This window comes from Melanostigma gelatinosum, assembly GCF_949748355.1.
Source record: "Melanostigma gelatinosum genome assembly, chromosome: 22".
Taxonomy (NCBI): domain Eukaryota; kingdom Metazoa; phylum Chordata; class Actinopteri; order Perciformes; family Zoarcidae; genus Melanostigma; species Melanostigma gelatinosum.
Window position 1 is genome coordinate 13,268,817 of NC_136655.1, and position 107,296 is coordinate 13,376,112.

General features: G+C 43.2%; 7 protein-coding genes across 13 annotated transcripts; 3 read left to right on the forward strand and 4 right to left on the reverse strand.

Moving 5' to 3' along the window:
- Positions 1-1,622: 1,622 nt before the first annotated feature.
- hcfc2 (host cell factor C2) lies at positions 1,623-15,948 on the reverse strand (the record flags this gene model as incomplete). Of its 5 annotated transcripts, none has more annotated exons than XM_079294920.1 (17): positions 1,623-2,106; positions 2,206-2,278; positions 2,374-2,671; positions 2,776-2,961; positions 3,078-3,215; positions 3,897-3,952; positions 4,042-4,098; positions 4,666-4,786; positions 5,082-5,146; positions 5,268-5,453; positions 5,608-5,838; positions 5,969-6,072; positions 6,185-6,269; positions 6,480-6,682; positions 7,084-7,244; positions 7,338-7,486; positions 15,783-15,948. In XM_079294920.1, the coding sequence occupies 17 exons, from the start codon at positions 15,946-15,948 to the stop codon at positions 2,097-2,099; spliced, it is 2,289 nt and encodes a 762-aa protein (XP_079151046.1). In that variant the 3' UTR covers positions 1,623-2,096. The 5 variants fall into 5 exon arrangements, with proteins under 5 accessions (XP_079151046.1, XP_079151045.1, XP_079151044.1 ...); XM_079294919.1 differs by having other exon boundaries at positions 3,078-3,212; positions 5,259-5,453; XM_079294918.1 differs by having other exon boundaries at positions 5,259-5,453.
- Positions 15,949-17,556: 1,608 nt separating this feature from the next.
- On the forward strand, positions 17,557-30,734 carry elk3 (ETS transcription factor ELK3). 2 transcript variants are annotated; one of them, XR_013773017.1, is made up of 6 exons: positions 17,557-17,713; positions 20,740-20,975; positions 21,140-21,859; positions 23,366-23,488; positions 25,100-28,321; positions 29,446-30,734. XR_013773017.1 is itself a non-coding variant. In XM_079294581.1 (5 exons), exons 2-5 carry the CDS (start codon positions 20,769-20,771, stop codon positions 25,193-25,195), a joined length of 1,146 nt encoding a protein of 381 aa, XP_079150707.1. In that variant the 5' UTR covers positions 17,557-17,713; positions 20,740-20,768; the 3' UTR covers positions 25,196-30,734. The 2 variants fall into 2 exon arrangements, 1 of the variants encoding a protein (XP_079150707.1); XM_079294581.1 differs by having other exon boundaries at positions 25,100-30,734.
- Positions 30,735-31,041: 307 nt separating this feature from the next.
- Positions 31,042-47,295, reverse strand: cdk17 (cyclin dependent kinase 17). The gene is made up of 16 exons (XM_079294138.1): positions 47,166-47,295; positions 44,901-45,065; positions 39,744-39,877; positions 36,609-36,734; positions 35,661-35,717; positions 35,438-35,552; positions 35,204-35,298; positions 34,840-34,902; positions 34,285-34,408; positions 33,966-34,086; positions 33,638-33,735; positions 33,421-33,526; positions 33,129-33,171; positions 32,317-32,407; positions 32,140-32,217; positions 31,042-31,485 (listed from the first exon to the last, which is right to left on the reverse strand). The coding sequence occupies exons 1-16, from the start codon at positions 47,290-47,292 to the stop codon at positions 31,445-31,447; spliced, it is 1,584 nt and encodes a 527-aa protein (XP_079150264.1). The 5' UTR covers positions 47,293-47,295; the 3' UTR covers positions 31,042-31,444.
- An 18,517-nt stretch (positions 47,296-65,812) lies between these two features.
- phyh (phytanoyl-CoA 2-hydroxylase) lies at positions 65,813-70,087 on the forward strand. The gene is made up of 9 exons (XM_079294685.1): positions 65,813-65,952; positions 66,367-66,422; positions 67,247-67,357; positions 67,619-67,787; positions 67,992-68,073; positions 68,167-68,348; positions 68,447-68,596; positions 68,806-68,940; positions 69,346-70,087. The coding sequence occupies exons 1-9, from the start codon at positions 65,887-65,889 to the stop codon at positions 69,397-69,399; spliced, it is 1,005 nt and encodes a 334-aa protein (XP_079150811.1). The 5' UTR covers positions 65,813-65,886; the 3' UTR covers positions 69,400-70,087.
- A 2,441-nt stretch (positions 70,088-72,528) lies between these two features.
- On the forward strand, positions 72,529-77,934 carry ucmaa (upper zone of growth plate and cartilage matrix associated a). The gene is made up of 5 exons (XM_079294659.1): positions 72,529-72,654; positions 73,624-73,683; positions 73,778-73,870; positions 75,299-75,397; positions 77,496-77,934. The coding sequence occupies exons 1-5, from the start codon at positions 72,597-72,599 to the stop codon at positions 77,582-77,584; spliced, it is 399 nt and encodes a 132-aa protein (XP_079150785.1). The 5' UTR covers positions 72,529-72,596; the 3' UTR covers positions 77,585-77,934.
- A 993-nt stretch (positions 77,935-78,927) lies between these two features.
- On the reverse strand, positions 78,928-86,462 carry mcm10 (minichromosome maintenance 10 replication initiation factor). Of its 2 annotated transcripts, none has more exons than XM_079294105.1 (18): positions 86,298-86,462; positions 85,823-85,874; positions 85,440-85,736; positions 85,138-85,350; positions 84,861-85,001; positions 84,540-84,723; positions 84,247-84,412; positions 82,942-83,109; positions 82,279-82,395; positions 81,970-82,166; positions 81,770-81,864; positions 81,556-81,669; positions 80,180-80,665; positions 79,926-80,056; positions 79,668-79,781; positions 79,390-79,535; positions 79,252-79,294; positions 78,928-79,155 (listed from the first exon to the last, which is right to left on the reverse strand). In XM_079294105.1, the coding sequence occupies exons 2-18, from the start codon at positions 85,827-85,829 to the stop codon at positions 79,072-79,074; spliced, it is 2,703 nt and encodes a 900-aa protein (XP_079150231.1). In that variant the 5' UTR covers positions 85,830-85,874; positions 86,298-86,462; the 3' UTR covers positions 78,928-79,071. The 2 variants fall into 2 exon arrangements, with proteins under 2 accessions (XP_079150231.1, XP_079150230.1); XM_079294104.1 differs by having other exon boundaries at positions 84,861-85,004.
- Positions 86,463-90,832: 4,370 nt separating this feature from the next.
- LOC306795588 (NXPE family member 3-like) lies at positions 90,833-98,554 on the reverse strand. The gene is made up of 7 exons (XM_079294142.1): positions 98,498-98,554; positions 96,830-96,974; positions 95,721-96,164; positions 93,820-94,118; positions 93,021-93,091; positions 91,820-92,014; positions 90,833-91,737 (listed from the first exon to the last, which is right to left on the reverse strand). The coding sequence occupies exons 2-7, from the start codon at positions 96,929-96,931 to the stop codon at positions 91,202-91,204; spliced, it is 1,647 nt and encodes a 548-aa protein (XP_079150268.1). The 5' UTR covers positions 96,932-96,974; positions 98,498-98,554; the 3' UTR covers positions 90,833-91,201.
- Positions 98,555-107,296: the final 8,742 nt, after the last annotated feature.

The window sequence follows — 107,296 nt, forward strand, 5'->3', positions numbered from 1 at the left end:
ACAAATTAACTGCACTTTTATTATTTTTTGAAGCGAAGTAAAAAAAACAACTGTTAGGCTAAAAGCAAACTACAACGCGGTCGCATTCGCGCGAGTATAAACGATGAAGGCAGTGGGGCGGATTTATCGACGTCATGGCGTTTTGTAGTCTCATTTAACCACTTGTTAGCGATCGCCTTTTTTAACACACTTAGAAGTTAAAAAATGCACGAAAGGGTTATCCGCCGACGTATTTATCAGCGTAAAACAAAACATTTAAATATCTTGTGTTCACAACATATATCATTTAAAAAACGAGGGAACCGGAAGTGCAAAAATGCTACCTTATTTCCGGGTTTTAGGACTGCTTCTTGCACCACTCCATCGTAACTAATACATCACCTATATGCACTGAATATGCTCAGCATATACTAACGAGTCCTTCAAATGTATTGCACCAAATTTGAGTAATCAATAGTTATTGAATTAGCAAAGTTAGCATCTGTGTATTTTAGCTTATTTTTAAGTGCACAGACGTCTAATATTACAGTCAATGGCACAGAGAAGTTAACAAAAGTAAACACACCTGCTCACTTCATGCACGTGGAAATCAGCCATGGACTAATCTACATTTAACGTTCCCTCAGTAATTCTGAGGGGCCTTAATAAACTGTTGTTGACACCCACCAGTTGCCTGACAATTAAGCTGCTCACTCATCATTACATACAGCAAATACTACAGATAATACAGCTCTTCTTGCACTGCTTAACAATAATTACTCATATATATATTTGGGAATATTGCAGTAAAAAAAGCTGTTTATATAAAATTAGACTTGGCTTCAACCAGACCATAAATTTTCCCCACAAACACTTTGTGCTTAAAAAGCCAAATGAAGGTCATAACGTTTCAATAGGTCTGTTTACGATTGCATTTGTCCCCAATGAGAACATAGTCAGCTGCATTACACACACACTGTATCTAAAATGATAATCTGTGGGTAGTACGAGTAAATTGTCCCTAAAAACAGGGATCAATAAAAGTCTTAAGGGAAATAATGAGTCTCCAGCTAAATTCGATACTCGTGCATATCTTCTTCAACCTGTAAGTTAAATCTAGTTATTTTTATACAAGAAGAGAAATGCTCTTCTCTGGAAGTAAGGAACCTGTTTTTTAATTTTTTATAGCAAGAACATGAAGAGACGCAGCACTGGTCTCAATGATGTGAGGTCCAGTTAACAATCTGTCCACATGTTCCTTCACTACACCGGTTAAAAAGGCCTGTAATAATCCAGAGTCCAGATATGATGGAGGATAGGGAAGATAATAATCGTACTTCTTGCCCACTAAATGGTGAGCTGGTCAAACCAGAGACAACAATAGTGTAAACAAGTAGATCTCTTCCTGTAACATCTGTGGCATTTTTGCTACTTTAATTAATATCAGAAACGCAAGTAGTGCTCTGCTCTTTGGTTTCAGTCAGCAACATTTTTTTGATTTAGTTTTCTTTTTTCTTACTTAAACTTGTAAAAAAAAAGTGTAATGTGAATAATCTGATGGCATTGATAATAAAAGAAATGCTGAAAAATCATAAACAAATAAATGTGACGCAGCAATGTAATAGAGTGAAAATATTTGTAGTAACATACATGTACATTAACAAAACACATCAACAAAGATCTTAAACCAAACCTGAATGATCCGATTGTAAAACAACAGTAACATTCCGCTGTAGACACAACTGCTGTTTCATAGCCTCGCTGCGTAAATTGGATTATAAAATTGGTCCATGCCAAAGAAATATTTTCTTTCCGACATCCTGGTCCTGAAAACATTGAACCATCTGTGTTTCATTCAAAATCACGACATACTTTATAAAGCATCAGTGGCAGTAGATCCTGCTTGTAGTTACATATTATTACTTAACAAAACAATTTTTTAAAATGAAACTTTAAAATGAAACTTACTGTGGAAATCTATTTACATGGTAATAATACATAAAAAAAAATAAATTATATCTGTGGGAAATATACAACATCTGACTGGGTTACTTTTCCAACTTCCTGAGTGCACACATCGTCTTCTCCAAAACACGGTGTCATAGCTCCAAACATTTTCAACTGGAGCTGCAAGAAAAAAGAGAAAGCGAGAGACAGTTCAATAAAAAAATAAATCCAATCGAGGAAGTAAAAATGAATAGAACCACGAGTGGTCACTATGGTTACCTGTCAGCAGCATCCTGGTCGGCCTCAGCATTGCCGTCGGCTTTGGATGCAGACGCTCGCAATTTACTGAAATCTAAAAAGACAGAAACAGGAAGTCGAGTCAAGTTGGGATCTGACCACAACAAACTATTTCATGCGAAAAATGAGCAGAAACTGAGAACACTCCACCTTGAATCCAGCGGATCTGCGTCGCCGGGCCGTAGCCCTGCTCATTCTTAGCAGCGATGCGGAAGACCACGGCCGGCCGGTTGGAGGCCGAGCAGTCGATTTGAGCGTTATCTAGGTGGGCGGAGCCGACCGAGCAGGACGTCTTGCTGCCGCGGTAGATCCTGATGAAGGACATCTGACCCGGACGCTCCGAGCTGGTGGAGCGGCTCTTCCTTACCGCCATGTACATGGAATACTCCCAGATCCGGCCTGATGGAGAGGGGGGAGCCTCCCATGTGATGTGGACGGAGTCATTGGCCTGTGCAGAAGTACAGAAGAAGGATTATTAGGGACAATGTGAAGACAACAGCGACTCTTTCTTATATCAACAGCTTTTGAGTTTAAACATCTTTGATATGTCACCTTGGTTATTTTGACAGCAGAGGGCGCTCCAGGGAACCCAGGTTGGCAGGTCTTGAACTCGCTGACGGGGCTGAAGTCTCCCTGGCCAAAGTAGTTGATGCCTGCCACTCTGAACCTGTAGGTCTGACCCGGAGCCAGCTCCTGCTTCTCTCTGCTCTCATAGTCCTGAGGCCCTGGAAGCTTTCTCTGGAGGAAGAACCGATCAGGATGTGTGGGTGAGAAGAAAGGGATGACTGGCATCTTCACGGAGACCCAATCAAGACCCACCATGTATTACTGTATGAAGGTTGCTTCTTTTTTACCTCTTTAGTGTTTGGCGGCCGGCTGCTGATGGCTGCAGTCGCCTGGTCACTGTCAGCAGGTAGAAAGTAGTGGCTGACCTCAGAGAAGAGTGTTTTGAACACACCAACATCAAACCACACAGCTTCGTCTGGATTCTGCTGGACGGGAGGAGTAGAGTCTTAGTTAGGACCAAGAGAGCTAATAATTACTGTTCTGAGGGGAAACGATTCAGGGGGAGGATATACTGAATACACTCCATGTATTGTGGCTCGTTCCCCGTGGGATGTAGTTAATGACCATATCGCAAACATCCAGGACAAATATTAACTTTCACTTCACGCCTGAGACTCGCTTTGATGTTTTGCTTCTCCCGCGGCCCTGCCTCCCTCCCTCCCTCTCACTCACTCACACACACACCTGGGTGAGTGTGCATGCCGTATGAGCATGACTGTGTGTATTTGCGTGCATGTTTTTATATTCGGAGGGAAGCAGGGAACAGGGAAAGAGAGCAAAAGCGAGTTTATACGTGTCGAGGTCGGAAACAGTGAAGGAGGATAACAGCCTCCACTAACAAAAGAACGGTCAAACTAGCCCCCACGTTGTTTTGCGGTACGTATATACATATTAGGCATTACGGTAAGAGCATGTTAGAACTCACTTCAACATAAAAGTGATCTTCCTGTGAATGTGATGTCAATTTTAAAAAAACAATTTGACTTATTTGATTAAGCATCAACGGGTTAAATCAAAGTGTTTTCAAGAATACGTGAAAATATCGCAACATAGCCACAAATATAGATGTATCATTTAAACACCATATCGCCCCGCCCTAATCTCACCTGATGTGCATGGGCGTAGAAGTCTGTTGTCTTGTCAGCTGGAACAGGTTGAGACTCTGTAAACACAAAGGAAAGTCCACAGTAACCTTCCCTTAACAGAGGGATGCCGTCTGATTTATCGCTGACATTTGAGCATCGTCTTTACCTGTCTGGTGCTGAGCTGAGCTGCTGACCTCTGTTGCGGGTGTCTCCTGTCCGGCACCTACAACCAACACAACAAGACACGTCTTATTGAACGAGGGCAGCTCAAACATTGTGTGGGGAGTAGGGTTGGGTACCGAAACCCGGTGCCGATATGGCACCGGTTCCTATACGACCGGTATCTACCGGACCGAAACGCAACGCATATTTCGGTGCCTGAGCCGATTGAAATACTTTTTTTACACTACTCCAATGACTCCGCCCTGGCAGCAGGTAACGCTAGCCTCGGTCCTAGTTTGATGTAGTTTGAAGCGTGTTTTGTATTTATTTATATTTATAGTATACTTTAAACAGTTAATATATTGTTCAATTTGAAGAAAAAAAAGTATCGGTTCAGGCACCGGTATCGTTTTAAAAGTATCGTTTTTGCACCGGTATCGGAAAAAGCCCAAACGATACCCAACCCTAGTGGGGAGTAGAGCAAGGTCTCTAGAACTGTGGTAATACATTTATTGATGCAGCTGTATTAATATAAACATGCCTAGTGCATATTTTATTGTCTCTGACAATTACATTTGTGGAAGTACAAGAATCATCCAGTACATAATCCCTTGAAAACAAGACGTACCGCAGCGTTGTGTGTCAGAGTCCTTCTCTGTCTCCCTCCCAGCACATGTCCCTCCTTGAGCTTTGGTCTCTGCTGAGCCGTTGGCCAATTCTGCCACAGTTTCCTGCCCCGCTGAAGCATCCTGAAATTCAGAGAGGAAATTAAAGCACAAAGAACTGGGCTGAATCTAAATCTAATACGGAACAATGCAGCAGTAGTAGTAGTCGTAGTAGTAGGTTGCTTTTTGAATCCATCTCTCTGGTAAAACCATTCTAAACATGCTCATGGAAAAACAACATCATGATGTATTCAAGTCCGACATCTCTGTGGTTGGTCTGCTGCTAGATCAAATATACCATTCAGCATATCTGATGATAAAACAGGGGTGTGTTCCAACATGTAATAACCTAAAGCTTTGTTCAGTAAGTCACATCTACCTGTGCTGATGCTTTGGCTTCTATAGTAGAGGTTCCTCCAGTTTGAGGCTGAAGAGACTGCACACCTGAGAAAGGAGAGAAGCCAAAATGTCACCGTAGTGCCACGAATCTCAGAAAGTTGCTCGGCCTGACAAACATGCCACGGATTCTTTCAGACAGCTGAATATATGCACTCACTCTCCATACCTGCAGAGTCTTTCCCCTTGGTGTCCAGTCCATCTGTTCCAGTTGGATGGGCTGGTTTGGCTGGTGGAGGCGCTGGCTGGATCTGAAGGATGTAGTGGTCTGCTGCCGCCAGGGGGCGCCACGCCACATGGAGCATGCTGACTGTGGATTTGATGAGTAAGGCTGCCTCTGGGGCGGCTGGTCGACCTGAGGACAACAAAACTGAATCTATTGAGGAACTGTAGCTTTTTCTATCACTGACACAATTTGCTTTAGAAAATACAGCAATCAAAATAAACAAGGCTTCAGTGATCGCTCGATCGCTTGAAGCCTCTCTTAACAGCTAGTTCTCAGTCCTCACCTGTCTCCAGGTACCAGAGGTCCTTGCAGCAGACCTGGTAGTTCCAGCTCCTACGGTATCCGTCACGGCCACTCCAGATGTAAAGCCTGGACCCGACAGTGGCAGCGCAGTGGCCGGCCCTGGCTTTGGGCCGACAGGCGTACTGGTCGTCACTCTGGGGTCCCTGGCTCTGCAGCTGGGACTCGATATTGTCTTGCTGCTCTGGGCCCAGGTTCTGCCAGCACATAGTGTCTGTGACAGGAGAGCAGGGCAGAAGTGAACTTGCTGGCCTCTGAATGATGCAGAATGATGCTCTCCAGGGCTTCACCCTGCATGAAAACTCTGACAAGAGCGTGGGATATTTATAGAGAGATGTACTGACCTAAGTTTAGTATACTTAAAGAGTCACTGCAGATGGATTCGGTTCCTAAAGCATTGCGTTTGTCTGACTCTGGCACAGGAATCCAGCCACCAAAAACATACATCCTGCGGACAGAAGGGCACAGTAGTTTGTCGAGGCTCGCCAGGTCAGGTGTCACATACAACCTAGACATCTGCTGTAACAGAGATATGACACCGATGACGACAGATCTCTCACTTGTTTCCAATGACACTGGCAGAGTGAAGGCTTCTGGGAAGTGGCGTGGAGCCCCTGGTTTCAGCCGTCGACCAAACCATTGTGTCTGAAGAAAGGAGGACAATGATAAGGAAATTTTAATATTACAGAGAATTGTTTCTCACAATATGCAAATAAGCAAATATGCCTAGCCGACCACAGTTTTGTATTTAATTCAAGGTACAGCAGCAAATAAAGGATGTCAAATGTTTAAATTTCCTTTCTGAAACTTGCAGATAGTCGATATAATCTGTCAAAAACAACAACAACACCCTACCGAGGTCGAGCTGCCAGAGGTCGTCTAACCGGCGTCCGTGCATCCCTCCAAAGATGAAGAGCTTCGGGGAGCCGAGGCCAGTGTAGGCAACCGAGGTGTGGGACTCCCGCGCTGAGGGACCGCCGCCCTTGGTCTCTGGGATGCTCCAGCCTCTTGCCCCCGATAGCGACTGCAGCTCCAGCTCATAGAAGTCCTTCATGTATCTGGGATGGGAAAAAAGGTCCAACTCATTGATGCAACTGTCTTCATAGAGGTTGAATATCAAACTGAATAGTCTCCTCGCTGGTTTCACTGAAGTGTGGATTTAAATCAACAAGTCACTCAAAGCTGATTCTGGATTTAACCCTAATTTAAAAGTGATAATTAATGATAATCAATCGTTTCAGTCATTTTGCGAGAAGGAATTGTCTCGAGAAGCATCTTTTCTTTGTCACATATTGTGAAATTAATATCTTTGAGTTTCCACATTTTTTATTGTTTCACAAATTGAATCAATCAAAAATATAATCTGCAGATTAATCAGACTCAAACAACCAGTCTGCCCTGATTTAAGGATTCACTAAAAACACAGTGTTAACTGTTCTTGTGTGTATTTACACAGTACCTTGTTACATTGCTGTTGGGGTCTTCACTATCATTGGCCAGCCCTCCAAACAGGTAACACTTGTTACCCACAAGAGTGAGGCTGTGTCCAATCCGAGGGCAGGGAGGCAGACCGTTCCTAGGGGGTCTGGGCTTCAGCTTCTTCCACAGCCAGCGACTAGCCTGAGCCACACGGGACCGAAGTCAAGATTTGAAAATGCTCTTCTCTACAGCAACTGGGTTGGAATCACGACTGAAGAACTGTGACGGCATTACCTGAAGTTCATAGAGGCTGTTGGTGTATTTCCCAAACTCCACCATGCCGCCAAAGACCAGTATTCGGGTGCCTTCACAGACTAAGCCATGGGCAGCACAGCCGGGTGGGATGTCACCCCTCACCGCAGGCAGAAACCACTGCTTTGAGACTGTGAAGATGAACAGATGTCAGATATTCTATTAGACAGAACATCCTGGTGAATGCTGCAGTTCTGACATTTTATAAAATATGTTTGAACTCAATAACCCTTGTTGGAGCTATTTATTTGATATTGTATTTTGTTATTTCATTTATAAGTAGTATTGTTTAATTATTGTAGATGTTTCATATGTTAAGATTATTTTTCTCTTTAATAGTAATTTGTTTGTTTCTATTATTTTTTGGGTAATTACTGTGGGCACCTGTTGCTATTTAAACAAGTAGAAAGGTAGGACCAGCATGCACCGGGGTGGGCGTATAGTTTTTACCAGCTACACAGGACAGGAGAGACAGCACGACAGGAGTTTGTTAATTAGTTTGTTTTCTTGTTTTATTTGCTTTATTTAATAAATACACCAAAATTGAATCCTGCTTGGACATTTGACTCTCTTCTGGCTGCGTAAAGATACCGACCACGGTGCATCAGTGGCGTTTGATTATTATTTGTTTAAGTTTGATTTAGCCGACAAATGGCCACTACATAAAGTAAAAACTACGCCCTTGGACTAAAGTAAAAGCTTAGCTCTTGGACTCAAAGGACCGATCCCACCACAGCCACAACTGGTTGGATCGTTTTTGGATTTCGTATGGATGATCAAAGAGGATTGTTTCATTCATCACTCTTGGATTCAATATCAGCGGGACAACTGCTTTGGACCAGATCAACACAGCGCTGAAACATCTCAGAAGAAACGGGTACGTGATACGACTGCCGTATAGGAAGACGGTGAAACGAGTGGAGTTTAAAAGTCTGTATTCACAGTGATGTACGTGCTTCTGGATGTTTAAGCCTGACTGCGTTGAATCGCTACAAAGGACATTGCGCAACACCCGCGCACCACTATCGGCGGCTTTCATTCATTAAAAAGCCCGACTTCAGTGTGTGTGTGTGGTGAATTGGAGGAGCGGCCTGTAAGCGCCTTTGCTGTTTTTTGCTGCACTTTACCTGCATTCACGTCCGACGGATTTGATTGATGTGTGACAAGCAGTTTGGAAGAAGTGTTCAAAATGTCTGACGTTCAGGCGACGGATGTTGAAAGGCCGTCAGCAAGAAGAGACATTACAATGACTTCTAAAGGCTTGGAGTTCTACACGGAAATGTACCAGCAAAAGAGGACCGCAAAATGCAAACAAGCCAAAAAGTGTTTGAGAAACATAAGTGATTTAATGACTTCCAATAAAAATGTAAATTCAGTGAATGCTGAGCTTTTTACATTCATCAAGTGTTACCAAGATGCAAATGACATGCATACATCTTTTGTGAGCTTACCTTTACCTCAAGATGAAGTTACAAGGCAAAATCTGTACTTCAAAGAAAAAATGACAATGTTCTATGACTTCACTGAAAAGGTAAAAGGCTGGCTGTCTGAAATGGGTTACCCATATGTGCAGCCATATAAAGATTCTCTCGACCACCAAAGTGTTGCAGATGAAATAAACCCTGAAGATAGTGCTTCTAATGTGTTAAGTGTAAAGATGAACTCTGTAAAGACACATTCCCAGCTATCACGGATTTCATCAACATCATCTGCACGCATTAGAGCTGAGGCTGACAAGGCAGCTCTGATGGAGCGCGTTGCTGCTCTAAAAAGGAAACATCTAATCGAAGCTCAGGAGGAAAAGTTGGAGAGGGAAAAGGAAAAGTTGGAGAGGGAAAAGGAAAAGTTGAAGAAAGAAAAGGAACAATTGGAACTTCAAACGGAATTGGCAGCAACAAGTGCAAAGCTTCATGTCTTGGAAATAAATTCATCCCAGCGTGGCTCAAAATGTTCAGACGGAATGAACTCTTATGTTGAAAGGAACAAGGTCAAAGAAGCAAGACTATTAAATCCCCATGCCTACACCTTTGTTCCTGTTGAAAATGATGTTATTTCTGTGTCTGATCCCATAGTGCAACCACAGGTTGTTAGGACTAAACAAAGGTCAAACACACAAATTGATGAGATGCTCGTAAAGACTGATTCTCCAGGTCAAACGACACAAACTGTGAATGAAAGTCAAGCAGGACTTGTGCAACCTCAACCCCATCAGAATGACATTGTAAATGTGATGCAAAGACAAAATGACATCGCTGCTCTGCTGGTCCAGCAAAATCTGTGCTCTGTCCTGCCTGTAAGAAACATTCCTGTGTTTGATGGAGACCCTCTTCAGTACAGGTCTTTTATCAGAGCTTTTGAAAATGGAGTGGAGGAGAAGACAACTAATTGGAGTGACTGTTTGCACTTTCTCGAACAATACACCAGGGGGCAGCCAAGAGACTTGGTGTGCAGTTGTCAACATCTACCTTCAGATCAGGGATACCACAGAGCCAAAAGTCTTCTCGCAGAGCACTTTGGAAACGAATACAAAATTGCATCTACGTATATGGAAAAGCTTCTCAGCTGGACGCCTGTTAAAAGTGAAGATCTTAAAGCATTGCAATCATTTTCCCTGTTTCTTCGAGGATGCTCAAATCTAACAGAGCAAATGATGCATATGAAGGAACTGGACCTACCATCTAATATGAGGAGCATCATCTTGAAACTTCCTTATAAGTTAAGGGAACGGTGGAGAAATGTTGCTTGTGATCTGCAAGAGCGACGTGGCCAGAGAGCACTGTTTGAGGATCTTGTTGCTTTCATTGAAAAACAAGTCAGAATTGCCTCAGATCCACTTTTTGGCAACATTCAGGACTCACAACCTACCAACTTGAAGGTCTCCAACGTTAGTTACTTGAAGCAAAGGAAAAAAGGAAGCAGCTTTGCCACCAATGTTACTGCAGTGAAAGAAGGAGTCATCACTCAGTACACAGGAAACAAGACGTCTTCCTCTCTTCACAACTGTCTGTTTTGTAAACAAAGTCGTCACTCATTGGATAAATGCTCACAGTTTAAAGTTAAAGGACATCGTGATAAAATTAACTTTATCAAAGAACAGGGTATTTGTTTTGGTTGCCTGAAAGTAGGCCACACAAGCAAAGACTGTAGGAGTCGCTTGGATTGCAATGTGTGTCACCAAAAGCACCCAGGAGTCCTTCACATAGAGTGGCAAGACAAAAGAACAACCTTTCAACAAGCCCAACAGTCTGTGAGCCCTCCAAGCGTCTCAACCACCATGTCTCAAACCTGCGGCCATATCGGGGCTGGTTATGAAGATAATTCCATCTTTTCTATTGTCGCAGTCAAAGTCAAGAGCCAGAGAGGTAACAAAACGGTGCAGACATATGCCTTCTTGGATCCAGGGAGTTCCGGCACATTCTGTACAGAGGACTTGGCAAGAAAACTGAACTTGAAGGGTAAAAGGACTAGTATTCTGCTGAGAACAATGAATCAAAAGAAGATCGTAAATGCACATATTCTGTCAGGCCTTGAAGTGTCTGGTATGAGCACAAACAATTTCATTGAGTTACCTGATGTTTTAACTCAAAGGAGCATGCCTGTTTCTGCACTCAACGTCCCACGGGAGGAGGATCTTGATCAATGGTCTTACCTCAAGGATGTTAAGCTCCACGACATTGACGCAGGTGTTGAGCTACTAATTGGAACTGATGCTCCAAAAGTGATGGAGCCTTGGGAGCTGATAAACAGCCAGGATGAAGGACCTTATGCGGTCAGAACCAGAGTTGGTTGGGTCATTAATGGTCCACTTCGCGGCGAGAGCAGTAGGAGTAAGAGTGGCTGCCCTGCTGTAACAGCCAACCGAATCTCTGTGGAACATCTGCAAGGAATGCTGGTTAAACAGTATAACCATGACTTTAATGAGAGATCATCAGAGGAGCAGATTGAAATGTCCAGAGAAGACCTCAAGTTCATGAATGTTATGAGCAACACAACAGTATTAACTGGAAACCATTACTGTATTGACTTACCTTTCAGACAGGAAAATTCTGTCTTGCCTAACAATCGCTGTGTTGCAGAACAGCGCCTCCGAAGCCTGAAAAGAAAATTTGTCAAGAATGTTCCATTTAAGGAGGAATATACCGCATTCCTAAACAACATGATAACTCAAGGATATGCTGAGATGGTACCTGCTGATCAACTCGAACAAAGTGATGGAAAGGTGTGGTATATCCCTCATCATGGAGTCTATCATCCCAGAAAAGGCAAACTAAGAGTTGTTTTTGATTGTGGAGCAACTTTTAAAGGGACATCACTGAACTGCCAGCTCTTGCAGGGACCTGATCTCACTAACACTCTTATTGGAGTCCTCGTCCGATTTAGGCAAGAGCCCGTTGCAGTAATGGCCGACATCCAAGCCATGTTTCATCAAGTTCGTGTCTCAGAAAAGCACATCAACTTTCTCCGCTTCCTCTGGTGGTCTGATGGTGACACTGCGCAGTCTCCACTGGAGTATCGGATGAAAGTACATCTGTTTGGAGCTGTATCCTCACCAAGTTGTGCAAATTATGCTTTGAGGAGAACTGCAGATGATAATGTCCAACATTTCCCTCCAGAAGTGACAAATACAGTCAAACATAATTTTTATGTGGATGACTGCCTGAAATCCATGGCGTCAGAGGAGGAGGCACTGCAAATAATCAAAGATTTGAATGCGCTCTGTCATAAAGGAGGATTCAATCTTTCAAGATGGATCAGCAACAGCCGCACAGTGCTGCTGTCAATCGCTGAGGACAAAAGACCAAAAGAAATGGTGGAACTGGATTTGGATACAGACCAACTTCCAATGGAGCGAGCACTAGGACTAGAGTGGTGCATTGAAACTGACAAGTTCAAGTTCAGGACATCACTACAACAACAGCCAAACACCAGAAGAGGCATTTTGTCAGTGGTCAGCTCACTTTATGACCCTTTGGGATTTCTAGCCCCATTCAGCATGCCAGCCAAGCTGTTACTGCAGGAGCTTTGTAGGAGAAACTTGGGTTGGGATGACACTATTTCCCACTCTTTCGCTGAACAATGGTCTAATTGGCTTGAGGACCTGCAAAGGATGTCTGAGTTCAAAGTGGACCGCTGTATTAAGCCCAGAGACTTTGGAGAACCTGCTACAGCACAACTTCACCACTTTTCTGATGCCAGTCAAGTTGGCTATGGAACTGTGTCTTACGTGAGATTGGAAACTGATGATAAAGTACATGTTGCATTTCTCTTGGGAAAGGCCAGAGTTGCCCCACTAAAGCAGACCACAATTCCTCGACTGGAACTCACAGCCGCAGTTCTTGCAGTTCGTGTGGATAAAATGCTTCGGAAGGAGTTGCAACTCAAGCTGGAGAAGTCAGTCTTCTGGACGGACAGCACAACAGTCCTTAAGTATATCTCTAGTGAAACCAGACGATTCCACACTTTTGTTGCAAACAGAACCTCTTTCATCAGAGAAGCAGCAGATGTAGATCAGTGGAGATATGTGGGTTCCAAGGATAATCCAGCAGATGAAGCATCAAGAGGAATGAGAGCTGAGGATTTCCTGAAAGGCAGGAGATGGATAAGTGGACCTGAGTTTCTCTATCAGTCAAAGAAGGAGTGGCCTAAACTTGATGGGAATCTTGATGTGATTTCTGCAGATGACCCAGAGGTCAAAAGGGACTTAATGGTAAATGCTATCATCAAGGATTTGGAAAATGCCACCAACCACCTGATCTACTATTTTTCATCTTGGACTAGACTAAAAACATCTGTGGCTTGGTTTCTGAAGGTCAAGGAACGTCTCTTGTTATTGGGACAGAAGAGAAAGGAGTTTTGTGCTTCTGCAGGCCTCAGAAAGGACGATCTGAAGAATCGGGAGCATGAAGTGGAAAGAAAAGTTCAAAGCTTTAAAGCCACACTCAAAGGACAAAGAATAATACCTGAAGATCTTGCTAAGGCAGAGCAGTCAATCATTCAATATGTACAACGACACAAGTTCAAAGCTGAAATTGCCTCACTGAAAGGATGCTTTAAAAACATCCACAAAGAAAGTCCGCTGTACAAACTAGACCCAGTAATGGATGATGAAATTCTCAGAGTTGGTGGTCGGCTGAGTAAAGCAGCACTGCCAGCAGAATCCAAACATCCAGTTATTTTGTCCAAAGACCTGCATGTATCCACGCTGATTTTGCGCCATATCCATCATCAGCTGGGACATGCTGGAAGAAATCACATGCTGTCAAGGTCACGGCAAAAGTACTGGATCATCAATGCAAACTCCGCTGCCAGGAAAGTCATATCTGACTGTGTTGTTTGTAGACGCAACAGAGGAAAGCTTGGTGAACAGAAGATGGCAGACTTGCCGGAGGAGAGAGTGTTGCCTGATAAAGCTCCGTTTAAAAATGTTGGAGTTGACTATTTTGGGCCCATCAATGTTAAAAGAGGAAGAAGTCTTCTGAAGAGATATGGAGTGCTTTTCACCTGTCTTACCAGTCGTGCTGTGCATTTGGAAGTGGCATATACACTAGACACAGACTCCTGTATAAATGCAGTACGAAGGTTCATCTGTAGACGAGGTGCAGTCTCCACTATCAGGTCGGATAATGGCACAAACTTTGTTGGAGCCAACCGGGAGCTGAAGGAAAGTCTGGCTGTTCTGAATCATGACAAAATTCAAAGGGCTTTGGTCCAGGATGGCATAAAATGGAACTTTAACACCCCAGCAGCTTCCCATCAAGGCGGCATCTGGGAGCGCCTGATTCGTTCAGTGAAAGGTGTTCTCACCTCAGTTCTGCAACAGCAAATTCTGGACGATGAAGGGCTCCAGACTATTTTCTGTGAGGTTGAAGCAATTCTAAATGACAGACCCATCACAAAAGTCTCAGATGACCCAGATGACCTTGAAGCTCTCACACCAAACCACATTCTAATGTTAAAAGGCAAACCAATCATGCCACCAGGACTATTCATTCAAAGTGATCTGTACATCAAGAAAAGGTGGAAGCAAGTACAGTACATGGCTGAACTCTTCTGGAAGAGATGGATCTCTGAGTACCTGCCTATAATGCAAGAGAGACAAAAGTGGACAAGGCCAAGAAGAAGCCTCACTGCTGGAGACATTGTCCTTGTTGCGGACTCTACAGCTCCAAGAGGATCTTGGATGATGGGAAAAGTTTTGGAGGCAAGAACAGATACAAAGGGGCTGGTGCGGTCTGTGCGACTTCAAACCAGGACCAGCATTCTGGAGAGGCCGGTGACGAAGCTCTGTCTGCTTTTGGAAGCAGCAGACTAAACATCATGGACTGATGTTTTCTCGACCTCTATTTTCTCTCTCTCTAATCTTTCTTTTTGTTGTAGGAGTCAAGAAGAAGATTAACTTTAGGGCATGTTTATTATAGGAATAGCTCGTTTGAGAATAATAATTGTGATATTATGCACAATTAGGGGCCGGAATGTTGGAGCTATTTATTTGATATTGTATTTTGTTATTTCATTTATAAGTAGTATTGTTTAATTATTGTAGATGTTTCATATGTTAAGATTATTTTTCTCTTTAATAGTAATTTGTTTGTTTCTATTATTTTTTGGGTAATTACTGTGGGCACCTGTTGCTATTTAAACAAGTAGAAAGGTAGGACCAGCATGCACCGGGGTGGGCGTATAGTTTTTACCAGCTACACAGGACAGGAGAGACAGCACGACAGGAGTTTGTTAATTAGTTTGTTTTCTTGTTTTATTTGCTTTATTTAATAAATACACCAAAATTGAATCCTGCTTGGACATTTGACTCTCTTCTGGCTGCGTAAAGATACCGACCACGGTGCATCAGTGGCGTTTGATTATTATTTGTTTAAGTTTGATTTAGCCGACAAATGGCCACTACAACCCTTAAAAACAGAGCTATTTATACAGTAGCTAAGATAAATGTTACCATAAACACAGCCTCACCACCTGAAGAGGACTTTTAATACTAATAGCAGTGCATTTCATTTACACCTAAATACAAACACCGGTGTCACGCTCAACTGTGTTGTTTTGTCACACTTTTTTCATTAAAGTTATTATTTTTTTCAGTTACCAAACACATCACATAGCGTTATTACTAGTATGCTAAAATGTGTTTGGCTCGTAATTCAGCGTTGCCTGCTAACGTAACAATTAGCTAGTGAGCTAACGGGACGTTAGATTTCGGGGGGGAAATACTTAATGTTACTGACGCTACAGACTCAGCTTAAGTTACGATATCCAGCTCAAGTTAGCGTTTAGTTTGCGCAAAGAAAACCCGTAATGCCGAAATTATGCTAAAATTGTCAGACATATTAAAGGAACCACACAAGGCAAAAGACCGTGGTGGGTCTTTTTGACCCCTGCTCATACTAAAAACATTAGCCGCTAGCGTTAGCTTACCAGTGTTGTAAACATGGAGGTCCTCCGCTATCCCTTCATTTCCACCACCGAACACAACAACCAGCTCCCGTATAGCAGCAGCTCGGTGTCCGTGTCTGGACCGCGGTACCACTCCTGCGACAGAATGGACTTTCCTCCATTGCGGCTCCTCGGCACCAGTGGTCATCTTCCCGTGAGGGAGCCTGATGTTTGGCGCTGTTGACGTTTCAAAGACGGAGGCGGGGCGAAGGAGGCGTCGGGAGATTAAATCAGAGAGGTGGAAACAGCATCTCACTCTGTCTCGTCTACCGGGTATCAAAATGTATTTACCTGCTGATTCTATGAAATAACTCTGGTGATGTCACCAGAGTTATTTCGAGTTAGGCTTGGAAAATAAAACAATGTAAAGACTGTGTTACAAACTGGATACCAGTACATTTACCGACCAAAGTCTTTCGAAAGAGGGGACACGCAATGGAGGTTGCCCAATATCTCTCTGCAGCCTAGACCTTCACCGTTCTCTTTTTAATGTGTCCCTCGTAAATGTATGGAAGTGCAACACTAAATGGGCGGAGTGCCCCCTTAAAGATGCAACGTTTTCCTGTCAATTGCAAGATTTAAAGGACACATCAGAAGTTGACATGGACTTTGAGCCACGTGATAATCAGGACAGTCCATAGTGCAGAGTTGGTTGAAACAGATCTGACTTCCGTCACGCACACAGTTCTTCTCAAACTGAGGACGCCTCCGTGTTATTTCCTTGTTCGAAATTGTTCTCTATCAACATTCATAGAGTAATAGACCCAATTCATTTCTCTGCTATTTTTTTTGTCTGTTACCAATAATTCCATGGTTTGTGGGAATGATTGTGAGCATGAGGTCAGGTGCTTCACTGGATAGGTGATTTTGTCCGACCACATGAGTTTGTTTCTCAAACATATAGACAATCTTTGGAATACCCTCACTCTGTGGTACTGAGACGCTGTACAGTTAATCACCTGGTATTATAGGTATTTTTAGCTGGTGTATGATTTTTTTTGTATCTTGCAGCAAATTATGTTTCAAATTGTATGAGAACAGTTAATCCAGTTTTAATAATGTCTAGGCTGCAATGCCAGATGTAAAAAAATAAAGTAAAACAATTAAGAAGAGTATAGTAAACCAAAAAAAACATGTGATATTTCAATTAAACTGATACATATGATTTTATTCTGTTCAATTGCCAGAATAAATAAGAACACCTCCCTTCATTAAATTGATTCATTCTATTTGCTACTAAAGGCTATTTCTAGTTACGAAAGTACCGAACGTGTGTGAGTGTGTGTGTGTGTGTGTGTGTGTGTGTGTGTAAGAACAGGAACCTCTCTTGGTGAGCAGGAAGATGGTGACGTCAGTTGTCAGTTGGCTCAACGCTGAGTGAGTCGGAATTACAACATAATATTTGTGTGTGTGCGTTTGTGTTAGAGAGAGAGAGAGAGAGAGAGAGAGAGAGAGAGAGCGAGAGAGAGAGAGAGAGAGAGAGCGAGGAGGAAGAAAATGAGCGCGTCTACCTGTAGGCTATTTAAGTGCATGAGTTAACATGTCAAAAAGACACAGTGTGTTTCTGGAAAATATAGATTAGCTCTCTCTCTCTCTCTCTCTCTCTCTCTCTCTCTCTCTCTCTCTCTCTCTCTCTCTCTCTCTCTCTCTGTGTGGGTGTGTGTGTGCGTGTGTGTGTGTGTGTGTGTGTGTGTTTACACAGACGGGAATACTACGCCAGAGGAAGTGCGCCGGTTCTCCGTCTGCGCGTCCCGACTTCCTGCTCTGAGGCAGGGGAGAGAAACGCTGCAGATCCGCTTTCAGACAGCAGCGGCATGGAGCCCCGACACAACACACACACACCGCTATAAGACACAAACACACACCTCATACACGGCCAGACTAGCAGAAGAGCAGCGGCCGTCCACAGCAGGGTAGGTACAAGTTTACTTCGACTTCCAACTTTTTTATGGGTGCGGGTTCGTGCGTAACGGAGAGACAGAAGCGCACTTCTATAGCTGTTTTCGCATTTGATGAAACCCGATCAGGTTCACATATTCACTGTCAACTTGAAAACCACGTCGATGCTGCGCGTAAGGGATTAACCCTGTGCGTAATAAGCGTTAATGCCGTGCGTAAAAATGTGTTAAAGCCGTGGGTTCTCCGGGTTTGGCACAGACGCATGCGTAAATTTGCCAACATTTTGTTTGCTACATTTGAGACGACAGAAAGAAAGAAAGAAAAGAGGTCAGTGTCCCGGCTCCGATGAAAAAATTAGCCGTGGCTCCTTTAAAAGTCTGGTTGTAGACTTTCTGGTTTGTCTGGACCTCGCAGACTAATTGCCATGCGCTTCCGGATTGAAGCTGGCAGCAGACAACATCTTGAAAATGAGTCACTGGGGCAAAACAAAGAACCATTTGAGTTCCAGTTGAACCCCAACTCCCTCCCCATACACACGCACACACACACACGCACACACACACCTCCAAGAAAAAGAAATAACAAGCCCAGAAAAGGGATGGAGGGTCATGTGCGACTTTTTTGGTGTGGTTTGTCTTGAGTGTCGTAATTACACTGAAGTGTATATCTGATGGATTCACATTTGAGGAAGGAAAATGTTCATGGATCAGTTACGTGTTAACTTACACTCACAAAGAGAGAAATAAAGAGAGAGAGTGTTTTTACTCTGAAATTCAATAAATCAACATTTCCTCCTTTGTTTCAATCTTGTTCAGATTTGTTCAGAGGGTGAACATAGATCAAACAGATTCTGACATGAGGACATAGATGCATTCTCCATATGCTGTTGTGGACCTGTGTTGAATTGTTGCTCTAAAAAGAAGTATAGGTGTGTGTGTGTGTGTGTGTGTGTGTGTGTGTGTGTGTGTGTGTGTGTGTGCGTGCGTGCGTGTGTTCCTGGTGGTTCCCAGTGACAGGACGTCCTACCTCCCAGAAAAGGAAGGCCTTACTCCGGGAAGACGCCCCCTGAAGCTGAATGACAGGAAGTCCTCGTTTAGACAGACAGACAGCACTACAGTTCTTCCATCACTTAACACACACACCCATGCAGGAAAAAGGAAGCGGGGATATGCGTTTGTGTGTGTTCATGGCGATGGGTCATTGTTCGCACCACACACACTTTCCCCTCTCTGCTGGGTGGTTTCCTGTTAAAGAGACAAAGCGAGAAGAAGGGATGCATACCGTGTTTTCATGTTGAATTATGAAGGTGGGTAGATGAACCCTCACTTCTGGTGGCAATGTTCGAGGTCCTCTCCTCCAATGTTTCTCTACTGCTGAGGCAGATGTGGTTGCCATGGGGATTTGTGATGCAACTGCAAACTGTGATATCGTCTTGGTTGCAAATGAAATCTGGTTCAAATGATGTATTTGTTGTGTTTTCTTGTGGCAGTAAGTAGTTCTGTATTTCCTGCTAATGAAGCACCTTGTAAATTGATTGAATCGAGAGAGAGAGAGAGAGAGAGAGAGAGAGAGAGAGAGCACAAAGGAGACGGAGAAACAGACAGGAAGACGCTCACAGACAGTCGGTGGCTTCAAGGTAAACACATCGGTTAGACTCGTGCTTGTCTTGGCAGAAGGTCACTGACCACATCCTGCTTTATCACCATGGAAACATACGGAAGTCTGGCCCTCTCCCTTTCTTTGTCTCTCTTTCTCTCACACTCACACACACACACAAACGAGAGAGAGAGAGAGACAGTATACACACAAACAAAAATGAAAAATAACAAGTACAGCGGGTAAAATTATCCTTTTAATCGTGTAAAGAGGGCTGCAAACCAAAAAAGAGGGTTAATCAAAGGGACAAAAACATGTTCTTCTAATTTGTCACTCATCTGTCCACATCCTGCTCGTTCCAATATTTAAATAGGAGGTGAAGCAAGGGCACAAGGACAGGCGTAGCCCTGAGCATCAATGGCGGCTTCACTCACACTTGTATTTACTACTGCCTCCATCCTGCTTTGGAAGGCAGCCAAAGTATGCAAATCCAAGCGATAAAAGCGCGTGAGCTCATATAGAGGTATTGATTACATATTTTGCTGACGAATCATAATGTTCAATCACTCACAGCCAGCTTGGCTGTCCAGTAGAGCCTTTGGTGTTTGTTTGTTTGTGTTGTGTGTGACAGGGAATTCCCAGTCGGAGAGGATGGGTGGGTGGACATGGTCAGCTCTGTTATGTTTGTGCTTTTTAGTGGGGTTTGCACCAGAGGAAGGATTGCGGTTTGCATTCGTATAGACCGTTCCTCCACCCGCTTCTCCTCCTCTTCCTTGCTCCCCACCTACCCTCTTTTCTTGATCCTTCCTTCACTTTATGTCTTCTATGGCGTATGATTCCCGAAAATACAGCAATGTGTGCAATCATTTCATTTCAAGACCTTTTTAAGGGCTTTACTGGAAAGGTTTAAAGCTGCATTAATCAATATTTGTATACCAACAATGGATCTTAGAACATGTTTAATGTCTTATTGACAAATCCGCAGATAATTACCAGCCAACTCAGGTGTTCCCCTCAGCAAACGGCGGGATTTAGCATCCTCTTAGCTCATCATTTGGTTTTTCTTACGAACCACAACTTTATTGTTTTGGTTGAGTCTTTCATCAAACCAGTTTACTACAGCTGTTTTTCATTTTTTTTTAAAGTGATAGACCCACTGTATGCTGCCTACCCAGCACCAAACAGCAGACAAATAAGGTGATCAAAGACAGGATGAATATTGAACTTTAATTCACTTTGTGGCCTGAAACATGACGCCAAATGAATGCTTAGGTTATGTTTGCTGGACATGTAAAAGGACATCTGATTGCTGACACATTTTAGAACGACAGGGAATTTATAATAAGATGATAATACGTCAATGTGTTTTAATGACAATCTTCTTGATAATACAAAGCAATGCGAGGTTGTTGTGATTTCATTAAGCCTTGCTTCTCCTCTGTAGATCGCCTGTGTCTCCGGTGTCATCCCGTCATGGAGAGTTCCATCACACTCTGGCAGTTCCTGCTACAGCTGCTGATCGACCAAAGCCACAAACATCTCATCTGCTGGACGTCCAACGACGGCGAGTTCAAGCTGCTTAAGTCAGAAGAGGTGGCTAAGCTGTGGGGGCTGCGCAAGAACAAGACCAACATGAACTATGACAAGCTGAGCAGAGCCCTGCGCTACTACTACGACAAAGTACGCAACTTATACACTTCAAAACTATTCATTGTTAAACCGTCTGACTGGTTTCATGGTGTGATTTATGTCCTAAGGGCCATGAAACCCAATTGAAATCAACACACCAAAACTGTTAATAAAGGGGCTTATACTAATGAAATCACATCTTGTTTCCTCTGCAGAACATCATCAAGAAGGTGATCGGCCAGAAGTTCGTCTACAAGTTTGTGTCGTTCCCTGAGATCCTGAAGATGGACCCTGCGGTGGTAGAGTCGGGCCGCAGCAGTGAGGAAAGTGGGGGCGGGACGTCAGAGCCCGAGGCTGACGACGAGGATGGGGGTGGGAGAAACCAGTACCTCCACTCCAGCCTGTACTCCTCCTTCACCGTCAGCTCCCTGCAGCACCCCTTGGAACCACATCGGCCGATCAAGACTGAGCCCAGATCCGATCACTACGGCGACAGCTCCTCCGTCATCCGATTCGTAACCAACCGCGGCCACTCCTCCCTGCCCCCAACCCCACCCCCATCCTCGGCTGAGACCTCCCATTCCTCCAGACCGTCTCCGGTCCAGGCCCGCTCTTCCTCCTGCTCCTCCTCCCCGCCGCAAAGCCCTGTCCACGCACTGTGGAGGGGGCGGGGCCAGAGCTCAGAGACTAATGAGTTAGAGCAGAGCGCCCAACCTCTAAACCTCTCATCTGGTCAGAGGGAGAGAGAGAGGTCACATGCGATGCCAGAATGCAGGAGATTCGCCAATAGCGGGCCTTTGAAAAGCAGGAAACCCAAAGGGTTGGAAATCTCCTCCTCCTCGCTCTTCCTGACAGGAAGCGACCTTGTCTCCATTGCGCTCAACAGCCCGGCGCTGCCTTCAGGCTCCCTGACCCCTGCCTTCCTCACCACACAGGTACAACATGAAACATAACACATGTACTAACACCACTGCGCTCGCACACAGTCCTTCTGTAAATACAGGTGGTTTTAGGTGAGGAAAAAGGAGAAGAAAAAGGCTGAGAAAGGACGATGCTTTTAGGGCGGGAGGAAGAAAATGAAGCTTGTAGACAGGGAGGAGATGGAAAGAGGTGAGCGGAAAGAGGGGAGGAGGCCAGGGAGGGAGGAGGTTCATAAGTGAAGCCATATGTTTCTGAAGCTCCTGATTCACTGGCAGCAACACACTGACCAAGCCAGGACAGTAGACTACATTCAGGCATTCAGCTGACGCCTTTATCCAGACCGAGCAATGATATGCTGCGTGTGTACAGTACTTAAATGATGGAAAGTAAAAGTGTACGCTAAACTGTTCCCTCATCGCTGAACATTTTGTATGATTAAGTGTTTGCAAAGCACACCTGAGCTGTTGGTATCCACAGCCACTTATCCACTTTCCCCTGGACAGATGTGATTCTGTTTTTAGTTCACCAGAAACCAGTTTAAGGTGGTTTCTGGGGGTAAACTGGTATCTTGCAAGTCAAGCCATGAGCTCGATCTGGCTGGTCATTCGGCAAAGAAACATCAAAACACTGACAAAAGCAAAGCATAAGCTGGTCCTGATCAAGGAGCTTAGTGGAGCTGAATACCACCAAGGCTCATTCGCCTGTTTTAGAGCAGCAGAAGTATGAGTGGTCAAACAAAGGAAATTTGAGATACAAAGATGACCGGCAATAAGATATAGCCAAAGCACAGCCTTGTATTTTTTCAAAGGAAGCGTTTGAGACAGCTTCCTGCAATGAAAAACAGATTTCTAAATATTTGTCAGCTCATTTGATGCCTTTATTAGAAAACCGATAGACAGGAAACGAGGGGAGAAAGAGATGGGGGATGACTTGCAGCAAAGGTCATGATCGACGCCACCAGGGCACCTTTTTAAAGATCAACTTGACTGTTAGCAAAAAGGCATATATATATACTAAGCATTGCTAAAATAAGATTGAAGCAGGGTTTTAAACAAATTCAGACAACACAATAACCTCAGTGGTGGCACTTCTGCTTTGCGGTGAGAATATAAACACAAACGGACTCAGGAAACTGTTGTTCCTGAAGTGTAGTTCCGGACTATCGTGGTAGAACAGTCGGTAGGAATCCTATGTTCCTGTGACACAACCAGAAAGAAAACCGGCTTTGGTCAAATATGAAGAGACAGAAGAAAGACGAGACAGAAGAAAATAGATGTCATGAATTGTGTATGAGTGGAGCTTCCTGACCAGCATGGAGTCAGTCAGTCAAGTCCGTCTGTCTAGGAGCCATGAGTTCACTAGAGGGCAGACTTGGCTTCGAGCTCTGGGTGAGACTGTATGACTTGACAACTCCACCACAGACCATGAGCAGCTCTCTGGGCTCATAGCCAGAATAAACACCAACATTTCCATCGTGGTGTATTTATCCTACATTTTACTTTGGGTTTTTGTCAATGTAGACTCCGTCTGGTCTGCTGCTCACTCCCAGTCCTCTACTCTCCAATATCCATTTCTGGTCCAGCCTGAGTCCAGTGGGACCCCTCAGCCCTGCACAACTGCAGAGCCATGCCCCCCTCTTTCAGGTAATACACACACACATACGCAACCCCACACATTTAGAATTGCTGTATATGTGAGGAACTCTGAGACTGCTTGTTGGCCGAACAAACAAATGGCCAATCACTGTATCCCACGTTGAAAAGAGGTTTCAGTGTCAGTTGAACAATAGGACAAGCACTGTGTTTTTGTAAACATTCTTCCAATAACATTAAATCATCCTTACCCTAAACCGACCCGAACCTTAGCCTTTACCCTAATTTAAAGCGACACTATGGAATTCATGAAACATATCCTTTACTTTTACAAATGAAAAGGAGAATTCACAACACAGTTAATACTCTCAGGAGTTCTGCAGCTACAACCTTTCTTGGTCTGATATGACCAGTAGCTTCCGGTGGCTAATGTTAGCTAACGTCAGCAAACTGTAGATGTTAGTTGTTGAGTAACTGAGTCAATTTGCTAACCCTAACTTGGTTCTCCTAAGTATTGTAACGCAAGAAAATATACACATGAAATGTATTCTCACACACACACACCAGTAATACTAAGAGAAAATGCCAGTTCCTTTAAAGTTCCTTTAATGCTGTATACCCTTTTTATGGATAATTATGTGAAATAAGTTCTAAAATGTTTCACTTCTGACCGACCTGTGTAAAAAATAGATTTAACTTGTCCGTTGTTTTCACACAGTTGTGTGCGTGTTGGTGTATGTGCGATTCACCGTGTGCCAGGGTTTCAAAATAAGCCACAGATGTTTCCGTTCTGGTGGGGACAAAAAGAGGGGGCAACATCCTGTTAGTTAGGGGGAGCGGGAGAGGGCTGGTTGGTCAGGAGCTCCTCCCAGCCATGTCAAGTCTCTTGACACAAACAGACATACACAACTCCAAAAACAAGCTGTTAAGCATCTAATGGCCGGTGATTTAGTCCTTGCAACGGGGGGGGGGGGGGGGGGGGGTCGGTCCTCACAACGCTGGTGCACTACTTAAGTCCCCACAATGTAATATAAGTAAGAGCAGATTCTCCTCCAGTGCAGCAGCAGCAGTAGTATAGATCTGTAGAAAATGATGTTTGTCACACAGGTTTGTTACAACATTCAATCACCTCAGACAGAATATACGTTTCCCTCATCTTATTGCACAAGTCACTCTATGACAGCATTGACTAACTTTAACATCACTGTCAGCATTATGGAGGGGACATCATTCTAGTCCTCTAGTAATGATAAATAAATCAATATGCTTGTGTCTACACTTGTTAAATGACACTACATTTTTAATCAGTGTAAAGCCACAATGACTTAAGCCATTTAACCATATGAATTCTCTTTAAAGCCACTCTGTTCGATTTGAAGATTTCGGACTTCAGAGGCAGTACTAGTATCAAATCTGATCCAATTGTCTACTTTTTCTACAAACATCACCATAAGCCATCAGAATAATTTGAAAGATTATATAAACACATACATTCTCAACAGGTGATTGAACAGTAAATACCAAAAGTTGCACTTTCTTCACATTCTTAAAATGTTTTCATGAATATGTCATAACTTACCATGCTTCTCTTATGAAGAAATATGTCAGGGGGTTAAATAGTATCTGTGTCTTCCACCTCTGATCTCACCTTTCCCCCTGCAGTTCCCCACTCTGCTGAATGGACACATCTCGATGCCTTTACCCAGCATGGATGGTCCCTCTCCTCTGCTGTTCTCCTCCAGCTCCCACAAGTGCTGATGCCAGCCCAAGCTCCAAGAGCAAACTGGGCCAAACCAAGCCGGGCAAGATCAGCACAGAGCAGATCAGCCTTGGACTCTGACGATGAACCACGCAGGAGTTGGACTTCCTCTGAGTCGATTTAGACTTTGATGTGAAACCCGTTCCTTTGCATTTATCATATCAAGAAACAGGAGCTTCACTCTGAAGCTTTGCTCTCTGAGAGGAGTATCCGCATTAGACATGTCTTTGTGTTTACTACAGTTCAACTCCTCATGTTCTTTACGCGGGTGTTTGGTGCTTCTTTTCAGGCAAAGATATTGACTGGAGGTCAGACCTCATTACATTTCTCATCTCATTTTATATCTCGTGTCATTTCACTCGGTTTAAAGTGATGCAGACTGGTTGCAATTTCATGAATGTTATCCCTATTTCCCCCCCTGCCCTGAATAATGTCAAATATCCACATCACTGACACAAACAATGATCTGGGGAAATCTTTGTCAGGTATTATGAGATAAGATCTGAAGAATGACAGATGCTCCCCTTAATAGACGTAAGTACAGCTCCTTTAAGTAAATACATGTTTGTCATGCTAACGCACAGTTAAGAGGAAAGAGACATATTTGGTTTCCTACCGAGAGTCGGCCTTAGATGAGAAGATTGATACCGCTCTCATGTTTGTAAGCTCAATATGAAGCTACAGCCAGAGGACGGTTAGCTTAGCATAAAAACTGCTGATGTGAAAGAGTTTGCCTTACTCTGTGCAAAGGTGACAAAATCCCACTAGCGGCTAAAAGCGTACTAGTTAACTGTACGAAAATGAAAAAATAACAATTTGTAGTTTTATGGGGGACTGAAGGCAAAAAAATAGTTTGGCACATAACATCCGCTGAAACCACAATGTGTGGTTTTTTGTACGGATTAAACACAGAACATATAATCTTTAACAGCAGGCTTTACATGTATAGGCCGACTTGGTTAACTTTGGGCAGAGCCAGACTGGCTGTAGCTACATATTCAACTGAAGAGCCGTCATAAACGTTGTCATTTTACTCTCGGCAAGAAAGAGTATTTCCCAAAATGTGGAGGCTTCCTTTAAATTGAACAAATCTTAGAATGTGACCAGTTTCGGGTGCAAAAGTCAACCAATAGCTTTGTCTCATTTATCAACCTTTTGGGGATGCAAAAAAAAAGTACAATGATAATTTTTACATTTTTGAACTTGATGAAGATTTGTCCAGATGTTGAGATGAATCCCTCACTGACTCCTAGCAGAGCACCTGCTAGCCAGCATGCTAAAACGCTGTAGAAGTCTTTTCATTTTGTCTTCTGCATTGCATTTACTTGACGCTGTGAACTTGTTTTTATCCGGATAGTGTCATGCTTTTCTTTTTTTTCCTCTTTTTTAAATGCACTGTACTTTTCAGCCTTGTACCAGCTGTGCCTTCAATATTGTAAGACTTGTGTAAACGTATTAAGCTTTAAACAGGTTTTAATAGATATTACAGGTCAAAATTGCACAAAAGCTTTTATTTTGTAAAATGACTCCTGGTTATTTTTATAATGAAATTAATGGAAATGTATTCTCAGTGATTTGCTTGTGTTGTGTTGAGAGAAATGTTACTGTTTTTTGGAATAAAATGAATGAATATTCAGAAGTACTATATTCATTTTAACACACTTTTCACCACTCAAATAACGACCGCTGCACAGACTGATTATGAAACAGATTAAATTTACTTTCGATGGTTATGAGAAATAAATAGTTCCAGTAAAAAGAGTCACACACCAACTGTTCACCGGCGGCTCAGTGTTTCAGAGAGGTCGAATTCACAACACAGCAGGCCTTCCATGCATCAGGCACACATACACACACACACACGCTCGCTCAGACACGTTCACATAAATTCAGGTCATTCATACATTTGAAAAAGTTTTACAGTTTTACAATAATAAACATTTAGCGGTTGCAGAAATCTCCTTTCGTGCATGTCACTGCTGTTCATGGAAAAAAAAACTGCTATTAGTGACACAGTTCGCAGTTAACGGTGGAATAAGCCTTCATTCTTACCATTGAATACAGCGACATGCGTAATAAATGAAGGACAACTTATTTCAAGTGTGATAAAGTGTCAGTGAAGCATCCAAACACACTGAAACGGTTCACGTGAAATACAACATGAGGGGAAGAAAAAGGTTTTCTCATTGTAAAGCTATGGAGAAATCATTGGGCAATGGGTCAATGTAATACAGGACGTCTACCATTAATATAATGACTTTTTGTCCTGTGAATACAATTGCTACATTATTTGAAATATAAATCATTAACAGTATCTTTCATCTGAATTTATTCTGTTGTGACAGTTTGTATGGAGCTTTAATTGTTAAATATATATAATCTATTCCGCGCTGAAAGGAGAATATCCTGCCAAAGGTTGTAACTAGTGAAATGATGAGTATTACAGGATTATTACACGATTAGCTGCAAACTGTGATAAAGTTAATGTTTATTACATTAATTCTCTCAGCTATTAATGGGTTTAACAAGCATTAGTCATGCTTACAGCACTTGTCTAGCATGTTCCACCCAATCAGCAACTCTGTGTTGCTCAAATCCTTTAAATCCCAGCAGACAATAAATGTGAAATTTTCATGTAGATGTTGGACAAAAGAGCTGCAGTTATAGGAAAATCTCCTCAGATCTTCTCACACTCTTGCATGTTCAACCTGTGATGTTCAATGCATTCCTGGTGTAATTCAGCTTATGCACCGCACTCCTTTTTTGCTACTTTGAGTGTAAAAATAGCTTGCTGTGGATTTGAATGATAGATTTCTCTCTGCGTGACTGACTGCTGAATCGGCGACAGTAAAACTCGATGTTTACCACAAACCTTTTGAAGGAACAGTCTGACATTTTGAGAAATAGGCCTATTTGCTTTTTAGCCTAGCGTGAGACAAGAAGATCACTCCCACTCGTGTCTGCACAATAAACATGTCGCTGGTCAGGTTAGCTTAGCATAAAAATAGAGACGGGGTAACAGCTCTCTTAAAGTAACAAAATCTTCTGAAAAGCACCTCTGAGGTTAACTATTCAACTTGTCGTACAAAAAAACAATGTGTAAAAAAAGTCTGTTTAATGGAGTGGTCTCGTGTGACGTCACAGTTTAGCTGTCGGCCATGTTGGAGTACACACAAAGCCACTGGCATGCACGGCTGAGTCGCATAACCTATCGGTGGTGAACTTTTGTGCTGTCTTTGGTTGTGGCAGCAGAGCTGACAGAGACAAGAAATCATTCTTTCGTTTGCCAGCGGTCATTACACATCAAGGAAATGACACGAAGGAGCTATCCAAGCGACGTCGCGAGAAATGGCTGTCACGCATCTCTCGAGATATAAAGGAATGGAATTTGGCGTACACTAGAGTATGTGCGGATCACTTTATAAGTGGTCAGTGATTTTATTTGCAAATTCGTTTGTGAACAGTATTTAATAAAGGAAATATAAATTAAACTTGGACATGAGAAGGTTACCGAAGCTTCATCGGCCCGTGACAGCAGTCGGTACCAGAGACGTGTCGAGCGTGTACAACAGGCGAAACACAGAGATGCAGCCTCAGCATTGCTTGATATGAGTTTAACGTCGGATCATATATATATATATGTATATATATATGTATATATATATATATATATGTGTGGGGGGGGGATGAAGTTAGGAGTTAGTTGAAAGTGAATTCCTACACACACGCACACAATGACATGCACGTACAATGTAAACAAACACACGTGTCTGTTTGCGCTGAGTATACATTGAATATTGCTAAATATCGGACCAGATCTGTATATATTTACCCTTCCAATGACGAGATGAGAATTCTCGACGACCGTTGCTTTGACGTCTCGGACCCATCCACTGACAAACTGATTATAAGCGTCGAGCCCTTTGTAGCACTCCAACTCGTCTTTTGTGTAAGGACTGGGGGTGTTCACGAGATACGTGTAGATGTTGGCGTAGTTTACCGATGGAAGATAAGTAGGATCGGCACTGAAACCATCTGCACTCATCGTATAGGGATCCAAATTACCAATAACCTTCAATTTGGCCAGGTAGCGAACCTTTGATGCACTATCCAGTGATTCAAAGTATGGTATTTTCGCCGCACTTCCTTGTTTACGCGCCGCCATGTAGGATCTGTATGTACTCCAACATGGCCGACCGACCTCGTAACTAAGGAGATCGTGACGTCGGTGAGACCACTCCATTGCCAGCGTAGCAACCTCACAGTCTCTACAAGACTCCAAAAATTGACTGTGTTAAGAAAAAGTCCAGCATGTCACCCCCCTATAAAACTACAACTTGTTGTTTTAAAAAAATAAAAAATAAATGTGTTCACTTGTGAGTTTTAGAGGTGTTGGTAGGCAGATTTGTTCCCTTTGGTCAAAGCCAGGCTAGCCTCGATTTTAGTCTTCACGCTCAGCTAAGCTAGCTAAGCTAACAGGCTCCTGGTGCTAGCTTCATATTGACTGTACAGATGTGAGAGGGGCGTCAATCTTCTCATCTAACTCTAGCGCAAAATGTCAAACATTCCGTAAAAGCACTTTTTTGCTGTCACATAGCTGCTGAAATTATCTGGACAAGATGTGAACACACCAAGTATAAATTAAACCAGGGATGCAAAGCACACCAGCAGTCACTTTAAAACTGCTCAAGTGATTTTCGGGAGATCTTCTTTTTGCTTCAGTAAACATGCAGTTAAAAGTGAGACTTCTCAACCGGCTTCATCTGTAGCATCACTGTCAGTTGCAAACAACACAGCGGGCAGTTAAATCTAAAATTTCAATTTGAAATCTTTTTTTTTCTTTTTTTTTTTCTCTTGTGCACAAATGCTAGAGAGCAGTGGTCTGACGCCAAGTGGAAACCAACCATTTTGCTTTTGAAGGCCCCCCCCCTCAGGTCAGAGGTCACAGACAAAGAGGACACATCTTAATACTGTTGGGTAAACTCGGCCGTGTCGAGGCACACGTCCCTGAATCCAAAAAAAACACACACTGAAGTGCAAGTTAAAAACAAAGACTTACTGCAGTGAAATCTCAATGCACAGAGCGAGAACGTGCAGCTTGCATTTTTTTTTCTTTTCTTTTTTTAAAGCACTGACGTCCTGGCAGTTTTTTGAAGGGTTTTAGGGAAGGCTTGCTGGCTTCCTGTGGGACGTCACATGACTTCCTGTTCAGCTCGAGTATTCCTCTTTCAACCAGCGCTCGTCTTCCAAATTGTTTGCCTCCCCCCCACTCCTCAGTTTTGGTCCCATTGCGAAGATCGTTCAAAAAGAATAACAGAACCGAATGTTGGTTTCATGTTCTCCCAGTTTGATTGGACTCTGTGTGCTTCTTAAACCACCAACTTAGAACTGCTTCCACAATCACCTCAAAGTCCTGCTGTTTGACCCTCAGTGCAACACCCCCCGGGAACAGGGCCTCTAGAAAAAGGGTCGACTGAAATGTTTTCAGTCCAGAGGAACAGTTAGCCCCCCACCAACACCATCTCGCGTCCCACTCTTTCTAAACCTGGAAATGTTGTGGAGTTCAGTCACGGAAGCTCGAAGAAAAACAAAACATAAACTCCAAATATATATATATATATATATATATATATATATATATATATATATATATATATATATATATATATATATATATATATATATATATATATATCTATCTATCTATCTATCTATCTATCTATATATATATATATATATATATATATATATATATATATATAGATACATATTTATAAAAAAGAAACTGAAGCATTTGGTCTCCAAGCACGACAACAACAACAACAACTTGGATCACAGCGTCGACATCAACATCAGTGGAATTCTAACTCAAACGAAGCCGGAGAATCGTCGTCAGGAGTAAAACAATAGTAACCTTTCTGACTGCTCAACTGTGCATGGCGTCTCGAGTTCACATCATGTACACACCCCGACACACACGCACTCACACACACACACACGCGGTGTGTTAAATACAGACAGTAGTAGTTTAGCAGCAAATAATTCAACCTCAACCCCCCCAATAAATAAACACAGTCTCCAAATAGATTCAACCCAGAGTCACAGGCTCAGAGGGGTGTGTGTGCGTGTTTGTGTGTGTGTGCAGGTACAAAGGGGGGGGGGGGACTCCAAGGGGAGGTGGGCTCATGCGAGAGGTTGGTGGGAATTGATGATGAAGTTGGACAGTCGACCATCCTCTTCATCAGACATCAGAATAGCATGCTCTGCCTCCTGTTGATCTTGCCGTTACCTGGAGAGAAAGGAAAAAGCCAAAGAAATACAATACCCATACTGCCTTTGCTTTACATTAATAATGATATACGTAGCCGTCATTTAAGGGGCATCGCCGATGTTACACGCTCAGTTTACTTATAATAATAATAATAATAATAATAATAATAATAATAATAATAATAAGGAACCCTACGCAGCCTGTGAAAACATAATAAAAGAGTTTGAAATAAAATAAAAACCATGATGTCATCTGGGTTTTGGCTTGAAATGTTTTGATGGAAATTCTAAATTACACACTGGAGATGTGGTTTGCAAGAAATGGACATTTAAGACGTAGGGGTGGGGGTCCAATTAAAGATGCAATTCCAGTTGCATGACGGGAAATTTAAACTTCACTTCTGCTTCAGGACTATTGGTGTTATTGTGACTCCCCCTCGTCTCTGGTGAATCCCCCAACTTCATGGAAGTATAATACCTCATCACTGGAGTATCTTTAACTGCCATAATCAAATAAGACAATCCCTTACAAGCCGGTCAGTGTCCGTCAGTCTCATTTGGCCTGCTTTCTGATGATAGCCACATGATGACATTAAGTGAGAACAGTTTACTTCTTGGTCTGATGATCTAACAAGGTTAAATGCTGAAGCATGTGGAAGTGTTCCCCACCCACCTGACTCTGGGTACGAGGAGTTCCTGTAACCAGGGTCCCTCTGCAGCTGCACTTCTTTTAATGTGAATATTGATACACCTGCAACACAGAGGAGAGCTTCAGTCCACAGCGAGTAGCAGGGAAGAAGAAAAGAAATGCAGTAAGAAAGCACAGAGAAAGGCAGATTGCAGCACTCACTCTCAGGCAGTGTGTGAATTTTCATCCCGAGCTGCCTGAAGTGGGAATGTTTCATTGCCTCTTCAGCTGAAATCCTCTTCTTAGATTCGTACTGCGGAGACAGAAACAGGAAACAATCAGTGATTCACTCGGATAAACTGAAGCACATAAGAAAGAGGAACCCAGAGTAATGTCCACCGGAAACACTGTGTATGGGAGAACACTGATAGTGCTTTGCCCCCTGCTGTCTACAAATGGTACTGAAGGAATTCATTCCCAAAATCAAATCAAATGATGAGAGAGAGAGAGGATTATAATGTTAAAGGGTTGTGCTGTTTGAAGTATTTGTTGTGATGAATTATTGCCTCCGTTTCTTGTAATGTGACCCAAAGTTCACATCATGGTCATGTGACAAGACTGTGAGATGTGGCTGAAAGCTCAGAGAGCGAGTTAATTGACAACAATGAACATTCATGCACTTTAAGAATCAATCACGCAATTACAAGTTTGGTGCAGCAAAATGACGAATACTACAACTAATCATTTCTGTAATAATGATAAGAATGATTGTTTGTGCTGATCTTTTTGTTGATAAATTTAAAATTTTAAAAGGACACGAGAAATAAAACTTAGAATACCAGTGCAATATTTATACTCAGTAAGTAACTCAATTCTGAGAAATAGAAAGCATATTGTGTTAATAATTAACAGTTTACAAGTTAAAGATAGATCGGTTAGCTTAATATGTGCTTCAAGATGAGAAAATGACAAATGAGAAAGAGGTGTGAAATGAGCTTTGCATTCTGGGTATTATGCAGGAAGTAAAGGCTCACTCTGAGGAAAGCCAGCAGCAGCTCGATGCCTTCGCCGTCCAGCCTAGAGGAGACAAAAGGAGGAGCAACGGTTTACTGTCTGCCTGCAACACGGGCTGGACAGGAACGTGGGGGCTCATGGGAGGAAGGAAGTGGTCTCTAAAATGTTCCACAGGATTTCCTGCCCGCGGCACACATGCACATGAAAACACACTATTATTGTATACATGCGAAGGATGCCATGGATGCATAAAACACAGACAAAATGCACACACACAAGATCGTGCATGCTCGGAAAGGTAGACCACCGTACCTGGGAGCGTGGTTGAGTAACGGCTGCGGCTTGTATTTGGGGAAGTTGTAGGATTTAAACTCTTCGATGGAGGAGATCCCCGGCCAGTTATCCTCCGTCGGCGTGCCTGAAGTCAGAGAATAACAGCCACTCAAGACATGCGGTGTTTTGCCGGGTTTGGTTAAACATGTGCCGTGAGACTTTTGGGTTTGCTGGCCTGGCGGCGGCAGCCACTCACCCAGTAACCTGAAGATGAGGTGGAGCTCGTCCTCCACGGTGGAGCCGGGGAACAGCGGCCGACCTGCAGCCATCTCGTAGAATATGCAGCCAACACCCCTGCAGAGACACACGCACGGTTGATTACCTTTTTAAAATTGTTATTATGAGTTAGTATATGTTCAGATGCTGTTGATTCAAAATGTTTTGTATTTCTACTTGATGAATGGCTCAAATTATTGACTGAATATCAAGAGTTATTTCTCTGTGATCAACACTGATTCATGGACAAGTCCTGCTTTCACTGAGTGTTAGTCGTGGGAGCAGCGGGGTTCTCGTGGGGCTCGTACCACATGTCGATCTGCGTTGAGTACTCAGAGGATCCCAGTAGAACATCCGGAGGCCGGTACCAAAGAGTCACCACCTCGTTGGAGTAGGTTTTAGTCGGGACAGACTTGGCCCTCGCCAGCCCTGTCAGCCCGTAAAAGACACAAGACGCATTGTTTACACATGAGAGAAGCAATGCATCTGTGAAGAGCAGACCTGAAAATACTCAAATGCATTCTCACACAATTTCCAAGCTTAAATTTGCGAGTTTACTGCGAGGACAACAGGAAACCATTCTCCACTGCCTTGAAGGAAACAGCTGCTGCCTGTAGTTCCGCTTACCGAAATCAGCCAGTTTGAGTTCTCCCTTCTCGTTGATGAGGAGGTTCTGGGGCTTCAGGTCCCTGTGGAGAACTTTCCTCTTATGACAATACGACAGCCCTCGCAAAATCTGGAACAGGAAGACCTGGAGAGATGTGTGGATAAACGTGATGTGAAACCCAAAGGTTCGTCGTTGCAGAGTTCGAAATGTTCCTTTACTTTTTACTAGGTATAAGAGGCAATAGGATTCTTGGTGGATATTTGATTGTCTATCTCACTCAAAAGAGAATCAAGGAACACAACTGGTGGGATTAAAATGTCCCATACAGCCAGCACCTTTTCATCCTTTATTAGTCTAATTTGTCTGATTTTCAATTCCTCAGATGGGATGTAAATGCAAACTGAAATGTGCAAAAAAAGACTTTTACTCCCTAAATTTAATTCATGGAATTATTTTGTCACAGGGCCGTGACTGCAACTTCGTATTGAACATTTGGTTCCGCCCAGACACAATAGCAAGCGACAACACCATTACAGCAAGTAAAGAGCGCAGAATAAAAAGATCAGTAACCTCACCTTCACATTGTGCATGCTCATTATGTTTCCACAGTCATCCATGTACTGCTTCAGGTCCTTATCCTACAGGGAGAAATGACACCGTCAGACAGGAAGTAGATCCAATGACACCCAGAGATCTCTTTCCACATACGTTTCACCTCGTCTTTCAGACTCAATCTCCTATTTCACGCATCCGGGTGGTGCATTAAAGTCTTCTTAAGGCACCGCCGGCACAGTAGCTCCAATTGACTACATATAGCATCTACACTGATTGGACATCCATATAAATGGTGTACGGTTTTCCCTTTCATTGAGTTTAGTGATGTGGAGGGATAAATGAACCGGAGAGGATTGGCAAAAGAGAAAGGTAAGGAAGTCTTACCAGATACTCGAAGACGAGCGTGAGGCTCTTTTCAGTGTGGACGATGTCGTGAAGCGTCACGATGTTGGCGTGTTTGAGGTCCTTCAGCAACGACACTACAGACAGAGACAAAGACAGACCCGAGGTCACACTTTTTAATTGACTCCAATTCAAAAAGTATTTCACAGACAAATGCTATGAATATGCATTTTTGTTGGTGAAAGGTGTAAAATGGAGGAGACAAAAGGCGATTACCTTCTCTGATGGCGGTGCATGGTGCTCCCTCCTCGTGCTCCAGCCGGATCTCCTTCAGTGCCACCAGGTTGTCCGTCAGCTTGCTGCGCCCTTTAAATACTGTGGCGTAGGTTCCCTGAACGCAACACACAACAACGCTGGTTTAATATTACGGACTTTGCGTGAGCTGTGAAACATGATGCCTTCATTAATAGCATCGGATGGGATTGCAGGAGTTCCTCACCTCTCCCAGTTTGTCCAGCTTAATGTACGTCTCCAACTTGCCAAAACCAATCTCCGACTGAGGAAGAGACAGAGGACAAAGTCACTTTAGGCACAGGTTAAAGTCCCATTTTGGATTCTGCAGAATAAAGCTCATTTCAACACACTTACAGGATCTTTTCATTCGGGAAGTGAAGCTTCCACGAAACTTTAGATGCATCTTCATATAAACTCAAAACATAACGCAGGAGTGTGGTACTCGGTTTCATTTGTGTCTCTTCTGTGATGGATTGCTCTGTATATTGAGTCTTTGTTTCTGACCGACATCAAACATGACGAGCACAGTCGATGGTTTACATCGGACGTTTTCAAACAGTGAGAGTAGTTAATACACTCAGCGCCCAACTTCCTTCTCGGAATCATAAGGTATGATACACACACACACATGTCCTTCATGAATAAACATCCATAAATTCACTTCGAAACAATAGGAAAAAAATACACTCCTTATAACATCAGAGTTTGCTGAGAATCATCAGGTTGTTACGTCTTCCTCAGTATCTAAGTACGAGCATCCTCTTCAGCTGGCAGGACCGAATTGGCCAAAAGTAGAACAACAACATATCAAAGCACTAAAGGGGCAATAAAAGCAGCATTTCTTACTTCAAGAATCAAAAACAGTATCCGTTTGGCACCAACAATAACTTCTTTAAGCTTATGTTTCACTGTAGGCCAACTTCTGACATACATAAACCTGTAATGTCGCCGACAGTCTGCAACAAAGCTGCATAATCACACCACAGCCGAGGACGATGATCTAATTTGACGGGCTAAAGGCAGGAGGTGAGCACTTCTGACTCCCTATTAATCCATCCCGGTCTCACAGCGGGCCAGTTGCCATGGTGACTTGCACAGAGGGAGCCTGCGCTGCAGAGCAATAAAACACACACACACACACACACACACTGACCAGCGAAGCTCTCCGGGAGCGACGGCTGAGCGGCTGGTCAAACTGCGGGCTGGTGAGCTGCAGCTTCTCCAGGTAACCGTCGGGAATTCGGATGTCGGCCGGCAGCGACAGGCGCTTGTTGAGGTCCTAAAAACACAAACACAAACACACACACAAACAAAAAAAATATTGTTTAAATGTTTGGCTTTGTAACTGAGCTTGTGATTTGACATTCCTGTATCTGGGTTAGCTTTGGGCAAGGAGTTTTGCACTTTTGTAAGAGAAGCTGAATATTTAAAAGGCAAATTCAAGCTACTCATACTCAGCACTCACTGTGAGGCAACCACATGAAAGGATGGTTATTAGCTTGCAGGTGTGTGAAAACACACACCTGCAAGCAGAACAGCGAGCGAACAAGGCAAGGATAAAACACACACACACACAGATGTTCATCCCTCTTTAAAGCTGGTCTTCACAGCGCAGGCTGTCACCGTCAACATCACTGAGCTCATGTCTTATTGTTGTGGATGACTGATCATATCTATTTCAGGATTAAATAAGAGCACATCTGATCGCGACTGACTGACACGATGCAGAGTGATGTGAGGATAAAAAAAAACGAGGGCGAGTGGAGTAAAAATACAGCGAGACATACAGTCATGTATTATGACAAGCGGGAGTTCAAGTAGAAGCTCCAATTATGGAGAGCGGATCGGTGTCTCGAGGAGGGGAAGTGTTTACATAATGCGACTCAGTCTTGCTTTCCCTCTGGTGTTAACTGGTGTCTTTAAAAGTCATCATTCAATGTCAGTCCACAACAGACTGTCTGTCCGCCAAGCATTTCATCCATTGCTATTAACTCATCATTTTTATTACATTTTTAACTATTTATGTTGTTTTGGTAACCACTTTGTCAGCCTCGTTTAAAAAACATTGTTGCAAATGCCAGCACTTGCATATAGTGTTGAAATAATGAATCACTCGTCGGTCAAGAGAAAATGAACTGCCAACAAATAATCCTTTCATTGTTGAAGTTGTCAACAAAAGAATCCATAAATTCTCTTGGCCCAGCTTCTCAAACATGAACATCTGCCGCATAGCTCTGATTTGCAACATATCAAATTTGATATCTTTGGGTGTTGGCCTGTTGATCAGACTGAACTTATGGACAGATTTATGGAAAATAATGATTGTTTTATGTCTTACTTGCATACTAAATTAGTTATGTGGATGCGATCCGTGCTGGGTCATTCCAAAGCCTGTGTTGATTTTACATGCAAATAGAAGCAAATGTGCACTTAGTTGCACTAAAAATGATTATTCCCACGTACACATAGAGGTTAACACAACAGAGCATTAGGGCTGAACAATTAATAGAATATTAACCCGATCACCGGTTTGCAAGTTTTACAACTAACTGATAACTGATAACTAATATACAAGGCTCACATTAATCTGTGCATATTGAAGAAAATGGACAGGATCAAACTTGTGCTGGTAGTCCTGCACCTGTCATAGTGTACACAGAGATTTAGGACACCGCCCCTTTCTAAAATTACACACCGCATTACACATTGCCTAATATAATGGTAATATAATGTCTTAAAACACTATATTAAGCCCCCCAAGTTGGTAACAGATTAGTATTGACTGAATTCTCCATATGATATTCAGCTGCCTCACCCTTTCATTGGGATTGTACATCAATGTTGTGCTGTAGGTTTGAGGTGCAGTATTTTATGATTGAGGAAGCCTAACTGCGTCTCCTTTAAATATAAAATAAAATGTTCTGCGGTGACAACGAGTGGAGGGACAACACTGCTGTCGATTAGCAGCGTACTCTGTGACCTCAACCTCCTGACTGAAACAATACGGCTTAATTAAAACCTCAAGAACCACAAGAAGAGCAGCGCACTTCCGCTCATGTAACAGAGCTTGTGTGTGTGTGTGTGTGTGTACCAGGTCGACCTATTATCACCAGATACTTGAGCTCCTCTTGTTTTGTGCACCTACAGATGTGAAAAACACTCAAAGCAAGCGAAAAATAGGTTGCGGTGTGTGTGTGGGTGTGTGTGTGTGTGTGAGACAGAAGGATGTTTCCAAGGTTGATTTTGTCACATTCGCTCCTCTGCCAGCAGGGGGCAGGAGGCCTCCAGGCTGAGACGCTCGTCCTCTTCGGATGAAAGCTCCCTCAGGGTTTCAACATTTATAAAGATGGAGATGATATATTTGGAACGTCTGCATTCAATGTGGAGCGAGTCCACAGCATAACCAAAATGTAGCATCATTTAATCTGCAAAAATAATTGGTTCACCACCTTTTAAAGCTTTTATAACAGCTGGTGTGAAACAATGGAACAGATGCCGGATAAATTAGTGGTGGCCTGCAGCAAGAGTGTCTCAGTGAATTCAGACAAAAAACACTGTAAAATGACAAACTTGCAGGCAAACGAGTCCCCTGATAATCATGGTTTGTTTTTTTCCTACCATTCATCCTGTTCATATTTCATTTGCTGAGCTCGTACATGTTACTGTGTCTGAGGTACCCTGTGTTTAAAAAGCTTGGTGAAAGGGTGAAAACGTTGATGAAACAGCTTTTGGGTGGAAAAGGGGCGTGTCTGCATCCAGAAAATATGAACGACACATGGAAATGACTGGAGGGGAAGGAGTCTTGTGCCCTGTTTCGGGTAGGACTCTACTAAGTGTTACAAATATTTGTTTGCGTATTGCAACGGTATTTTTTCGCATATAATAAAAATGATGTTTGAAAAATGAGCTTGTTGATGTTTAGTTTTGAGTTCACTATCTATAGAAGAGGAACAAAGGAGACTCCTCTCCCAGCATGCTCTAGAGCCGCACAGAGACGGCCGACGTACAGAAGAATCACTGTGGTTTACAGCACAGACCATCACACTGCATCTCTTTACCAGCCGCTGCTGTGGCCCTCGTGGAGCGGGACTGCCATCAATATCATGATTCTTGGACACCAAGAGCTCATTAGGAGCCCCCCCCCCCCCTCATCAGATCTCCCATGAGGCTTAGGGGGAGAGGAGGAGGTGGTGAGCAGAGCAGACGGAGAGGGGGTGACGCGTGGAACGCTGCCATGTCAGCCTTTTTTTTTTTGCCCAGTTACTGTGTGCATGTGCGTGTGACTCACCTCCATGGAGATCCGCCGGTGGATGCGGTTCCTCAGACAGACGCCGGTCGGAGACTGCACCTCGTCTGAAGACGTTCCCGATGCCTGGTCGCTCTCCCCGTCGGAGCCCATCTTCAGGTTCTCGTGCACAATATCTGACACAGAATGAGAACAATACAACACTTAAAAAGACAAATAGAAACACATGGTGTTGGTCTTTTTTTCAACAGGGTACAAAGTGGCAATGAATGGGACTAAAGTGGTCCGTTTGTTATAAACCTGACCCGGTCCAGTCCGTCTACTACGACAGATGGGTTGCAGTTTGATCGATATCACGTTGACACTTTAACAATCAACTAATCCAACAGCTGAATAACTGCTCAACCACTTGATTTGATGAACACTGTATTTGTTGACTTTAGGAAGTCTAATCTGGACTCTTTAAATCAATTTTGACCAGGATAGACAACAGAGCTATCATTACTGTTAAGTTGCTATTTTATTATTATTTACTTATTAATATTAGTCACAAACATGATGAATTGCTGAAGCAGAGGCGTCGTTAATGTCATTCGTTCCACCTGTGGTTGTCCTGCTTTGACGAGTCAAACTGTGTCTTCCGTGGAAAATGGCATTTGGGAACGCCAGAGAATTGAGAGTGCCCACATTGTGCAAGGCCAGCAAGACTTGTGTTAGCAAGATTGATCCAGAGAGCAGAAAGACAAGTTGAGGACAAGATGGACAGACGGGGAAGTATAAGAAACACTGGTGGTCCTCGTCAGGCAAATAAGAAGAAGTCTACTAGTATATTATTCTGTTGATAATCATGTTATTTCAATAAAAGTTAACTTGGGAACATGTTTGGCTTCCATATTGAATTGGTTTAGGTAATGCTTATAGTTAGTTATAGTGAAAGCAGCAGTACTTGTAGGCGTATATAAATTGAATACTTTGGAGAGACTGAACAGAAATATTAGCTTTCGACTGGCCCTCAAACAGCACAGCAACCTGTGAAGAAGTTATGAAATGCGCCGTCTGTCTGTCTGTCTGTCTCTCTACCCATCGCTCTCTCTCTCTCTCTCATCCCCCTCTCACACCCTTGTAACCCCAGAGGCCAAATATTAAGCTCTCTAACCAGCACCACTTCCACCGGGGCAATAAAACTACCACTACTACCAGAGTACAGCAGGAGCAAATACACTGATGCACAAACCACATGCAACCCCCCCCCCCCCCCCCCACACACACACAGTTAATGAGTAGCCATGGTTGAGCAGCTCTCTGTCATCAGCATGTCAGCGCCTCCAACCACGCAGTCTGTCATCTAACGTGAAAGCACAGCAGAGAAATGAGATGTATTTATGTAGATCAAGTGTTCCAATTATTTCAAACACGATAAACCTGATTAACTCCCTAAATATCACACCGGAGATAATTAATTATCCTTCTTAGTCTAGATTTTAGGAGAGAATTATTGTGTTTCTGCACCTTCACAAAGCTATTCCTCTATTCGCACGTCTTATTAACAAACTTCCCTTCATGCTGTAAAGTCCTATTTCTGTACTCTGCAGTTTGGCCACAACCCAGAAGAACACTTTGCCCCAGAATGTGAACCTGTCTGTGGTCATCTGGTGAAAAAAACAAGACAAAGTCTCCTCAGATTAAAGGAAATACTGATCCACTTTTAGAACCCAAGACGTTTTCAGGATTTTCCTCTCGGGGCTGACCCGTTCAACTCTACTCCGCGTGTCACTCTGTTTTCCACGGATGGTTGAAGTAAGGTTTGTCTTGCTGCGGCGCCGTCTGAACTTTGGCTAGAGTGGGAGAACTTGATATTGTACAGGAGGTCTCTACAGCTGGGGTAGGCAGTTTATGTTTGGTGTCATATTGTCACTTCCTTTTGGATGAGTCCTCCTTCCTTTTTTTGGGGTTGCTTTGTAGTGTAGGTAGCTGATGCCAATGCTGTGGTAGCAAATTTTCCTGCGTTGAGTGAGGCTTTCCCTGAAGGGACCTGCACACGCTTTGCATTTGTAGACCAGCCAATAGGAACACCCTCTTTCTGAAATGACCTGTGATTTGGTCAAGGTCTCCTGTCATAGGCTATATTTTCTAAAGCCTAATAACAGACCCAACAGGAGGCGCAGAAGTCTAATTGAATTACAAGATGCTGAAGGGTTATTATAGTTTTTGCCCAATAAAGCCCAAAATAAACTGCCTGTGGAATTCACCACGATAGAGAAGGCAAGAAGAAATATCCCGCCTGTCTTGCTAAATACAATAGTAAGACATGATATAGGAAAAGGTGAGGGAGATGCAAAGAATTAGAAAGAGTGCAGAGCTCTTCCAGGTGTGTCGCCCTCTCCCCTCCCAAACAAAGAAGAGCTGAGTCTCACTCAATCGTCGCTCACGGTCCCTTACAGTCAAGATGGCGGCTATATAAAAATGGGGATATATTCATCTTGTGTCGAGCATAACTGTAGTGGATCATAACATACTGGTTGGATACGTACGTAATCAGCAAATACTCCAGATCAAACTTTTCTATGGATGTCAGTTTGTTTCAGCCAAAATGAGTCCAGCGACAGACTGCGTCAAGTTTTGTTTTTAGCGGAGTCGATCGCCGTAAAGGCCTTTTGCTACTGAGGCAGTTGCTGATCCCTCGCTGCCCCTACCGGCCGGTTCTTAATTGGGAAAACAATGAAATCATTTATTTCGGATTTAATTATAAAAATGAAGTCAAGATATTTACACTATTTATGGTCGCCAATATATTTACATTCTGTAATTCGGTCTCTATACAGGAGTTTTCATTGTTAGAGGCGGGGTCCGCCATTCCCACCCAGGGCTCAAATGACCACATGTGGGATTCACAGGACATGATGCAAATATATGATTCTATTGCACTGATATCAGCCTCGCCTCACTGTTTTCTTCTTCTGCTGCCAGAAAGCTGAAGTACGTTACTGCCATTGAAACATTTCTCCTGCTTCTCACCAAAAGAACTGGCAAAACACCGCGCGGCTTCTTACTGTGAACCATTCCACGATGCATTTGTCACGGAAGCTCGTGCTGCTAACTACGATCGCTCATCAAAAATGCATCTGCAAAACAAGACTGCAGTTACATTCATCACTTTTTGTCCGCGCATCATTATTGATATTTGCAAGGGAGTAAAGGAACAAGAAGGAGCATTTAAAGCGAGATGTTTGATGAAGACCTTCACCTCAAACTCAGGAAGGAAAAACCAAATGGTCTCTGTTCCCTTTTTCTGTCACTTCTCTGTCTCTGGTGTTCACGCTTCTTGCCCGACGTCAAAAACCTCAGCAATTTCTTTCACTTCCCATTCCCGCCTTTCTTTCCCTTTCACTCGACACATTTCTCCATCGCTCCTAACTTGTTTTCTCTCTTGCGGCAGCCGATCTGACTGCCGCCGTTGCTTCAACACATTCCTTCGCTACCTGTGCAAATGATCTCATCCGTCCTACTTTCTTTTCCTTTCAGCCTCCTTTTCCTTTCACACGCCTCTCCATTATCTCCAGCTATTTTATCCCGTCATCTCCTCCAAAAAAAACTCCCAAATTCTTTCCCTCACAATAATATTTTCACCGTCTCCCATCATCCCATCGCCTTCCGACAGACACAGCTGATATCTGCTCTTCAAAAACCCTGAAGGCTGTTTTATAATCTTCCTACATTGTTGTTCTTTTGTACGTCTCTTATCTTCTCTTGCCTCACTTCTTCCAAAAACCTTGAAGGAATTGATTTTCCACCCACTTTTGCTCTTTCTGTCCTCCACATATCCTTCCTTTCTTTCTTGATAGTCTTTTGTACTCTGTCTGCCTTTGTGATCTCTCTTCCTACCTACTCTTTACTGTCTTTAGCAGCTTTGCTAAGAACCACACAGAGTGGAGCAGCAGTATGTGGTTCATCAATGTCCTACTTCACTGTCCTGTTTTTAGATCCAAGTCCCTCTATCTAGGCCAGGGTCCAGTGCGAGACTCAACAGGTCCTCTCGTGTATCGCCCGGCCAAAACAATCTGCTTCGACAAGCATCAATCAGGGTCCACGTATTTACTGAAATAATCAACATTATTCCAGTAACTCAAAGTGGTAAATCCTCTAACATTGAGTCCAACAGACTGTTTGCACAGATGCTGATTATTGCTGCCTGTCCAGGTGCAAATAAAACAGTCAAAACAGTGTTAAACAATGTTTGTTTAAGGCAGCATCTGTGTGGTACAGTGGAGTGTAGCTGATCACACAGGCTGTGAAATCAATAATGAATCTGGAAGGAATGCCTGTCAGTATTCTTAAAGGGATATCGTAACAGAAAAATCTGAAAATACTTCAATTTGAACATGATTAATAGCAAGACTAAGAGTCTACAGCAGTTGTACTTAGGCACAGCTAAATGCTAACATCATTATGCTAACACGCTGATGTTTAACAGCTATAAATGTTCCCTATCTATGTTCAGTGATAATTCTCTGGATAAGTGTAGAATGTCAACCTTCTGGTGGCACTAGAGGAAAAGTCAGGAGATCATTAATGTCAGTGGGATTCATCTTCTGGGAACCATGAATATCTGTGCACAATGTGACGTCACGTGAGTCGACTAACGGTTTCTTGACCTCACCATAACCAATCAGTGGTGGGTAAAGAAGCCGTGACACCCAAATATGAAGAGGAGAACCTCTGCAATAAGCGAACTCAGAGCTCTAACTGAAGCCGCAACAGATCGGTCTTGATCTGTAGGTCTGGAGCACAAACCGATAAAGTTAACATTTGGCCACACGAAATGTCCTCATGCGAGAAAGATAATGAAGACCAGCTGCTTTTCAAAGCGTTTGTCCCTCCAGATCCTGCCAGGCTTGCGTGACTGAACATTTAGCAGCTGGTAGATGATGATACCCACAACACACTGTTCCTCCGTTTCACGCTGTCCCCTGAATCATCTCGTCACCCTTTGGTCCGAGACTCGCTGCCACCGCTCGATAGTGGTGAGACACCCAGTCACTCTGGCCAGGAGTGTGCTCTCGAGTATTAAGAAGCAGGATGGAAAATGTCAGGGCCATGTCACGTTTTCTGTCTGTTCCCGGATGCCATCTGCACTCACACTACTCACTTCCTTCCTTGCGTGCGAGTGTGTGAACATGTGTTTGTGTATGTGTGTCTCACCTAGACGACTGCCGTTGCGTGGCATTGCCATGAAGGACCCCAGGGTGCCGCCGATGACGCTGTGCGGCCGGCGGAGTGGGGGCTTCTTGAAGGAGCTGGTGTACTGGTGCAGGAAGGAGTGCATGCTGTGTGAGGTGGGGGGGCGGCCGTTCCTCATGAAGGGCTCTGAAACACAACAGAACAACAACAGCCATAAATCAACGGAGGCTTTGCAGCATCACAATTGTCTTCAATAACCCACATCAGACACAAACATGGTGAAACTACATATCATCTCTCATCTTCCTCAACCCACTGCAGTGGGCTCTTCATTTCAAAGCCAAGCTTTCTTTAAACCTTCACGACTTTATTTGACATTTAAAGTCTAAGACCCGGCGGTTCCAAAAATACCAAACATCAGCCTAAATTAGAGAAATGTGTATAAATAGATGAAAACAGACATCAAATAGTCTGCAAAGTTATGTAATGCAGCAGCACGTTAGGTTTGAGTAACTGGCTCGATATGGGCAGAACCAGATGTTACACAAACTGTTCTGCTCACAAGGCAATTGAGCAGTTTTGTGAAACATTTCTGAAAATATTCACTTTGTTGCCGAGAGTTCTCTTTCTGCCACGAACACACAGTTACAGGTGCAAACAGGTGGATTTTGTTATCTTTTGGCAAGCTAAGCTAACCGCCTGCTGGCTGTAGCTTCACATCATTTTGCACGACACGAGCAGTACTGGAAAACTGAGAGCCAAAGGGGCAATTATGTTACTCCACCAATGAGGACAAAATAGTAGCCTCACTCACGGGCCCCGATAAGCGATCAAATGTCCAATCACAGCCTGCAAGGAAACCCTGTAAGCAAACATTCGGACCCAGTGTTCTCCCTGCGGGGCGCGAGGCTGTCAGAGTCCAGCTGCTGCACCCTCACGAAAAGGTCTTAACTGGCCCCGTTCTGACCTGCATTAGAGAGGCCATGAGTCTCTCGCAACTTGTGGCTTTATCTTGCTGCTCCTGCCAACTTTCTTTTCGTTCAGCCAACCTTTTAAACTCTGCCGCGACGGACTGTGCCGTGTTCCCACAAGTCAAGCTCACATTCTAACAGGATGCTGCCCTCGGGTGCTTGTCAGTCGTAGCAGAATTACAAGTTGAGCATGAATTATAGAAAGCTTTTCAGCAACTGATGGTAAAATATGATACGTCTCATATTTCAATTTAGGAGTCACTGGGTCATTTATAAATCCCGTGCTGAACAATTAACAATAAATTAATGAAAGTGTGGGTTTGATGAGAGAGATTACAGAGTACCTTCATAGTCTCCTCTGCACTTTGTAAGACAGGGTGATTCTGACCTTTGACATCTATTACTGCTGAATATCTGTAGTTAGTTTTATTTAAGCCAGGAACTGAAGCTTCTCCTACAGCTGCATGTATCTGTCTGGATACGGAGCCAGATTACTGAAATGGGAAGCGTTCTGTAAATGACGGACGCGTGAGTCCTTGTATTGTGGCAGCTGTCAATCACAAGTGGCAGCCAATCACTTTCACGTGTCTATCACACCATCAAGCTTCCTGGCGCTAAAACAGGCAGAAAGTTATGTAACTAAGAGATGTCAAGGAAAGTGTACTTGCCAGTGTGTTGCTCACTATACACACACACACACACACACACACACACACACACACGCACACTAGCTTTTCACTTGCTGAGCTGCTCTATCTGCGTGTGCGTGTGTGCGAGTAGCTGCCCTGCTTTTGCTCCCGTTAGATAACTTGATAGAGAGCTACTCACTGGGAGTCCATTCCAGCTGTTACTGACACACACGCTGTAAACTTCTGTGCTTCATAATTTAAACAACCCTAAGAGCTACCAAGACACTGAAAGCTCTCTGTGAGTGTGTGATTTTCCATGCCTGCTGACAGACATTTATATGACGATGAAGATGAAAAATCTGACCTGATTCTCAACCACTTTTTTTAGCATGAACTGCAACTTAAGTATTTTTGACAGATTTTCCCCAGATTTGTTTTTTTCCCCTTCAAACACATTTGTCAACCGCATTTTATGTCCCCACACAGTCAAAGGCTGTTGTGTTTTCTACAGTAAAAAGATGATGATGATGGTATGCAGTAGTTAACAGTAAGTGAGGTCCTCTAGCTAAAAGCACAGCTCAGAAAAACTTCCAGTCACTGCTGATTATAGACCAGAATCCATCTGTAAAAACTTGCATTTTTTAAATTCCCAGATGTGTTTTTTAAAGAACAGGGTGAATTTTTACCATTGTCCTTGGTGCCTCCGTCCTCGATGGTCATCTGCTCAGCCAGCTCAGACAGAGACTCGTCGATGGTCTGACTGGAGCGGAGTGTTAACGACAGGCGCTTCTTAATCCTCTTCATCTTCTCCATAGCAGGGCAGTGTGCGGCCTGTGGGATACACACAGAAACACCCAGTCAGCCTTAGTTCAGTCGAAATGGACTGATGCACGCAACATTTAGGGGACTGTCTTGTTGTTATTGGTGTGTGTGTGTGTGTGTGTGTGTGTGTGTGTGTGTGTGTACACACAGCCTGGGGGGATTCCAGAAGCCTCCGTACAAACCAAAATATCTCAGCTCATGAATAACGTAAAGCTGCTTTTAATCCAATATGCATTCACTCTGCACATGAATAAAGCATGAACAAAGCATGAATAAAGGATGAATATCACAGACTTGAATACAGCTGTTTCCACTTGCACACACATTTTATACGATGAGAAATGAATCAACTCTAATTGAAGGAGAGAGTCAAATCAGTTATCAGACCCCCCCCCCCCCCCCCAACACACACACACACACACACACACACACACACACGCGCGCATGCGAGTGTTGTGCCAGACGAGTGTGTCTGCGTTTACGCAGCAGTCGTCCAGGTCACAGGAAACACCTTGCTCCATTTGCCTCAAGCCAGTCCCTGCTCATTGTGTTGCCGTGTCAACGCCCCGTGTGTGCGTGCGTGTGTGTGTGTGTGTGTGTGTGCGTGCGTGAGGACCGGGCACCCTGTGTGAGTGGAGGAAAGGCAGTGAGGAAGCAGCAGCAGAAATGCCCCGCCCATTCCGCCCCGACCCTCGGACCAGAACAAACTGACCCCTGCCGTCTCTCGCTCTCTCTCAGCCTCGCTCAAGGTTGTTAGCGCCCCTCGTACTCAGACACCATCTGCTCACACACACACACACTTCGGCAATTTGTCTTCATGGCACTGCGTGGCGAGGGACTCTTCATCAATCAGTGTTGGGACGTCGTATGCCCGCAACCTCAGAGTAACACACAACCACGGCCTGTTCATCAGATCCTGTGAGACTACAACACACACGCTTATGAGGTAAAGGCGAGCGCTTGTAGGTTTGCGTGTGTGTGCGTGTGCGGAGAGGACACGACCTGAATTCCCTCTCAGTCGGTCTAATTAAAAAGGCCAACAGGCTACCGGAAGAGGAATAAAGATTTCATTTCATGAATAGGAATTGCAATGTAGGCATCCACTTTTTAACCGGGTTCTTTATATTGCCTGTTCAGGACTTTGTATCTACAGCAGTCAGTCACATTAAGTTGAATACCAGTCTGTAGTATGTTAGACTAACAGGGGTTAGACATCATTAAAATCTTATGACTGATTATATTCGGACTTTTATTCTTACTCATATTAATCTGATTTATTTCAACAAAGCCATTGGTTGGACACACAGCTGACACCTTGTGCAGCTAAACTAATTGATGCGGAGGAGACTCACTGGGAAGGTGCACGGCTGCATGTGTGAGACAGGGGAACCAGGGGCAGCTGGCTATAAAAGATGAATTGGATGAGGAGTCACAAAAGTACGACGAATAATGGAAAGATTGAACAACAGCATACAATAACACACTCGAATCTCAGACCCAACCCGACTGGCAGTAACATTTTTTTATGGATTTTTAAAAAAACATCTCTATCTACTGGCCAGGAACCCATGTGGTGTGTGATTAGCCCAATTTTGGAGGGGAAGTGTGTCATGCTGGCCCCATCGGCATTCAGATCTGATGATGACGTGACACACACACACCCACACACACCCACACACACCCACACACACAGTCCGGAAATGGGGGAAAAGGGGATATAACACTCCAGCTAATGAGGCTGACAATCCTGCTCGTATAAATCTCTATGCAAAAATAATATGACTGCATTGAAGAAACCCTCTGAGACAAATGCGCACACACACACACACACACTTTCTCTCCCCCATACACACCCACACACTCGCCGCGTGTGAGATAAGTGCTCTTTGTCTCCCGTACAGAGGAGTGCAACAGAGCCGGGTTCCATCGCCGCTGCAAACCAAAACAAAGAGACTCATGTGACATGTGTGTGTGTGTGTCAGTGTGTGTGTGCGTGTGTTGAGATTACAGCATCTGGCACACATGAATGATGCTTGTATGTGCGTGTGTGCATGTGTGTAGGGAATCCAACATGAAAAGCAGCCCAGGCAATCTGCCGTCGACAGAGAGACATGGAGGGAGAACCGAGACCCTTATTCTCTCTTTCATCATCATCACCTCCAGAAATTCTCTTTCACACACACACATTTTTTGACCCACATTCCTGAAAACTCCCACCCCCTCCTGGAGCCTCTTGAGGGCTTGTGGGTAGTCCAGGGGAGGAACTTCAAAGGGTGAGCGAGGGGGGAGACAACAGGCGACGAGGCCTAATTACTGAGCTAATGATTACACACACACACACACACACACACAGACACACACAGACACACACACCTTCCCACCTCTAGTCCTTGCCCTCCTTCCTTTCTCATTCCCTCCTTTTTCCTATTTTCCTCTCTTCTATCCCAACTCAAATACAGAATGAAATAGAAGACGTTGCTTTACATCCAATCTCAGAGATGTGGGTGAGTGTGAAGAGGATGAGTGGGAGGCGGAAGAGGAAGAAGACAACGAGGACGAGGAGGGAGAAAAGGAATAGGAGAAAGCAAGTGAGTTTATTTCAGAGAAAAGAGCCATAATGGAGTCTTTGTGTTTGGTTAAGAGCCATGAAATCACCAGTGTGACTGCAGGCATGTACAGTGCTGCTGAGAGAAAGAGAGAGCGAGAGAGAGGAGTCAACTCTGTATGAGGTTTGGTGTCAGTGGCTAGTTTTTGTGTTAATAGCAGATTTGGGAATTAAAAGCATTAACATTTTAAGTTGGCCAACCAAGTGTGTGTTCCACAGATCCAGTCGGCCATAAAGCTCATGTTCCCTTTGTAATTACTCATTGAATGTATGTTTTCAAGATTGAATTAGTCGGCAAGTAAGAGCTCCCCAAACCGGTGTCCTACAGACAGTCCTGATGACCAGCATACTGCAGCTTTTCATTGGGTCAAATACTCAAATATTTATATTACTTAAAATGCCCATCCCTCAGGATCAGCACTTCTCCCACACTTTTTGATATAATGTCATCAAGGATGTGAGAGTGTGCTCCCAAAATCTAACCAAGCATCAAGTGTCTGTGGTCCTCAAATGCAGACCCCTCATCAGCTGTTCGCTCCCTAGTTCAATGGATCGTTGAGTGCATTACCCAAATCTCTTTATTGCCTAAAATAAAATCCCAAATGTTTCAGTTCCTCAGTTAGGACAAGAGATTCTTAAATATCTTTTGAAATGTCTGATCACAGTAGTCTAAGCATGCACAAACACTGGCACAACTTTCTCTTCCATACTTCTGTCAGTTCCAAAAAAGGACGGAGGGGGAACAAACAAAACAAAGAACAGAGGGAGAGTTGAGAGGAAGGCTGAACAGTCGCCACTTCCTAAAAACGGATAGAACAACAGATAGAGACGTTAAAATGTGGTTTAAATATTGCTGCTAATCCTGCCCACGCACGCGCGCACACACACGCACACACACGCGCGCACACGCACACACACACACACACACACACACACACTATGGGTGTACCCACAACATTATTGCAGTGTAAGCTTAATGAAGTGGGAGTTTCTCAAACAATCCTCTACCTGAAAATTTGCCTCGGTCTTCCTTACATTACATGTTTCAAAGTTGAAATACATAATGCTGCAAATCCGAAGAGAAGAATAAAATCCATAATGAACTGATCTTGCGAACAAGTGTTGCTTGTGTGGAGAAAAACTCATTTCTCCATGGCACATTAGATCTTTCTCGCTAAAAGCCAGAGTAGCTGGTTTCTCTGGGCCACAGAGGTCCATTGTTGGATAGAAACTATTAAAAACACATCAATGAGCCGAACCATTGCAACCATTGAGCGACACGTTCCTCCATTGCAACGAACATGGACATCGTAGTTTGTTTTTAGGCCAATCGCACGTCCTGCTGCTTCAAACACTCACTAACGCGTCAAATGCGCATTCACCCGTGAATAGTCCTGAGAATAGTTCCTAACAGATGCACTATTTACTCCTGTTTGATAGGGGTGGGAATCACCAGAGGTCCCGCGATACGATATTATCACGATACTGCGATATTATCACGATACTGCGATATTATCACGATACTGCGATATTATCACGATACTGCGATATTATCACGATACTGCGATATTATCACGATACTGCGATATTCGGAGTATTGCGATAACATATTTTGCAATTTATTACTTTTTTCAACTTCAAATTATGTCCCCAAAGGAAAACTGTGTCAACATGTTTTATCTAATAAGATAAAGTTTTCAGCAGAATATGATTGTCAAGCAGACAGACTGACCAACAATGTCATCAATGTTGCATGAACCTGACAAACTGAACTGTTTGTATTACTACATCGTCCAACTTAACTGAATGCAAACGTGTGGACTCAGTATATGAACTATAACTTATATAAGTAGGATATAAGAGTTATATAACTCAGTATAACTTGTGATGCGTGGACGTCGAAGGCAGAGAGGCAGTGATGCGCTGCACTCTCCCCATGAGCCGGCTACTGTTGGCAGGTTTAACCCCGTTGTGAGGCCAGATGTCTTTGTTTTGACCAACTTCCTACCAATCACGCTGACCCGGGACCTTTGCTGACCTCACCAGAAAACAACTCAGCACCATCTAGTGGACTGAAAAAGTAATTTATTTGATTTTTCAAAAAAAGGTTTTTTTTATTTTTATTTTTTAATAGTTTATATAATAAAAGATCGATACTTGGCGTCTATGTATCGATACAATATCGCCACGCAAAATATCGCGATACTATTCTGTATCGATTTTTTCCCCCACCCCTACTGTTTGAGCAACATCTGTCCAGAACTGACCCGTTTGTTGTGTTTCAAGCCCTCTGTAGGAAAGAATCAGCTTGGTCTGTGAGCCACAGGCATAGAAGGAAAGCCAGAAGGTATTGACGGGCAAACAAATGCATCGTTCACTTTGGTCCATCGATAGGATATGTTGACAATAAAAATAAACAGAGCAACAACAGCCTTATCCTTTGACTCGTCGCGAAGGCAACAAAAAGATCTGGAATCATCCTCCAACCTTTGGCAGCGTTACTTTTTAAACCGTTTCGAACCTTGTTTGACTCATCAGCTCGGCTCCACGCCCAAACATCCTCTGCGTCTTCGCTGTTATATAATAAGGAATTGGCTTTACGACATTTGTTTTCTTTGGCAAACTGTTCTATTATACAATTGTCAAGCGTCCTTTATCTGTGAACGGCATTCGCCACACAACGGAAATCACACTTTTGTTAAAAGCAGCGACAGACGTGTTAATCAGAGAGGTTCAGATGAAAAACAAAAAAAGCTAGAAGGTGAAATCTGAACTCAGTCAGGTGCTTACTTTTGACCCCCCCCCCCCTTGTTTACAAAATGTCTGGTTCTAGGATCACAGGTGAATATAATGTTTGCGCCGCCTCAGGCACTGCAATCATATACAGATCACACGGACGAGGGAGTTTCCCTCAGAGTGAAGGTATACATTACAACCAAAGCACTGCTGTCTGTCCTACATGATGTACACCACTGCAAAGACTTCAAAGACCAGGAGCCACAGTGTCACCTCGCCAAAGCCCACGGGGTGCACGAATCCTTGCATCCGATATCATTCACTACCACAACTGTGACGCCCGCCAAAATAAACCAAACTGTGGACAAAGACTCTACGTTCTGCTGATTCCATCTTCGCTCTGTAGGTTTGCCAGCTTTGAATCCAATAGGAGATTGCAACCATCCAGTGAATGAATATTTCCCAAATTTCTAGTGTTTAGATGATGTGTTTCGTGTATCAACCAACAATATCTTCAGCCTCATTATCAAACTTACTAGGGCTCCCATCAGCCTCCGAGCGCCCATTTCAGCTGAACCCTGCCGGGTACAGTCACAAGCATGCGTTTGTGCAGCTCTGAGGACACACACACAGACACACACACACACTGAGCACCAGTGCTGCTAGCCCGGTGCAGTGGGTGCTTTCCACTGAAAGACCCTTTGTTTTGGTTGAGAGAAACTAAAAAAAAAAAGAAAATAAAAAGAGCTTCAGCGTGACTGAGCCAGAGGGGCGAGCTGAAATAACCCTCTGCCTGTCTGTGTGAGCACAAAAGGCGACAATGTTAATATTAAAAATAGACGTTACCGATGGCCAATGAATGAAGAATATCACTTGGGTGAAAAAGAGATGCGGGAAGAGGAACAAGGGAGTGCAGGAGGTATTTAAAGAGAAGTGAGACAACTTTGAGTCTTATTGGTCAACAAATTATTGCTCCATCCCAAAACTTCCGCGTGTTCGGTGGAACCTCTCCACTGTCACCGCTGCTAATCTAAATGGTCCGCAATCTGTTCTGCAACGCAATTAATCTACATCCGAGTCAGCAGTAACCACGAGGAACAACAGGATGTTATTCTTTTCCCCATGTGTGAAAACTGCATTTTTAAATGCTGCGGTTTGTTAATCCGCCGTGGATTTATGTTTGCCTAATCTTCGCGGATCTGGAAACGCAAACATGAGTACACAAAAAGGTCCCTCGTTCAGTTTCTTTGGGTGCATAGTTCCTGGAACTTTTCGGTCGAAAAAAAGGGCCCCACGTCTGTCATGACAATGCTAATGCTAACAATGCCGGGGTTTAGCAGACGCTGTATAATGTTCCCCGTGTCTACCATCTTAGTTTTGCATGTTAGCATACCTGTGTGTGTTGAAGCAGATGGGAATGTCATTATGGGATCATTTAAGTCATGAAGGCGCATCTTCTGATAACCAGTAATGTCTGTACTACATGTCATGGCAATCGTTGCAACACATTGCCATCGCATGCATGGCTAAAAACCAAGTCTGAGGACATGGCAATTTACGAAAAATGATAGATTGGGAGTGAGGCTACCTCGCAAAGCCTGCTGCCACCGCAACCCAGACAAGTGGCAGAAAGCGGATGGTATAGAAGCCAAACAACATTTGAAGTGGCAGAAACTGTTTCCTGTTTTCACCAGAGCAATGAACTCACATCAAATTGTCAAATTTGGCTAAATCAGTGACATGGAAATGAATCACATGTCTCTGACAAATAGTATCTCATTTGAGTGAGCTGCTGTCTCCTGTACATCACTCAACCTATCAAAAGAGTACAAACGATCGACCACGGACATAAACAAAAAGATGATGCAGAACCCGGGAAGAAAACAACAAGGAGAAGAACACAGATCCTGGGGTTTAATGGGAGAGATGGGAGAGATATGTTGTTTACAGCTCGTTGTGCTGTCCCCACTACAGCTTCAAAGTGAACTATCGCTATCAGTGGAACTGGGTCCTGATCGTGGCCGAGGGATGCAAAAATGCATGACGGACTTTAAATGAAATGGCATACATTTATTATTTCGACAGACAGAAAGCAATTCCATGCACCACGACAAACATTCCACGCATGATTCTGGCGATAGGGTTGGTAAAACAACAACACTACCAGCTCTTTGTATCAGCCAATCAATCCGCCATCGGCTTTTCCCCAAAACTATCGTCAATATATCTGCCTTTGAAAACCCACCATCTGTCGAACTCGACCAAAAACTATAACTTTCCTCAAAAGTTGACGAGGATGGTTTTGCTCTCGACCAATTGACTTTGGTTGTTTGGCTTTGAAACAGCTAGCTGGGACACGGTTGATTTCGGAGGCTGTAACGTGACTGTTGGCTGTTTGTTGTGAGATCATGCTGCTGCCCGACTTCACAGTCACCGTGTTGTTTGTGTAGTGAAAGTGGTTGTCATCTGGCGCTGACCGCTACGTACGAGAGGCGGTTTTATTGCACACGAATGATGTTCACACTGCCCTGTTCGCCTCACTGTAGCTTCTGTCTGTTTAAACAAGCGATTTGCCGTCACTAGCTGTGTGCGTAGCTAGATGATGTGCTACAGGTCCAAGGTTGTTGCCATACAAACTTGCCGGAAAAAAAAAACCTAAAAGGATCTTTTCTTCATGGCAGTAAAAAATATTTAGTCAGGAAATCATGAAGCACCTGCTGTTAACCCTCCCTGTGCTCCTCCAGCCGCAATGATCAGCTGCTGCTACAGTACGCATACACAATGGCCATTGTGTTTGTGGAATCGACACCCTCCTTCTCCTCTGGCCTGTTACATAACACTCGTCTGTCTCATTACATCCACACCAGACTAACGAGGGTTAACGAGGAGCTTCCGGTCTGTCCAACAAACACACACACACACAGCTTGATGAACACAGTGTACCAAGAATGTGTGTTTTCCTGTCTGGATGTTTAGTTGGTGAATCAAAACACACAGCTGGAGATGGCACATTCCAGTGGAGAGATGGGAAACTGTAGGAGCTTAAGATGACACACACACACACACACACATATATAAGCTGTTTCCCCAATGAGAGTGTATTATGCAAATTACGTTGCACTGCAATAGAAAAGCTGAAAGAAAAAATAAGGTCTCTACTCGCTCATAGAGGACCTTTTGATAATACTGTGAATGACAAATTATGTCTGACAAATGATGAACGTGTTGCAAAACGTCCTTAGTCATCTTTCGATGAGATGATTCAAATGTCTAATTTGCTGCCAAGTGTTGAGGGCTTTCCCGCAGTGTCTCTTTGTGTGACCGGTGAATGGAGCACATTCAGCCACATATCGGCAACTTTCAAAGCTGTACAATTTGAAAAGCTGCATGGGAAAACAAACGACGGTACTTCTTTGGTTTTTTTTGTTAAAGTTCCTGGGCAGAGATGTGAAAATCAGTGACCTCCTGCTGCCGGTTGGGGTCATCCACATTCAAATGTACTCCGCCAGATGAAAGCAACAACAGCTACAGTCGCCCACACCCAACAACACGAAGACAAAAAGGCAAACGCTCCACCACGGAGAGACTTCCGAGGATGGCAGGTTGTCTTACACAACAGGACTCTGACCTGCCTCCCTCTATTATTACCTCTCCTCCGCCTCCTCTGTCTGTTTTATGGCTCTGCGTCGTGCATCCTCGCTCTCACGCCCCACCGCTCCCATGAACACCGTCTCCCAAGTCCATCGCCATTCACCCCCGAGGCCTGTGGGAACAGGTGTTCACTCCCCGGCGGTGCCCCGTTTTGTGTGAATGTGTGTGTTGTGAGCCGCTCACGTCATCCAGCAGTGGCCCGGGCTCTTTACAACGATGCAACATTTCTCATGAATTCATTATATCCGGCGTCTGCGGGCCGAAGAATGTCTTTGTGCCTCCGAGATGCGCTGTGACGCACAAAGCTTGACACAAAGCTTGATTAAACCAGGTAGTTGTGACTGCTGGAGTTCATGAAAACACAAACAATAAATGGTTTGTATGTTTGTCCATCGCACACAATGTCTTTAACCCATTCAGCCTGGTGTCGTTTGAATGTGTTTTATGCTAGTGTCAATATGATACCGGAGGTTCCACGGAGATATCAAAACACTTTTGTTTATACTTTACTTTGAGAAGTACTGAACCCCATATAGGTTTGACAAAAGAAGAAGAACAAAATAGTATGAATTTTGGTTAAAAATAACAACCATGCAGGACGGGCGGGCTGGGGAGTTGGTTTTGTTTGTTTTTCTGGAGCGGAAACCCATTTTCCATTTTTTAAATGCACATACCGAATAATGAAAAACAAGAAAGACAAAATCTGAAAATTAAAGCGTCAAACACTACTAAGTGGTATTGAGTATGGAAAACTATCAAAGTATCGAGATTCTATATCTGAACTACACAAAGGAAGACATTGTCTGCTCGTTGCCTTTATATTAAACAGTATGGTTCATTTGGGGGAAATAGGCTTATTTGTTGTCTTTATGAGAGTTAGGTGAGACGATTGAAACCACTATGATGTCCGCACACTAAATACAAAACTGTATCAAGCAGCCAGTTAGCTTAGCTTACCACAAAGACTAGAAACACAGGGAAACAGGCTGTCCGACAAAATCTCTCAACAAACATCCCTAATGACCACGTGTTATATTTCAGTTTTATGTCTGTTTAATCCGCACCAAAAACAAAAGGTTGGTGGTGTTACTGGGGTTGTGCTGGACGATGTCCTGACCTGGGTTAGCAGCTTGGTGGGGTCTCAGCTGGTTGCCTGGTAAAGGAAATAGTCGGGCACATCAGACCTCGTCGCCGTTTCTCTCCGTTTACAGTCTTTGTGTTACTCAGATTCAACCAGCTGCTAGCGGTAGCTTCATACTTACTGTGCAGACAGACAGCAAGAAAGCGAATGAGTGCATTTCCCAAATTGATTCTGAAAATCTTTTCGGGTATTACCAACCAGGAGCAAAAGTCCACTGAACTCATGTCAATGTATGGATGTCAAATGTCAGTACCTCTTGCAGCATTCACGAGAGACGGCTGTGTACTGTTTGCCGGTTTTGTTTCCATCTTTGATGCCGCACGCTCACGGCAGTGGGCTCACCCGTCAATCAAACAGCGTGGAATTGTATTCTTATCTCTTCATCCGTGGGATTCCTGTTGATAAAGTCAAGAGGTTCTTGTCGTTTGTCAGTGTGATCAGCCACGGCTGCTATCACCCCACGTGTCGGAGTGTTGCGTTAATCTGATTAGACCAGATTATCAGCGCATGTGTGCAAAACGCACCGGGCGACACCGACCTCGAATTGATCCGACCTTTCAGATAACGGTGAATTGGGTGCTTACCGGTGCAGATACGGCGAAGGGCTTGAGATACAGAAACGCTCAGAGGGATATTGGGACAACCTCCTGCCATCGCAGCAACATTTCTGATAGAATGAATTAGAAATGGTTAAGTTAAGCACAGACAAAGCCCGACTGCCTCTCTGGGCTCCGTGAGAGATCAGATTTTCGCGACTGTTTCCTGTGAACTTCCGATGCTCTTTGTTGGCACTGATTGCAGATAGCACCTGTGTCTGTGACGCAGTGATTAACCCGTCGGGAAGAAAGAGGGGTACGTAATTAGAGATTCCTGCTTGAGATTAAAAAGAAACACTCACTGTTATGCGGAGGAGGCAGCGAGAGGAAGCGAGGGCAGTCGGAACAAGGGGCACAAAAGCCTGTCTTGAAATCCCAGAGTTTGCAGGTTCAAATCCGGTAAGGGACAAACAGCCTCCTCTAAAAAGGGAAACTTCACCGTGAAATCGGCCAAACTCAACTGCACGTAGAATAATTCCATTGTCATGATTGTAGGCGAGACGGGTTTGCAAAAAAATAGTTTAAGAGAAGCAGGCAGATGGCGAGAGTTGTGTAGGACGGGATGTACTGGACAGCAGATTGTCAACTACAGCAGTACTTGGCAGCGGCTCCAACACTGCCACTTATTTGTGTTTCTGTCAGCACATAAAATCCACTTTTAGAATGGTGAAAACCATGCAGACCACCAATATGGGCCTGGAGTCCGTTTGAATCGCAACTGCGGTCGGAAAAATGGTAATTAGATGCTTTCCTTAAATCTTTAAGTCCTACTGTGAAAATGTTTTAACAAGATAAGGTCGTTTGGGTCTGTGCTGTATTTCTTTAAGCAGTCAGTTTAGGGTTTTGGATTGAGTCAAGTTCGGGTTCATCAGGCGGGATGAAGAGTTGAATAACTATTTTGCAAAAGGAATCGAGTCGCATAATCGTGTTCCTTGATAACATGAACATGTCATGTCTCGTCTTTTTAGCCCATTTTAGGAAGAAAACGTGATTGAGGAATCTCACTGATCCTGTTCAGAGACAATAAAAGGGAAAACAGAGGTACACATCATCCGAGTCGCTCGCTGCGTTCAGACCACGTGTGTCAGCGTCGATGAATATTTCAGCGTCTTCGCTGTGAAGCGACACCACTCGAGTCTACAGCCAGAGCTCACCACGTGAGGGGAAAGTGACTTCATGAATGAGCTGCAGGTCCGTGTGTTTGAAAGTGTGACCTCTGCGTTTGTGTCGTCTGTCTAATCTGAAGATTATGAGCCAATGTGAGCCACCCAACTAAACCCTCTGTACGCACACAGTATACACACACACACACACACACACGCCTGACAAAAGCATGGTGGGATCGTTTATCCTGGGGGCAATTGGACAGGACGTGATGCCAAAACATACAGTGTGTGTGTCTGTGTGAGAGAGAACAAAGAGGTCTAACACACTAGCCCATTCTCTATCCCATTAGTGCACATACACACACTAACGGACAAACACAGTTGTCTTACAAGACCAAACATCCCTTCTGACACCCAAACACATTCATATAAGATGACAACGAGAGAGAGAGAGATCACACCACTTCACATTCTCTGCATCGCTCACATAACTTTCCTCATCAGTGTGAGTATGTGTGTGTGTGTGTGTGTATATGGCAACGAATGTGTGTAATTGTGTGTGCTCTCGCTGCACCCGGTCCACACTAATTGTACTCAATTTGGAGCCCTAGAATTACTCAGACCCCCCAAAAAAAAACAATGATTACTACTTCACCCACATGATGCCAACCCTGTGGCAAGTGCAGTGACAGGAAGACGTTTCCCATCAGCCCCCCGGGGCTGTTAGCAAGTCCTCCTCTCACATTTAGTAACACTCTACTGCCTTTTACATTTTCTGCACTTCCTTACCAACAAAGAAGAGAAGACCACAAATCAAAAAACATGATCACACACACACAGACACCCTGAGAAAGGTGTGTGTACACATGTACACAGGCAACGCTTTCATACAGTGATGCATTCACTGGTATAACATTCCAACACACTCGTGCACACGTTAACCCACACATAAGAGGACATACATGCTCTCTGACACACACACACACACACCCCTCTGATCAATAAAACATTGCACAGGTTGGAGTTATATAAACAGGAGAGAGAAACAGAGAGGGGGGGGGCAGACAGCAAGCTGCTATCCTGGTTGTCAATGGCAACAGTGTTTTGGAGGCTGATCATCAGTAAGTGCAGCAAGCTCTGCTGCAAAGCATGGTGGGATATCGCCACACTTTGCACCACAGATTTCTTTTTTTTGTCAGCCGTTCAGAAGTGCAGACAGATTTTATGATACGCTTATGTTTAGCTGTAACTTGTTAGCAATACAATACGGTGATCTGGTTCATCCGCGGGCCCACTTGATGCTGACTGGCAAACCAGCTTTACAGACCGCCACAGTGTGGGACATCAGAACAGTTCAGCTGACAGAAAGCTGTTCCCTTCATCCACCGCATTTCACCCATTTCTCTAACAAGTAGGATTTTGGCTCCCGTCGCTTCAGCGTTTGCACGAGTTAAAGAGCCACTCCGATGATTTAGCACTGGACTTCCAGAACGTTGGGGGACGTTACAAATCGGACGGTCCAAATCAAAGCAACAGAGGCCGAGGCTTTCTGCTATAAAGTCGTAGTCTCCAAGGCCAAGCCGAGACAACCGTTACTTTATCAGACTTTGGAAACCTCTTCCAGAGTTATTTCTTCTCAAACCAATCACACACCTCACAACTCAACTCTGCTAGGGGACAGTTCACTTCACTGTACCTATTCTCATCCGCCGGTCCCAGGAGAAAACGTGAGACACAGAGTGTGTGTGTGTGTACACGTATTCACGGCACACACTCATGTTCCTGCTGTAGGCGACGTAATGCAGAGACGGATCAATACAAGCGCTGCTGTACGGCCCGCAGACATGGGGAGGGGGCTGTCAGGGTGAATACTTTGTCCTCTGGCGGTGTATCACTCTCACAGCCAACAGCCTAGATGTGAATGTGGGTCAATATCATGCACACTCACTCACACAAATGAGCAGACAGTTGCTCCAGATGAAGGACAGTGGAAGTGAATCCAGGTCAAGCAGGAAGCGGAAAAGAGCCCAAATGCATCACAAACGCTTCAGTGCAAAAGTGAATGATCGGTGGTCGATATGACTGGTTATCATCTGCTGTTACATGATACGCGGGTGATATTATGATTGACAACTGTCTGTAATTAAATGAAATATGAAGCATGTTTGGAGGTTCTGAGAGATTTTCGACATCAGTTTCTCCAACAATTCACTTAATAGCTCACTGTTTCCAGGGCGACGACAGGATGGTGCGTTCGAGCCGTGTGGGATTAAACATTCACTCAAGGTGGCTATGAAAAGCAGAGCAATGTCTGGGTAATTTACAAGGAGGAAGTTGTGCGCCGTTATCCTCCAACTCAGGTTACAAATCGCATCTCGATGGCAAACAGCGGTAAAAATCATCACCAGCTGAAGGTCGTCATTTACGAGTCATTTTAAATTCATGAACACAAATCATTTCAAAGGGAGGGGATTGCAACACGCTAAAGGATGCTCTGAAGTCAGCAGGACGACATGTCTTTGAATGTTTTTTCCCCTTTAACTGAACGTGGCACAAGCACTTCCAACAGCAGAAAAGTTTATGTTTTTAGGCTTATGCTATGTCATATCAGGGAAGAATGTGTTTTTTGATACAAGCAGATAGGAGTCATCAAATATCCACACATTCACTGTGAAAAATGCAATTTTTCTACTTTAAACATGAAAGGATAATCTCACTGTATTTACAAAATAAATAGAATGAAGTACAGTGTGGTGAGGGCATCATTAATCGGTTTGTGGTCACAGATTAAGGACATGGCTAGGGGAGTGATATAAGAAGTGTGTCGGCAGTGTTACATATTGAGTTACAGCAGGATTATTTATCTCTTTTTTTAGATTTGGCAATGACATTCCTGCATTATTGGTGTGAATAGGACGCCCAGAACTCACACCGACAATGCGGGGATGTTCTCCTCGCTCTTAATTTCAGTAGGCAGGATGTTATTTTGTGTTGGCTATGAATACTACGTGAGGTAAATAAACCAGACTATTTGCTAAATGCAGAATAGCCCCAACTGCACCGCAGGTACCTGTAAAATATGATATTTATAATTAGCTGGTCCGGATAAATTATTCTCAAACTGCAGCGTTGACATGTCCCTATTCCCCCTATTCAGTCTTCGTCCTAAGCGGCCGGACGAAATGTAACGCCACGGAGTCCATTATCGGACAGACTGTGTGTTACTCACAAATGACATTTGAGTCAATTTTTACCAGAAAAATGGTGAATTCCCTCGTTTCAAGCAGACTCTCCGGAGCAGCCAGGCCCGGATGCCCTCCTCCGCTTTATCCGCCCACTGAAGTAACGTTAGTCAAACACAGCTCCGTCTGTGCTCAGTTTCGGTTCCAAACGAAAAAGAAATATCCTCCGAGACACACAGATAAATGTGAGAGGTTGGAGGACGGGGAGCTTAAGACCGAACCCCCAAAATGTCGTTCATGTGGCGGTGAAAGCAGTTTAAAGAGGCTGGAGGAGGATCTGTGTCGACAGAGGAGAAGGGAGGGGTGTAAACCTGCTGCCATCAAGCACAACACAGTGGTATATTATAAGGCTTCCTGTACAATTTCAAAATAAAACTATTATCAGCTGACGTCTGTCGTGTTGTATTCAAAATAAATGTGACATAAATAACTTTTTCAATAATATCTAGATAGTTATGAACACGCATGCATACATATATCCTCAATGTTGTGTTTTGAAATATTTAATGGTGTGATTTTGGCTTATATGATATCATTGTGCAAAGAGACCGTCAACTTTCCGCCAATGCTTGCAAACTGCAGTTAACTTGACGAAGTGGAGGGACGCAGTAGGAAATGCAGATAAACGAAACATCGGTGACTTTATTTGAATGGCTTTCTTTTCAACTGTTTCTTGTAACACGTTCGCTTATAACACTGCAACAATGTAGCTTTTCAGCAGCTGTAACAAGATGTAACATTGTAGCAATGATTCAAAATACAGTTTCTCCCATCTTCAGTCCATCTTCAATCAAATATGCAGCTTTTACAACATGGATGTATTTAATTATGACAATAAAACAATAATTACAAAACACTAGTACTCATCATTTATAAAAGACATTCAGGGTATTGCAAACATTCTAAAGGTTTATAAATGGCGCTCGTAGTAAATCTGTTCAGTTGTACCAAATTATACTCAAAGGATTCATTATAAAATAATCCTTCAGATTATCAGATGGTGGTTTACAGGCTGTCCATTTACAACAACATTCTAAAATTGACCGTGGACTATGTAAAAATATTTACAACGAAATACATATCCAGGAAATTCATTTAAAGTTGAAAAGATGTTCGTATGATGTTGTGAATAATTAATTTCCCCTTCTTCCTTCAATAATTGGGTAAATTAATTGATTTGAAAGGATGCATATTAATATCAATAGCCATCATCTGAGTGAAAAACAGAAACAGAAAAATGGGACATCGGACATAAATTGGACAGACAACCATAAACATAACGAGCGTTAGGTTTTATTTTTGGTTGTTTGGCGCCACCTGCTGGAGAAAAGCTGCAGCGGTGATAATTAATCCAATCCTATCTTTGGCGTTACTGTCCTGTAGGGCAGGGGTTCTTAACCTTTTTGACCTCGGGGCCCAACTTTTCAAGTACAAAGTGTCCCGGGGCCCACTCTGACTATATGCATCAAAAGTGTCAGACAACCTGTCGGTCATACAGAAACAGAGCAGTGGGCCTTTGGAGTCAGTAAATATTTAAGATTTTTGTCCGCATAAAATAAAAAAGTATCTTTCAGTATAAATAACTGCCGGTGGCTGTATCTGTACAGGTATAGGGCTGTAACTACACTATCAGTGAACAACTGCCTCAAATTTGAAGAAGATTGGACAAAGTATGACCATTCTACAGTGTTTCTTCCATGAAGAGATCCAGGCGGAGCTCTAAAAGGACATTTGGAGACCCAAATGGACACATGGTACCCACATGATATTCTGACACACTAAAGGTGTTTCTCCCTTTATATTTTGATATTATATTATTTTCCTTTTATTATTAGCCTTTGCAAATTGCAAAAACTATGTATATATGGTCGAAGACATGGTGTGTGAGTAGTGGACTTGCTGTGCGTAATGGCTGCGACCGAGCGCACGAATGAGAATAGCTCAGTTACGCAAACGTTGGTTGACGGTTTATGGAAGAGGAGGATAAGGTTTGTACTATAAGTACTAGCGTTTTCTGAAGGCAATAGCTCCATGGTAACATCCGCTAGCACGTTGTCGGGTCTGTAATGTGCCTTTTTCCGTCGAAATGCTGCAAGATACGACTTGCAGCGGTTATGGCGACTTTGGACAGTGTATGTTTGGGCTCCTTTTGTGGGGAAACCATAAGAAATGAAAGAAAATCGATGATTTGCAAAGATGAGGATTTTGGGCATGCTGGGATACCAAACACGGACATGTTTTGTGACGTGTTTGCGCAAACAAGCCGTAGGAACGGAAGGGGAGGGGATCGAGGATGCCGGTGGCAAAACCCTTGTTGAATAAATGAGATGATACAATGTGATGATCACAAAGACATTTATTATCATGTGTATGTAAACCTGCATACACAACAAGAAGCCCAACAGACTTTCCCACGAGCGTTGGATGTTTCGTCGCTACGTGTCGCTTTATTTCTGAAGGCTTCAGTGCTTCGTTTGATAGCATTAGCCCACATTCCACACACTGAGCCCTCGGCTCTGCCTCGTTGCCTCCGTTCACAAAGCCGTACTTAAGAAAGTCAGGGTTGTACTTGCGCACACATTTAGACTTTTGGGGGGTATGGCACCACTGTCGTCTTCATTTTTTCTTTTTAATAACTTATCCATAACTTTCGCTACAGGCTAGCGGCTAGCTGAGTGTCTTCTTCTACTTATTGCAGCTTGTTAAACAACTGACTGACGCATTACCGCCACCAGGTGGTGGGAAGCTATATTGTAACTGAGCGTCTCATGGATAACAGTAATATCTCTGGTGTCTTCAATTGATAACCTATGCGGTCACGCGGCCCTCGCGGCCCACAGGTGCAAAACTGAAAGTTTTTCGCGGCCCTCTAGGTGGCGCTCGCGGCCCAATCATAAATCACAAAAACGACATTTAACCCCTCTGGGGTATATATATGTATATGTATTTATATATGTATATATATACATATATATATATACATATATATATACATATATATATATATATATATATATACATATATATATACATATATATATATACATATATATATACATATATATATATATATATACATATATATATACATATATATATATACATATATATATACATATATATATATACATATATATATACATATATATATATATAATTATTGTAATTGTTTGACAGGAGAAGATTTATATATATATATATATATATGTATATATAATCTTTTATTTATTTATTTTTTTTATTATTGGAGGTTTTGAGATATCTATCTCTAAATCTTCTCCTGTCAAACAATTACAATTACAATGGAGCTCCATGACATTTCCTTTGTGCAGCTGGAGGCACGGACACGTTGTATTCTTGAGTTGCTTGTACACAGCTGTATGAACAGCTGTGTGCAGTGTACGTGTGAGTGCTGTCGTCACTCTGCTCTTTGCCCCAGTGAGACCCGCTCTCTACTGTCATCGGTGTTGTTGACCGGGATCACACCGGGAGACTACCTGACTGGAACATGTCTCGGGCTGCGGAAAGACTCAGGCTGCTGATCAGTCATCTTGATCGACCCCCTGCCACGATTGTATCCTTTTTGGTTCTGCTTTGTTTGGATGTGTTTGGATCACCGGGAGCGGTTAGCGGACAAATCTGGTGGGCTAGCCCGGGGTCCCTCGGTCGACTGCAGGCCTAGAGTAACACGAGAATCAACACAGGAGGCATTTCCTGCCTACTAGATTGAAGAGTTTGGAAATATATTTATAACCGTTACGTTAGGCTCCGGTATTGTCTTTATACGTCTATCTAACGTTTTTTGGCGGAGACAATACAACGTCAGCTTAAAATAACTCAGGAAAGCTAACGTCAGCATGTCTGTTTAGGGTCATTTGTAAAACTTGAGTGTTTTTATCTTTAATGAATCCGTTCAGTTATATCGGTCGATGGCTTTTCTATTCCTTTGTCTTTCCACACTGTCGTTTCCTTGACCTGTTTTCTGCAGAGAGCTGCACCGACCTCCGCTCAAAGCTTCAGCTCCAGCTCCCCACAGAGGCTGAGGTAGGGACACGCAGGCCGCTTGAATCAGGCTTAAGGTCACAAGTTATACAATGCATGCTTATCATTCACCTCTGACACAGTTTCTCCACGTCTCATAATGTCCCACTTTGTCTGCGTGTAGCACAGGGGTCTCAAACTCCCGGCCCGCGGCCGATAAAGGATTTTAAGCATTGAACAAAGTTATTGTAATAACTTGTGTTTGATATTTGTCTTTGCTATTTTCTTTAATAGTTTGATCTTTGATAGAGTAATGTGGGTTTATTAACCCTAAATTAAAAGGAGTTAAGTTATAATAACAGAAATGTGCTTAAATACATGTTTACATTTATATAACTGCATGTACAATATTTTTACACTTGAATAAACAATCAAATGCAGAGACAGTTATTTACCAATATGTTAGGAGTAGTTACATTTACACAGTCTTACATTTACAACCGGCCCTTTGAGGCCGACCGTGACGCTGATGTGGCCCGGAGTGAAAATGAGTTTGAGACCCCTGGTGTAGCAGCAGGTGCTGCATTTAGTTTCACATGTTCATAAGACAATGACTAAACAAACCCTACTTTTTTTTTAAAGATAATCTAGTGGCAGTTCATGTCCCATGTTAGTAAGCAGCTTTACAGACCTTCCAGAAAAATCTCTCATGTCCTGCTTGTTAGACAGGTTTTTTTTCTAAGCTAACAACTGTAAATGACTGTAAATCCAATATGACTTGAATGCAACGTTCACATAAACATTGTCTATCAGTCTTTACCGGTTTATAGGAACCTTCCATAACACAGATGTTGATATGGATGTGTGTTATCACTTTCTCCGGGCAGATACACCGACAATACCGACCTGCTGACCCCAGAACAGCGACTCTTCTTTGAGGAAAATGGCTTCATCCTCATCAAGAATCTGGTGTCTGAAGAGGACATCGACAAGTTCAGGTGAGCATCAGAGACTCTGCCAACCACAAAGAAGAAACACTGGAGGCCTTATATGGTAGTGGGACTATAAAGCCTACAAACTACAATTAAACCCATTATTGAGAACAGCAAACTCACTATGACGCGTCTCCAAGGATATTGTATATCTTACTGACATGTACAATATCGATCCATGACTCCACAGTGAATAAATGGGTATGTTTATCATAGATCTGCAGATGTTTTGTCAGGTGTTGAATGTGATCCATGTGTGTTCCTCAGGAAGGAGTTTGAACGGGTCTGTCGACAGGAAGTCAAGGTTCCCGGAATGGTGGTGATGCGGGACGTGGCAATCGTTAAGTCTGAGTTCGTTCCCGATCAGAAGGCGGTATCCAAACTCCAGGATTTCCAGGAAGATCCTGAACTGTTCCGGTACTGCTCCTTGCCACAGGTACACACACACACACACACACACACACACACACACACACACACACACACACACACACACACACAAATTGCAATTTTCCACAAACAAAAACATATGTCAACAGAATGAACTCTCAAATTTGTATTCTTTTTTAAAAGAACTTACATTTGAAATAATTAAAACCTGAACACCGTTAAGGCAAGAACATGTGCTTTCCCATGTCAGATTCTGAAGTATGTCGAGTGTTTCACCGGACCCAACATCATGGCCATGCACACAATGCTGATCAACAAACCTCCTGATGCAGGTATGGAGCTATTCGTATTCACAATAAGCTGTTTTTACTGCCGTATTAATAAGCCTCATCCAGTTCGGTCAAACACATCAACTGTTGTTTCAGGTAAGAAGACGTCTCGTCACCCGATGCATCAGGATCTGCACTACTTCCCGTTCCGCCCGGCCGACAGGATCGTCTGCTCTTGGACTGCGATGGAGAGAGTGGACAGGCAGAACGGCTGCCTGGTCGTCCTGTCGGGAACGCACACCAGCACGCTGCGGGAGCACGACTACCCAGACTGGGAGGTGTACACACACACACACACACACACACACACACGTGACATTCACCATGAACGCCCGCCAGGAGGAACACACATGTGCAATGCCTCGCGTGTCCTCAGGGTGGCGTGAACAAGATGTACCACGGAGTGCGCGACTTTGACCCGACACTCCCCAGCGTGCACCTGGAGATGGAGAAGGGCGACACCGTCTTCTTCCACCCGCTGCTGATCCACGGCTCCGGCATGAACCAGACGCAGGGCTTCCGCAAGGTACCGCGCTACCCATAATCCACCTCAGACAAACTAGCTCCGTACTGCCTCTGCTCAGGAGGATTTTTGTGTGCGCTCTTGTTTTTGTGATCAACAAAAAGCAAATCATAACGGCAGATGTGATGAAAAATCTGATATATTTTAAAGGGAAAAGTGAGTGACCGTGTCTGTGTGTGTGTGTGTGTGTGTGTGTGTGTGTGTGTGTCCAGGCCATCTCCTGCCACTACGCCAGCGCTGACTGCTATTACATCGACGTGAAAGGAACCACGCAGGAAAACATAGAAAAGGAAGTGAAGGAAATCGCAACCAGGAAGTACGATTTGGACGACGGATTTGAATTTAAGGTGACGGTCAGCCGCTTACATTCACATGACATCCATCTGTTTAAAACGTTTCCTGCTGCAACCGACAACACAATCTGATGTTCAGAAATTGCAATATCAACTGATACTAGCTGGTGTCTTGTTATTGTTCACAAGCAGCTGTCACGGGCTACATTTACTTGGCGGTTAGCCTTTGCAGAGCAACAAGTATTTGGGAGCTTGGAACCCATCGTCAGAGAAACATAGAAGCATGCTTCGTGCATTGTATCTTGCTCAAAAACAAGCGTTAATATATCAGTAAACTGGCTGATTATCTTTGGGACATAATGTAGTTGTATAGATAACATGGTAATAGGAAAGCCTTTTCTTATTTTGAAGATTTGTTTTTGTCGAGCTGACCCGTAAACTCGTTTTGTCCCGCTACAGGACACCTGGGCTTTCAAAGGCCGCCTGGTTCAAGGAGAGAGGACGTCGCTGTGAAAGTGAAGCACGAAGCAAACGCCACGTCGTTGCTGCGTGACCGACCACAGATCGACACGGTGATGATCGAATAACAAGCAACAGGGCACGCTCGCACCGGCACAGGAAGTCTTCAAGGCTTCCTGTCGTAAAGAAAAAACTGATTTCTAATTATGCAATCCCTAATTTGCTTGAGATCACTTCCTGTTTATTTAATTGAGGCCGCGGAGTTTGGGCTCGTCGTTAACATTTTGGGAATGTAATCCATGTTATTCTAAAAACGGGAAATACTTTTTCAACAGCAAATGTCAGTAAATCACTGCACTGTCATGCAGAATGAAGGTGATGAGCACACTACGTGCAACATGCGGTTTAATTCAACAAAACCTTCACGGAAAGGGAAGTTGGCGATGATTTATGGGATGTTGATTAAGAAAAGTAAGCATATTGTAAAAGACAGAGAGTTAGAGAGAGAGAGAATAATGAACGCTGTATTGAAGCAGAAATGTGCGAGTGATCAGTGTTGATTGTAGCTCTTGTTCATTAACACAAAGGAGGCCTTGACCCAAGTACTGCCTTCTAAATGTATCGACGTGTTAACGTCCGTGTGATGATGAGCGAATGAATGTTCGTTTCCTACAATTTTCCTGTGTACAAATGTCATGTTTTAATACCATTAATCATAAAAATGAAAGCTATATTCATTATTCATGAGGCCTGGTTTCATTTCCTTTTAAAAGCTTCAGACACAGAAACACACACTCGCCAATTTGACCTGTAATGTGATTCAGTAACAGCCGGTTATCTCATACGATTATAAGCGATTATTAAGTCAACATAATTAAATACCAATGATGTCATAAAATCTTGAAACATCAACACCTTATTTGTACATCACATACAATACTTTATGATGTATGTAATATGTTTAAACAAGTGAGTGAAGGATCTACGATGCTGAAACTTGCTCGTTAACATTTTAAACCAGCGAGAGAAAGAGGCTGCATTCAGGGACAGCGTGCTCCGATTGGTCTATGATTTAGTTCTGCATTTATTGATTGATTTATCAGGAGAAATCTCATCTGTCCAAGTGGTAAATACCCCGTGTGAACTCTGTCGCATCTCTGGTGGGATTGTAAATCATGTAACCAGAGAGGGGAACTCCAAAAGGATTATGGGTAAGCGGCTCAGCACGCTCAGAAAGACGAGCAGAACAAAACAAAGTCACATCCGATAAGACTGGTCTTATCCGCACTCTTATCTACAAGAGTCAAGATTTGCAGTGAATCTCTTACCAAACATGTTACATATGTGTGGCTGTTTTTTAAAAGCTCTAATTGGCCTGGATTTGGGCAGCAGCGACCTGAACAAACCACATTCAAAAAGTAAGTTTCAGAATTGGCCTTCTCAATTTGTCTTCCATACAAAGTCATTCATGCTGCTCTAGGTGCATCAGAGAACGCTGCTTGACACTGACCGACGTTTTTCAGACGGAGGCCCGGTTATATCCTGGAACCCCCCCCCCAAAAAAAATAACATCTGATCCAGGAGAGCTAAACAGAGTCTTTGTTGGAACCCGGCGGGAAGCTCTCAGCTCTTTAATTCAGAAATGCAGGAAAATCCATTGGCATGCAGGAGAGCTGAGATGTGGAGGCTTTGTCACAGTCGGCATTAAAGCAGGTGGTAAACTGACACATGCATATGAACCATGCAGTCTATGATATGGACAAACACCAAATAAGCAGAAGCAAACCTGTGCACATTTACACACACCTATGCAATATATGCACAATCACATGAAAACACACATGCACATGCACGTTCACATAAACGTACAAATGCACACGCAGCAAATAAGTCTCTCTAACTGCAGGCTCATTTACTGTGAATTTTTTTCCCCGACTGCAGATCTGATGTCGCTTTCCTGAGCAAAGAGGCCAGTCGTCTCTGCCCAGTTTCCTACGGAGGAAACACATACCAGATTTCAGGACATCACACACGCACACACACAGTCAGAGGAAAGATCCATGGCAGCTCGTGCACTTTGCATCTCTCGCTTGAAGCCAAACTCCTCTGCTTGCAGTTCCATAGCTGGCAGCATAGTGTGGCGTTAACCCCAGCTTAGTGCAACGCTAAGAACCTGAGATCAGAATGATAATGAACGGGTCCGCTGCAGCTGCAAGATGCTACCTGCACACACTCTGCCTGCAAGCGGAAATATACGTCATTCCACATGGAAAGGTTACAATGCACAATAAGGGTCATGAAGCCAACAAAACATGAAAAAAAATTCTGTTAAATTAAAATCTTCAAACTGCAAAATGACCGATATTTTCCTCCCTTAAAGGAGCTCAATTTCAGAGCATTAAAACAAACTTTGAGTGGAGTAATGAGTTCCTGTGCAGAGAATGAAGTCGATTTCCCTCCGTGTGTGTGTGTGTGTGTTGTAATCATGTTCTTTGTGCACATGATAGCACATCATTGTTGCACATGATGTGCCTCACTGGCTAGCTAAAAGCCGCCACTGTGCACTGCGTTCACACGGCGATTACCGCTGATAATGTCGTCCCTCCGGTTCCCCCTCCGGTAAACGCCGCGTTAGCTCCGTCAGCACTGTTGCCGTTGTTGGCACCGTTAGCTGCCAGCTGCCGCCTCGGCCCGTCGCCATGTTGAGAGCCGCGTGGAGACAATCCCTCAATCGTGTGCTCCGAATTTGGAATCGAGCACCTTTTAAATATACAGACGAACTGAACAGTGAACTTTGGCAGACGGACTCAAATTGAACCTGTGATGCAAATCAAATACACAAAAACAAAACATTTTGTCTGAGGACCGCCATCGTGAGTTCTGTTTGAATTTGATCCTAAAGGCACCAAAGGGCGATTGACATCCAGGACGAATCTTGGATACCTGATTGGCTGGTGGTGAGCGATGTGTCCTCATTCATGTCAGCTCATCCACACATCATTTGCCAGCATGTGACTTTAGGCATACTGTGGTTTTCCGTTCTGCTGCACTCTTCTTTTTTTTTTAACTCACCTCATCTCATCGCTCCTCGTTTTCTTCTTCCTCTTCTTTTCCTTTGGGTAACTGGTATTCCAGCAGCCTCCTTCCCCTCCCTTCCTCTTTCTCCTCCCACTCTCCCACCTTCCTCATCATTCCCAGCTCAGTTCATCTAAGTGTGCTTTACGTCCACTGTAGTTCTTTTCTCTCTCAAGATGTCCTGGACTCGAGTCTTCGTGCTCTCTTTGCTCACCACCCTCCTCATCCTCACCTGTGAGTACCTTGTCTGGATGGCTGGGGGAAAGTAGGGGGGGGGGGGGTTATACATCATCCTTGGGCGATAAGCAGAAAGGTTTTAAGGCTATAAAGTGCTGATATGTGACGTCCGTTAGTCTGGAAACGAAAACTTAAATCTAGTTTTGTATGTATCAGAGTTTGAATCTGTCAAAGTAGATTTTAAATCCCACATATATTTTCGAATTTCACCTTAATATTTGCAATTTGGGGATCAGTGTGAATCAAACAAATAGAAAATAATGCTGATTGTTTAATTGAATTGAAATGTTTGAAGTCAATCAAAGTGATAACTGTTAGCTGGATTAGCCAAACATGACATCTTACGGTTTACAGTCATGATGAGAAAGTATGGTTGTGGCTGTTTTAATCCCGTTTAAATCTGTCACATTGGTCATTTGTAGAGGGACAATTAAGGCCAACGCAAACTTCAAGCTGTTGGTGACATCAGAGGTCCGCCTGTAATAATAATAAACTTGTGCGATGTTATTTCTGCATGTATTTTGTTTCTGAGACGTGTAAACTGTAGTGCAGTAACTTGTTAGAGGACAATTTAGAATCATTTTTGGCCCAAACATCAAACACTGGTACAAATAAGAAATAGGGGGCTAGAAAGCTTTATATAGAAGTCATAATGTAGTGCTACTGCACAGACGTTTGGGGTTTATTCCGTATATAAATTAGGTTTTCATTGTCCACTTTATCATAGGGATAAAGAAATAAGAACATTCTCAGTTTCCAACTCTTTATGCCAAATGCTCATTAATAAAAGGTCATTCACACCAATGTTTTGAGGATATATTTTCAGAATTTTAAATGCACAAACGGATGGCAATACAGTTTAGCAAATCTGAACATGCATGTGCTAATCATATTGTTACAATATTGGCCCCATATGCATGCTTTGGTGCAAAGACGGGAAATGATCATCGCTCCTTCTCCGCGCAGTTTCCAGTGTGGTGAGCAGCGCGGCGGTGCGGGGCGACTCAAAAGCAGCCGATGCTAAAGGTGACACTTCTTCAAGCCTTTTAACTATTTCAAAAAGACCTCGCTCCACATTTCCTCCCTGTGTGACCACCACCTTCTGACCTCTGACCTTTAGGCGCAGCGCGGCAAGTGTTCATGGCCGAGTCGGACGCCTCCAACTTCTTCAAGCGCCGCAGTCGCCGCTCAACCCGGCACTATGAGCTGCAAGGCAAGTTCTCCGACATCTACCTATTGGTTGGTAGTTGCGAGGATGACGTGGTTTGAGGTTGTGACTGCAAGCTGCGAAAGTTCAGGAGAGAAATAGAAAGAGAGTAGTGGAAACTCAAGCAGGTGTTGTTCTACATAGTACCATCTCTATCTGACATACACACACACACACACACACACACACACACTGGAGGCCCCTGAAGGAGTCACAGGGTAGTATGGAGCAGGCTCCCCTCTCTCAGTTTTCTCGGCACAATAAGCTCATTCTTCCACTGCCACTTCAAACCAACTGAACAAACACACGGATGAGAGGCGTTCTAGGCCAAAGCTGCAAACACACAGGAACTCGTTATCATACTCTAGCATCCAACATGTCCAAACAGGATTCCCGTCTTCCTTTAAAGTGCAAAAATGGCCGGACTTGTCGATATGCTGCCGACAACGGCGGCGGCGCTCGTATTTACAGTCAAGTATGTTCATGTCATTATCTTCTGCCCGCCCATCAGAGCACCAAACGGGGCCTCGGCTCTGGGCTAACAGGCCCACTTTCTCTGAACAATAATAAAACACTGATGTCCCCTCGCCAGGACGGTTCATGGGAACCTGAGGGGACAGCCGAGCAGCTGGGAGGACTTTTTATTTTTATTTTGCCAGAGAGCGATGCACAGGTTGTGTAGGCCCTCGGGGCAATACTGAGAATAGACGGTTGTGTTATGTCAGCCAATTTCATGATTTCATATCATCAGTTTAACCTCATTTAGTCCAAGATATAAAATAGAATCCCCCCCCCCCCCCTTGCTGCATTGCTCCATTATTAAAAGGACAACACTTAAATCGGGTATATGCAATATTTCCAACAGATGTTGGATGATTGCATAACCAAGTGTGACTTCAGTGCAGTTTTCTTAGCTGCGTTTAAAAAAAAAAAATTCCAAACTTCCTATGAGTTTCTTTTAGCTCGTGATCTCTTATTCTGATAAAAGGACATATTAAAAGTTCCAATCACAGTGAGTCTCATGCTATAACAGCAGCATCCATGTTCAATATTAGCGGGCTTAATGCTAATGAGAAAATATAACATGGACTTTTTACTTTTTGGCTTCCAGGAGGTGTTGAGCGATTCCACTCAAATCCATGAATGTCAACCTCATGGTGGCACTAGAGGAACTATCAGTGGATCATCTGTGGTCACTAGGTTTCCATCTCTGAACCATAAATGTCTGTCCAACATGTTACAATACTTATTGGCGAAATTGAGATATTTCACAGGACAAGTGAAAACTCTGAGCTGCTGGTGAGACTCGAGTGGCCATTAGGGCTCATCCTCTGGGAGCGTGAATGTTTGTACGGAATGTTCAGATATCAATCTGGACTAAAGTGGCATACTGACCCTCATCCATCAGTGTCCTTTCCTTTCTTCTCCCCACAGCCGAGCAGAGGGTAAGGCTTTCCGTGAACGAGCGGAGGAGGGAGTACAACGAGGAGCAAAGGGACGAGTACGACAACTACATCAAGGAGGAGCGCGACGGTGAGACCCTGGATTCCTCTCAACCCCGTCTTTCCTCAAATTGAGAGTACAGCCATCGTAATGCTTGAGTGTCAAACAAAAGCAGAAATGAATAGAGACAAAATAACCCTCCGTCAAATCCTCACTTTCACCCCTTTTCACAGTCGACGAATAACACATTTGGCATTATTTGCATCTCAGAATCACTTTGTTTTACTTGAATGGCAGTCGTCACGAGAGGACTCACGACAGGGAGAACACATCGAGGGAAGGCCGAGTTTGGATCTTGAACGAAACCTCTCGGCACCCACGAGTCTGGACCACAATGAAAGCGTCCATTTGTGGTCGACCCCGAACTGACAATTGTTCTTGCGGCTGTCTGTCTGGTGTGATATAGTTGCAGTGACGGTTTCTAAACTAAGAACTGCCAACACATGGAGATGAGAGTGGGGTTTTAAGGTACACAGTGTTTTGGGTGGTTTAGGAGAACAAAACGATCTCCACCAGGCCACAGAACACACTGAGGTTCGGTAGAAACCAGCTTATGGAGTGGTCTCACCGACGTCACGATCTCCTTAGATACGAGGTCTGTCCGCCATGTTGGAGTACATACAGATCCTACATGGCGGCGAGTAAACAAGGAAGTGCGGCGAAAATACCATACTTTGAATCACTAGATAGTGCATCAAAGGTTCGCTACCTGGCCAAATTGAAGGTTATTGGTAACTTGGATCCCTATACGATGAGTGCAGATCGTTTCAGAGCCGATCCTACTTATCTTCCATCGGTAAACTACGCCAACATCTACGCGTATCTCGTGAACACCCCCAGTCCTTACACAAGTAGAATATGGGATGTGTGGTTCTATAAAATGGTATAGAATTTGCAGGGTTGAGAAGTCCGGCAGTCCAGTATAATATCTCACTTTTTCATCATTATTTTCGAAAAATTCTGAATCAAACATGGATCGTTCATCGGAAAGTTCCTTTTTCAAATTCTGATTTTCCGAGAGTCGGCGCTGCATCTCAGCTTGCATTGCTGCAATCGTGGCCCCACCGAGGTCTGTCTGGTTGGCTTGGTTATTCTTATCCTCGTCCTCATCCTCTGCTGCTGGTGGGCTGTCATATGATCCGACGTTAAACTCATATCAAGCAAAGCTGAGGCTGCATCTCTGTGTTTCGCCTGTTGTACACGCTCGACACGTCTCTGGTACCGACTGCTGTCACGGGCCGATGAAGCTTCGGTAACCTTCTCATGTCCAAGTTTAATTTATATTTCCTTTATTAAATACTGTTCACAAACGAATTAGTAAATAAAATCACTGACCACTTATAAAGTGATCCGCACATACTCTAGTGTACGCCAAATTCCATTCCTTTATATCTCGAGAGATGCGTGACAGCCATTTCTCGCGACGTCGCTTGGATAGCTCCTTCGTGTCATTTCCTTGATGTGTAATGACCGCTGGCAAACGAAAGAATGATTTCTTGTCTCTATCAGCTCTGCTGCCACAACCAAAGACAGCACAAAAGTTCACCATGATCGATAGGTGATGCGACTCAGCCGTGCATGCCAGTGGCTTTGTGTGTACTCCAACATGGCCGACAGCTAAACTGTGACGTCACACGAGACCACTCCATTGGTCCATAAATGTCAAAACTCTGTTTTTTTACGTCGCATTGTTGGCTCTTTGTCTTTGTATCTGTAGCGAGTCATTAACAAGTGGAAACCAGACTCAACCAAACTGCATTCATGAGCTGAATTCATTGAATTACTGTTCAAATTTGGATGTAGGTGTAACTGCCAGCGATGGTGGCTTTGTTGCCGTTTTGTCAGCGGTTTGTTGGCGCCCTTGCAGTTGGTTTCAAAGAGTGGGAGATATCATAGCGAACAGAAATCCCTGATAACTCCGACCTGGATGTTTGCGTTCTCAGTGATAATGTGTATGTGGCGTTGTTGACTGGAAAATCAAATTATAAATAATTCTATAAAGCTCCGTAAAGCAGAGGTGAAGTGCAAGGTCCGGTGACAATTCCCCCTACGACTGACCCCCGTCACATACCAGTAGTCATGTGATCCTTAAATTATAGCCACTTTAATTGAAATCCTTTATCCGCAGAGCAAAACGAGAGATCGCGGGAGACGAACGAGCAGCTGCGAGAGTATCACTACGACGGCCACCAACCTCGCTACTACTGGTTCCACTGAGCGTACGGCCGCATGGAGGCCCCTCTCACCGGAGCCAGCGCCGCCATCGCCGCCATCACCTGGACCACAGCGGACTCCTGACACTTTGAGAGCCAGTGCTAAACTTATGTCCGGATCTTTTTCTTACTTTTCTCTACAAATGCTTTCCTTTAAAAAAAGAAATAAAACCCCTAAATTGTGCAACATGTCTCCACATCAAACTGTAACATGTATTAAAAGTGCAGTTTGGGTATTATAAGCTCAACTTTATATGAAATGGAGGCTCTATGTTTTGCATGCTTGTTTCTACATGTACATACGAGCTATAGTGTCCCGTTATGTCAGCCTGTGTCATTAGCAGCAATAAATCAACCTCGTACATTAACAACCGACATTGATTGTAGCTTCATTTCAGCAAAAACAAAAACTAACTTTATGTCTTTTAAGTCAAAATGACACATTTATGAGGGTGAGTTTCCTGATTCCCAGACCACTGATGTGTCTTAACTCACTCTAGCACCGTCTGCTATTTAGAGTATTCAGAGGGAGGGAGGCGGTATGGAATAAAAGAGAAGATGAGGTGAGCTGCAGAAGTCATCAGGCTGAATCCAATTCCACATTCCAGAGTGGAAACAGGAGACGCAATCGTGGCAGAGTGTGAAAAAAAAAGCCCAGCAGTGATAATGACAGCAAACAAAACCCTGAAAACGCGGCGTGCCACTCCGTACTCACTGACCACATCACAAAGCCTGACTTGATCTCTTAACTGTGATCCCAGCTCAGACCTTTCCTGTTGGAGGCCATGCGGGTTGTGTCTGCGAGACTTGTGCGAGCGCCACCTGGCCTCAGCAGTCATCACTACAACACATGGAGTGTGTTTGTGTCCTGATGCAGGGGACTGGTTCTGTCCCTATGAAAAACAAGTGCAGCTCGGGTGTAAAGCGAGACTTCATCCGACATGTTTAAGACAGGATTTCTTCCCTTTAAGATTAGATTTTTGGTAAATAAAGCATAAAGGTAGTGTTGTAGGTTACCCACCCTGAATGCAATGGCCGATCACATTGCTGTATGGTGTCACTCAGTTTGGATTATCTGTTGATTAAGTTTGAAGTTCTTACACAGTAAACTGTTAAGTGGAACTATTTTCTTCTCATTCCTCAAAGCTGAAGTTGGTTTTACGTTGGTTGTATCTAAACAGGACGGGACGTTTTCACAGCAGACCCTTCAGCTTGTCATAGTAGGAAAAGAACAGCTGTTACTCATTATATAAATATTAGTTAATTCAATACTTTCCAGATCTGCCCCCAAAATAAGTTTGCTCAGCTTCTCAGAAACAGAAATGAAACGTATCGCTTTAATCAGCTTATTTAAAGTGTATTCAATAAAAACCACAAACGTTTAAATCTCCATAATCAATGACACAACTGTAAAAACTGTAAAATCATAATTCACACAAATGCAAAATTGCTACGGAGACATTTAAGTTAGACGTAAAAATGCCGGCGCCGTCACTTCATGCTGTTGAGGAACTTGCCGTGCTCCTCTCCTCGAGGCTGGAGGAGCTCTCCGCCGATCTTTGGTCCCTTTTTCTCCTGCAATAAAAAAACAAAAGTGGAGGCGAGAGGAACATCAGCTCTGCTTTCTGTCACAACATGAGAGGTGAACTATGAGTCAGAGCCACATCTTACCTTCAGCATCCCATCGCGCTCCCATTTAAACAGACCGCAGTTACTGAAATGGGAAAAGATCAGTTAGAATGTGCGTGTTATTGAACTGAAACGGTATCGAGAGGTTATGAGAGAGACGTCTGGGAAACAAATATTAACCTGCAGTGTTTGTTCGGCAGTCTGTCCAGAGCGATGGCTCTCTGTCCACAGGGACACTTGAAGAAACGTTTGGTGGCATCGTGCCACCGCAGGTTATGATTCTCCTCCACACAACGGTCTGCCGGCTTGAAGTAGGTGTAACTACACTGGAGGGAAAGGAACATGGAAAAAAAGAACAGCTTACTTTCCCTGCTTCTGACCGAGTGACAGAGAAATCTCATGAGTGTTTATGGTTTTATACATATCTGAACCAAGTAGGCGTAAATTCAACTCTGTACCTTTTTACAGGAAACAGCACGACACTTCATCTCCCTGATGCCCTTCATCTTCTCCTCCATCTGCTCCTTCTTCACCAGCGGATCGAAGTAGCGCTCCTGCACTTGGTACTCCGCCTGAGAGAGAGAGAGAGAGAGGAGATTCAGAAGGACAAGTCTTTCGTTCAGACACACTTAACAGTGTTTTACTCGTAGATAATACGCAGATAGAGTTGCAGAAACGATTGCGAGATCACACGGCTAAGTTCCAACTTGTCGTACCGCCTGTAGTGCAGCATCGTGGCGAGATTTGGCATTGAGGATCTTTTGAAACTCCTCTGACTGGATGTAGAGGAGCTGTTCTCGCTTCTTCTTCTGAGCCGGTTCCTCTTCCTCAATACCGGACGATTCGCCTGCGCAGGAAGTAAGAGGGCCAGTTACAACAAGCAACAAATGAGTCCTTTTGTATACGATTGAAATGCAGAACTCTGCATTTTACTCATCAAATCAAGAGATTACATTTCTTCACTGTGTACCATTGGGTGAGGTGAGATTCTTCTCCACTCGGGCGCTGATCTCGCCGTCGTTACTCCTCTTCCTCTTCACAGCGTTGGGGTCTTCCTTTTCGAGCCCCGCCCCTTTGCCTTTCAGCCTCTTCAGAGCGGCCAGCTTGGCAGCTGATAGGCTGAGAGCGCTGGGGATGGGCGCCGCCGGTGGCGGGCTGTTCTCAAAGAAGAGGATGTCCTCGCCGTCAGAGAAGCCTCGGCCCAGGGTGGGGGCGCGGGGGGCCGCGGGGCTTTGCGTGCCCTTGGGGACCTCGGAGGCTGCTTTCGGGGACGTCAGACCATCCCGGCCCAGCGAGGGCGACGCCCCGGGTCTGGGCCCAGCCGAGCTCTGCGGCACCTTCTTCTGGATCTCGTCAGCTCGCCGCCGCCGGTTCTGCAGAAACTCCCGCTGCCTCTGCTTCTGCTGCTTCAGCAGGTCCGAGGCTGAGATGGACTGAAGTGGAGCTGAAGCTGCATCTTTGGAGACGGAAGATGTATAACAGGTTAATAAAAAAGGGGGGCGGGGGGGGGGGGAGCGGAGTTAATATCACTGGGGATTGTCTGAAATGGTTGTTTGAAAAAGAGAGCTTCAAATTAGCAACATATTTTGAGGAATACTGGCGCCATAAGTATTGCGACCAATCAGGTTATGAATAATGCTAACTCGAGCACCTGCTGAGTCAACAATAGCTGTGCTGAGTTTGGAAATTACTGAAAGGGTTAGTTCACATTTTTTGAAGTGGGGTTGTGTGTCTACTCCCGTGCTCTGCGAGGTAGAATTACAGTAATTGTCAATCGAGTCTTGATGATGGAACGGGCAGCCTGACGTCAAAGTAAGCAGCTGTGTAGGCGAGCAGCAGAAACGCTCAAGTCTACGCTATATTTAGAATATTTTCACTGCTTAACCTGGCCTTCAGACAGCCCTTTCTGACGGGGAACTCAAGATGTTATCTAAAGCCACCGACTCCATTGACAAAAAAACTGTAACATTACCTCGCAGAACACAGGAGTTGCTGGTTTGTTTGTGTTGTTGTGAGACTTCAGAATCCAAGCTAACATTGTGTCCACAGCAGTACGTTGCTTAGCTTCAGCGTTGGTGTTGTTCTGACTGCCTCTCCAAACTGGGAGCGCGCTGACCACCAGTTACTGTATGTAAACGACCGACTATAAGGACGTGTATATACTTTATATGTAGGAGCGTCATCACGCAGAAACCTACGTCAGGTCCAGTTTTTAGAAATGCTTCGACTGAATGACATAAAAACCTAAAAGAAAAACCACAATATCAATGGACCTGCCTTTTAAAAAGAAATACGTCATTAATTCATAGCTAGAGCAGTAAAAGGCACAGGGATGCTTCCAGGTACCTGATTGGCTGCCCTGTATTAAGTGCTTCTTCAGCTGCAGAGCTCCGGGTGTTGGCGCTGACAACAGGCTCTTAAATTCACTTGAACAACCCGCAACTTCACCGGACTGCATGGCTAATAAAATAAACAAAAACAAAACACAGAATCAGGTTAAACGACAGCCTTGACGTTGGTGCATACGAGTGTGTCTAAGAGGGAGCCTAACAGTGCTTACCCAGCCTCTTGGCCTGATTGACGAGCTGAGCAGAGCCTTTCACAAACAGCTGGTCCAGAGTCTTCTGGATGGGTTTGTTCGGTTTGGACGCCGTTCTGCAACACACAGTTAGCCGTTACTGAAAATGTCGGGCAGCTCAGATTCTACCCAGTTCCCCACTGTGTTCCCTGCAACGGCTCGCAGCGTTTGACATCACTCACAGCGACGAGGCGCAGGCGGCTGAGGACACGCCGCCGTAGTAGAAGCCGTCCTGACACAGCCGATCTCTCAGGTTGCCGCCCTTCCCCTTCAGCTTGTTGGGAGCTTTGCCCGAAAACGCCGACTGCAGCTCGGCCCTCTTCGCGCTCATCTGCTTGTACTGGGCCTTGACGTGATACTGGCAGAACTGGCACTCAAACTGTGAACGAACAGCCACACAGAAGTAAGACATGGTGGGAACACCGACCCCTGATGGGAAGTATGGATCTAAAAGTAAGGTTGATCCATTTCGCAGGGGAAGATGGACCCACCATGTTGACGAGCTGAGAGCAGGGGTCTCCGTTCTTCTTCATGGCCGTGCAGGTGCCGTAGTCCTGAGCTTCACCCATCAGCAGCACCTTCTGGGGGTTGTCCACCGTCAGGCTCACCTGCACACGTTCAAAAGGAGTTCTTATCTTTCTGGAAGGGGAATCTGCTTAGAGTAGTGACGGGTGATGTTTTACCAACAAACAAATCAGCTCTTTTCTTGTGTTGTCTCTCTGTTATATTTATTCAAATGTCTCCTACCTATGACAGGGACTCGTGATGCACTTACATTTGTTTTATAGATTTGTAACTCAGTTACAACTAGTCAATGAATCAACAAGTTGAACGTTGGAATTTTTTTTACAACAATTATTTGTTTCACGCTTTTTCAAACAAAACTGCAAAGAAAATTTTTTGCAGTTGGGAATCTGGTTTATATCATTGTACATTTCTGTAAAAAAAATGAAATGGACTTTTATATTTTATAGACCAAAATGATTTATAAACAGTAACAATATGCAGATTAATCAATTATGGAAATAAACATTTGTTGCAACAACATGAAGGAAATAAGAGAATCACCGGTTTCTGACATCAGAACGCCGGCCTCTCTTCTGGTCGTACATTACACACACACACACACACACACACACACACACACAGCTCACCCCGTCATACCCGTCCTTCTGCTTCATGGGGTTCGGGTTTAGGACTCCGATGACGGTGCCCGGCTCCGTCTTCCAGTGCTCTCTGTGGACTTCGCCGAACAGCAGCAGAGACACAAACACTTCCAGGTTATGGAGGTCGTTCAGTTTCCAGATGCTGAAGGTTTTGCCCTGCGGAGAGGAAGCGCTCAGTCAACAAGCGTGAATATCGCAATAGCAGCGGCCGAGTAGGCACATGCATTTTACAGTATTATTTTACAGTGAATGTATTACAATCATTAAATATTTTGTGTTAAACGCTTTCTACTGTACATTTATGTGAGCTTCTGTGTCACTGCTCTTAAATGTACCTTCACACACCTCGCCGTCATTTATAATAATCTTATTCAACGGTTTTAACTGTAATCTAATGTACATTCTGGCATTTCTCACATAAACAAAATCCACAAACTATACACTTAAAATGTACGCAGCATCAATAGAAACCAATTTAGCACAGAGCCTGTTAATGGAGTGCATTGGCTATAAGTCTATAACAGAGACGCGTCTCTATGGAATGAAACAAAGCCTTAATGATCAACTCATGCTGCAGGGGCTTTAGTACCTGAAAAATTTAATCTGTGAGAAAAACATTGGAAAAATCTAAAACATGACATCGTAGGCTATGCAATGAGAAATTCAGCAAATGAATTATGGCAAAATAATGTGTTTTTGATTCACTTTGCCAATTGTTTTTCGAGTCGCCATCTTGACTTTTTCTTGACTTGAAGTTTCCATATTTGGAATGCGGAAGAGTGACATAGAGACGCCATAAGCCTCGCCCTAAAGTATACCCTGCTTCATGGTCTGTTTGACTCTAAATGGACCATAATTTACAAAATGAACATCATGCTGTGTTGAAGAAAACTTGAAACTAGAGATTGAGAACATAAAGTCATGTTTACTGAGGTAATAAATCAAGAGAGAAGTACGGTCATTTTCTCATAGACTTCTATACAACCAGACTTCTTTTTGCAACCAGAGGAGACGCCCCCTGCTGGTCCGTAGCGAGAATACAAGTTTTAAGACACTTCCGCATCGGCTTCACTCGGCAGAACCGGAGATTGGTGGGGATGTTGCCGTATCCTTACTCCACTAAATTACAATAAATTGCAAAATAACAGAGCTCCACTCGAACAAAAACATTCTGTGTTATTGTTGTGTATGATAGCATACAGTTTTCTTGAAATGAAGACAAATGCGTGCGATTTGTAGCCATTTACACACCAGGGTCACAACCAGGGGTGGGAGGTTTAAGCATAGACCTACACTGCTGTTGCTTTGTGGTGTGACCTTGTTGACCAGCACAGCGAACGTCACCCAGTCGCTGTCCTCCAGCTTCTCCCGAGCCAAACGCTCAGGCAGCTGCGACAGACGGATCAGACGGCGGTCGGCCATCTTGCGGTCCATCTCGCATGAGGAAACGCGCGGTCTTCTGAAATGAAAGTGAGCCCAGATTCAGACGGAAACACCGGATTTGTTTGTGTGTATGAGACACAAATTCGGACTCTCCGCTACTGATGGCAAATTTGAAAAAGCCAGCATTTCTTCAGTGTCCTCACCTGAGCCGCAGTCCTGAGTATTTCTCAACACCCACATCTTTAGGAATGGGAGGAAGAGAAGAAGGTTTGGGCGTTCCTGTTGATGCAGCTGGAGGTGAATGCAGAGGATTGCAAACCTTGCTGGTGCTCTCTACTGGCAGGAAGGAGCTGCTAATCTTTATCTCCATCAGTGGACCTCTGTCTTCTGATGAGGAAACAGTGAAGAAAATACACTCAAATACATGCACAAGTAGCATTTTCTTTAACAGAAATACACCCCGACTTCCAATGACAAAACTCAGTAAGGTTTTCATCAATGGACTACGTAAGTATAAGTTGTACCTGGCGATGTGCTGGGTTTGGTATGGTGAGCTACCCTGGGTTTGCGTTTGAAGGAGTCAGCATTGTTCAGCTGATCAAAAAAGTTAGCGGACTCCTGGAGCTTCAGACCGCCTTCTCTGACTGGAGTGGCTGAAGATGTTGCTGCTGTCAGAAGACAAGAAAAACAATCAACTCTTGTTGTTTGTGCCTTTATCAATTTATTCTGTACATTATATGTAAAAACATGGCCAGTGGACTTCAGAATGTGTCTACTGCTGGCGAACAACGAAATATTTACCTGCTTGTGTCTTGGCCTTCTGCGTGGTAGAAGCCGGTTTGGTCTGTTTGGAGGTCGGCAGTCGAGTGGGTGTCGGTTTGGGTGTCATTGGTTTGGGACCAGCCGAGCTCCATGCAGTCAGGACCGGAGTGGAAGACGAGGGGGAAACCTTCTGGCTTGCTTCCAGCTGCTGCTGCAACCGCTGCATCTGCTCCTGCATGCGCCTCAGCTCGTCTGAGGAAGGGAGACATTTAAAGGTTGTGAACACACACGTTGTCCAGCAACTAGAAGCAGATTAGAGGGGAGAGATCAGCGGCACACACCTTGTAAATCCTCCTTTGACCTGTCCAGGCTCTCGCAGGCTTCTCCACCACTTCCTTTTCTTTTATCCTCTCTCTCTTCATTTTCAATGTCATCCACCTCCCCGAAGAGATCCGACAAGGCATCCTCGGTCCCCACATCTGGCCCTTCCTCCTCGACACCCTCTTTGTACTCGTCCTCATCATTGTCGGCGTCAAACAGGCCGTCCAAGTCGTCTGCCTGCTCCTGACTGCCCCGTTCTTCTCCGGCTCCCTCACTCTCAGCCAGCAGCGCCGTCAACATGTCCAGATCATCCTCACCTGGACAGACAAGACATGAGCTGACTTATGTTTTGACCTGTTTAAGAGGCTCTATTTTAAGGTGTTTTAAATCCCATGATACTCACTGTCCATTTTAGAGATGTTAGTAGTGGTGCCGATTTCAGATGAGCTGGTGACCTACAAGAAGGCAGACAGTTATGATTGTGTGAAGTGAAGGAAAGGCTACTTTGGCAGCTCTTATAATAACATGAATGGTAGACCTGAGAAAACAAACAAGACATCTGCATGACTGTTTTCTCTCTAAAAAAAAACAAGAGCTTGAAATATAACTTTAGCACTTTAAATGTTCCAGTGAACTGTTCCAAGACAGTGTCAGCTTTAAAGTAGAACTGAACGGTCAGACAGGTCAACATTTAATATGGTAGACAGTTACTGACTCAGTAGCAGTCTACCATATCAGCAGTACTGAGTCATAAAGGACATTTGGAGTTATGAATACCGAGTAACAAAATTAAACGTCCACCAAATACTTTATTTAAAATGCAACTTTCCATCGAACTTATGTTTGTTTCCTCAAAGAAAATGAGACAGCGAACTTACCTCAGGTGTTACAGCTTTGTGTCCTTTTCTAGCTCTAATGCCACTTTGACGGAGTTTACAACTTCGTCCAACCTGTCAATATGTTGCTTGTTTTCCAAGAATCATCATGACGCGCGAGGTTGGTAATGTACAAGTCATACGTTATAGTTAATAAAACATAATACTTTTAACATTTCTTGTAGTCTCCACAAACACAACTGCGGAGCAAGGGAGAAAATCTAAACTGGCGCTCCACGAAGGACCCCTCTGTGTTAACGAAAATATAGTAGCTGCCCAATGATCCGCCTAACTGAAAAAAGGTTTCCATCTCGTACAAAGGCTTTTAAGGCTTTAATTCACTCTAAAAATTAATATTTTTGTGGGATGAAAAATATATGAAACACATATCTCTGCTGATATATATGTGTCTGTGGGGAATTCAGGAACCTTGATGGCCTGTTTATAAAACCGAGGCCCTGCCTACGTGACAGTTTTTGCCATGTTAAATAGCTCCCAGGTAAAACCTGCCTTGCAGTGGCTACGTGCAAACAATGTAGAATTTGCTTGCGTCGGTTTACAGATCAGTCGACTCTCTCCACATCTCAACCCCAACCTTAGATATACTGTTAACCTTAAATTCCCAGTCTATAACCTGAAGACAAGTTGGTAGCTGAGGAAGTAGTGTGCCTGGATGGCAAAAGTCAGGGTTCCATCGCTTTCAATCGGTACCTATAGAGTGGTCTCGCCGACGTCACGATCTCCTTAGATACGAGGTCTGTCCGCCATGTTGGAGTACATACAGATCCTACATGGCGGCGAGTAAACAAGGAAGTGCGGCGAAAATACCATACTTTGAATCACTGGATAGTGCATCAAAGGTTCGCTACCTGGCCAAATTTAAGGTTATTGGTAATTTGGATCCCTATACGATGAGTGCAGATCGTTTCAGTGCCGATCCTACTTATCTTCCATCGGTAAACTACGCCAACATCTACACGTATCTCGTAAACACCCTTTCAATCCTTACACAAAAGACGAGTTGGAGTGCTACAAAGGGCTCGACGCTTATAATCAGTTTGTCAGTGGATGGGTCCGAGACGTCAAAGCAACGGTCGTCGAGAATTCTCATCTCGTCATTGGAAGGGTAAATATATACAGATCTGGTCAGATATTTAGCAATATTCAATGTTTACTCAATGCAAACAGACACGTGTGTTTGTGTACATTGTACATGCATGTCATTTTGTGCGTGTATGTCGGAATTAACTTTAAACTAACCCCTAACTTCATCCCCCCCCCCACACACACGCATATAACATCTCACTTTTTCATCATTATTTTCGAAAAATTCTGAATCAAACATGGATCGTTCATCGGAAAGTTCCTTTTTCAAATTCTGATTTCCCGAGAGTAGGCGCTGCATCTCAGCTTGCATTGCTGCAATCGTGGCCCCACCGAGGTCTGTCTGGTTGGCTTGGTTATTCTTATCCTCGTCCTCATCCTCTGCTGCTGGTGGGCTGTCATATGCATGATCCGACGTTAAACTCATATCAAGCAATGCTGAGGCTGCATCTCTGTGTTTCGCCTGTTGTACACGCTCGACACGTCTCTGGTACCGACTGCTGTCACGGGCCGATGAAGCTTCTGTAACCTTCTCATGTCCAAGTTTTAGAGACGGAGACCAGTCTGGATTATCGTCATCTTGGAGAGTAGAGGGTTTACCTGAAACAGTTTGTAATAAACATTGAAATACAAGTTTACCGAAGTAGTCTTATCGGATTAATTTATATTTCCTTTGTTAAATACTGTTCGCAAACGAATTTGTAAATAAAATCACTGACCACTTATAAAGTGATCCGCACATACTCTAGTGTACGCCAAATTCCATTCCTTTATATCTCGAGAGATGCGTGACAGCCATTTCTCGCGACGTCGCTTGGATAGCTCCTTCGTGTCATTTCCTTGATGTGTAATGACCGCTGGCAAACGAAAGAATGATTTCTTGTCTCTATCAGCTCTGCTGCCACAACCAAAGACAGCACAAAAGTTCACCATGATCGATAGGTTATGCGACTAAGTCGTGCATGCCAGTGGCTTTGTGTGTACTCCAACATGGCCGACAGCTAAAACTGTGACGTCACACGAGACCACTCTATACTACTTAACCATCCTGTCATGTTCGGGTCAAATCTGACCAATTTACAACTTTACTCAATCATAAATATTGTGTTTTACATCAGATTGCCTCATGGCCTCATGATATCCTCCACACTAGGCATTTGAACATATAAAATTGCTGATCACCACTGTCATTGAATTTTTTGTGGTTTAGTCAACTTTGTAACACTCATGGTGTTCCCGGTCAAAAGTGACCGCCATAGGAAATTAATGGGAAACACAAGATTATGTCCATTCATCAGATGCAAAACAGCCCCATACACACCCACAACCACCCCCCCCCCCCCTCACCTGTGTAAACACCTGTTCACAGCCCCATATCTAAAGTTGTACACATTTCAAACAAAAAATCTGGAGTTTGTTATGGGAACCAATCTCTAGACCGCGCTTATGTGCCCATCCCCCCACGTGAACCACACCTTCCAGACTAAACAATGTTTCATATCTTCTCACTTTCCCCCTAAATAAACCTTTATTTGTGCCTTGCTCTCATTTTACTCTGTCAGCACAATGAGTAGGCCACTGATGAGGCGATTTTCTGTCAGAGAGGTTCTGGACCAAATTTTTGAACCAGATGAAGAGGAGATTGAACCGGAGATAGAGGAAGATGTCTCAGAAATTGAAGACAACATTGATCCTGATTTTGATCTATTATGAGACTGACCAGTCAACAGATGGCGAGGAAGTGGCACCTCAGGTGACATTCCAGTCCAAGCGTGGCAACTTGCGCCGGTATTCATCCTCCCAGGACAGAGGAGGCAGAGCGAGAGTTGAGAGCGAGGGCCAACACGATATGCAACACCTCGTGTGGATGACATCAAGTCCAGTTTCCAACTCTTTTTATCAGACTCCATTGAGGGTATTATACTGGACATGACAAACCTGGAAGGGAGGCGTGTGTTTGTGGACATGTGAAGAGCATTGGACCAGGTAGACCTCCAAGCCTACCTGGCTCTGTTGATTCTAGCAGGAGTATATCGGTCAAACAATGAGGCTCGAAAAAGTCTGTGGGATGCGGCGTCCGGGAGGCCTATATTCCTGGCAACAATGTCCTTACAACAGTTTCATTTAATTTGGCGATACATTTTCAGTGTCTATTCACAGCAGTTATTCATGTAAACCACTAGTCTCATGCTGCGTTCACACCGGTCGCGTTGATTTTTTGACGCACTGCAAAATCGCGTCCAACGCGCCGCCGGTCGTGTTCACACCAAACGCCGCAAAATCTCGTAGCGCCGGAGAGCGGGCGTGGTTTATCGACTGGAAGCCGTTCACCTGGCCGCTATTTCTTTCCGCTGTCAACCATGAAAGGAGTAAGGACAATTGCTGCTCTGTACGTGTTGTGGAAGTCCCTCAAACGTCGGAATGCCAAACGCCGTCGTCTCTGGCTGCATCTGTGAAGTACTCTGCGGTACGGTCTCCCTCGACCCTCCCCATGTTACCGCTACTCTCCCTGGGAGTCACGAAGGGGTTGAGGAAAGACATAACCGCAGAGTACTTCCATTTCTTTGATGGCCCTGCTCCTGAGCCACTCTTTCTCTCTGTCTCCTCTCTCCTCTTTCTCAAATAGGTGTCCCTGAGAGTCTTCCACTTCCGTCGGCAAATCTCATCTGAGAAGGAACGCATAACGTATTTAGTGTGAAAGCCGGTGGTTGGGCTAGCTTTACATGCTAACATGGTTCATATAGCTAGTTAGTAAATTACAACCGATAGCTAGAATCAAGTAACAAATGTCCGTGTCAATCAGTGATTGTTCCCTCCTCTTATCGATCCTTTGTGGCAAAACGGCTTCGAACTCCTTCTCTCCGTCGTTGCCCGCATGGCCGGTCTGTCCATCTCCTCTCCGGCCACATTCTCCATCGAACCTCTGTTCGCTGCTACATCTCTCCTTATTTGGTATCACTGCTTCACCTCTCTGCTGCATGTCTGTAAAGCCTCGCTCAGATCTGACCCTCAAGACTTATTCTTACAGTGTTTTAATACCTACAGTGACTATGCTTTTGTGGTTTAATACATTCATTGAGTTAATATACTGAAACATATAATATCCTCTATAATTAAGCATATTGTAAACATATTACATTCCATAAGTAAACATATTGTGACTTATTTAGACATTTTATTATTGTGACACTTTTATTCACCACTAGGGGTGCTATTAATCCTACTAATAATACTTTTAATACTGAAATCCTTCACATACCTTTTAATACTGGATGCAAGAGCTAGATGATAACTTTGAAAAAAAATGCTTGACTATTAATGAAAGTCCACATACAGAGCACAGTTTGCAAAGGCGAAGTGCATTTATTCCATTATGAAACACATTTATGAATACATGCATATTCATTAAAGATATTTGTTTGCAGGACCCTTGATTTGTCTATTTTTTTTAAATTCCTGATAGAAAACCACAGCAATTGATGAACAATGAGTACACTTCATTACTACATGAAGACTTTTCTGATTTGTTAAAGTCACGGTCAGAAAGAATTTAAAGTTGGCTGTACTCAGAGAGCGAAGCAAAAGGAGATATACAGTGTTAATTAGTGGGCTTAAGAAGTGCTGGAAACTGGATTTTGTTACCTTTCAACATAGCTAGGCTAGCTGTTACCTTGCACAGCAGCTGGATTATTGTGATGTCACTGAAGAGTTGGAAAAATGCAGCACTTGGTGGAAACACAGAGATAACATGTAAACTCAATGTGTGCTTAAATCCACATTCCTCTCCCCCAAGACACAAACATCTAGCTGCCATTTTGAGGACATATGTAGGACAATAGATGGTTTATCATATTCCTAATAATGGGAGGTCGTGGGTGGAGGTCATGCGGCAGGTGGTGGGCCAGGGTCATTTCCCAGGCATCAATCAGATGAACATTCAGTCCTTTGAACATGGCTCTGAGCACCTTATCACGCTGCAGCGAGTACCAGTCGCTGTTGAATACCGACACTGAAAGGTTTAAATCTTTGGGGTTCCCTGTCCGGATGACGATCAGCGTGCCTGGAGCCCTGTCCAGCAGCCGCACCACCGCCCTGCGGATGCTCTGCAGCCGCCGGATGTAGATCTCCATGGGGAAAGTGCCGAAGTGAGCCCAGATGCCAAAAACGACGACAATGTCGGGGCCTCCGATTAAGCCATCTAGCTCATTAGCAATGTAACGAAGCACGCCGGTCGAGACAGTGCCAATCCGGAGTGGAGGGCCGTGGCAGCGGTACGTCAACAAGATGTTGTTTGCATTGTCCAAGGACTTCGGGCTGTGCAGGTCAAACTCCTTAAGACCTGAAAGTATGACAGGGGGAACACATTAAGCTGCAGTGGGAACAAAATCATTTGTTGCCAGAAATCCCTGTGGATCAGCTACCTGCGTTGAGGAAGTCAAACCACTGCCTGATGGTGGAGTCTCCATACATGTGAACCGCCTTGCCTTTCAGACACTGACTGATGGCAGACACGTTGAATTCGCGGACTGTGGTGCCACCTAGTGCTCGCCACACACCCTGGTAGAAGTAACCAGAGGGTCCAGATGTCACAGTGCTGCTCTTCACCTGTGTTTGACCTGAGAGGAAGTTAAAGAATAAGGGTGGGGTTATCCCAAGAAAAAACAAAACCAAAGTATAAAGTGATTGTATGAACCTCTTAAGTACTATCCTTACTCCCGAGAGACTATGAACACTGCTAACAGCTGAAGCCACAGAACTCTTTTGAAATTGGCTGAATACTGTTAATCTCTCTTCCGGAGAATGCTACCCAGAATAATGTATTACGCTTCTTCCTGAACTTTCTCATAATTTGTCGTTGTACGGTAAACTCGTACGAGTGTACCACAACAGATTCAGCAAACACTCCTAACTTCAGATAACCGTGTCAATGACCAGCGTAAACATGATGAATGCCACTTATGCGTAAATGAGTGGGCATTCAAGAGAATTATAAGTGACCCCAACAATAGCATATAACGCTGTCATATGTCCTATATTGAAGTCCTGCATTCAGAGATCCATAAAGCAAAGTCTCTCATTTTTAACATCAAAGGACCTGCTAAAGTCAAGGGATGGGATACAATTCATGTTATTGCCGTGTCACCTGAGGGTCGCACTGTCACTGAAATAAAGAAAAAATGGTTCCATATGAAAAATGTCTCGTCATTGATGACTGCAACAGAAAGGGGTCAAATAATTGAACTTGTTTTGCAGTATGAGATGGTCGTATACTGTAGATATTGGAGTTACACAATAGCATCAAAAGCCAGTACAAATGAATGATGATGAAGTTAGTCTGTATGAATACATTTAGAACTATATTAGCCTATAATTTGAAATCGCAGAGTAAAATGTGAACATAATTATTAAGTGTAATTTATACAGGTATTTCAGACTCAATATTCACTGTTATGACAGTTCTGAACAACTGTAATAAACTCGTACAAGCCACTAAAGAACAAATCTGTTTGTAAGTGGTTCTTGCATGAGGACCATTGTCTGAAACACATTTTGTTTTGAATTATTGTTATAGGAAGTTGTGGCAGTAACAGTAATAAATAAAAATTCAATATCATGCTTTACCTTCTTTTTGTGGCAACACGGTAACACTAGCAGGTCCTGAAGCCCGAATGTAGACTTTCAAGTTAACACCCCTGAAGAAAAGCACACATAATATATCTCTTAAAAACACTTCAACATTAAGGACATAGATACAAAAGGAGGGCAAACATTTAAAATAATTTAATCAAACTAGAAAAATCAAGCACTCAAACACAAATGGGAATCAACTGCTAGAAAGTTCATTCAAGATCACACAAAACTTACTTTGTAAATGTAATGGCACTAATTCAAAAAAGTAATGGGTCCAATGACTGTATAATGTTCAAGGTGCCACTCACAGTGATGAACCCAAAGATAATGATAACTATCTACAGATTGTTTAGCATCTTTCATTTTAGAGTTTTACAGGCGGCAAACTAAACTGTTTTGGTTGAGTCTCACCGTTCTCATCAACATATTTTATGGATGGAGCTCTTTCATGCCGGAAACCTAATAAACCAATTGATGTCGGTGAAGACCAAAATACAGCTAAAGGGAGAAGAAATATTAAACACAACTCCAAATGAATGCTAATGTCTCCATGTCAACTGGTGTTAAATAGGCCAGTGTTTGCTCACATTTGAGCCATATCTACTTTACAAGGTGATCATATGTTAACAGCTTGTTGAGCTGCCCCCAAGTGGAAAAAAATATCTTTATATTCAATTTTAGCTGCATGTAGTTACAAACTTCTGAAACATTCCACCAAGGAGTTACAAAGGTAACACTGGATGTACGTATTTAGAAGTCACACAAAATTCCAGTCTCTCTGCCTCCTCACCTTTGAAAGAGCTTCTCCTCATTGGCATTGAGAACCTTTGATTTCAATTCCCACATGTAGTGGTTGACCCTGGCATCACAGCTCAGGTTCTTTGGCTTGTAGCAGAACCACGGCTCGCCTGTACGGAGGTCAGTGTAGTTGCACAGCGGCTGCTGGGTTGGCCTGAGGCAGACGTTACAGAGGGTGGTTTCAGAGAGTGAGCCTGAGAGGAAGAGGCTCGTGAAGTTAATCCTGTCGGGATGTTCTCTGTTCAGCCTGTTCAGCACTGAGATGGCCTCACCAGGGTGAACCAGAGTCACCTGATGGGATAGAGAACCAGAGTTTTCACCAAGTCAATCATGGTCAGCATATCAATTGAGACAAATACATTGAATAGCTCCACACGTCACATTTATAAAGATTCAAGACAATCATCTCTGGAGAATTGTCAATTCATCTAAACCAGAGGTCTTCAACAGGGGGTCCGCAACCCCTAGGGGGTCCGCAGAGGTACTGCAGGGGGTCCTCGAAATGTTTGGTTGATTAGACAATAAAAAAAAAGGAAAAAAAAAATAATTCTTAACATGAATCTGTCCATGAGTTCAGTTTTGTATGCAAGATAACAGGTATGTTTATGCATGGCAGTGGCACGAATAGGCCATCACTCATTTTCGTTTCCACATTTATGTTTAAGATAAAAACATCAGTTTGAATAGCTTGTATGCATGATTATCATGCAATTGACAGACAATGTTGACATTAGCATTGGTATCAGCTGACAAGGTATGTTTATGAATGGCAGTGGCACGGCCTCCCTACTCACTGTACCTTGCACATGTTTAAAATAAAAACATGAAAATATTAACCTGTGTATTATTTGAATAGCTTAGTGTTGAATGCAGAATAAAGAGGTATGTTTATACATGGCACTACAGTTTAACATAAAACACAATTTTATACAATATAATTATATAGTCGGGGGTCCCTGCTCCTTTGGGGGTCCTTGGCCTGAAAAAACGTTGAGGACCCCTGATCTAAACCCTTCCCTGAACAGCGATTGTACAATCAAAGCTTAGCAACAGTACCTAGGCATGGCAGGTCTGTCAAGCTCTAAAACATGTTGAAGTGGTGTGCATGGGACTATAGCAGGAGAGATACTCTGCATGGTAAGTGTTTAGAGAGGGAGTTGTCTTTTTGTGAACTTGTTCAAAACTAAAAAACACAAGAGAAACAGTCCTACAGATTAAGGGAATTAATTCTGTTTGTCTGCTTTCATGTAATCTGCTAATTTTAGCATGAACATCTGACCAACTGGCTACCTTCATAACCTGACAACCAACCTGACATTATAATATAGCCTTACTTCCAACACCAAGGAGTATGTAGAGGTTAGGTAAAGATATATTTTTTAAAGTTACCTTCAGAACTAGCACATCTACTGTGTAGTATTTCCCCAGTATGTGTGAGCCTCCTGGCTGCTGCTGTTCGAGACTAAACTGACGTTGGCAGTGCTGTCTTGTTTCATTGGATTTAAAACCCCAGCCGATCTTGATATCTGAGACGTTGTGTGCACCATCCACATCAGCCAAACAAGATTATGTCAGCATTTTTTAATTATCATTATAATACAAGGACTAACTAGGTAGCTACAGGTAAATAAATCTGCTAATGACAGTTTGCAGGTGAAAATAAATCTACAATCATGAGAACCTGCTTCGGTCTGAAATTAAAGAGTCTGAAATGACTGAGACTTTGAGTGTTACATCTGTCCCTGTCAGCTGAACAAACTGCATATGTGCTGTGTGAGAAGTGGAAGTTAACAGGCATAGCAACAGTTAGGGCAGGGCTTCGTGAACAATGAATTATGATGTTAAAAACACTTACAATATCATTACATTAAACAATCATGGTTTTAGCATCACCTCAACCTGTGCGTCTCCTTCCCAGAGTAAAGAGAAGACAGCAGAGTAGCTCCCATTCAGATGATCCACCACTTGCCCAGCCACACCTGCTTCAAGCGTCCGGTTGTGCAGACTGGCGAGTAGGAAGTCCCCCCCAGACTTCTTGGGACGACCCTGGAAGTCAGAGGTTTGTATCATGACCTCCAGCTGATCCCCTACATGCCACTCTCCCCCTTTCCTCCCTGGTAGAATGGTGAAGTTGCTGTGGGCTGGATCACTGATCTGCTGCAGGGAAATAGGAGCTGGCAAAAGTGGAGTTTCAGGCCAAGCAGTGGAGTCGAGTATGAGATATTCCTCCAGAGCGTCCTCAGGGTACAGTGGCTGGAAGGTGCAGAAGCTGTGAATCTCGTTCGGGTGAGTGGAGACTCTCGGCATGATGATGGTGGAGTTGAATTTAGGCTGAAACTGGCAGTGGGTGGAGAGAGATGGTGTCAAAGATACATCAAACACATGCACTGAAAAAAAATGAACCAAATAAAGTAAAAGGGCCAAGATTTGAATATTATTTGGAGGGTTGCTAACAACTGTTCTCAACATTAACCCAGGGGGAAAGTTTCAAGATAATCTTGCTTTCTGTTTTACACAAGGCAAGAAAGTGAACGTTAAATTCAAAGATTGTTTTTTCGTGTGATTTCAAAGTTTTGTTCACTGAAATTCATGTTTTGGGATATTCAGTCAGAGATACAACTCTGACAGATGCAAAAAAAGGCAGAAAATAGAACCTGTTACAAAACCTTTCATGAGGCTTTTTAATAACTATACTTCTGACCCGTTTGTTGAGATGTATGTCTCAGTAAGAACAAATGGGAACCAGTGGGTTGTAACACATGGAGGTTTGCTCTAAAGTATAGAATACTGCCAGCTTTATCCTTTAACTACAGGAGCTGCTGCTGTCAACAAGTCAAGGTGCAGGATTGAGAGGAAAAATACAATTGAACTCAAATTGTATTCATTTGCAATGAAGACTATTAAAACACACATTTTAAAACAATATCCAAAAACCTGACTAATATTCAACATTTCAAACAGGGTCCCCCCTTCACACGATCCCACTAAAACCAAGTTCTCACCTCCAGAATGTCCATGTGACGTAGCACAGAGATTAAGACAAAGACATTCAGGAAGAGGAAGAGGGCGCAGAACTCCCTTCTTGTACAAAATGTGGCCTTCATGATCAGTGATTGGTCTTCACCTTCAGCATCAGTTACTTTGGTACTGGATTGAGAAAATATATATAAAAAAACAAATGGTTATTGACACTTTGTAATGCTGAAGAATATTACTTGTTTAAATCTGAACTCAGTTGTGAAATCCTCCCTCTCTATACTAATAGTGTGACATGTTCAGCTTTCAATCTTTAGGACCAAACTAAATCCAGTCACCCAGGAAACTCCTTTGATTGATCAGCCGTCAACCAAGGCCACAACCAAAGACAGCATCCCGTCTCTTGCTGTTCAACATGATCCATTCTATCATGTACACTTTGCAACATCATTCAGTCCTTTGTAATCCACATCACACTCTGCAAAGTAACCCTTCAAACAAATATCTGTTTTCACTCTCACGATACAGATCAGAGGTGCTCGTGTCCTTCTGCTTACTACAGTTTTTCACAGTTGTTCAAATCTGGACAAATTTTATTTTCAGTTCTTTGACATGATTACTATGACTAATAACTGCAGTGTTGATTGTATGTGTTCCTGAAAAGGATCTTGCGGAGGGGACATGGAGAAGAAAACAAAAAATCAACTGTTGAAGAAAAAGAAAAAAGAGCAGTACAGTTACAAGATCTCGCTAGTTTGATGAGATATCGCAAAAGATGTCAGGTAACAAAAAAAACAACGACCCAAAAAATCTGTAATGTAGGCTACATCTAACTAAACATAGAAACTAAACACAACAATGGAGCGCACACACCTGTGGGAGTGATGCATTTTTACCATCTGAAGCGTTGCATAGCTCTGAAACAGCTGTGGCAATCACAATTAAACATGACAGCTCAGCAAACTGAAAGCTTTACCTCATGTCTCGATGGTTCAGAGCATCACGACATTAACACAATACACACATCACCACAAAGAGAGATAATATGATTCAAGGCTACAGCATGAGGCGCAACCTTTGCTAAAAAAGAAAGATGGAAGTCTCTGATGCTGATGTAATCAGACCACAGCGTCATGCAAAAGCAGAATATATTTGTCATAACCGGTTCGACCAGTATGATTATAGCCTATGCTGATCAGCCTTTTGTGTTCATGGAATTTATTTAATGAAGGTTAACACAGTGAACGCCCGTGCTGATGGCACTTTGCTCTGCGCAGTACTTCTCACGGATTTATCAAAAATATTTGTGCCCTCAGATGCTGCAGGGACTTCATCAACTGAAGGAGCTTTTCATACAGTAGCCTATAAAGCAGCTGTAGAAAGCAGATACTGTGTGAGTCACCGACATTCATTCATAGAATGATGCAGACTGATTTACATAAAGTCTTTAACTTTATGTAAATCTTAAATCAACAAAGTATCCAATAACTACAGTTGAGTAAATGTAATGTAATGTACAAAGTACAAATTTCCCTCTGACATGTAGCGGAGCAGAAGTATGAAGTAACATATAACAGAAGTAGTAGAAGTAAAATAAAATGTCACAAATACAGTATATTAGAACGGTAACTGATGCTGATTCATGATAAATTAAACTTCATATGTACTTTGTTTCAGCGTTTCATGTGTCTTACCTCAGCAGAGATTCATTTGGAGATTCTGTTCATCACAGTGTGATCCGTCACTTTATCCCACAGGTTGACAATAAACGTTCTCTGTGCTTGACTTTCAGGAAATTAATTGAAGGGTAGTGACATCAAACAGCACTGCATCATGAATCACTGTCACAGCTGGAGACAACATTAGAATCTCATGTTGATGACGCCTTCTCTTCTTAACCACTCCCATGTGCCAAAAGAGCACAGAAAAAGCAAAGAATATGGGCTTCTCTGTTGAAGCTTTAACATACCTAAATTGAAACAATCCTAAAAAAAGAACAAAGTGATTATCGTGTCCTCAAGCTTTTCTTGACCTTTGCACTCTGACTGTCACTTCCATCTAAATAGCTAAAAGTTTAATTCATGTGAAGTATGGAAGATTGAAACTCCCTAAATTAAAACAAATCAAATTACGATATGAAGTTAAATAGATATATATACATATAGATGGTGATATGTATTTTTTGGATGCAATACCTCTTATAACATCAGCATACCACTCCAGGGATATGTTTCTACCACTGAACAACATCAGCATACCACTCCAGGGATAGGTTTCTACCACTGAACAACATCAGCATACCACTCCAGGGATAGGTTTCTACCACTGAACAACATCAGCATACCACTCCAGGGATAGGTTTCTACCACTGAACAACATCAGCATACCACTCCAGGGATAGGTTTCTACCACTGAACAACAGCATACCACTCCAGGGATAGGTTTCTACCACTGAACAACAGCATACCATTGGCCACTCTTCGATCTTGGCGCTACTAGTCTGAGGTTATCCTCATGAGATCAGTTAAGCCGGTCATTAAAAATGTTATGGTTTTATTTGTTTTCTTCTAAACATGCAGTACATTGTGAATTTTGTGATGTAATACAAATGTCCCTTTATTATTTGTCTTGGGAACATGTATTAAACTCAGTAGCGACTGGTCAATAGAGGGCGCTAGGGTGCCCCCCCCCCCTTGAGGCACAAAATAAATAAAAATAATAATAATAATAAATTATACAAATTATACAAAGACATGCATGTCTCATGCATGTCTCATGCATGTCTCATGCATGTCGCTGGAGAAAGCGCCCACAGGGGTCGGGTCTATGAAGCAGTTTAGCCAATTGCTGATTAAAGATATAAATGTGTGACATACAATTTAGCCAATCAGTGTACTCAAATAGTTTCAGCATGCTCCGTCAGGAATAGTCTCTACAGGCGAGGGCGAGCACGAGCACTATTCCTCAAAGACCCGTTTGAGAGGAGAACTTTGGCGGAAAAACTGCAGTGAAAGAGCTGATCCCAGATCAGCCTGAGACAGCAGACTAGCGTGAAAGGGAAGCAGTACATGCAAAGCTTCTCGACCAGCTGTACACCAGAAAGGTTTGGCCAGCTGGATGCAGTCATGCTAATGACTTATTTCAATTTTTAAAATAACGGGGACAGATCGAGCATGGACAGTTACAGGAGTGAGGGATGAGGAAGTGAGGAAACATGAGAACACCAGGGCACACATGGAGAACTCTGTCAAGCTAGTAATACGAGGCAAAGTGAACATATTTTCTTCTACATAGTTGTCCTCTGTCTCATTTGCTTAACCTGGTCATGAAGGCATCAACATTTAATTGAGTAAATGAAAATGTGTATTTGTTGTGCTTCATTTCTTTGTTTGATTTGTTTCTATTTAGACACTTTAAGTCTTCCATACTTCACAGGAATATGTTATGCTAATTACAAGAAAGGCCCATGCTCATCGGACTCAAATCTTAGTGGCCATTATTGATTCTTTCTGGACTGATTATCAGTCTGTACTACTGTCAGGATACAGTGACAGTTTGAGCAAATATGACAAAAGCGTCATCTTTATTAAAGTTACCGACTGTACCTTTTAATACTAGATGCAAGAGCTGAATCTTAACTTTAAAAATACGTTTTTACTTTACTTTGTTCAGCTTTCTTATGCTTGACTGACTTTATAAATGAAAGTATACATACAGAGCAGTTTGCAAAGACTAAGTGCATTTATTCCATGATGAATGACCTGAGCATAAATACATACATTAAAGATATTTGTTAGCAGAACCCTTGATTTGTCTATTTTTTAAATTCCCGATAGAAAATCACACTAATTGATGAACAATGAGTACACTTTATTACTACATGAGGACTTTTCTGTCAACAATATGTGCCATCAATACTGAACTGAATATCAAAAGATGGCATCATGTAAAAATATTACTGTTACATTATGAAAATAATCTTGTTTTCTGTTCTTTTGAGCCATAAAACACATTCATTTTTCTTGAGGGAGATTTTCATAAATATATGGCTGTTACGGTAAGGGTATAGATTAATGTTAAGGTGTTTATTATACATTTCCAAAAACAAGGGAATCACTGATGGATAACAACAGTATCTAGAGCAGGGGTGCCCAAAAGGTCGATCGCAAAGGCAGTGCGGGTAGATCGCATGCCAATCAAAAATAATTTCCATCCTCCCAATGCAATTTGCCACTTGATTGACGTACAGGGCAGCCAGTCTGAGATCACGTATTTTCTAACACACGGGTCACCACGTATGCACGAGCTACTGCAAAACTCAGGCGAGCTAATTAATCTTCCAATTTATTTCTATAACAAGCTAAAGCTGCAGCGCCATGATTTGGGGAACTTCCAAAACCTTGCGTCAGAGCTGGAGACGCAACGGAAGGTGCGTGTAGCAGTTGCGTACTCTCGGTTGCGTTGTGTTTAATTCACCACACGATATCTTTTGATGGCTCCAACCAGACGTTTATTGATATGACAGAATATGGATAGCTGGTAAAAGACAGAACAGCTTCAGTGACTCTCATAGACAACAGTCGTGGTCACAAGCTCCGGAACACTGTTAAATCAAAGGGACAAATACTTAAGCTAACTGTTGTTAGCATGTTACTCATGCTAAATGCTAAATCAGTTAAAACCATTTGCTCTAGAAATTATAAATTAAAACAATTATACAAACAAAAAGGGACTTCTAGACATCTCTATATATATCTCTCTATATATATATATATCAACCTACCATGAAAACAGCTTGCTTCAGACTAGTTCATGAAAGCTGGGCGCATTTACACGAAAGTACAGGCATTTCGCCATGTATTTATGAATTACTTTTAAAAAAAAAGAAAAAAGTTTTTAAATGCAAAAATTCTGCATTTCCCCCTGCGCCCCACCTGTAATACCACCGCCATTCACAGTTTGAGAACCACTGCCCTAACCTGATGCCAGGTATGAGGTCACCGAGGTATTTATTTCCTAAAAAGCCCACCGCCTCTCTTCATTTGAATGACGCTTGAAACTGACAGCCATCAGTAAGACAGCTACCTGTGGTGGTGAGGTGACTGGAGAAGCCATGTGGACCACCGCGACGTCTCCATTGCGCTCTGTGCGGCTGACAGCACATCTATGGTCACTGCAGCGATTTAACACTCAAAAACTACATAAAAACTGAAACTGTACTTGGTGATATATGCACAGTATTAGAAGATATTATCGCTGTCGCTCTATTGTGCCATTATTTCATGCTATTTGATGTGATCTTGGATTTCTACAACCGATGATGATAATTTCATCAGCTGATTCACAGCTGACTACGCAGGTCTGTAGCACACAGTCCTCCCTCTCCTTGTGAATGTGAAGGTGAGACAGTACTGATGAAATGTCTGATTAGAGATTTGAGTTGGCTTATATCTTGTACAGTTGAAAGGTGCTTCTGGAATAATTATGTCTCACTCGCACAAGCACAAATAACTTTGATTCTTTTGTGTCTGTATTTCTGTTTGAATGTTATGATCAAGTGAATATAGCCTGCACTCTATCAGAGGTGGTGAAGTTAATATTTATTTGGAAGACAAGACACACAACAGTGGGATTTACTGGATGCCTTATCAAAAGTGATTTCTATTTGTTTTGGTTTTACAGGGCAGATGAGGACAAACAGACTGTCGTCAGACTGGTTTGTCTCGTGCTTCAAGTCAAATCTCTCTCAGCTCTACTGGATCTCAGGTTACAGGTTCATAGTAAAGACTACAGCCATGGTGTCAAAGAAACCAGACAATCTGACCGAATAGACTTCGTAAATCCCAAATCTCGTCAATACTCTGCTCAGTGTTCACATTGAAATATCCTGTTATAAAAACTGTTTCTACAGCAATGTGCAAACACAAGAGAACAAGAAACACAAGATGAAGATGAATTTAGTTCAGCTTTCAGACACTGCAGTATGAACTTGGGGAACATATAATATAATAATATATTATTCTAAAATGGGCCTTCTGCATTATGAGCATCTTTGCTTGAGGTACTTGAGGTATATTTTGATGATAATACTTTTGCACTTTTACTTCCATCAAGTTTTGAATGCATGATTCTATAAACTGGTCATACGTCTTTAACTTTATATGAATCTTAAATCAACAAAGTATCCAATAACTACAGTTGCGTAAATGTAATGTAATGTACAAAGTACAAATTTCCCTCTGACATGTAGCGGAGCAGAAGTATGAAGTAACATATAACAGAAGTAGTAGAAGTAAAATAAAATGTCACAAATACAGTATATTAGAACGGTAACTGATGCTGATTCATGATAAATTAAACTTCATATGTACTTTGTTTCAGCGTTTCATGTGTCTTACCTCAGCAGAGATTCATTTGGAGATTCTGTTCATCACAGTGTGATCCGTCACTTTATCTCACAGGTTGACAATAAACGTTCTCTGTGCTTGACTTTCAGGAAATTCATTTAAGGGTAGTGACATCAAACAGCACTGCATCATGAATCACTGTCACAGCTGGAGACAACATTAGAATCTCATGTTGATGACGCCTTCTCTTCTTAACCACTCCCATGTGCCAAAAGAGCACAGAAAAAGCAAAGAATATGGGCTTCTCTGTTGAAGCTTTAACATACCTAAATTGAAACAATCCTAAAAAAAGAACAAAGTGATTATCGTGTCCTCAAGCTTTTCTTGACCTTTGCACTCTGACTGTCACTTCCATCTAAATAGCTAAAAGTTGAATTCATGTGAAGTATGAAAGATTGAAACTCCCTAAATTAAAACAAATCAAATTACGATATGAAGTTAAATAGATATATATACATATAGATGGTGATATGTATTTTTTGCATGCAATACCTCTTATAACAGCAGCATACCACTCCAGGGATATGTTTCTACCACTGAACAACATCAGCATACCACTCCAGGGATAGGTTTCTACCACTGAACAACAGCATACAATTGGCCACTCTTCGATCTTGGCGCTACTAGTCTGAGGTTATCCTCATGAGATCAGTTAAGCCGGTCATTAAAAATGTTATGGTTTTATTTGTTTTCTTCTAAACATGCAGTACATTGTGAATTTTGTGATGTAATACAAATGTCCCTTTATTATTTGTCTTGGGAACATGTATTAAACTCAGTAGCGACTGGTCAATAGAGGGCGCTAGGGTGCCCCCCCCCCCCTTGAGGCACAAAATAAATAAAAATAATAATAATAATAAATTATACAAATTGTCAATATTTGTGTTTTTGAAATATGGAATCAGCCAGTAATATGTGTAAAATAATATGTGTAAAATATGATATGTGCGCAAAATATATACTTTTCCTGCACATCCTCTCCACTTGTCTGCATGTCTCATGCATGTCTCATGCATGTCTCATGCATGTCTCATGCATGTCTCATGCATGTCTCATGCATGTCTCATGCATGTCGCTGGAGAAAGCGCCCACAGGGGTCGGGTCTATGAAGCAGTTTAGCCAATTGCTGATTAAAGATATAAATGTGTGACATACAATTTAGCCAATCAGTGTACTCAAATAGTTTCAGCATGCTCCGTCAGGAATAGTCTCTACAGGCGAGGGCGAGCACGAGCACTATTCCTCAAAGACCCGTTTGAGAGGAGAATTTTGCCGGAGAAACTGCAGTGAAAGAGCTGATCCCAGATCAGCCTGAGACAGCAGACTAGCGTGAAAGGGAAGCAGTACATGCAAAGCTTCTCGACCAGCTGTACACCAGAAAGGTTTGGCCAGCTGGATGCAGTCATGCTAATGACTTATTTCAATTTTTAAAATAACGGGGACAGATCGAGCATGGACAGTTACAGGAGTGAGGGATGAGGAAGTGAGGAAACATGAGCACACCAGGGCACACATGGAGAACTCTGTCAAGCTAGTAATACGAGGCAAAGTGAACATATTTTCTTCTACATAGTTGTCCTCTGTCTCATTTGCTTAACCTGGTCATGAAGGCATCAACATTTAATTGAGTAAATGAAAATGTGTATTTGTTGTGCTTCATTTCTTTGTTTGATTTGTTTCAATTTAGACACTTTAAGTCTTCCATACTTCACAGGAATATGTTATGCTAATTACAAGAAAGGCCAATGCTCATCGGACCCAAATCTTAGTGGCCATTATTGCTTCTTTCTGGACTGATTATCAGTCTGTACTACTGTCAGGATACAGTGACAGTTTGAGCAAATATGACAAAAGCGTCATCTTTATTAAAGTTACCGACTGTACCTTTTAATACTAGATGCAAGAGCTGAATCTTAACTTTAAAAATACGTTTTTACTTTACTTTGTTCAGCTTTCTTATGCTTGACTGATTTTATAAATGAAAGTATACATACAGAGCAGTTTGCAAAGACTAAGTGCATTTATTCCATGATGAAAGACCTGAGCATAAATACATACATTAAAGATATTTGTTTGCAGAACCCTTGATTTGTCTATTTTTTAAATTCCCGATAGAAAATCACACTAATTGATGAACAATGAGTACACTTTATTACTACATGAGGACTTTTCTGTCAACAATATGTGCCATCAATACTGAACTGAATATCAAAAGATGGCATCATGTAAAAATATTACTGTTACATTATGAAAATAATCTTGTTTTCTGTTCTTTTGAGCCATAAAACACATTCATTTTTCTTGAGGGAGATTTTCATAAATATATGGCTGTTACGGTAAGGGTATAGATTAATGTTAAGGTGTTTATTATACATTTCCAAAAACAAGGGAATCACTGATGGATAACAACAGTATCTAGAGCAGGGGTGCCCAAAAGGTCGATCGCAAAGGCAGTGCGGGTAGATCGCATGCCAATCAAAAATAATTTCCATCCTCCTAATGCAATTTGCCACTTGATTGACGTACAGGGCAGCCAGTCTGAGATCACGTATTTTCTAACACACGGGTCACCACGTATGCGCGAGCTACTGCAAAACTCAGGCGAGCTAATTAATCTTCCAATTTATTTCTATAACAAGCTAAAGCTGCAGCGCCATGATTTGGGGAACTTCCAAAACCTTGCGTCAGAGCTGGAGACGCAACGGAAGGTGCGTGTAGCAGTTGCGTACTCTCGGTTGCGTTGTGTTCAACGTCGTGGTCACAAGCTCCGGAACACTGTTAAATCAAAGGGACAAATACTTAAGCTAACTGTTGTTAGCATGTTACTCATGCTAAATGCTAAATCAGTTAAAACCATTTGCTCTAGAAATTATAAATTAAAACAATTATACAAACAAAAAGGGACTTCTAGACATCTCTATATATATCTCTATATATATATATATCAACCTACCATGAAAACAGTTTGCTTCAGACTAGTTCATGAAAGCTGGGCGCACCGCTAGAGTCTGCAAGCAGCCAGCAGAGGGTGCTGTTACACACAACCCACTTGTCTCCATGGGGAACTAATGATACTGTAGCGACCCTGTAAAGTGGGTTTGCCGGTTCTGTGTCGGGAGCTAGTGATTGTGGGGTTAGACCGGAACCGGAAGGAGAGTTGTTGTTGTTGTGTAACACACTGTAGTAGTTCGACGACGAATGTTCGCTAGAGACTCGGAAATAAGAGTGACGGTTGTGATGAATAAACCTATTGAAAGGACCCTGTCTCCGACTCTGGAAGTGGAACATTACAATACGTTGTAAATGATATTTAAACGAGGAAATAAAATGAAAATGATAAGGATCAGCAATAACTTAAATAATATAGTAATACGAGCAACCATTGGCCAGTGATGGCAAGTGGAATCATTAACTATGTTACACGCGCACAGATGGACAAGTGTCTGTCAGAGTTTGACAAACGCTTTCAAGACTTTGCTTTACTCGAGCCAGTTGCTACCCTTATGTGCTACGCATTTCGGCAAGATTTTGAGGTTGATTCACTCGCATCAAAAATTGCAACGCTGTTTCACCTGAACTCGTCTGGAGTAGAGGATGAGATTTTTACACAGGCTGACATTCAGCCGAAATCCAGGGCTCATGGACAGTTTGGGAACTTACTCACAGAGGAAAAGTACCCAAACATGAGGAAATGTGCAACCTTCTTGACTGCATTATTCGGCTCTACTTATTTATGTGAGTCAGCCTTTCCCACATCATGAATATTAAGTCCAAACACCGTTCCACCGTGACTGATGATCATCTGAAGTCAGATTGAGGCTGGCTACCAGCAGCTACTATGCAACCCTGGCTGATTCTATTCAGTGCAAGTCATCAGAGTAAGGTAATGACCAAAAATGTACAGAATTGTATTGTGCCATAAGGTTATGCAGGGTACAACATATATTGTAAATATAATGTATACTCAGTTTATAGCCTATATATAAATAAATAGATATTTTGCATTTTCTTATGTCGGTAGATCATTTTGACTTGGTCATTTTAAAAGTAGCTCGCAAGGCGTAAAAGTGTGGGCACCCCTGATCT

Coding starts and splice junctions, on each gene's coding strand:
- cdk17 (XM_079294138.1), bottom strand. CDS start 47,292: ATGGAGAAGATGAAGAGGATTAAGAAGCGCCTGTCGTTAACACTCCGC. Junction 35,553..35,660: donor AGCTGGACAAACTGGGAGAG/GTGAGGAACTCC, acceptor TGTTGCGTTCAG/GGAACCTACGCCACAGTATT. Junction 33,527..33,637: donor CCTCATCTTCAGGTTACTGG/GTGAGTGGCTGC, acceptor CTCTGACTTCAG/GCACGCCGACGGAGGATAAC.
- ucmaa (XM_079294659.1), top strand. CDS start 72,597: ATGTCCTGGACTCGAGTCTTCGTGCTCTCTTTGCTCACCACCCTCCTC. Junction 73,871..75,298: donor CCGGCACTATGAGCTGCAAG/GCAAGTTCTCCG, acceptor TTCTCCCCACAG/CCGAGCAGAGGGTAAGGCTT. Junction 75,398..77,495: donor CATCAAGGAGGAGCGCGACG/GTGAGACCCTGG, acceptor CTTTATCCGCAG/AGCAAAACGAGAGATCGCGG.
- mcm10 (XM_079294104.1), bottom strand. Junction 82,167..82,278: donor GCTCTCAGCTCGTCAACATG/GTGGGTCCATCT, acceptor GTTCGTTCACAG/TTTGAGTGCCAGTTCTGCCA. Junction 80,666..81,555: donor AATACAGGGCAGCCAATCAG/GTACCTGGAAGC, acceptor CCGTCTCCAAAG/ATGCAGCTTCAGCTCCACTT.
- LOC306795588 (XM_079294142.1), bottom strand. CDS start 96,931: ATGAAGGCCACATTTTGTACAAGAAGGGAGTTCTGCGCCCTCTTCCTC. Junction 93,092..93,819: donor GAGGAGAAGCTCTTTCAAAG/GTGAGGAGGCAG, acceptor GCTTTTCTTCAG/GGGTGTTAACTTGAAAGTCT. Junction 91,738..91,819: donor GTTTGACTTCCTCAACGCAG/GTAGCTGATCCA, acceptor TCATACTTTCAG/GTCTTAAGGAGTTTGACCTG.
- elk3 (XM_079294581.1), top strand. CDS start 20,769: ATGGAGAGTTCCATCACACTCTGGCAGTTCCTGCTACAGCTGCTGATC. Junction 20,976..21,139: donor TGCGCTACTACTACGACAAA/GTACGCAACTTA, acceptor TTTCCTCTGCAG/AACATCATCAAGAAGGTGAT. Junction 21,860..23,365: donor CTGCCTTCCTCACCACACAG/GTACAACATGAA, acceptor TTGTCAATGTAG/ACTCCGTCTGGTCTGCTGCT.
- phyh (XM_079294685.1), top strand. CDS start 65,887: ATGTCTCGGGCTGCGGAAAGACTCAGGCTGCTGATCAGTCATCTTGAT. Junction 68,349..68,446: donor ACGACTACCCAGACTGGGAG/GTGTACACACAC, acceptor GCGTGTCCTCAG/GGTGGCGTGAACAAGATGTA. Junction 68,597..68,805: donor AGACGCAGGGCTTCCGCAAG/GTACCGCGCTAC, acceptor GTGTGTGTCCAG/GCCATCTCCTGCCACTACGC.